The 115,454-nt window shown below is 39.6% G+C and overlaps 1 protein-coding gene and 1 long non-coding RNA gene across 7 annotated transcripts; one reads left to right on the forward strand and one right to left on the reverse strand.

Moving 5' to 3' along the window:
- Positions 1-15,876: 15,876 nt before the first annotated feature.
- LOC122228389 lies at positions 15,877-28,883 on the reverse strand. Of its 2 annotated transcripts, none has more exons than XR_006206549.1 (4): positions 28,742-28,883; positions 18,561-18,638; positions 18,262-18,417; positions 15,877-16,024 (listed from the first exon to the last, which is right to left on the reverse strand). It is a non-coding gene; the product is annotated as an uncharacterized LOC122228389 (long non-coding RNA). The 2 variants fall into 2 exon arrangements; XR_006206548.1 differs by having other exon boundaries at positions 18,561-18,643.
- RAP1A (RAP1A, member of RAS oncogene family) lies at positions 28,878-107,906 on the forward strand. Of its 5 annotated transcripts, none has more exons than XM_042953420.1 (8): positions 28,878-29,028; positions 86,939-86,969; positions 91,279-91,347; positions 94,441-94,497; positions 96,817-96,957; positions 98,565-98,708; positions 103,475-103,590; positions 107,209-107,906. In XM_042953420.1, exons 4-7 carry the CDS (start codon positions 94,468-94,470, stop codon positions 103,559-103,561), a joined length of 402 nt encoding a protein of 133 aa, XP_042809354.1. In that variant the 5' UTR covers positions 28,878-29,028; positions 86,939-86,969; positions 91,279-91,347; positions 94,441-94,467; the 3' UTR covers positions 103,562-103,590; positions 107,209-107,906. The 5 variants fall into 5 exon arrangements, with proteins under 5 accessions (XP_042809354.1, XP_042809351.1, XP_042809352.1 ...); XM_042953417.1 differs by lacking the exon at positions 28,878-29,028 and adding an exon at positions 36,397-36,503; XM_042953418.1 differs by lacking the exon at positions 28,878-29,028 and adding an exon at positions 42,956-42,978.
- The last annotated feature ends 7,548 nt before the right edge of the window (positions 107,907-115,454 follow it).

Below are 115,454 nucleotides of genomic sequence, written 5' to 3' on the forward strand. Positions count from 1 at the left end.
CCCAGACTGAATAATCATGAGATATGTCTTGAAACCCACGAAATGGTCCTCTTTCTATTCTCATCAGCTTCTTCCTGTCAGATAAGAGTTCAGAATCCTGTTCTGGAATTGCCCATCAGAAACCTGGGCTCTGTCCCATGCCCCAGTTCTGGACCTCAAGGACTGCCTCCGACATTAGGCATCTAGGAAATATTTGTCGAAGTAAAGAATGCATAATTTAAAAGGAATGAATACTCTCAGTATGCTAATCTTGCAAGCCCCAAACTAGAAACGGATGGTAAATGTCACAAACAGCAATTCAATACTCTTGCTAAAGAGACTGGAACTAGAACATAACTGGCCTATGGAACAAGCAGAAGCACCATGTACTGCATAGTCTGGAGGGGGAACAACTTAAGGAAAATTCGTTTTTAAACAACAACTTTCTGGAAACCTCTCAGGCAAATATATTCATGAATCTTCTGGCTGACGTGTCACACGTGATTGTTTCATTGTTCACAACATAAGCAGTGTCTGTCTACTCAGGACAGCCGAGACTCCACATGCCGGATGTCGTCCACAAAGCAAACCTAGATAATTGAGCCAAAGGCACATGGATACAGGGGAGTGGGAGACTGACGTTAAGGGAAAATGGTTTGGATTGTATTTTGCAGATGGTGTTGGGCTGTCCCTTAACTGCACTCTTCCTTCCACCTTGCGTCCGAGTCAACACAGCTAGGGTGTGGTCGCTCATAAATATTCCCAAAGAGCAATGACGATTCTTTTGGATTCCTGACCAAGCCATCTCTGCTGTGGGAGAACTATGGGGTGTGTGTGCAGGCCTCTCAATGAAGTTTTAATCAAAGCACTGTTTCCTTCCCATTGTTGCTCTTGGAATGGCCTTGTTCTCTGAGTCCGGGCTCTGACCACGGCACCTCCGCTGAATTTTTCCATAGCAGTTTTGGATTTCTGCCCCACCCCCCTCCGCACTGCACACCCCCATTTCCTCTCTTCTCTGTTTTGGCTCTGTGTGGTTCTTGGTAAAGTAGCTGAAAAGTAACAAACCCGAAATACCTAAGTCGCAAATGAGTCACCACCCTTCAACGGCAGAGCTCTGAAGATCAGTGGGTATGCCAGGGGATAAATAACAGAGAAGGTGGCTGCCCAGAGAAAGAGAGAGGGAGAAAAATAGAAACAAAATGAACAAGTTGGCAGAAGTGGCTGACAGCAGCTGAGTGGGTGGAGCGGGCGGGGAATTTGGTTGGCTTGCAAAGGTGACATCAGCACTGTGGCTTGTCACACCCTGGCTGACTCAGGCTAAGTGCAGGCCCCTCAGGAACTGCTAACACTGAGCTGTCTAGTAAAACTCAGCTGGACCAGTCACCTGACCGCTCTGCTCTTCTGTTTACAAGCTCTGGGTCCCAGGGCTGTGGAATTCTCGGTTCAGGTTGCTGCAAGGCTGCTAATCAGGGACACAAGGATGTTGCTCCGCGGCCATTCCCTCTCTGGTCATGTGGTATCTGGGTGACAAAAGTCAGGCTGTAGCTTAAATGACTTCTTTGTACTTTCGGTTTGTTGGGAGTTTTTAGAATGCGTCATTTTCCTAAGACCCGATCTTGAAGCATCATAGTGGAGCTGGATGCCAGCCTAAGGCTAAGGCTGCGGGCAGGTCAGGAGTGACGTTTGGGAAGTGGGGGAGGGTCGGGGGGGGCGGTGAACATGGTGGCTAACCAAGGCGGTGGCTCTGCTGTGGCATCCAAGAACACTGCCCCATCGGGATGGGCTTGGCTGAGAAGCCACTGGGTGTGTGTCCGGATTAGGACACAACTCCTACTTTTTACACTTTTCTAAGTGAAACAAGAGTAGAGTAGGCTGAGCCCTTGGAACATGTCTAATGGTCTGGTTTCATGGGGATCTGCCTGGCCAGCCCTCAAGTCCCTCTTGAAGACTTTTAGACTGTCACAAGAGACCAGAAAGAAAAACCACGTGCGCAAGGAACAAGGGCCAAGAGTCACGTAGTCCTGTTAATGTGGTATGGCTGCCGGGAGAATCTTCTGGAAAAAGAAAAAAAAATTATAAAATGTCCCCTGAGATAGGCTGTCACAGATCATGGGGATGACAGTATTTGCTCACAAGCTGTCTGGTTCTCATTTTAGGACAAAACCAGGAAGTTTGAGGACTAGCTTAAAAACAGAGGAAAACAAAATAAGTTGATCTGGGTTTTTAAGCCTGCAGGCACGTTCTGCTTCAGTTGGTCCCACAGTGGGGGCTGGTGTCAGCCTTTGGTTTCATCTCCCACAGCCCCCACCCCCCACCCCTATCCCGCATAAGTGCATAGCCAGATGCCATCACTTGGAAAGAGCAAAGCTTGATGTCAAGAGGAAGTGGGGCGACTTAAAACTAACAAGGCTTAGCAGCTAGAGAGAAAACGACTACGGTGCCTGTAAAGAAAGATGAGAATTCAAGACTTGAACAGGGCAAACTTTTTGATCCCAATTAAGTCCCTAAAAACTACCGCCTCTGCTCACTTTGACCTTCATTCGGTTGAGCCAACCAGTGAATTACTGCATATCCTCCTTGGAAATGATGCTTACAAATCATCTCAGGTCAGTCCATATTCTTGGCCTCAAAAGTCTTCAAAATGTTTTTTTAAGAGGATGTAAACAGGGGTGCCTCACTGGTTCAGTCAGTTGAGCGTCTGACTCTCGATTTCCACTCAGATCATGATCCCACAGTCGTGGGATCGAGCCCCACATCGGGCTCCACACATAGTGTGGAGTCTGCTTGGGATTCTCTCTCTCCCCCTGCTCATGTGCTCTCTCTCTCTCTCTCTCTAAAAATAAAATAAAATAAAATAATAAAATAAAATAAAATAAAATAAAATAAAATGGAATAAAATAATAAAATAAAATAATGATATAAACAATATATGCTTGTTATAAAAATAAACGTAGTAACAAAAAATTAGCCATAGTTCCAACACTCAAATGTTAAAGTGTTTCCTTCTAGTCTTTTTTTTTAAATTTTAATGTTTGTTTATTTTTGAGAGAGAGACAGAGTATGAGTGGGGGAGGGACAGAGAGAGAGAGAGAGAGAGAGAGTGCGAAGCAGGCTCCAGGCTCTGAGTTGTCAGCACAGAGCCCAAAGCGGGACTGGAACTCGTGAGCCTTGAGATCATGACCTGAAGTGAAGTCAGATGCTTAACTGACTGAACCACCCAGGCACCTCTCCTTCCAGTCTTTTTATAGGTGTAGATTTATTCTTTTAACAGTTACTCTCCTTCTATATACAGAATTTTGTACACTGTTTTTGTTAAATATATCTCACTGTTTTTTCCTGCTATCATATGGAAATTATGTTATTATTATTATTTTATAATGGTTCTGTTATGACTAATATTCATTGTTTAAATAATTTTCCTTTATGTATATAGAATTAACATAATCTATAGAGTTAACTTAATCATCTCATCTGTTTTAGACATTATATTTGTTTCCTTTTTTTTTTTTTTTTTAATGCTTTTATTTATTTTTGAGAGAGAGAGAGACAGAGCACAAGCAGGGTAGGGGCAGAGAGAGAGGGACACACAGAATCCGAAGCAGGCTCCAGGCTCTGAGCTGTCAGCACAGAGCCCGGTGCGGGGCTCGGACCCAGGAACCGTGAGATCATGACCTGAGCCGACGTCGGATGCTTAACCGACTGAGCCACCCAGGGGCCCCTATTCGTTTCTTATTTTTAAGACTCTAAGTCTTGGGCGCCTGGGCGGCTCAGTTGGTTAAGCAGCAAACTTGGGCTCAGGTCACGGTCTTGCGGTTCATGAATTTGAGCCCCGTGTTGGGCTCTGTGCTGACAGCTCGGAGCCTGGAGCCTGCTTCCGATTCTGTGTCCCCCCTTTCTCCGCCCCACCCCTGCTTGTGGTCTGTCTCTGTCTTTCAAAAAATGAATAAACATTTAGGGGCACCTGGGTGGCTCAGTTCGTTGAGCGTCCGACTTCAGCTCAGGTCATGATCTCACATTCTGTGAGTTTGAGCCCCACGTCGGGCTCTGTGCTGACAGCTGAGAGCCTGAAGCCTGCTTCAGATTCTGTGTCTGCCCCCGCTCCGCACCCCCCCCCCCACCCCCGCTCGTGCTCTGTCTCTCTCTGTCTCAAAAATAAACAGAAACATTTTTTAAAATACTTTTTTAATGAATAAACATTTAAAAAAATTTTTAAAGACTCTAAGGCTTTATTTAACTAATGTAAAAAATTTGGAGACTTTCACATCAGCCCATCAGGTAAATCCTACCAGGATCTGCATCTGTAACCTGAGAGCTTGAAGCACCTATAGGACACAGACAATCAGAGAGGGCTGCCAGTGGACCTCATGGGGGATCTAGCCCCTCTTGGGCTGTAAGAACCATGGATTTCTGGTACAGGGTCTTGAAGGACATAGAAATTGCTTAAGGCAATGTCACTAGCATCTACCTCTGTATTTCCCCGCCAAACGTGGCCACAAATTCCATCTCCAGCCCCACATTTTCAAGCATCCTGGGGATAGTAAAAAACACTTTCAGTGAGTGAAAAGAACTGTAAAATAGAGGACAGGGGCTACACTTAATGTGACAAAGCTGAGGATCTCATTTTTTAAAAATTTTTAAAAATGTTTTTATTTTTAAAAAATGTTTATTTATGTTTGAGAGAGACAGAGCAGGGGAGGGACAGAGAAAGAAGAAGAGACAGAATCCAAAGCAGGCTCCATGCTGTCAGCACAAAGCCCCATGTGGGGCTCGACCCCACAAACTATGAGATTCTGACCTGAGCTGAAGTTGGCCGCTTAACCAACTGAGCCACCCAGGCACCCCAAAGGTCTCATTTTAAAACGTAAAGTATCTTACTGTCTCTCATTCTGATTTCTTGCTGGAGCATGCTGATTTCTTTTGGGCTCCTCTGGTCGGGTCATTTGCTAGAAAGGTATGGCTTGAGCTACAGAATGAGGGCAACAGAAGCAGAAAGGGTTGGCACCAGTCAGGATGGCAGCGTCAGCTATGGATATAATTTTATCATTTACCAAATAGCTCACGGTTGTGTATGGTTGTCATTAAATATTTCATGCAAATGCTGTGCTCTTTCAAAGGCGAGACCTGTGTCACATAGAATATAGTTTCCAAGCATCATGGAGGAGAATGTTTCACATACCAAGCATTTCTTAGTGATTATTTAAGAATGTGAACAATCCTGAGTTGAGTGCTATTTTTTCCCATTTTGCATGAGGCAATTAAACTACAGAAAAAGTGAAATCAATAAGTCTCCCAAGGGGAAATGGTTAATAAACGTTTGAGCCAGGATTAGAACCCAGGGCTAACTTCAAAGCCTGTGGGGTCTTTGTGCTATATCACGCCACCTCTCTTAAACCTAATAGATAAACATGCTTGTAATAAAAGATGAGCTCATACTCATAGATTAAAGGTGGGGCTTTCTCTGAGTTCTGGAAGTCATCATTATGGGCAGGTAGGATCCTTCGTACCATTTTCTTGAGGCCCTGAGGATAATCTGTGAAGACTAGGAGTCAGCCAAATCAACTGTGGATAAGGAGCTCTTCCATGAGGTGGTTTTAATGAGCCTGTGGAGGCTCTGACAACAGGAGCCCACGAGGAGTGCCCACCTCCCATTTTTCCCAAGGGGAGTCCTTGTGACACATGGTGGTTGATGAAAATGAAAACAATTCGTTTAATGTGTTTTTTAATCCCTGTACAATAGAATGATTAGGTCATAGTGTGTTTTCCCACTGGACTTGAGTTTTGTGAAGTCAAAGACCATACTTATCTTCTTCATTGCTACATTCTCACTCCTAATACCCTGTTTTATCCATAGTAGATGCTCAATAAAATTTGTTAAATGAATGAATGAAAATAGTATCTTACCAAGTCTGTGCCAAAGGTGTGGACCGGAGTTAAGTATGGTCATGATCAACTCCCTGGGTATAGATGTGTTTCTCAGGATGTATAGTTTGAATCAAGGTGGTCCAAAGCAGGGTTGGTCAGGGAGTGTGTGCAATCAGCTTCTATTTAAAAAAATTTCAAAAAAAATTTTTTTAACGTTTATTCATTTTTTGAGAGACAGAGCACAAACAGGGGTGGGGCAGAGGGAGAGGGAGACACAGAATCTGAAGCAGGCTCCAGGCTCTGAGCTGTCAGCACAGAGCCCGATGCAGGGCTCAGACTCACAGACTGTGAGATCATGACCTGAGCCAAAGTCAGATGCTTAACCGACTGAGCCACCCAGGTGCACCCCCCAAAAAAATTTTTTAAGGTTTATTTATTGTTGAGAGAGAGAGAGAGACAGAGCATGAGCAGAAGACGGCCAGAGAGAGAGGGAGACAGAACCCAAAGCAGGCTCCAGGCTCTGAGCTGTCAGCACAGAGCCTGACATGGGGTTCAAACTCACGAGCCGCGAGATCATGACCTGAGCCGAAGTGGGACGCTCAACTGACTGAGCCACCCAGGTGCCCCAATCAGCTTCTATTTTTTAAATATCCATAATAAATTCTTGGTTGGGAAGCAGGTAGCCATCTGACTTGGGAAGTGAAGAGTTTCCTTTTTCCCCTGTTCTTACAGCATGGAGGAATAAACTTACTCTTTTTCTCTTCTCCTCGATTCTTCAATCAAACTGGATTTATGCTAGGCTTAGGAAGAGAATCCCTCCTGCAGAGAATGCTTACAGCATCCTGCTTGTTCCCCAAAGGGAAAATTTTGGCTGAAAGAATACATTAAGCCCCATCATTAAGCAATTAATATTGTGCCCAAGAAACAAAAAGCAAGAGCATTACAAGTGGATTTTGTCATAATCCTACATCTCCCAAACGTGTAAACTCCAGGAAAGTCCAGATCCCCAGCAGGAACCCATCTGCTATATTTCTGGTGTGATACTCTTCTGTTTATATTTGCTCATTTCTCTCACAGAGTGCCAGGAAAGAAAAAGTGATATTTAAAAAATTCATCTGCTAGTATTTATGCAAACACATTTCTCTCCAAGTGTGGGTTGAGCAGTGTGAACGAAGCAGATGCAAATGTCTCCAATGGACCACAATGTCACTTTAATGAAGAGAAGAGAGAAATATATATGCCTGACAGATTTAAAGATCAGAAGACAGGAACTGTCCTCTGACCAGCCACCCTCGATGGGGAGGAGTTGTGGGACTTGAGCCCCAGATTTGGGGGCTCATTTGAATCTGTCAATGAATCTGTGGAACGTCTCCTCTGAGCTAGCCAGTTAGGAGATTATAAAAGCTTAAGATGCCTGGTTGAGGGTGTAACAGTAAACAATTATAAGACACCATGTCACTGACATAAGGATAAAGGAGAAGAAACTTTGGTTAAGCCTCAATTATGTGCCAAACTTTTTGCTGGGCGTTTCACGCACATTATTTTGTTTAATTCTGACCCCTTTCCTATGATACCATCATCCTCGTTTTTCAGAACCAGCATCACAGCAGCCAAATAATTTGCTCGACAGGCTCTTTTGAAAATCAATGCTCTTTCCCCTATATCATACATAAGAAACTTATAAGGCTTCAAATCCAATGTTACATGTGTTTGTTGTCTAAATAGCTAACATTTGCTGAGTGCTTTTTAAAAAAATATTTATGTATTTTGAGAGAGAGAGAGAGCGTGCGCACGTGCACAGGCCCGAGTGGGGGAGGGGCAGAGAGCGAAGAGAGAGAGAATCTCAGGCTCCTCTGTGCTGTCAGAGCAGAGCCCAGTGCAGGGCAGGATCCCATGAAGCAAGGTCAAAATCAAGAGTCAGACGCTTTGCCGGCTGAGCCACCCAGATGCCCCTGTAGAGGGCTTTCTATGAGATAGGCAGAAGTCTAAGTTCTTTATATGTGTTAACTTTGTAACCGTCCTATGAGGTAGATATAGCTATTATCTATCCCTCATTTTAAGGATGGGGAAACCGAGTTTCCATACAAATAAAGTCACCCAAGGCACAAGGAAATAGCAGAACCCAGTCTGGACTCCAAGCCCACACATTTAAGCCACACATGTACTCCACTGCCTCTCCTCTGAGGAGTCCTTCTAAGCACCTTCTAGAATCCCACTCTCCCCTTCAACCACCCCAAGCCTATGCTGATCTGGTGGAGACAATATTCAGCAAACACAGTATTTTGATTCCTCTTAATCCCTCTTACAGCTCGTATCCCAGAGGCCCGCCTGGAGGTGTCATACTTCAAGCAGGTCAGGATGGTTACAAGCTTGAAAAACCCTAGATGATCTACACTCTTTAGAAGTCCAACAACCAAGCACTATGATTTTAGAGTTTCCTCCTTAGTATAAAGAGAAGATTCCTCTGTTTGTGATGGGGGCCGGCAGGCCTCCTCTTCCAGCCCGATGCTAGGAGGAGAGGCTGGCTGCAGGCTAGGCCCAGAGTCCCCTCGTCCTCGCCTGGCTTCTCCTATCCAGGTCTCTGCCTGAAGGAGAATGAGATAAATTAGAAGAATCAAGGCAGGAGAGCTCTTTCCCATTCCCTGTGAAAGCCCTTGTTAGGGCGCCATGTTTAAAAGGGTAGAGCAGTGAGGAGAGGGAGCCAGGGGCCTGGTCTCAGAACCAAAAGTACCACTTACAGAGAAGCAAGCACAAGAAGGGAAGAAACTGAGACTGCGCCTTAACCCAAAGGTACCGAGTTAGGCCTAAAGGAGCTGCTTAAATCATTGAATGACTAAATTTTAAAACCTATTGAACTAAAATTAGTTTTTCCCTCCAGCTACCCAGCAGGTGTAGGATCATAAGGGATATCAGAGTGATTCAGAGAGAAAAGAAACTATGTGTTCTTTACACATCTGAGTGGAGTGAGTAATTGTGAATCCTGGTTTACACATGAAAGGGTAAGCAGATGTGAGTTTCAGCAGTCAAAGTCAAAAGCGGAGGCTCCCATGGCTTCACTCCCTCCCTCCTCCACAGTGGAGTAGGGTGCAATCCCCAGGACCTTTCTTTGAAGACCTGGTCTCTCCCCAGTGAGGTCTACATACTTATATTTAGACAATGTGAGAACACGTTCAATGGGGAGCCTGGCTGCCCCAGTCGGTACAGTATTCTACTCTTGATCTTGGGGCTGTGGATTGGAGCCCCACGCTGGGTATAGATTACAAAAAAAAAAAAACAAAAAAAAAAACATGCTCACTAACCTCAACCACCGTGTTCAGTGTGGGTAAACTGCCTGCCTGCCTGCCTGTCTCTGGTGAGTCGGTGATGACGGTGGCATCCTCTGGGTCCAAAAAGTAGAATTGTAGCCACTTTCTATTGCCTGTGGCTGTCCAGGACACTGACCACCAGAGAGTGGTAACCCACAGCTGAGAATGAAGATCTGGGTCTCCAGGCATCCATCATTCCCATCACAAGAGGAAGGTGCTAGAGGTCCCCTGAGGAGAAGGAAGGAGAGGAACAAGGCTGCAGTGAGAGGGATCAGCCTCAGCAGGCCTCTAAAGGGTTAACACATCTGTGGGTAAAGGGACCCAGTGCTCTGTGTGGCAGAAGCCTGCCGTTACTCTATAAATGGAAAATGAGAGAAGAAGCCTCTTCTTCTCCATGTGCAGGAGTGACAATTCCTATCTCTGTACAAGCTTTCCTGAAAACAGGCTGCAGAAAGTGTAGTTGATAGGTGCCCAGGTTGGAGAGTTCAAATCCCGGTTTTGTCACTTCCTTCCTGTGTAACCTTGGGCAAGTTACTTAACCTCTCTGTAACTTCCATCTGTACTTTCATCTGTAAAATGGAGAAACTAATAGTACCTTCCTTATAGGATTGTTAGAGGAATAAATAACACATATAAAGCCTAAGGAACAGTTCTTGTCACATAGTAAGCCCTCATTCAATTTGGCTTGATTACTTTTATGACAAGGGTATAAAAAGTATCCTTTTGCAGGTCCTTCCAGTTTAAGGTATCCCTAAAGGTGCTGAAAAGTGACCAGGGGTAAACTCCAATAAGATTTTTCACCAAACAAGTCATCGAGTGTCTCCCTCCATAGGCCAGTGACCTTCAGAGGGACCTGTACTCCACACCCTCGTGTGGCCTTCAGTCAAAGAGGGTTTCAAAATGAGTTTGACATCCTGACCCTTCCTGTCATTGGACATTCTGATAACCATGTTGTGCAAGAAGACAGTACCAGGCTACTGTCCTTTTCCTGTTGAAGGCTGAGTTCAGGATCAGGTCAGTCTTCGTCCAAAACGGGCACATCAGCGACACAATACCCACCGAGGGAATGTGGAGTCAGGAAGCCCTGGGTTTTCAATTCTGGCCTCATGGCTTCCTAACTACAAGAGCCCAAGAGAGTTGTCTTTCGGAAGGGGGATAATAATACCTACAAAGTAGGGTATCGTGAGGGAGAATTAGATTCTTTATATAACGTGACCAGCCTAGAGTTGGCACTCAGTAAGCGTCAGTTCCCACTTCCTCTCGCCCTGTTTCCTCCTGGGGAGGGAGCAGTCATCAAATAATGCGGCAGTTTATTTTTCTCCCACTTATCAGAGGCGAGAGATCGTGAAGATGGGAGGAAAACATGCACCCATTGTTCTAATCTTTTCTACCTGGTAAAAACTGTCCATCTGTCTCTTCCAGCCCTTAACAAAAATGATCGAAGTTTAGCCGATCCTGAATTTATCTACCTACTCTAAGACCTCTTGAGCAACCTAGGAAAAAGTGTCCTGTTGATCTCTATCGAAGGTGGAAACAAATCAGGTCTCAAGAAAATTGACCCCAGGGGCACCTGGGTGGCTCAGTCGGTTAAGCGTCTGACTTCAACTCAGGTCATGATCTCGCAGTTCGTGGGTTCGAGTCCCACATCAGGCTCTGTGCTCAGAGCCCGGAGCCTGCTTCGGATTCTGTCTCTCCCTCTCTCTCTGCCCCTACCCCGCTCACACTCTGTCTCTCAAAAATAATAAATAAACATTAAAAATTAAAAAAGAAAAAGAAAAAGAAAATTGACCCCCATATGGCCCCTCCGAAAGTTTGCAGGATGTGTGCAACATCCAAGGGGGCGGGACAAGGGAGGCCAAGGGTCAGGCCCGGCCACGGCGCTGTGATGCTACATCAGCAAGGGAGGAGGTCATACAAGTCCTGCTAGCTTATTACTAGAGTTTGAAGGGCAAAGATGAGTCTGCCGCCAGTCCCCTCGAGCTACATTAATTCACAATCACAGAGCTCAGATCCACTCAAGCACCCAACTGCCAAACTCACCTATGCTTCACCCCTACGGTCGCACCTGCTCCATTTTCTTCAACTGCCAGAGAACTTTTCTGAGGTGGAGCAGAGGCCAAGGACCTGGGGCCTCTGGGATGGGAGTCTTCTTTGCTGCTGACACATACACGAGCTGACATGGAGAAGTGCAGCTGCTGAGTCCAGAAGCCACTTCCCAGAGATGACAGAGGGACCCAGTGCTGGGTTCCTGGAATACCTCTGATTTGGTCCAGAACCTCGAAGCCTTCCGTGCCTGTTTCCCAGCATGTGTGGGAAGGGTAATGACAGCCAAGGCAAATTGCTACCTACTACCCCACCTGTCATCACTCGAAGTTTGAAGAACTTGACCAACTTCAGACTGCTGTGGAGATTAATGAGTATTTACCATGTATTTAGAGATAAAAGGTACCAAAATTACCTTGCAGGGCGGAGGCAAGCAGTAGGGTGTTAGCTAGGCTGTAGTGAAGATTTGACAGACTGTTCCTTTAGCTTGTAAATGGAACTCTAATTTTTGTTAAGGTAGAACATTTTAGATAACAATTGTTTTATTTGTTTATTTTTTCCTTTGCGAGATACTTCAACCTCACTCCTTCCAAGTCCGAGGCTGAACGGTTGTGTTGGAACACCAAACCCGCTCCTCCCAGGTGACTGGTTCAGGACCGAAATTTAAAAAATAGTGAACATCTTTTCAATTCTTCTTCATACCATGCCTGCTAAAGAGATAGTACCTAGCTCCTTCCTCCCTGCCTCTCTTGCTTCCTTCCTTCCTCCCTCCCTCTTTTCTTTTCCTTTCAAAAAATTTTTTTAATGTTTATTTATTTTTGAGAGACAGAGAGAGACAGAGCACAAGTGGGGGAGGGGCAGAGAGAGAGGGAGACACAGAATCCGAATTAGGCTCCAGGCTGTCAGCACAGAGCCCAATGTGGGACTTGAACTTGTGAACCACGAGATCATGACCTGAACTGAAGTCGGACTCTTAAGAAACTGAGTCACCCAGGTGCCCCTCCTTTTCTAAGTAGGCTTCATGCCCAGGGCCCAACACAGGGCTTCAACTCGCGACCCTGAGATCAAGACCTGAGCTGAAATAAACACTCAGATGTTTATCCAAGCCCCCCAGGCACCCCTTAGCGTCTCTTTCTTTTCTTTCCTTCTCTTTCTAACAAAACGAGTAAATATTTCATGGTTGAGACTCTATTCAGCTTTTGCTCCTGTTCAGCTTTTGCCCCAAAAGCTGTCTTTGCTTTTTTCAGACGAGCTTCATTTCACGCTCATTTTGGAAATGCAGATGTTTATTTGCTCCTGGGCCACTTCTTCCTTGCCTCTCTACTCAAACTTCAAGAACACAAAGGAAAAGATTGCAACGATCGTTTGTAATCGGCCGTCCCAAACCTCTGATGTAAGTAAGAGAGGGCAAAGCAGGCTAGAGTAGGCCTCGGCTGCTCTGCTCACAAGAGCCCTGTGAAAAGGAGGAAGTGGGAAGAGGCCCGGTGGCTGTGGTGCAGGCCATCAGCAAAGTCAGCACCTACAGACTGATGAAGACAGCAGAGGAACCTGTGCCTGGTGCCCCACAGTGAAACTGCCTATCAGTCGGTATCAGGGGCTGTCGAGCCCAATTCCTGCACACCGTCTGCACTCCTCGCTGCTGTCAGTGACACAGACATCCTTTGAAGCCGGGAGGCTGCTTCTCGTGGGCCTAAAGTCTCTGCCTCATGCTCTTGTCCACGTTCTCCCTCGGCACCGGGCTTGACTCCAAATTCTTCTTGGAGGTCCCTGCTCCATGCTGGTGCTTCTCGAAATCAATTCCCAGTGGCCAGAGTGTCCAAGGTTTAAAATGAAAATCAAATGAAAGCAAAATCATCAAAACAAATACAAATGAGTCCCCACTCCTGACATAATTTTGATTTATGGATGTGTTTACAATGCTACAGTTCCTACCTACTTCCCATCTTGCACTGACACTTGCTGCCTCTGGCCCTTTTCCTTCTTCCTCCTTTTGGGCCAAGCCATTGACAACCATTCCACAAAATGGTTGAGCAGTGAAGTCCCTGTCTCATATAAACTTATCCCTAAATCAAGTGTAGTTAAAACAATCTTGGGCTCTTTATCAAAAGTGGTCAGCAATGTGCTTTGAAACATCCAGGCCTGTCACCTCTCTGAACAGACCTAGGGTCATTTTCTGACTCATTAACCTCTCTGACTCTGGTTTTCATGCTGTTAGGCTACCTTGGGGTTAGTTGTGAGACAAAGAGCTACTGACAGAGGTTCGAGTTAGTAGCGATAATACTCCATTAAACCTCAGACGGACGGCTGACGTGGTTTCTTACCTGCCGGAAATCAGCAAACATGGGAGTGGAGTGATTTCCAAGACTCAAGATCTGCTGAGTGGTCCTCATAGCTAACAGCTAACAGAGGAAGGGGACACCCAAAATAAGCCTATCCAGTGAAGTGTTGGGCACAGTTGGCCTACTGAGGATGGTGGTTTGCACATCTTTGTATTTTTGCCATCATTTGGGCAGGATAAACATCCCCAAGGGTCCGTTTACCCCAAATGGCCACCACTTACCAATGCAAAAACAAACAAACTTAAGTTTGTTTATTGAGAAGAAAACCAAAGCTTTGAGAGAGGATAGGGACAATGTCTTTGGATCCCCAGGACCTAATGGCTTCAAAATATAATTATTGAGGTCATTGATTATTCTGAGGGTTAATCATACATGATTCTCCATCCTTTCAGTCTTGGAACTGTCTGTCTCAGAGAGCAACTCTCTGTCTCAGAGTATAGCCAGGTAACAGATTATGGGTCGATCAAATTCTCCATTTTTACAAAACCTGGAAGGAGGAGGAGAAGAGGAATAGGAGCCCGAGCCTCACCAATGCTGAGAATTAATTAATTGATTCGTTCATTGATGTGTTTTAAAGATGTTTCCCTCTAAAATTCAGTGGGGGGGATGGGAGGGGGAAGGCGGGTCCAAAGTGGTCACCAAGATGGCCAGAAACCCAAATACTGTTACAGGCAAAGGTCTCAGTACAAGAGCAAAGAAAATCAGGCAGTAGGATTGGACTGTGTGTTTCTGAGGTCATGTCAGCAGTCTCCTGGGCCACAGCTTTCGCTTGCTCAGAATGCAATTTGTTCAGGCAGTGCAGCTGGGGGCAGCAGGGCTAAAACATTGGCTGGCGAGAGAAAATCAAAATAATCCCCATTAAGTTCCCATTATCTTAAAAATTAGAAACCCTAATGAGAGGCTTCCAGAGCAAGCAGAGCAGCAGGGGGGCACCTCTGATGAACGCTGTCCTCTGTGAGGATGTCACTGTCACCGTGGGCAGGCTGAGTGCCTGAGTGCCTGGGAGCAGTTTCCCTGGAAGCAGCCAAGACGGATTGGGCACCCCCAGGACTCAGATATCATGAAAAGACAGAGAAGCAGCCCAGAAGCGAGGCCAGCACTCAGAAGGAGAGACCCGTGGCCTGAGGCGTGATTGTCTTTAACCCTGAATTTGGTCAACTTGTTCCTCAGACACTGAACATATTTAACTTGGAAGGTCCCAGATTCTAAGTGTGGTGCCCTCTAAAGGCAGGTAAAATGCCCCGTGGAGGTTCTGAACCTGTGATCTCATCAGGTTTCAGGTAGAGGAGCCTCTGATAAGAAGGTAGCTGGGATGCCTACTCCCCTGGCAGTGAGCAACTGGGGACACACTCTACTTACAGGCCTGGCCAATGGCCTCCAGTGTTTTCCGTCTAAAGGCTACATCTCCTCACCAGCTCTGCAACACATCTTGATGCCACGCGGTCCAGTAGTACCACATCATCTGGTGGCACTGGGCCAGGAGCGTGCCCAGATCGCTCAGCACCATACAGGGAGTCTACAGGGCCCGCGGGCTCCCTCCCCCGCACTCCTACTGGAGCACAGGAGATTATCAGGCGGCGAGTCATGGTGTTGTTATTATTACCCTGATGTGTAATAAATCTACATGGTGCAATAAATTAAGGCAAGGCTCTGTTCTCACTTTACATACTGCCAATAGTTTTATTGTAACAGCTTGAAGATGTGAGTTTTCCTTTTTAGGCAGAGCAGAGGAAGCTGTGAAATCTGAAGAGAGAACAAAAGGAGATGAATGTAGTTTGCAAAGACAGGTATTGTACCCCAGCCGGCTCATCAGGACATCCAACACCTAACATTTTTGTGCTGAATGGTATCGGGGGAACTTGGAAGCCTTACAATGCCCCGAAGAATTCATTTGAATTCATTTTCATATCAATGTATCTGCATTCTGCAGCGCTGACTTCTCTAACAAGACTTACAGCACTTTCTTTCAGCGGTGAACCTGAGCTGATTATAAGATCACAAATTGGTTCTGGAACTCATTAAAATCAGCAAATGAACATTAGCGAGATAGCTGCATGGGCTGAAATTGTGATAATCTGTTCATTTTGGCAATGACAGCTCAGGGGATGAAGAGAGGGGAGGTGAGACCCTACAACTCCCCTCCCCCACTCCCCCTTTCCCCCAGGAAGATTATGATTCATTTCAGACCCCTGTCCAGAGATGCACATGCTCTGGCTTTTCTTCCTTTACACCGAGCACCTCTGTTCTATAGGAGGCAAGGGAAGGCCTCGAGAAATGCTTCCCCTCTACCCTTTGCCAAGTTCAAAGCTCAGGCAAGGCCGTCAGCCACGTCCCCAGCATACCTGACACTTAACGAATTTTGTAGGCATCCTGTTCTTTGCTAGCAAATTGTCAGCTATGAGATTTCTTAACACTCTGGTTCCACAGCCTTCCTTTTATCTTCTTCCTCTCAGGTCTCACTGTCTGTGCTTTATGTGTCATTGTATCCCCTGAAAGCTTAATAACATAGTTGATACTTAATATATAAATGTTTATGAACTGACTTTCAAAGTAGTCATCTAGCTCATTCTACAACTTCCAGCATCGTTGCCCTACTTTGCCATCATGTATTGCCCTGCAAAGCCACGGACTCCTTACCACCTTCCAGTCCATAAACAACTACTTCCCTTGGTAATCCCCTTGACAAAACCCTAAGTTCACCCCTCTCTCCTCCTTAGAAAAGCCCATACTCCTTCAGTCAGCAGCAAACGCAAAGACAGGAAATTTCACTCTCTGAGTTTGGATGTTCTCATGAATTCTATTTTTCTCTCCTAGGTTTTTCCCCTAAGACGTTCTACCTCTGGTTAATCTGCAAAAGCCTAATCAGTACACACTCTGGAAAAGCTGAGGTCATAATTTCTGAATCTGGTTTGCATTTGGGATTTGCTTCTGAAACTCAAAATTAATATTGTAAATTTACTGGAAGTGTGTTTTCTGCTTTCTGGCCTCAAACTAATATTTTTTCACACACAAACATCAGTATCTGGCTCAACCTAGTTATTAAATGAAAAAGAAATTTCCAACTCCTTCCCTGACCTTTCCCTGTCTCACCACTGCCTGCCTCCAACACACACACACACACACACACACACACACACACACACACAGAGTTACTGTCAATGGGAAAGATGCAGTCCTTGCTTGAATTCCCCTTAGGTTGTATCATTGTTTAGAAATTATTGGTTCTCATCCAGAAGCAGACATGGACAAAGTAAGGAGTTACTGTTTTAGCTCAGCCATATAAAGTAGCACAAACCCCAGGCTTCAGTCTTTCTGTGTTCAGTGTTCTGAACTTTCTGTGTTCTGGTGTTCAGTCTTCCTTGTAATGAATAAGCAGATTCATGTTAAGAATACTTACGGAGTACTTCTGTTATTCCTAGTACCGTATTGTCCATTACGTTATCTCATTTAACTTGATTCTTGCCTTTTAAGGTGTATTGATGTTTTCATTTTATAAATGAGGAAGCAAATGTTCAAAAGTACCAGGCAACTCGTGTTGAGTGGTAGAACCAGATTTTTGGATACTAAGTCTACTATTGTAGTAATATTTCTGCTTGTCTGATTCTCAACTTTGTGCTAACAGAATCCTGTTATATGCAAGAACTGTAACTCCATACGAAGTGGCTGCTCTTAAGCAACCTACAGAGCACAGAAGAAATCCCATTACAGCAAATACCCTTCTGACAAAACCCCATGCTAGAGCTGGTATTGGCTCCTGAGTTTCACCTAGTAAATACTCAAGTAGTACTTTGCGAAAGTTTCAACACATTTCTCAGAGGAAATTTGGCCTTTAGGACATCTTTAAGATTGGGCTGATGTGTTAGGCCACCAGGGAAAAACAGGAAACCTGATGATAAGATGTTGGTTGTGTGCTCCTTTATGCGATAGATAGCGGTCCTAAAAGTTATACTAATTTCATTGGCTGTAAACAAAATTGAAAATAACGTGAAAATAGGAGACAAAACCATCTCCACCTAGGTTTTTTTGTAAAAGGTACTTGGAATCATAATGTCAACTGAAGAAAACATTTGGAGGTAGTAAATAACCACTTATGCTTCCTACAAAAGTAGCTGGTATTTTTATCAGCATTCACTATGTGTCAGTTACCATTATGAATTTTTATGTATTATTTAATCTTCACAACAATTCAATGAGGTAAATGCTGTTTTCGTTTTATACACAGAGAAACCGAGGCTCAGAGAGGTTAAGTAACATGACCAAGGTCACGTAGCGGATGAGCGGCAGGACCAGATTTTGAACTTACACAGTATGGTTCCACAGTCTACATGTTTAATCACACTTTGAGTTGCAAGATAAAATACAGAATGTCCTGAATTTCAGATAAACAAACCCCAAATATTGCATGGAACATAGTTATACTAAAAACATGTTTGTTTATATGAAATTCAAATTTAACCGGACATCTTGTCTTTTCACTCGCTAAATCTAGCAAACCTAACCACACTATCCTGCCTTCTATAAATTCTGTATATATTCAGGTTGCCTAATTCAGTGGTTTACATGTGCTTGAGTTTTATTACAGAATAAATAATGTTAACTCATATCCACAAAGCTAGGGCAAGCCCTCCTGGATTCCTTTTCCCTCCACTTACTGAAGGCTGGGGACCGTCTTTTCCTTGATAGTGCAGTTAAGTGCAAGCTTTTCTCTTCTGATAAGAAAAAACTTGGCTTACCGTTGGCGCATTCTGGCCTCCTGCCTACATTGGGCTTTCCCTTCAGTGGCCAGCAGTGTCCTCCCTGGTGTTCATCCGTATCCAATTTCCTTGCTGCAGAAATCCTTGATTCTTCCTAGGAGTTACAGTGCCGCATGGCTGAGTAGCTGCTTCCTTCTAGATGACGGTGTTCCCAGAAGGAAATGGAAAAGAATGAGCTGGCTACAACTTAGCAGGAAGGGACCCTGCAGATAAAGTCTGTGGCATAAAACATATAAGTAGGCAATACACACATCACCGAGCAAACAGCTCTTGCTTACCTGTGTGTGCACTCTCCACTAGGATGTACTTCATGCATTTCAGGACACGCACCTGCCTTCTTTTACCGCCCGACCAACCTGTGCTGCAGAAATAGAAACTGCATCTAATGGCCACATAAAAGACAAGTGTCCCATGGCACCTGGGTGGCTCAGTTGGTTAAGCATCTGACTCTTGGTTTCAGCTCAGGTCATGATCTCGTGGTTTCGTGAGTTTGAGCCCCACGTCAGGCTCTGCAATGACAGTGCAAAGCCTGCTTGGGATTCTCTGTCTCCCTTTCTCTCTCTGCCCCTCCTCCACGCTTGCTGTCTCTGTCTCTCTCAAAATAAATAAACTTAAAAAAATTTTTTAAAAAGACAAATGTCCCCCAATGTACTAAAAAGCAAATATAAGGGAACTTGGAATTAGCTGATGTTCATTATCTTTTAATAATGTGAATAATTGAAAAGCGACCATCTATTTACAAGCCTGGATAGTTACAGAATCACCTTCATAGTCAATATTTTTTAAATCTTTCAAGCAGCATGAATTTTTATGAGCCCAAGATGAAATGATAGATAATATTTCTTATAACATAAAGCAGCATTTTGTCATTATGTGACAGGCTCTGTGAAAACCACTGTACATGTCTGACCACATAATTTTTACCAAAACCCTGTGAAATTCTGTACTTTTATTATATCACAGATAAGAACACTGAGGCTGCCAGAGGTTTAGCAACTTGCCCAAGTTTGCACAGTCAGTAAGTGGCAGAACCTGTGTTTAAACACAAGAAGTCTCACTCCAGAAACCATATATTTAATTCCTGAACAATGATGCCTCCACAGCATAAGATCAGGAGATATAGCTTCTGTGGTGAAAAGCAGTTTTGTGTGTTTTGTTTTGTTATTTCACATCTGTTGTTAACTCTTTTATTCCACAGGCGTGAAGTGTTCTCTTTCCAAAAAAGTAAAGAATATCCAGGAGGAGAAGAAGGTGGGTGACAAATAGCCAAACTGGTTAGGATTAAATAGATGATTAAATCCCTAGAAACATGCAATCTACTAAGACTAACTTATGAAGAAATAGGAAATCTGAACAGACCAATTACCAGTAAGCAGGTTGAATCGGTAATCAAAAACCTCCCAATGGACAAAAGTCCAGTACCAGATGGCTTCACTGGTGAATTCTACCAAACATTCAAAGAAGAATACCAATCCTTCTTAAACTCTTCCAAAAAAAAAAAAAAAAAATAGAAGAGGGGAATACTTCCAAACTCATTTTCCAAGGCTGGCATTACCCTGATACCAAGACCAGACAAGGATGCCACAGGAAAAAAAATTACAGTCCAATATCCCTGATGGATACAGTAAAAATCCTTAACAAAATACTAGCAAACTGAATTCAACAATATATTAAAAGGATCATACACCATAATCAAGTGGGATTTATTCCAGGGATGCAAGGATGGTTCAACATCTGCAAATCAGTTAATGTCATACACCACATGAGCAAAATGAAGAATAAAAATCATATGATCATCTCAACAGATGCAGAAAAAGCCTTTGACAGTATTCGACATCCATTTATGAGAAAAACAAAGAGGGTATAGAGAGAACAGAGGGAACAGACCTTAACATAAAGCCTACATAGGACAACCCCAAAGCTAATATCATACTCAATAGTAAAAATCTGAAAGCTTTTCCTCGAATATTAGGCATAAGAAAGAAAGAAAGAAAAGGCATCCAAACTAAAAAGGAAGAAGTAAAACAGTCACTATTTGCAGATGACATGATATTATACAAAAAAAAAAAACCCTAAAGACTCTATTGAAAAAGTATTAGAGTAAATGAACTAGATAATACCGCAGGATACAAAATTGATGCACATGCACCAAAATTTCCACACTAACAATAAACTCTAAGAAAGAGAAATTAAGAAAACAATCCCATTTACAATCCCCCCCCCCATTAGGGAAAAACATAAGAGTGGCAATAATTTTCTAAAATCTGACACCAAAAATAAGAGCAACAAAAGCAAAAATAAACAAGTGGGACTACATCAAACTAAAACAACTCTGCACAGAAAAGGAAACCATCAACAAAATAAGAAGGCAACCTACTTACTGGGAGAAAAGATTTGCAAGTCCTATATCTGAAAGAGGTTATTATCAAAAGTGTATAAAGAACTCAAATAATTCAATAGCCAAAAAAAAAAAAAAGAAAAAAAAAGAAGCAAATAAACAAACCAAACAACCCCCCCAAAATGGACAGAAGATCCAAAGAAGGCATGCAGCTGGCCAACAGGTACGTGAAAAAATGCTCCATATCACTCATCATCAGGGAAATGCAGATCAGAACCACCATGAGATACCACCTCACACCTGTCAGAATGGCTAGCATAACAACAACAACAAACAACAGGTGTTGGGGAGGATATGGAGAAAAGGGAATCTTGTGCACTGTTGGTGAGAATGTAAATTGGTGCAACCACTATGGGAAACTGTATGAAGGTTCCTCAAAAAATGAAAAACAGAACTACATATGATCCAGTAATTCCAATTCTGGGTATTTATCCAAAGACAATGAAAACCTAACTCAAAAGGATACCTGCACCCCCACGTTCATTGCAGCACTATTTATCATAGCCAAATATGGAAACAACTTACATGTCCGTGGATGGATGAATGGATGAAGAAATAGAGATATATACACACACATATACATGTAAAATAAGTCAGACAGAGAAACACAAATATCATAAAATGTCTCTTATATTTGGAATCTAAAAACCAAAACCAAACCAAAATAAACTCTAAGCTCATAGAAACAGAGAACAAATTGGTGATTGCCAGAGGTGGGGGTGGGAGGGGAGGAAAAATGGGTGAAGAGGGTCAAAAGTTTAAAAAAAAAAGTTGGATGCTTTATAACTAGTATCCAGCTCATACCACGTGACTCACCACACAAGGCAGTCGGGCAACACCTGAACTGGTTTCTGCCCTGCTCAACTGGACAAGCCTACTGATTGCTTCTTGTATGTCACAGCGATGTCAAGTTGCCACAAGGGATTCTAAATGCTCACTCTCATTTTCTGTCATTAAGGCCAACTGGTGCTAAGATCTGAATGCTTGTATCCACCCCCCAATCTATATGTTGAAATCCTAACCCCCAAAGATGATGGTGTTAGGAGGTGGGGACTTGGAAGGTGCTTAGGTCATAAGAGTGGAATTTCATGAATGGTACTAGTGCCCTTGTAAAAAAAGGTTCCAGAGAGATCCTAGTCCCATCCACCAGGTGAGGACACAGCAAGGAGGCACCACTATAAACCAGAAAGCAGGCTCTAACCAGAACGTGACCTTGCTGACACTTTGATCTCGGACTTGCAGCCTCCAGAACGTGAGAAATAAATTTGTTGCTTATAAGCTATGCAGCCTGTGGTATTTTGTTGCAACAGCCCAAAATGGGCTAAGGCACCTGGCAATAAAAAAATTCATGGACCAGTACCAGTCTTTGAACCATACTCTGAATAGCACTAATATAGAAAAGATCAGCTTAGCATGTAATTAATTAAAATATAAAAATATGCTAATGAATTAGATGGTTGGCTTATATTCTCTCCCCAGCCCTCTCTCCACAACACACACACACACACACACACACACACACACACACACACATTGATTGAGAACCCACAATATGCCTGGTACATTTTGGGCTCTGGGAATATAGTAATGAACAAAACGGATCAAGTCTGTGCCCTCGGGGAACTTATATTCTAATTCAACCAATGTTTTGACACCGAAAGATCTGGGTTCCAGTTTGAGATCTTGCCAATGAATAGCTCGGCTTCTGTGCAGTTCATTTAATCCCTTTGAGCAAGTTTTCCCCTCTGCAAAATGAGACTTAAACCTACTTTAATGATATTTGTTTGTAGGATTAAGTTAGGCACTGTGGTGTCATTTTGAAAACTGTAAAATGGTATACCAATGCCCGGTCACTTATATCTGTAGCAACAAGCATAAAGTAGCAAGCACTCAGTTAAAACTTGTTGAATAAATGTGTGTAAGGTCCTATATGTGTGAGGTATGTTTTTTTGTGTAAAATATGCCTGCTTTTCAAATCCTTTAAACCACCGCACCAACAAGAAAAGCGTATTAGGTATTGCAGGATTTAGCATATGTAATTCTGTTGGGTTACAGGTTCCCAGGAATCCTGGTCTAAAAATACATTTTCTAAACATTTATTGGATGGAAGCCTCTTCTTACTGATTTGTATCACAATCTGAATGCTTCTTAAAGACGTCTTCCATAAATTGACCCTAGGAGTTGCTAACTATGCTGGCCCTGCCAGTTCTAAGTGTGCTGACGACGCTCCCTAGGATTACAAAATAGAACTGAGTTGTAAAAGCACCCTAAGTTTGGAAAGCACTTGGAAGAAATTCTCAGCAAACAGTAGCATGAAAACAAACACAGTCCACTTCTCTTCAAAAGTTTGAATCTCATGTTAGGAAATGTCATGGTTATGTGTTTGCTTTTGTTTTAATTTTAAGGTCAGTTCATCGAGTCCAATGATGAAAGCGATCAAAAGAATATTCTCCTGAAAATTATCTTTTCTTAGAAAAACAGAAAGGCAAATCAATACCCTGTCAGCACAGCGTAGACACAGATGTTGTGGCAGTCAAGTTCAGCAGACAGAAGAGTCCATTTGCTGGTCGAGGTAGGGGGTTGTAGGTAAGACTGTCCTCATCACTCAGCCCCAAGTCATCCAACTCCTGGGACAAAGACTCATCTACCTCCACGTTGTTTCCAGAATGCTCTAGAAACTGGCTACCAGATGTGTCATGATTATGATCTATTTCAAATACCTGTTTCTCAGGTTTTTTCCTGCTTGTTCTTCTTCTTTCATTCATTTCTTCTTAATTTCCCAGAGTTCTGCCCCAAACCTGGCGCTCTGACCTAATGAATTCTCAATTGCAACAGAAGTGCCATGGAATGATTGTGGGTTTTTTTGGTTTCTTCTGCTTCTTTTCTGTTTTGTTTCTCCGAGGGCATAACAACATTCTCTCTGGGGGTTAGTGATAGTACTCGCAGTCAGGGAGAGGCATAAATTCGCTTCACTTTCCATGAAAGCGTGTAATTCAACGCAGTGGCTAATTGAGGATTACCTCATACATATAAGGTGCAAGACTGACAAGGGGACACTAACGTGATTAAAACACAGTGATCGGCAAGGAGGGAAATGTAGTGACGGGAATAAAATGAAAACACAATACATACGACAAGGCAGCTTGCAGGTGCCACAGGTGAGGCGAAAACAGAAACTGTGGGATTTCAGAGGAGAGGAAAAATCAGAAAAGGTTCCAGGTAGCTGCTGCAATTTGAGACAGGCCTCCAAGGATTTCAACAGATGTGGGGGCTGGAAGAGGGAATGGGGGGCACTATTCCAGGCGGAGACAATTTAAGCAAACAGGTGGCTCCTCTGTAAAAAGTTGGTAGGAATTACAGCCAGTAGTTCCATTTTGCTTGAGGAACAGCTCTTTCTAAATAAGGGCGCCGTGCAAGGGAAGGCTGGAAAAGTGGGATGGACGCACATCACGGGGCAAATGCCAGTTTGAAATTGACAGAGAAATAGCAATAATTTTAAAAATAGGGTGGGGTCACAATGTGGCCACCGTTTAGAGAGGTGGCTCTGGCAAGAACACATGACAGATGGCAGGGGAAGTAACTAAGCAGGAGACCAAAGAGGAGACTATGGGAAAAGTCTGGACTAGAGGTAATCAGGCATGGCAGCAGAGGTGGAGAGAAGCAGAAGAGACACTGTGGGGCGCCTGGGTGGCTCAGTCAGTTACGCGCTCAACTTGGGCTCAGGTCATGATCCCACAGTTTGTGAGTTCGAGCCCTGCGTCAGGCTCTGTGCTGACAGCTCAGAGCCTGGAGCCTGCTTCGGATTCTGTGTCGCCCTTTCTTTCTGTGCCTCCCCCACCCCCACTGCTCATGCTCTGTCTCTCTCTCTCAAAAATAAATAAACATTAAAAAACAATTTAAAAAAATAAAAAGAAGAGACATTGTGTAGGAAGGACCTCTACCCATCTGTCCAATACAGTATCCCCCAGGTATATGTGCCTCGTTAAGCCTAATTTATTTTTTTTTTTTTTTTTTTTTTTTTTTTTTTTTCAACGTTTTTATTTATTTTTGGGACAGAGAGAGACAGAGCATGAACGGGGGAGGGGCAGAGAGAGAGGGAGACACAGAATCGGAAACAGGCTCCAGGCTCCGAGCCATCAGCCCAGATGCCTGACGCGGGGCTCGAACTCACGGACCGCGAGATCGTGACCTGGCTGAAGTCGGACGCTTAACCGACTGCGCCACCCGGGCGCCCCTCGTTAAGCCTAATTTAAATCCGTTAAAGTTAAATAAGATTTAAAATCCAATTCCTCAGTCATGTTAGCCACATCTCAAGTGCTCGATAGCCACATTGGCTGCTGTACCAGACTATGTAGATAAAGAACATGGCATAATGTTCTATCGGATGGCACAGATTGCTACACTTTGGGGACTAACTGGACACAGGGATGGGGAAGATTAAAGGCAGCTGAGGCTTGGCAGTTGAGTAACTGAAAAAGATAGTGTCATAAGCAGAAAAGGGGATATCAGGAGGAAAGATGTCACTTGGTTTCTGTCAAACACCAGGCAGAATAAAATGTCTACACAAATGCGTGGGTGTCCTCGGTGAAAAAAAAAGGCAGGTAAAGCAAAGCACCCAGTCGGCTCCCCAAAGGCTTGTAAAGGGACCTGGCAGAATCCAGGTGGCTTATTCCCTGCTGTGCTCAGTTTCTCCCCAGCTTGTGCAGCTCCCTCAACCTGCTCCCAACCAATGGCTCAAGTGTGCTGCCACAGGGCAAGAACCCGAGGGCCTTGCTGGTTCTTCGGTGCCAAGGCTTCTCCCTGAGCCTATTTTTTCCTCATAGATACCTTCACTTCCTCTTTCCCAACCCCCTCACTCACCCTTCCCCATGCTTGATCCTTGGAAAGTCCCCTTTCCTCACTTATTTCACTGTTTCCTCTTTCTCACAGGGACCACCAAACCCTTGACCCCACTGTTGTATTATTTGCCTCTCTTCCCTCCCAGTGTAGGTTCCAAGGGGCTATCACTACAACCACTCCCTGGTGTAGACTTCCTCACCTTCTCATTGACTTTCATCAGCAAACCCAGCCCTGGTCAAATTCAACTCTCCTTCAATCCCTCAAGCAATGGAATGTGGCTGGAGAGAACCATACAACTTTGCCTAATGGTCTCACTTTGAATATAGGACCACCAGCTCAAGAGGGTCCTCCTCAGTGTTGTCTACACCACACTTCTCTAGTAACTCTTCAATGCTTCAAGAGAAGTCTTGCTCACCTTCTTTTAGCTCCTTAAATAGCCAATAGCCCCTCCCCATTCACAGTTTTTATCGCATAGAGTAAAGGAAAGCATATAGCCCAGATCTATCTCATCAGATCCAGTGAGGTAGCTAGCACATACAGTACTCAATGTAAACTGGGAAAATATACACACTGTGTGTGTGTGTGTGTGTGTGTGTGTGTGTGTGTGTGTGTGTGTGTAGGGTGGGTCAAATTGCTAAAAGGCACCACCCCCTCCAGCTGGAGTAATTAGAAGAGGTGCCCCTCCCCACCCCTGCTTCCTCCAGATGGGTATGGCCTCATAGCTGCTTGGTTGGCAGTACAGGGGCTGCGTGCTAGCTTCCACCTGTCCCCTTCTGCTCTGCAGTGGCCTAAGCATGCCATCACCAAATGGACTACTTAACCTACCTGCATTTGCACCCACAGACTTTGCCTTCTCTCCAAAAATAGTGTGTGAACATACAGTCCTTATTCCTACCCGAGGCCATGCCCTTCACTAGGACATCATTGCTTCTCTTCTTGAGGACAATCTTTCTCCACTTGTCTCCTATCTTCTGTGCTATCATATTTATCTCTCTAAAGGATCGTTCCTCCCATCTTAAAATACTCTCCCTTGATCCCAAATACCCTTGGGGTACTGCCCTTTTCTCAGTTGCCCTTGACAGCAAAGCTCTTCAAGAGCTGTTTAGACTTGCTATACACACTCTCTCTTCCTCACTTCTCATTCTCTTGTTCACACACCCTAATCAGACTTTCTCCCCTGTGAACCATTGAAACTGCTTTCATCAAGGACATTAGTAACCCTCATCCGGCCAAATCCAGTGTTCAAACTCTGTCCTCAGCTTATTTATTTCAGCAGTATTTGATAAGAGTGATGACTCTCACCTTCCAGAAACAATTCTCTTATCTTCCATCACTCACCCTTTCCTGGTATTCCTCTGATCTGACTGGTAGCCCTTCCTCCTTTTCTACTTAATCTCCAAGTGTTGGATTCCTCTTAGTCCTCTCCTCCAGTACTCTCCCTCCCTAAGTGCTTTTATGTAGACTTAAGGCTTAAAAAGCATCTATGCTGATGAATCCCAAATATATATCCAATTGTTGTACTCAATATTCCATGTGGGTGCATAACAAGCACTTCATGTAACATGTACAAAACAGAACTCCTGATTTCCCCCATCCCCAAATTTCTCCTGTTGAGTCTTCCCCATCTTATTAAATGGCACCACCATTAACCCATCCTTCAGGCCTTGAACCTAGGAATCATCCATGATGTTTGTTCCTTCACACACTCTCTGCCAAATCCACTCCAAAATATATCTGAAAAGCCTTCTCACCGTTTCTCTGCTGCCATACAAGTTACCTACCACCACCAACATCCTTAGGGGTCTTCCTGCAGACATTTGTGCTTCCCTATTGTGTATTTTACACATATTAGCAAGAATAACTTTAAAAACATTTTTTTAAGGTTATTTATTTGAGAGAGAGCTCCAGTACTTGTGAGTGGGGGAAGGGCAGAGAAAGAGAGAATCCTAAGTAGGCTCCACGCCATCAGTGAAGAGCCCAACTTGGGGCTCGATCTTAACAACCGGGAGATCATGAGCTGAGCCAAGATCAACAGTGGATGCTTAACCGACTGAGCCATCCAGGCGCCCGAAGAATACTTTTAAAAAAAATTTTTTTTAACGTTTATTTATTTTTGAGACAGAGAGAGACAGAGCATGAACAGGGAAGGGGCAGAGGGAGAGGGAGACACAGAATCTGAAACAGGCTCCAGGCTCTGAGCTGTCGGCACAGAGCCCGACACGGGCTTGAACTCACAGACTGTGAGATCATGACCTGAGCCAAAGTCGGAGGCTTAACCGACCGAGCCACCCAGGCGCCCCCCAAGAATACTTTTTTTTTTTTTAACGTTTTTATTTTTGAGACAGAGAGAGACAAAGCATGAACGGGGGAGGGTCAGAGAGAGGGAGACACAGAATCCGAAACAGGCTCCAGGCTCTGAGCTGTCAGCACAGAGCCCGACGCGGGGCTCGAACTCACGGACCGTGAGATCATGACCTGAGCCAAAGTCGTCTGCTTAACCGACTGAGCCACCCAGGCGCCCCAAGAATACTTTTTAAAACGTGAATCAGATGTGGTCATTCCTCTGCTCATCCTCCCATGGTTTTCAGTTGCTCTTATAACAACTCACAAGGCTCCATAGGATCTGGTCCTTCTAAACCTCTCTCAACTTAACTATTGCTACTCTCTGGCCAGCTGGTTCCATTTAGCCACACTGGCCTTTTGCTGTTCCTGTAACCTACCAGGTGTATTCCCAACTCTGAGTTTATGGCTGATTGTGTTTCAGCATGAAAAGGCTGTTTCCCTCACACCTCCACACTCATTTGCTAGGCTCATTCCTTCATATCCTATGTATATGATAGGTGCTCAAAGGTCTCCTCTGTGGGGCAGTATCTGGCCAGCAATAAAGTCATTCCATTCCTGGTTTTATTTGTCTTCACACTACATAATACGGATTGAAATTTTTGTTTAGTTTGTTGTCTGTCTCCACTCTCCCAACCCAGTAGAATCAAGCTTCACAAGGGCCTTTGCTTGCCTAGGGCATTATCCCTTGCGCCTAGACAGTGCCTGGCACTTACTAGGTGCTCAGTTAGTACTTGTTGAATGGTTGCATTCCCTTCCAAATTCTATTCCTCCTGAATCGTCGGACTCTCCTTCATTCTGTTTCCCGCCTTTCGCAACCTCCTACTCAGCTCTTCACAATACCCCAACACCTCGTTCCTCCCCATGATCCTCAGCTCTCACCACGCTCCTCTGCGCGGCTCCTTTAAGCGGACTCCGGAAAGCCGTGGGGAAGGCGGGGCCAAAGTCTAGCTGACGGCGACTCGGAGGGGCGGGGTGGAACTGGGGGCGGGGTCAGCGTGCTGCGTGCGTGCGCGTTCTGGAGGCGCCGCCGCCGCCGCCGCCGCCGCCGCCGCTCTCGAGGCCGCTGCCGCCGCTGCCGCCGTCGCCGCGCAGAGCCGGAGCAGGAGCCACGGCCGAGAAGAGGGAGGAGGTGGAGGAGGAGGTGGAGGAGGCGCCGGACCGGGGGGGTGAGTGAGGGGCGGGGAGCCCAGCCGGCCCCAGAGGGAGCGGGGGACGCGGGTCGGCCGAGCCTGGGCTGAGGTGGCTCATGTCGCCGGTCAGTCCCCTGGCTCCCCCTTCCTCCTCCGCGTTCCCTCGGTGTCCGGGGCGGCGGCCCGGGGGCCTGGCCGGCGGGAGGGGCCGGGGCTCCGGGAGGCCCTGCCGCCGCCGCCGGGGCCAGAGCCAACCACGCCCGCGGACCGAGCCGGTCGACTGTGGCGGGGCCTGCGGGAGACGGACGCGAGGGGCCCGGGCCGGGTGTGGGAGAGAAAGAGGACATTGTGTCCCCCACCCTCCAACTCCCCGAGGTGTCATGGCACAAGCCCATTTCCCTCGCCATCTCCTCGGACACAGTGCCCTCGCCACTCACTGCCCGAGAGATGCAGAAGCTTGGACATCGCTACCTTTTCCCTCTTCGTGCATGTCCCCAGACTAGGGTCAGACCTTCCCTCCAACCCAGCTCTCCCCTTGGGGGGCACGCGAAGAGGGGGCTGGAGGGTTAGGTGAATTTTCTGTCCTCCCTCCTCTGCTAGAGAGGTGCGGAGAGTAGGCGGGAGCGTTGCCCTCCCTGCGTTCACTTCTGGCAGGGTCGGGGTCTCCCTTTCCTTCCTTCCCCCCTGCCCCCCACCACCCGTGCCGAGGGCTGACATCTCTACGCCCCACTCCACCTCCCTGCCCCTTTCCCGCCCTCTTTCCCCCACGTCTTCCGTAGCTTTGCCATGTGTTCGCCTTTTCGGCGTTGCCCTTCTTGGGTCTCTGCTTCATCCCTGAATTTTGTGAGGGAAGGGGTCACCGTGTGATTCTTGTCTTCCTTCAGACTGGGGCCGGTAGGAATGTCACTTGTCCCCCTCAGGAAGTTAAGGACGGTGTCTTCAGCCGAATTGTGTAATTTACTGCTAAAGGGAGAAGGTGAGGGGGAAGATTCTTGCGCCCGAGAACTGGGATCTCCTCGCAGGGCGAAGCACCGAGAGTTTGGGGGACCTTTTGACCTCTTGTTGGAAAAAAGAACTATGACTGAGTTATGTATTCCTTTTTGGGAGGGAAGATGGTTTTGTCACTGCTTTGAAGGGAGGAGAGTATAAGAGACAAGGGAGTACCAGGGTAGGAGGTTAAGGGGCCAGGGCCTTACAGGTGGCCACAGTTTTCTGCTTCCTGGATGTGGGATGAGGATTGTTTTCATCACCGTCAGGAGTAAGGTATCAGCTCTTGGTTTTAAGGTGGGGCTCCTACCTTCAGAAGCATGCTGTAGGGCAGTCTCAGAAGGGATGCTGCTGGAAACAGGATTTGGAAACTTTTCTTCTGGTTTCCTGTCAGTGTGTGGGGGCGGGCATGTGTACGTGTACTTTTTCTTTTCTTTTCGTGTAATTGATATCTGCAGTATTTTGACATAATAATCACTAAATCAGTCCCGGAGCCCCTTTCTTTCTGTCTTTATTAGGATTTCTTACAACACTTTCTGTTTTGACATTATATTTGCATCGGTTGAAGCTGTTTTTTAGTCTGGCGTTTCACTGAATCCTGTCTCCTTGGTATTTTGAATTCTGCACTGCAAAATGTGATTAGGTGCGAGGTATTGAGGATCACACGGTGCCTGGCACAAGGGAGGCACTCAGTTTGTGGATGAATTGAATGATTACAAAGATGTGTCTAGGTGTTATCCATATTCTGTCCTTTTGAGAGATGGCTTATAGTAGAATATTGCATTTTACTTCCGATATAAAATAGTAGTTCTTAACCTTTTCTAGGCCACTGACACCTTTGAGATTATGATGAAATATATAGACTTTTTCCCCAGGAAAAAAAAAAAAAAAAAGTACTAGACCAGTTTCAGGGACACTCTGAAGCCAAACATAGATACCTGTCTCAAAAGTAAACTGGAATCCTGAGTATTATTCAGTTCCATATTAAAACTGTTTAAAACTGTTCACTTTCTGTGTGAACCTCAAGATTGACAGTGTTGACACTTTAGACTAAACTTTGGGTCTTTAGGAACAAGATTTTGGAGTAATTGTTCTTACAATTTTAGGAGGAAAAGTTGTCACTAATAACTAGTACTAGTCAGTTTTAAATCAATACACTAGTGGCTTCCAAAGAAATAAGATTGTTATAGAGACTTTTGGCAGCCTAAAATCATAATCACAACTGACGTAATTTTTATTGTATAAACTGCTTAATAATATCAGCACGTGAACATTTTCACAAATCAAACTATTCATTTTTCCTGTTCTCCTCCAATCATATTTATATGCATGGTTTTTCATGTAGTTAAAAATTATTGTATCAACCTTTAATATTAATTCAACAAATGCTTTTTGAATGCCTATTGTGTGAATAAAATCGAGTTCTTGTTGTCGTAGAGCTATAGTCTAATCAGGAGAGATGGGCCGTAACCAAATAAACATAGACTATGTTAGACGATAAGAGCTATGGAGAAGAGTGAAGTAGGAGAGGGGAAAGAGAGAAACGGTGGCAGGGAAGACATGCGACTGGAGCAGAGACCTGAAAGAAGCGAGTTATGTGTGCTGTCTTAGGGAAGAAGGTTATAGGCCGAGAGGACTACAGGCGCAAAGACCCCCTCAGTATATTTGGCCTTTTTGAGAACAGCCAGGGAGACAGTGAGCAGGAGGGAGTGAGAGTTTAGGTTAGAGAAGTAACTGAGCATTATAGGTCATTGTAAGAACTTTGGATTTTACTTTGAGATGAGCAACCATCTATTGGAGGATTTTACGGAGAAGAGTTTCTGAGAATCGTTCTGTGTGGAAATCAGCTTGGCAGGGAGTTGAGGTGGGCAAGAGTGTGAGCAGGAAGACCAATTAGGAGGTTAATCTTTATTTTAAACCTTTTTCGGAGGTTGCAAAGTAGTTCATCTACCCTTTGTTGGGCATTATAGGCAGTTTGTTTCCCCTTACTAAAATAATGAAATAAACACTTTTGTATATGCAACATTTTCTTTCTTTTGGAATATTTCTTTGGGATTAATTTCCGGAAGAAGGACTGCTGAATCAAAGTATATGAATTTACTTGTCTTCTTGATGTATCTGTGAATTCCTTCCAAGAATACGTTGTACTAATTAAAGTGATAGCCACAGTCATCAGTCTTAAGTATCAAGACAGTTGTCACTGGCATTGAGTATTATTATTTATTACTTAAAAAGTCATTTGAGTTATAAAAAAATATCTTTTAGGTTGTTAGGTTGAATTTCCCAATAGCTTGAATTTAGAGTTCATATGTTTGTTCACCTCTCTCTTCAACATTTAACAAGAGAGTGCTGATTGTTCGGGATATGGAGATGAATTAGACAGGGTCTTTGTCCTCAGGGAGTTTTACATTCTGTTGTAACTTAGATTCGAATCGTTAAGTAACTTAAAATCTTGCTATCTTGCTAAAAGTTTACTATCATTTGTGAACTTTGTTATTATATGGCTGTTAATCTTTTATATAAAATAGACTTTCCAATCAAGCATCTAATTCTTCATATTGATAATTACTTTTTTTTCTTACAAAGGGAGTTTTAATTAATTTTTAATGTTTACTTTGAAAGAGAGAGAGCATGAACGAATGGGGGAGAGGCACAGAGGAAGGGAGGGAGGGAGAGGAAGAAAGAGAGAATCCCAAGCAGGCCCCATGCTTTCAGCACAGCCCAATGCAGGGCTTGATCTCACAAACAAACTGTGAGATCATGACCTGAGCTGCAATCAGGAGTCAGATGCTTAACTGACCGAGCCATCCAGGTGCCCCTACAAAGGGATTTTTAAATGATATCTGCAATTTGTGTAATTTGTTTTGCATGTCTTTATAATCTTAAAACTGACAGCTCCATGTTTTGTTCTTTGCAATAAATTATGCAACTAGTACTTAGTTGAATTTTTAGATTGTTATAATTCTTTACAGTTATTCAAAACACAGAGACCATTGTTTCTGTTAAATAAGGTTAGCATTGCATTGTTGACATTTTTTTGAGTTTCAAAGGGAGAATGATACCAGTCTGTTTGGATAGAAATTATACCACTGTGAGGGCATTGCTTGGAGTTTCTAGTTCTGGAATCTAGATGGTTCGATTTGGCATAAGCAGAGAACTTCACCACCTCTGAAGTGAGTCAAATAATTGAGTTACCTGCAAGCACCTAGCTCTGTGTTTGACACATGCTAGGGACCCAACAAATGTTCCTGCAACGTCAAATAACCTCTGAGTTCCCGGTTCTAAAATTCTCATACTTTAGAAGTTCAGTAAAAAAAAAAAAAAAAAAAAGAAAAAAAATTGTATAAACGGTTTATATATTAATGTTGTGGTGAGTTTAAAATTGTGAACTTAAAATTACTTCCTCCTAATGTTCTTTTTCAGATTAAACTCATCAGTTTTAAAAAGAGTTATGGCGTATTTCCAAGTATATCCTGTCCATTCTGATGTCATATATTGCTGCATGACTTAATGCCAAATTCACATCTTATGAAAGTGATCAGGGTTAAACATGAATGTATTTAAGCTTTCATATGTTATTGAGATGAAGCATCCATCCCCCCTCCCCTTTTTGCGCGTGAATGTTGGGGATTACAAGTGATAGTTTTTATGTGCTTTTCAGTCTTTCATGTACAGAGTTAATATTGGCCCATTCAGGTTATGCATTTTTGTAATAGTGGTTATGGACACTGAATGATTTCACACACTCTTTACAGTCCCCTTCTCACAGTTTTGAGATGAGTGGTTAAGAGGGCACTTTGTTTCAAAGTTAAATGATCCAGAAGAGTATTGAACCTATAAGCTTAGCTTATCATGATGTACTGATCAGCAAAGCAGTTTAACAGAGAACTATGCCATGCTGTTGTTTCCGCTTGAAAATAGGCCTTTAGAGGTAGAAAGTAAATGTGTGTACCAACAAGAAAAGGAAATTGTGCGTGATGATTATGGTGGAGTTGAAACAAGAAATAGTGTACTTTTATAAGTGGTCTAAAAATAATCGTTTTAATACAATTTTCAGAAGTATATGCTATGCACATGGTGGATTAAATATGTTTTATGAAATTAACTTCAATCATTAGAGAAGTTAATGGCTTTTTTTTAAAGGTACTGATGACTTATTTTTTTAGGCTAATTCCAGATAAGTCTGGGAAAAAATTACTTTACATATTCAGTTTTCTATTTCTAGCCTATTTAGTTGCCATTGATAGAGATTGGTTCAAAGTGTAGAGTGGTAAAGGTAACAGAATTTGGAATTAAATATGTAATCCCGTGTTTGGTTTCAGAATTTATTCAAGTTAGTCCATATTTCATAAGAATAGGAATATACGAAGCTACACTTTGTAACTGGTAAAAGGTACTGTTGGATTAATTAAAACTTGAAGTACCTTACTTTGAACTCACAAGTATATATACCTGTGACATTCATGGTTGTTTGCAGTGTACATTTATGCTGGTTGTATAAAATAACTTTGCTCAGGATAGAACTGTTATAGTTATTAACCACAAAAGTGTAAAAGTAAGAGAGGCACAAAGAACTGGGTGCAATTGTTTCTTTGGGCAAATCCCAAATGTAGCTTGTAAGTTTCTAAATTAGTAGTAGGAAATTATCTCCTATGGCAAACTGAACATTTCAAATTGTTCAGATGTGTAATCTCAAGAGTAAATTCATTCACTGTGTTTTCAGTGATATTTAAAAATGCATTTATAAACAGGATCATTCTGTTCTAGACAGGTTAGCTGTATTATAGAACATTAAGCAAGCAACCATAACTTAATTATTTTAGCAGTTGAAATTTAACACTAATCTTTGGATTTTATGTAGTTTTAGTGTCTAGCCCAAATCATTGATGTCTTTTGATCTACCTTTTCCATTCCATTGAATGCATGTAAAAATGTTGCATGATTTTATTAATAGATTTCAGATTCAGTCATTGAACAGATGTTTGCATGACCCAATATTAAGTTCTTTGATGGAAACTGAGATGTGATGCTGTAGTTTCTACTATAAGGAATTTATAGTCTAATAATTTGTTTGCCAGGACCTGACACATGTTTTATAAATAAATGTTGTATTTTCACGGTAGAGTGGAAATAGAATGATACTCTTTTTCTAAGTAAAATCAGTGTGATATTTTCAAAATTTTCTTAGTAGCTCAACACCTATTTCTGTGGTATTATTCCCCCCCCCACCCATGGTGTTATTTTCTGACAGCTTACTATTACAAGAAAACCAGTTTCCCAGTTTAAAATACAGTAAAGTAAAATAAGAATTGTTTCCTTACTGTCTATTTTACTTTACTCCAAGACCTTTTGGGGGGGGGGGGGGGCGGCAAATCGCTCTCTGCATATATGCCAAACTGTAGCGAAGTCCCCCTCCCTGCCCCCAGTTCAGTTGGCAGTTTTAATTCTGTGTTTAATGCAAGAATGTTTATTTATTTATTGTTGTTTTGTTTTTTTATAGAACAGCTTAATCTTTTTTCTACACCGATGAAAATCATCTTTTGCCACTAAAGTTAACTATGCCCTAGGACAGAAATGTTCATGTAGATAAAATGCATCACTGTGCATTTTTAGTGAATGCTGGTTGTTTGCCAGCTTTATTTTCAAGTTCCTCCCCCCTCCAGACTTAATTGTGATGTGCTTATAAGGGAACAACAGTATACATAGTTAATTTGCAAAACCAGAATAGTTTTTCGGTTTTTCCATTTTGCATGTTTTGAGTTAGGATTAATTGGACATTTATTATTCTCAGTAGACATACAATAAAACAGTTCATTTAACTGTGGTGTTTTCTGTTGAAGCATTGGCTGACTTTTAGATAGTGAGCCTAGTGCAATTGTGTGAATACTACTGAATTTTGGATGACATTCTTTACACAGTTTAAAAGTAAGTGTGAGTATAACAGAAGCTGGAAACAAAACCAGTTTGACTTTTTTTTTTTTTTCGCTAGGAAGTATTTCTTTTCCAAGTAATATGCCCTTGTTAGGTTCAGGATCATTTTCAGTAATTATAGCCACTTAAACGTTTTTTTTTTCCTGTTTGCAGTAATTCATGTTCCACCGTGGCAAATTTTGAAAAGAACATAATTGTAAAGAAATGGAAAATCATTTATAACCCATCACCTAGAAATAATTACTGCTAACATTTTAATGTACATTTTTCTAGTTCTTTCGTTGCATGTACACATTTTTTAATTTTTTAAAACATGGAATTATACTTTTATATACATCGTTTTGTTCCTACGTTTTTCTCTGAACAGGATATTGGTCTCCTAGTGTGGGACTTCTCGGTTCATTCTTTATAATATTACTATTTTAAATAACACTGGGGCAAACATTTTTGTACATTTATCTTTGATTGCATCTCTGTTTTTTTTTTCTTCTTCCTTTAGGATAGATTCCCAGAAGTGGGATAACTGGATCAGAGGGTGGTTACCCTGTGTATAAGAGTGTGTGTCTCACTGCACCTTCAATGGCATTGAGTAGGTCAGTTTTTACAATCTTTGCCAATTTGATAGATATCTGTTACAATTCTTGGGTGGTAATCGCAAAATCCTCTTATTATTAATAATCTGTAAAACCATCACAGTGTATGAATAGTAATTTGCAATCATCTTTGAAAAAGTTGCCTGGAATGAATTTCTTTGAAAATATTTAGGTGAAAGTAATCTTTTCTTTTTCAAGAAAAGACATTCCTTGAAGTTGCAATTTGAGCATTGTTCTTTTATTGGAAAGAAGTAGCATTTTCATGTTCTCCCTTTGCTAAACTGACAAACATGAGAAAGCTTATTGTATAAGAAGCAGTAAGTGGAAATGTCATGTAAAATTAAATCATTTCAGATAGTCACATGGTTCAGACAAAAAAAAAAAAAAAAAAGGCAATGCAACTTAGTGTTTAGACCAATGGCTCTGGACTTAGGCAGCCTGGGTTCAAATCCTTGCTTTGCCACTTACTAAGTATATGATTTGAGGCAACTTACTGAGTTAACTCAAATTTAATTTGAGATAACTTCCTAAATATATGATTTGGTGTTTCTGAACGTTGGCTTTCTCATCTTTACAAGCAGAATAATAATGCCTACTTCTTAAGTTTATTGAGAGCATTAGAAATAATATGTAAAACTGCTTGGCACAAAGTAAGCATTTAATAAAAGCTAGCTGTTGTTAATTTTTTTTTGCCCGATTGGGGGGGGTGGGTAGGGCAGGAGATATCATCTGTGTGTCCCTGTTTACATGAATAAATGCAGAGACGCAAGAAGGTCATGAGCAGTGGCAGCTGGAGGGGAGTGGTAGACATTCTTTATGGTAGGAATGGCATGAGCCAAGATAGAAAGTTCAGGACAAGTTGGAGGACAGGGGGTTGATTTGACAGAAGCCTAAGCTTGTGTAATTAGAAAATATGGCGATAAGGCTCTAGAGAGATTTATTGGGCTAGACTTTGGAAGTCATTGAATGCTAGGTTGAGAAGTATAGACTTTATTCAGGAGCACAAGATGTTTTGATATGAGGAAAGTGACCCAATCAGCGCATTTATCTTTTGGAAGATGAATCTAGCTACAGAGTACAGAATAAATTGAGGAAGAAAGGGACTGAAGGCAAGGAGGATGGCTTAATACAGGTAAGGCATATCTGAGGGTTTAACCGAAAGCAAGAGGGAAGGATTTGAGGAGAGTTGCTAGGAGTCATTGTTGTGAAAGTCTCTGGGTCTTCAAGTGCACCCAGTTTGGAGATGAAATTCAAAAGGAACAGTCTGAGCCTAATGGATAGACTATGAAGAATTAGAGAACATAGGACTCACTATGTATGCTTTGGTTGTTGCTACTTTTTTTTTTTTTTTTTTTATGTTTTTATTTGTTTTTGAGACAGAGACAGAGCATGAGCATGGGAGGGGAAGAGGGAGAGGGAGACACAGAATCCGAAGCAGGCTCCAGGCTCTGAGCTGTCAGCACAGAGCCTGACGCGGGGCTCGAACTCACAGACTATGAGATCATGACCTGAGCCAAAGTCGGACGCTTAACCGTCTGAGCCACCCAGGCGCCCCAACTACTTTTTTTTTTAACTGAAGGGTAAAAGATTCCTATTATTTCATGTGTGAAAAGCATATGTTTAAGCTTTCTTCGACCAATGGATAGTCTGCAGAAATGTTATTTATTTAGCATTTGGAGTTCTTAGTTAAAAAGGACCCCTCACTTTTAGACATTATATTTCTGGAGGTATTATCTTAAAATACTTCATTGTAAGGTTAAATTCGGAATGTGGTCTTTCAGCGTCAATGCAACTGGACTTTAGAAGCATCAGTTGTGTGAGCAGAAGTGAAGAAAAGTGAAATGCAGACTTCTCGTTAAACACTTAGAATGCTGTGGGCAGTGAAATACGGAGCAATGAAAAATAGGAAATTGAGTATAGAATCTTCAGAGAGAATAATACTTTTAATATTCTCTCCTTCCCTACTTAATTTGTCAATTAAAAAAAATATTTGCAAATGTCATTCTTAGTCATTGTGGTACCTGGCTCTAGTTCTGTGCTAAATTGTACTTTCCACTTGGCTGAATAATAAGCAAGAAAGTTAGCCTACAGACTGATATTAATGTTTCTTTGTGACTGGTAAGTAAACTCACATGGGCTGTGGATTATCTGCTCCCTGTCTTCTTTTAATACCACCAGTTGAGAAAAGAAGCAACCCCCAGTTTTTAAAAAATAAATAGAGGCTTGTGATAACTTTTAAGGTATTTACATTTTCTAAACCTTGTTTAGAAAATTGAATTGTTACACCTTTCTCAATGTTTCTTTTAGTTTTCAAATATTTTCTAAACTCTGAAATAAACTCTTCATTAGTTATTTGTATTAAACTCTTCCTTTTAAAAGTATTTTTAAAAATATTTTTAAATTAGTAAGCAAATGTAGCACATAGTATTAAAGATTGTGTGTGTTATTTACTACAAATACTGTGTTTTTCTTATGTGTAACTGCAAAAGCCCATGTATTGTCAATCAAATGAGATTTCATTTGCCAAAGAGACCTCAGGTATTCAAAACAGTTATAAGATTCCAATTGAGTCTCTTTTGAATTGGTTTCAAGATCTTTCAACAGAAATCAGAACTATACTCATTCTCCTAGGTCTGATCACTCTTACCCCTCTCTCCTTCCCAGCCATAGCTGAGAGCAGGATCTTCCCTGTTTTGGGCCATTCCAGCACTGTCGCTGTTAGGGCAACTGTGGCCTTCTCAGTCTGTATGTTTTATATTCTTAGAAGCTTTCCTGCAGGCATCTTGGCAGGAAAAATAAGTTATTAGGTTGAGTGGCTAGCAGCTAATGGCATACTTTTTTATAAGAAAATTCACAATTTTATGTCAGTTATACTTGAATGAAACTGAAATTAAAAAATCATTTACTTTTTTTAAAGTTTTTTATTTGGGGGGGTGGGCAGAGAGAGGGAGACAGAGAAGCCTAAGCAGGCTCTGTGCTGTCAGTGCAGAGCCTGATGCAGGGCTTGAGGTCACAGACCGTGAGATCATGACCTGAGTTGAAATCAAGAGTTGCACACTTAACCGACTGAGCCACCCAGGCACCCAAAATTCATTTACTTTTTACATGAGGTGACATACGAAGTGTGTGAAATATTTTCTGTCTGAAAGGATAGACATAAAAGAAAGCTCACTTGTTGAATAGAATGTTGTATACATTTTTCTTATTCTCTGTAGTCAAAACCATTTTTTTAAATTTCTTTTGAATCAGTAATTTTGAATGCTAAATGTAAGTTCTTTACTAAGAAATCAGTCTTTCTCCAGAATAGTCTTAAACAGCTTGGCCAGTGATCCAGCAAATAGTAACTGCATGATTATTGGGTGCCTTGTAGTATTCTAGAAGCTAGAGATAGAGCAGTGAATAAAACATGTTCTCATGGAACTCTTGATATTGGTGGGGTTTGGTGGTGGTAGAGAGAAATAATAAGCAAATAAGGGAACAGGGTAATTTCAGAGGTCACAAATGCCATGAGGAAGCTGTAACGGTGAAATACTAGAGTGATAGGAGGGTTTAGAGTGATAGTAGAGTGATAGCAGGGAAAGCTCTGAGATGGTAACATTTAATCTGAGGCCTGAATGAATAAAAGCTAAATGTGATGATTTGCAAGAAGAGTGAAGTAGGCAGAGGGCCCCCGTGGTACAAAAGCCCTGAAGTGGGAACCAGTAGGTCACGTTTAAGAAGTCCATAGTGATAGGCTGAGAAGAGACTGGTGGATGGGATGGGGTTGGCAAGAATCAAACCACATCAGGCTTTGGTGAAGGGTTTGGATTTTGTTCTTATAAATACCAGGGAAGACACAGGGTATCACTATCTACTTACCTTTATGGATAAATATATGTAACTTTTGAATTTGAAGGTGGTGTTATTAATGATACTGGCTTAAAACAAATCCGTAGGGTAACCAGTAGTTTCTTTAGACATAGAAAATCACTAACCTGGTAAATAAATTACGTTTTTCCTAGGGGTCTGCAGAGAAAGGAACAAATTATTCCCATATTGTAAAAAGCCTTATGAAAATTATGTATGTTTTCTCAATAGATTTAAATAGGTGAAATATTGTATGTCTTTGCTTTGACCAATAACTGTATTGACTCAAATCTTTGTGACTGATTATCATAAATCATTATCATATATTGTGATTTGTAAGCTGTTAATGAAATAAAACATGCTTGCACCTCAAGAACCTAACATTGAGTTTCATTAGTATTTATGCCTTTGGCAGTTTGAGACTTCTGATTAGCTGTTACCTATCTGGTTAATTAAATGTCAGTGCAGTTGGTAGACAAAAATCTACCAAAAATCTAAAGATGTGGAATCTGTGGACAAAAGAAGAGATTTTTCAGAGTAAGGTTGAGAACCACTGATCAGTGTCCTAATCTCTAGAGGGATCTACAGGGAGAAGGGAAGTAATGTTTTTTTGAAGGTAAAATTACTGTATCTCACGTAATCTGCACAGCAAATCTGCGAAATATTGTTCACTTTTTACAGATGATAAAACTCAAAGTAATTATATAACTTACGACAATTAACAAACTCTAATTATAAAGGATCATACTGACAGCAAACTTCCAGAAGAGACTACCACAGTTACAAAGCACACAAGTGATCAATAAATATTTATAGTTTACTTATATCCAAACATGAATAAATGAACAAGTAGGTGAATCCCTATATTCTTATAATCCTTTCTTTAGTGTAACACATCATTTTTCTTCCAAATGAGTCTAGAAAATTCCTCAGAAATAATTGGTTTAACCTTTTTTCCTCTGTAAATCTCCCCTCACCCCCCCTCCCCCCGAAGTTTAAGTTACTTAAAATAAATCACACAGTAAAAATCCTGAGGAGGGAAATAAAGACTAAAAACTTGGGAAAGTATAATTTCCACTTTGATTTTAACTGAGTAGTCTATAATGTTTTTAGTTTTTAAAACATTCAGGATATCATCTTTTGTATTCATATTCAAGATACCATCTTTTGGTTCTATGTCTCTTATTTTTTTTTAACTTTAAAAATTTACTATAGTTTTCTGAAAACTATATTCCATTATTCCAACTGATGTTAGGCAGAACGATAGTATGAGATCTCTAAACTGTGTATTTATAAAGCTTCTAATCCTTTAAATGAATTAATGTCTTAATAAATTTAAGCTTAGAGTTTTTTCAAATGACTACCTAATAGGAATGGATGCCTAAGAGATGAAAACAGATGCAGGTCATCTAGAGAGTGAAACTATTTTAGATGAAGATTACAAAAGAGAATGGATTATGATACAGGATTAACCATAGGAGAATAAATAACACATGGAAGTTGCTATGATTAGAAAAGAAATTTATTTTCCCCGAAACAGAACCAAAATTGATGAAATGTGAGCTGTGAGGAGATAAATTAATGTTGAATGAGTAAAAAGAACACTTAGTTTAGAGATGGTGGCCTATAGGGACCTTCAGAGAGGATATGATGAACCTTACCACGTGTGGCAGTAACATTATTTCATGGAGTGTGGGATCTGTCATGTTGATTTGAGTTGGAAGTACAGTACAATAAATGTAGATAGAATGAACAGGGTTGTTTTTGTGAAGCAGGAACGTATTTTAAAATACTGTTTTAAACTGTTTCCAGTTGTCCGATACTAAGGTTGTAAGACGACTGGTCTGTAAAAAATAAAACTTTATATGACATTTTGGTTCTTGGTATCCTTGAAGTGTTCTTCTTGTTATTTTGGGTTTTTTGCTATATTTCTGCATGACAACTTTTAGACTGCTTTCCTGTACATTCCACTCTTCCATTCTAATTGTAGAATCAGTTTAGTAATGACATAACCCCTGGTATGAAATTTTCATGCTTCCGGACATTGTTTTGCATATAAAGTAGAAGTGTCAGTTTGCCCTGTAGATGTGTATATCTAAAAATTGCAGGTGACTTTGATTAATTTAATTATTTAAGAATATCAGATTAATTTAAGAAAAACCACGGGCAAGTGAGTTTAGAAGGTGAATCTTACGTCTCAGACTCACCTTTGTTTGTTTAGATTTTCAGGTAGTAGGTTACTTGGGTGGTGTTTCTTTTACATCCAAATGGTAAGTCTGGAATTTGAGTAACTCAAATTGGTTGAATAGTATACTCTTTTTAAAAAGTTTTTGTGTCTTTTGAATAGTTTCACACTTAGGACAAACTTCATTGTAAAACATTCCTTTGAACTTTAAATAAATATTCAGTGACTTCTCATAGTACTCCAGTGTCATAGTTTTCACATTGTAATAGGACAGTATTATAATTCAAGAACCAACCAAAATCTGCAGTTGAAACCATGAGTAGAGTGGTTTAGATGATGTAGTCATTCTGTTATTCCCATTTTGTTTTAGACTTGGACTACTGTCATCAATGGGACGAGCTTGAGATTGTGTCACCACTCAGTACCATCTGCTTGCATGCATATGTAAGCACTAGGCCTTCAACACTGGATATAAAGAATCCTCGCTTTGTGGTGTTCTCAGCTGGCTTTCTTGGGTTCCAGTGTACTGGGCTGAGCTTGTGTCTAGAGTGAATTGTCACGGTTTTGATCTTTTGCAACCATAACACTTCCATAACCATGTCTTCGATATATTGATGTGCTGAAGATGGATGTGTGCCGTTTTTTAGTAGTCCAAAGAAAATGCTTATTTAATCAGTAAAATTTAACGAGTTTTTAAAAACATTCCAATACTTGCAAGAGAGAGAACACTTTATGTAAAAAGTCCAATAAGCCAAAGTGTTTTGTAGAAAATCAATCAGAATTGTATTTGCACGATTTTTAAAAAATTCTCTATTGTTAGGAGAGAAATAAACAGACTACCAGTGTTTATATAGTATAATTTCAGTTCTAAATTTTACAAAATACCTATTCATATATAGGCATAAAGGAAATACCAAAAAGACTGAAGTTATCTTGAAGTTGGGATTATAGGTGGTTTTATTTTTTTCTTTATACCTTTTATTTTCTGAATTTTTATACATATATTTTATAATAAGAAAATGAAAGTAATAGGGGCACCTGGGTGGCTCAGTTGGTTAAGCATCTGACTTCGGCTCAGGTCATGATCTCACGGTTCATGAGTTCAAGCCCTACATCTGGCTCTCCACTCCTGGTGCAGAGCTGCTTCATAGCCTCTGTCTCCTTCTCTCTCTGCCCCTCCCGCTCTTTCTCAAAAATAAGTAAACATTAAAAAAAATTAAGAGAAAGGAAAATGAAAGTTCTAAAATGAATTCGTTATAGAATATGAAATGAAACTTAGTAAAACTTAAAGATGAAAATTCTTACGGGATAAAATGAATTAAAGGCTGTAATGATAAAATCTGTATTTCATTATTTAAAAAAAATTTTTTTTAATTTTTTTAATGTTTTTATTTATTTTTGAGACAGAGAGAGACAGAGCATGAATGGGGGAGGGACAGAGAGAGAGGGAGACACAGAATCGGAAGCAGGCTCCAGGCTCTGAGCCATCAGCCCAGAGCCTGACGTGGGGCTCGAACTCACAGACTGTGAGATCGTGACCTGAGCCGAAGTCAGACGCTTAACCGACTGAGCCACCCAGGCGCCCCTAAAAAAATTTTTTTAAATGTTTATTTTTGAGAGAGAGAAAGAGCACAAACAGGGGAGGGGCAGAGAGAGAGGGTGACACAATCTGAAGCTGGCTCCAGGCTCTGAGCTGTCAGCACAGAGCCTGATGCAGGGCTCAAACTTTCAAACCATGAGATCATGACCTGAGCTGAAGTCGGACACTCAGCCAGCTGAGCCACCCACGCACCCCTAAAATTTGTACTTTAAAACCAAGCAAAATTAAGTTGCCTTTTTTGGGGTTTAAGGAGCAAGAGAAATGGGAAGAGTATTGTACTATTGATATGATAACTTGGACAATTTTTGTTCAATTCTTCTCACTCAGGTTTGCCTCAGTCACATACATTTATATGATGTTTTATGGATAATTATTTAATTACAAGTTTTAAATTTATTTATATAGAGAGATGATAACACCAAATCTCACTTTGAATATTTGGTCATTTGGTAGTAACATATTTGTGGTCAGCAGGCAAAAACACTCAGTGAAGGTTTGCAGATCACAGATCGCATCTGCCAGCTGCAACTTCACCTCCTTATTTCTCGTTGTTGGTTTTTTTTTTTTTTTCATCTGTAAAATGGAAAAAGAACAATACCTATTTCTCAGACATGTCTGAAGATTAAATGAGTGTGTGTGGCATACAAAAAGCACTTAATTATTATTGCTGACACTGTTAGTATTAAGACCACCGAAAGTTGGCTTTGGTGGCTATAAAAAATTGGAGAAGATTGCTGGGGACTGGAGCGATATCTTACACTTTGTATGCACTACTTTGACTAATCCAGGTATATTCTCAGTCAGTTAAATAGGACTTTTAGCTATGCACCAAGGTAGTTTCATTTTTTATGTATGCAATAAATCTTGGCATTGTGGTTTAACATTTTAAACCTGGAGGATTTAACAAGGGAGATTTTGAATTTGGTGTAGGCAGAATTTGGAATCCTGCGTATTTGAAGGCCGATGTGCCAAGTTAAGTATACTAACTAGAGAACTGAGTGTGACTGACTGCATCTTAGTTATTATTATCCAACAGTGACTTTTGTTCCTTGTTTAATTTGCATCATAAGAGCAAAGAAAACCTGTGTTTCTTTGTGACTAATGGTGCCTTGAGAAAGCCAATGGTTATGTTGGCCTAAGTGAGTTTATTTGCCCCTAAAATAGGGGCAAAATTTATCAATATTCCTTTTTTGTTTTATATTCTTCACAGTGCCTTGTACCCAGTAGAGATAGTGAATAATAGGGTGTGTTTGAGAGTTCATGAAGAAATTTGAATCAAGTTCCTTAAAGGAAAGGGAGGAGTTTAGCAGGGATTCCTAGATTTCTAGGCTCTTAGTTTAATTTTATCACTTTAGTACATAATTTAAAAATCTCTTAGACTTAAATTAAAATCTATCTGCATTTCATATTTCCATGGAGTGGGATGATGATATAAATATGCCTCATTTAATAAAAGCCACTCGCCTCATTCATAGAAATCTTGATTGGTCTGCAGTAAGGCCAAGGAATCTGTAGTTTACTTCTTCAGGTGAATCCAGATGTTCTGATGCAGTACTTTATCAATTTCTTTATATTTTCATTTTAGTATTATATTTTAAAAACTCTGTATTCTATTTTAAAGACAGTATAGGAATAAATTTTATATTCAATAATGAAAATTAATGCTGTCTTAACTTCCATCGTATATGTCTTTTTAATTAGTTAACTGTACATATATTACCATTCAAACGCAAGTAATAATCGAGTTCATTGTAGAAAAATTGAGAGTACCAATGAGGCAGTGTTTCTCAGCCTTTTTATCATTATTGCTCGTCCTGCCCCAGTCTTTTTAGATATTATTTTTCTAATTGTACCCCCTTATAAAATTTTAATACCTCTCTGTTTATGTATTATATATTAATTTGTGTTTTATAAGCAGAAAATGTTCCTTTTCTTTCCTTTTTTTTCTTTTGCCCTCAATAGCCAATTTTCATCCCCTTGGGGGCGATAATGCCCCTTTTGAGAGTGCATGAAATAAGCTAAAAAAAAAAAAAAAAACCCTTAATTTTACTTCTCAGCCTATTAGTATTTGGTATATATCTTTACCAGTGGTTTTTAATGCATATGTATTTTTTTCTTTTAAAAAATGAGATCACGGGTGCCCGGGTGTCTGAGTCAGCTAAGTGTCCGACTCTTGGTTTTGGCTCAGGCCATGATCTCAGGGTTCATGGGTTTGAGGCCCACATTGGGCTCTGGGCTAACAGTGCCGAGCCTGCTTGGGATTCTCTGTCCCCCTGCGGGCTCTCTGTCTGTGTCTCTCTCAGAATGAATAAATAAATAAACTTAAAGGAGATCAGAAGCATAATGTTTCATTTTCCTTTTAAAAATATATTGTGGGGGTGCCTGGTTGGCTCAGTCGGTTAAGCGTCCGACTTTGGCTCAGGTCATGATATTGTGGTTTGTGAGTTCGAGCCCTGCATTGGGCTCTGTGCCAACAGCTCAGAGCCTAGGGCCTGCTTCAGATTCTGTGACTCTCCCTCTCTTCCCCTCCCCTGCTCATGCTCTGTCTCTCTTTCAAAAATAAATAAATGTGAAAAAAATAAAAATATATTGTGAATTTTTGTGAAAAATGAGTATATTTTAATAATATCTAAGAATAAATAATATCAGTGCATAGTATTCTGTTATATGAATTTGCCGTCATTTAAATGATTTCGTATACTTTTTAGTTTTTTTATTGTAAGTACTGGTCTGAATATCATTGCAGTTGAATTGTTCCATGCAGTCTTAATTGTTTCCTTAGGATAAATTCCAAGAAGTAGAATTATTTTATTCTGTACATTTAAATATTTTTGGTAGGTATAGTTTAGAGGGTGAAAATCCCCTTTCCCCAAGGACAACCACCAGTAATGATGTCTAGTAATTTATCCATTCTTCTATTGAAAACCTTTTGTTTCCTGGTTTTTTGGTTTTGTTGTTTGCATACACCTTTGTTTGCTTGTGTTTTTCTGTATCAAAAATTCCCATTTGTGTTAGAATTGCTGGATCATTTAAGAATTGGAAATAAAATACATGCTTGAGTTTCTTTTTCTTTTTTCTTTTTTTAGTTTTTAGGCTTGCTTTATTTGCCTACTCTGATGTTGCTACTAGATTTTAGTTACTGTAACTTTGTAGTGTTGTGCTTTTATACCTGGAAATGTAAAATGTTCCATTAAGTAGGCACATGTGTCTGTATATTTTTCAGATTATAAGTTACAGTTTGGCTAGCTTTTTTGTTTTATTGTTTTTTAAAAGCCAAGCATATGTATTTTAACTAGACTAGAAAATTATAGATTTCTGAAGATTTACAGTTTTAGGGCTTGAGAACTTTTAGTGCCTAGCAGTGATTTAGAACTCTAAAAGCACCTCTGAATTGCAAAGTAAAGAAAAAAAGCTGTTGAGCTGTGAGCTTTCTGGAATATTTGGAACAACATTTCTGTCAAATATGCCTTTTAATCTTTGGTTTATTGATTGAAGTATCTCGGGCATATTCTTGTTTGCAATCCAACTTTCCTTCCTTTTAAACTTGGTAACTAGGTATATAGTTATATATAGGAGATACATTCTTTCTCTTTTTACATTTCTGGTACGTATTTTAGATATCTCTCACTATGCTATTCCTGCTTATTTTTATAGAGTTCCATTATATATCATCTTTAGAGTTATTCATACATTTTTTCTGAGGGTTGGAGTCTCATAAAGTTAAAAATATATCAGAATAGTTATTATATTAGGTAACACTTGTGAACCAACACCCGATTTTTATAGAATCTTAATCTAATTAGTGTTTTTGCTGGATTCAGGTAAGTTTCTTTATGAGAAGCCGTTTAACATTGCAAAAAAAATTATGCTTTGGTTTTCAAAGTAGAAATGTTTTTTGTTTTTTTACAAAAAGGGCTAATTTTTCTCAGGTACTTTCACCTTTAAATTTAAATTGAATTGCTGACACCATCACTAAAATCTTTAAATGTTGGTCCTGACCCGACTATAATTATATGAGCTAATTTTCTTTTTTAAGACACACTCTTGAGTGAGACTTCCAAATGCTCTTAGTGTTCTGAGAGAGTTAGTTTACCTTTGTAATGAAAAATCCCTCCTGTGGGTACTACACTCGCCACTAGGATGAAGGCTAATCATAATAAATGTAATAAATGCTAACTCTACCTAGGCAGTTCATACAGGGCTATTTTCTATGAGTAGCCTCTCCACGTTGACTTGTCTACAGCTAGCCCCAGTCCGTTGCAGAGGTTTACCTTGCTTTGGGTCACGGTTCTTTTCTCCAGCGGATTGAAAAACCCATCTGTTTTCCCTCATGGTGATGGTCTTTCTTTTTGCCTGCTATGTTTTAAAAAATTAGCATTGCTGATGTGATTTTGTCTCTTGAGACTTACCATTTAACCAGGTTGGAGATTCTATTCTTTGGTGATTCTATTTTATTCTATGCTTTATGAATATACACGAAGCTGGGTCCTTTACCGAAGTATCACAACAGCAAACAAATGACAACACGTTTGAGCATTAACTCATTATGGCTTTAGACCTTTGGCCAAGCCCTTTGATTGCTCGGGTACTGCTTTACCACCCCCATTGCCTACTTCTTTGTTTTCTGAAGCTGGAAGCCATATGAAAAACTTAAAATTCATTTAAATGTGTAATCCATATAAGGAGGCTATTTTAACTAAATTGAGACTACTATAAATATTGTAAAAATTAGCCTGTATGATAGACATTTGTGTTAGTAAAACTTCAAAATATTTCCATTTTATTCTTATTTAAAATATTTTCTTCTCACATTCAGTATTGTTATAAATTAGTATTAGTAAGACTTTAATTAGTAATAGCCATTTGGTGGGAAAGATTTATTAATATGTTTGTTAGAATATAGATCTCCACTGCACAGAGAAGTAGGGAGATTTTATGTTTTGTGTGCTGACAAAAAGTAAACTGCTTTTCAGTAAAAAGCACCAAGTAATTTTTACTAGTTTTTTATATAATTATTTTTCTATTCAAAGTATAATTAAAGTAATCTTTGAAGATCTTTTTAGTCACACTGTTTTTAAAAAGCTCATTATTTTGAACTAAACAAGTCATGCATTATGAGAAGAAATAACAGGTAACATATAAAGTACAGATCAAGAAAAAAGTACAGATAAGGCAAAAAATAATAGTTAACAGTTTGCTGTGTACGCTTACTGAAATTTTTTTGTGTAAACATATGTATATGCATATATACAAATATTTTTGTTTTCATACCTGCTTTTTTTTTTTAATAAAGTTTTCAGATGGTGAGGCAAGAAGACTAGAAATGTTCTTTACTAGCATACTGTAGCACTAAATAAAAATTCCATTCTTCAAAGACAGGTTTTGTCAAGTTCCCATCTCTAGCCTTGCCCTTCCCCTTACCTGGATTCTTTTTCATCACTGCTCTTCTTGAAAGGAGAGAAGTATACTGATGTGTGGGTCTCCATTCTGGCTTGGCCATATGTTAGAATTAACTGAGGAGCTTTGAGAAATAACCACATCCTGGCTCCACCATCCAGAAATTCTTTTATTTATTATTTTTTTAAGTTTATTTATTTATTTTGAGAGAAAGAGTGTGTGTGCACAAGTGCTCCCCAGTGGGGAAGGGGCAGAGAGAAAGAGGAGAGAGCAAGAATCCCAGGCAGGTGCTGCACTGTTAGTGCAGAGCCCACCGTGGGGCTTGATCTCCCAAATCATGAGCTCATGACCTGAGCTGAAACCAAGAGTTGGACGCTTTACCTACTAAGCCACCCAGGCAGCTCCACCATCCAGAGATTCTTAATTAACTGGTCGTGATGAGGCAAGATATGTGAGAAGAGAATGTGCTTTATCTTAGCCTGAGTATGGAAACCTGCCTAAACTTTTGAGTTCAAGCATGGGATAGGGGAAAGTGATGATTGAGTCCAACGGGTGTCTTCCTCACTTTCCTATCTTTAAGAAGGGTGATAGGCATAGGTCGTGGAAATCCCTCATGTTCTCAAAGGAATGTACTGCCACAAACTTCTTCATTTATTCTAGTATTGATTCATCTACAGAGTTTGTAATATTTCAATTCTAAGGAAAATCACCTCATTAAATTAATGCAGTGCAGAATGAGATAGACCAGAAGGTCAGTGGTAAAGCAGTATGGTGTTGTTGGTTAACCTCACAGGTGCTAGAGCCACACTGTCTGTGTTGCAATCCCAGTTCTGTAATTTATATCTGTTGAGCTTGGGCAAGTTTGTTTTAGCCTCTGACTCATCTATAAAATGGGGATAATAGTCTCTACCTCATAGGAATGTTGCGAAGATTAGAAATATTAATATGTAAAGTGCTCAAAACAGTATTTTGTAGGAGCACCTGGGTGGCCTAGTTGGTTGAGCATCCGACTCTTGATCTTGGCTCAGATCATGATCCTAGGCTCATGGGATCAAGCCCTGCATCTGACTCTGCAGAGCAAGGAGCCTGCGTAAGATATTCTCTCTCTCTCTCTCTCTCTCTCTCTCCCCCCTCTCTCTCTCCCCCCCCTCCCTCCCTCCCTCCCTCCCCCCCCCCTCTTTCCCTGTGCTCCTCTCCCCAACTTGCACACACATGTGCTGTCTCTCTCAAACATAACAAAACAAACCCAGTGTTTTGTATATGGTAAATACTCAATAAATAGTAGTACAATTAATATATTCTTTTTCTTGTATCTTCTTTTCTAACAGTTTTACCCTTTTCTTGCCCATTTGCCAAATTCATACTTTCTTTGAATTTCTTTACTGGAGCAGGGGTCAGCAAACTTTTTTCTGTTAAGGGCCAGATAAGAAATATTTTAGGTTTTTAGGGACATACGGTCTCTGTTGCAATACAGTAGGGCAGAAGCAGCCATAGACTATATGTAAACAAATGAGCATGACTGTGTCCACTTTATTTATGGACATTGAAGTTTACATTTCATACAATTTTCACGTCATGAAATACTAATTTTCTTTTGATTTAAAAGAAAGACGTTTAAGACTGTAAAAACCATTCTTAGTTTATAGGCCACACAAAAATAGGCAGTGAGCCCTATTTGGCCTACAGGTCAGAGTATACTGATTCCTGAACTAGAGTAAAGGAACCCACCCATTCTGCCTATTTTAGACACTCTTTCTTTCTTAAGTATGCCTTCATTCTTTAATTCCCTGTACTTTGGAGGAATCTAGAAAATTATTTTTGTTGCCATTAGGTTTAGAATTTAAAAATTGTACTCCTAGCTTAAACGATTAGCACATGGATAAAACAGGGAGCTCTTTGTGAACTCTGTCCTTAGTCACGTATATAACAGTACTTAGGGTTCTTTGGTTGCAAGCAACAGGAACAGACTTTGTCTTGTTCTTAGCACCAGTAGGTGTGTGTATTTGGGGTCTCCAAAGAACAGGCCAGTAGGATACACACACACACACACACACACACACACACACACACACAATTATTTATGCATATGCATAAATAATTGTGTGTGTGTGTGTGTGTGTGTGTGTGTGTGTGTAGTGGGAGATATATTTCAAGAAATTGGCTTATGTTGTTGTGGGGCCTAACAAGTCCAAAATTTATAGGGTAGGGCAGCTGGAAACTCTCTGGCAGCCACATGATAGAATTTCTTTTTCATGGAACCTCAGTTTTGCCCTTAAAGGCTTTCAACTGATTGGATGGAGCCTTCCCTACATTATTGATAATCTCCTTCACTTAACGTCAATTGATGTTAGATGTTAACCACATTTACGTAATACCTTCACAGCAACACCTAGATTCTGTGTTTGTTTGTGTAACTGGATACTACTGTATCCTAGCCAAGTGACACCTACAGCTAACCGTCACGTAATTCAATAAATATTTTTCCAGTAAAAGGATGAACAAATGGCTAAAATGGTTAATTTAAGCAGAAAAATACGTGTATTTGAAGGATGTTGAATAATAGAATGTAAGAAAAAAATAAGCATGCAGGCCTCAGGAAGCCTCAAGAAGCACCAGGGCAGTCAGTGTGCAGGGCTTGAGACCTAGGTAGCAGGAATAAACAGCGTCTTTAGCGTAGCACAGTCAGAATGAATCTACTTTAACCATTTCCCGCCTTTATATCACTCTCCTCAAATTTCAGCTTCTTAGGAAAATCTGCCTGAATGGCCTACCTTGAGGGGTAAGAGATCTCCTTTGCCCACTGGAGGGTGGGGCATCTTGATTGACAGTTCCACCAAAACTGCAGTGAGGGAGATGGGTTATTTCCCAACAGAGAGTCAGGATGCTGTTACCAAAAGAAGGAGGAAGGGATACTAGACATGCAAAAATAACAGATGTCTACTTCACCAATTCTTGATATCTGCCCACATAGAGGGACAGCTGGTGAAGCTGACATGGACCAGGGCCAGATCATGGAGAACTTTACAGGCCCTGTTAATGAGCTTGGTCCTAAGTCCTCTAGAAGAGTGGACCTTTTTGGAGTCGTAGACTCCATGAGAATTGAAATTTTTGGACCAAATTTTGGATCCTCTTCTATTCTTCAGAAAATTATATTTAGTCTTAAAAACAAAAGAAGGTTTTTTTTCTCCTATCTTTTGAAGTACATCCATGGTTGATGGGAAGAAGGGCTAGTCTCTTAACCTGAATGGTTAAGAATTCATAGGGAGAGGGTGGTATATACTGTTCAAGGATTTTAGGCAGGGGAACCACAGTAGGGTTGCATTTTAAATAAATCGTTCTGGCTTGCATTGGAGGATAGATTCAAGGGGTGTAAGGCTGGGTGGAGGCTAAAAAAGAATGTCAGTATTACTGCTCTTCCCTCAGCTTCTGATGTTGCAGTTTTTTGATTCTCCTTAATCTCTGATTGCTCATGGAAATACTTGGTTAAGGGATGATGAGTGCTTTGATTAACAAGTAATAGGCATGAAAAGGGTAAACAATTTTAAGAAATATTTAGGAGGTAAAATCCACAGGACTTAGCTATGGATCATATTTGGGGAACAGATTGTACATGGGCATGCATGTTTCTAGCTTGCGTGACAGAAGATTGCAGAGGGATTAGTAGAGAGCAGGTAGAGGGATTGACCTTTAAATGTGAGGAGGGACTTTATCTTCTGAGTGGGACTTGAGGAAAAAAGATGATAGTGACTGGACTTGATACTAGTAAGGGGGGGAGGGAATGAGGGAGGAAGTATAACAATGATTGGTAAGAGGATTGATGTGCAATACTGAAGGTCCAGGTGAGATTTCAGACCAGGAATGTGTCGTAGTGATGTCAGTTACATAATGGTGTTGTCTCCTGCAATGAAGAAAGATTTTAAGATTCATTCATGGTTGATGTTACATTGGCTGATTTGGGGGGAAACACAGGAATACACAGAATAGAGGTAGCTGGTCAAAGACTAACTCAAAAGGGTATAATTATGATGAAGAGCGGACACATATAGAGCCCATACTCTGTGCTAGGCACATTTATACATATGCACTAGGGATACTAACTTATTTACTCAGAGTAACCCTCTGAAGTAGGCACTGTTATCCTAATGATGAAACTGAGGCACAGAGAGGTTAAGACATTGCCTACGATTACAGAGCAGGTAAGTGACAGAGCTGGACTTCAGACCCAGAAGTTAGGTTCCAAAGTCTATGCTTAGCTACTAAGCTACACTGATGACCGCTCTTGGAATCTAGATTTAGGAGAGAAGGAGAGGAGCTGATAGGTTGGGAGATGATGAAGGGATCGACGTGTCTGAGATTTTATTTTAGTACGGTGGGAAACCTGTGCTGTGGGATTTTCCTCGGATTACAGACACAACGATTTATACCAGGCCAGGTATTGAAAAAAAGGAAATTAATTTAGACATTTACTAATAATTCTTAATGATCAGGAGCCTTTTTCATGAATTGTATTTGGACTGCCCAGTTCTTTTTGCTTCACTTTTGTGTGCTGATAACAAGATATTCTTGTAAAAGTAAACCTCTCCGTTTCCTTTTGTATGCTTCATTACCCTAGTTTTGACAGAACCTTTAATAAATGACCAAATTTTTTCTACTCTTTCTCTTTGCTCTCATAACATTAATTTGGCAGGCTTTTTCACTCCAGTGTGTTTGCGTCCACTGCACTGCTGCTGTTTAGTAGGGGAGCCCTGCCAGTTAGAGCTAGAGAGGTTTTGTTCTGATTTGGAGAGACAGCATGTATCTGTCTTTCAGATTTCCTTTTCTTTCCTTCACCCACCCTCCCCCCGCACCCCGAACTTGGTGCCCAATTTGTAAATACATTTCAGCAAATGCAGACTAAAGGAATAAAAAATGAATGCATGCCTCAGAGTAGAGCCACTTCTCAACATAGAATTGGCTTTTGGAAAAATGTTTGGCTTTTTCCAATGATTGTTGTTACCTAGAGGCCATACAATTGATAAATTAATCAAACTAACACTTTGCACAAAGGCATTATAATATTTTTGTCTTACTAAATTTAGTCAACTGGTCTTATTTTCTTTTATCACTGCCATGTATTCGTAGTAGATCAACATAATGGATATTTGTAAGATTAGGGACCACTGTAATACTGTTTTTTTTTCCCGGTATTAATCCAGATACTGAGTTAAGTTTGATGTTTGCTGGGCTTAGTATGCCTTAGATTGATTTAGGCAAATAAATCAGTTATTTACGTCTAGCCAGTAAAAGGCATTGTTAGAAACAGGGCTCTAGATCTAAATGTTAAGATTTTAGCCTCTAGGAAATTTAGTCATATATGTTTAATTGTAGTATCTGCCTTTGAACCCTGACCCTCAAGACTTTAGTAATACTTAATGTTTTTCCTGTACTCAAGTGGTTTTTGATTTGACTCTAAATACTTTTTCCCAGTTAACAAGCTTAGTCCAGATCTAGGCCTCTAAGTTTTTTTTTATACTCAGAGAATTTTAATAGTTCTTATTGATTGGTATCTTTTAACTAATATGAAGTTATTTAAATTGGTAAATTTTTATCAATAAAATATTATAATAATTCATTTTTGAAGAACATTGAAAATTATGTGAGTCCGAAAGCATTAGACTCAAACACAATTGTTAAGAGTTGGTAATTTTGTAATTTACTTGTATGTAGCATTTTTCAGATTTTGCAATTTGTATATGCTGTTGTTCTGATAGTTTCATATCTACCAAAGGATTAAGATCAGTCTAGATACTGAGAAATTTCTAATCATTGTGAATGTGTATGAATGTTGTAGGTAACCTATTGGTCTTTTAGTTTGCTCTATATTGAGAATTCTGTTTTTCAGTGAAAATATCTGGTATACTTGTTGTCAAGAATTCTGCATAGAAATTCCTCTATAATCATATTTTCTGGTGTTTCATGACAAAGGCACTGCTTAACTGTGCTATTGTTTCCATTTATTTGTGGTATTTTGTGTATGTGGTTGTTTGGAAATTTTATCATATATCATGGAAATATTTCTTTTATGACAATTTAAAGACTGTTCTTGTAACCCTGCATTTTATTTTTGTAATTTTAATTTTTTTATTAAATGTTGCTTCTTTGGCAACTCTTAATATCCTTAAATGTTTCCATGTTTGTGACCTCTGGTCGCTGTCTTTCAACATATTGTTGTCAAATGCAAGATTTGGGAGTTATTTTCTCCTTGTACGATATTCTTTAGGTAAAAGAAAGATAAAAGCTGTAATTCATTCAGCCCTAACTTTAAAATAGAGTTAGATACTACTATTAAGCAAATATTTAGCAGGATTAGTTTTCTTTCTAGTTAGAATTTTCTGGGCAGAAATGTTGTACTCAAAGTAATTTTCAGAGTTGGAAGTATTTTAAAGCTTTGATCGGAATTGCATTTTCAAGGAGATTGTTGTAATATATTGATTTCTGTAAACATGCAGACTCAGTATGTACCAGACCTTGCATTGATGTATATATACATAAGTAAAAACGGGAGTAGGGAAAGTGGAGGTGGGATCAGTTGGTTATGCTGATGGAATGTGGGTGGACCTGGGTGATAATAAGTATTTCCTGGTGGTCATTTCTGTCAACGAACAGTATTTCAAATATTTGAAGTGCTCCTTCTCTGAGGCAGGTATTCTAGCACATTTCAGACCCATTGGAATGGGTTTTCTTAAAAGAATTTAGCCACTGTGAACAAAGAAACCTGCTGAAACAAGGCTTAATTTTGAATTAAAATTAAATAGAAGCTGATATTAGAATGAGTACATACAAGATATGTTATCTCAACGCTTCATTTCATCACCCTATTTTGTATAGTCTTCTGGCCATTGACTACTTTTTATCAGTTTTGTAGTAGTTGGACATGGAAAGAAAATGAGATGAAGCACATATCTGGAAATTTTGCCTTTTTAAAAATTTTGTTCTTGTTTTGTTTTTACTATGGAAAATAAAATCTGGTAAACAATTTAGGAAGACAGCATAGAGTTGAGGTTAAGAATGTGGGCATTGGAATCATGTTGCCTGAATTCTGATCCCAGCTATGCAAATTACTGTGTGATCTTTGGTTAAGATACTTTTCTTAGCCTCACTTTCTTTAGCTATAATATGATATAATGGTAACTCTACCTTAGGCCATGAAAATCACATGGTATGGTCCATATGAACCACTTAGCATGGAATATTAGATATTATCATTGTTCTATTATCCCTTCTTTTCTCTTCATCAGAACTTTACTATGGATTCTGACTTGATTTTTGAGGTTACTATTTGGTTTCCACTGAATTTTAGCAGGCTGTTTAGTGTTTAAAGGAATATTTAGTACATTTTTCTTTTAGCTAGAATAAGCTAAAGATGCAAAATGTTGTGTTAGATTCCTGAGACCTGGGAAACCGGTCTGAATACTTTTATGCACTTGGTTAACCTTTATGCTATTCAGAATGTGAGACCAGTTTGTGCTGATTTCCATTCCTCTATTAGTCTTTAAAAAAATGAGTCACCATAGTGTCCATTGATGTCATTGGGACCATTAGGAGAATTGCTTGTTATCTATGAAGATCCAGGGAACTCTTGTTTGTACTTATTTTAATAATCAAAGCTTGGTTTTGCTTAATTCTTCTAACAATATGTGAGTAATGTTATTTGTAGAGTGCTTTTTATAAACTTTTATAAACTTTGTCTCATTTGATCTTCACAATTATGTGAAAAAGGTAGGACAGATGGAATCACTCCTACTTGTAAAGATGAGAAATCTGGGCTCCAAAGAAGTTCAGCGACTTGCCCAGAGATAAATAGTTATGTCTGCTGTCTCTTATATTAGTTTTCATTGTACTATATCAAAGAGTTTCTTTGTAGAACCAATCCCTTCTATAATGGTCAACCTATAATTTCCAGAACATCAAATTCAAATTGTTGAAATTACTGGATTTTCACATTTGCTAGAAATATGTACCTTTTGTTACGGTTTCACTTTTTTTTTTTTTTTTTTTTTTTTTACTATATATCAACTTCTGCCGAAGTATATTACTATAATTTTAATCTTATTTGTAGGTATAGGATTTAGAGATACTTGATTTGGAAGTATTCCCTTAAAATACATTTGATGCTAGAAAGTTATTTTAATAAGTAAATTAACTATAAATATAATTTTGATTTCAGAGGGCATTATGAAAGACTTTTTTTCTCTGATTCTTATGGTACTTGTAGTCAAGCTGACCAATTTCAAAAGAAAAAATGACTTTTTACTTTCTGGAATCATTTTAAAAACTAGTGTACTTTATATTGTGTAAATACCTGTGGGGAGATACATATATTTTTTTTAATTGAGGACATTCTTTGTGTAAGAAGTTCAGTTTAAGTAATTTTAGATCTTCTGCTCTTGTATTCATGAGCTGTATACAAATCACTATGAAGGAATACGAAATAGTTCTTAAGTTGCTTTCAACAAAGTTGACATTGATACAAGAGAAGGTAACACTAATTATGACACAAAGTAGAGGTTGTCAAACTACAATATAAGACCTGGTTTTGTATGGCAATCAAGCTAAGATGGTATTTGCTTTTGTTGTTTAAAAAAACAAACAAAAAAACCCAGGAGAATGTGTGACTTAGACCATGTGTGATCTGCAGAGCAAAAATAAAAATATTTACTGTCTGGCTCTTTACAGAAAACATTTGCTGACTGTGAATTAGGGGAATATGTATTGCATAAGATAAAGTGTAGCTAGAGACATTCGGGAAGGCAGACCAAAACCACAACGTGATACCGTTTCATACCCACTAGGATAGCTTTAATCAAAAACTGGACAGTAACAAGTGTTGACAAGGATGTGGAGGGATTGGAACTCTCATGGTCTGCTGGTGGGAATGTAAAATGGTATAGCCACTATGGAAAACAATCTGGCAGTTCTTCAAAAATGTTAAACATAGAGTTACCATATGACCCAGCAATTCCACTGTAGGTATAAACTCAAGAGAATTAGAAACATGTTCACATAAAAACTTGTTCATAACATTATTAGTCACAATAGCCTAAAGGTCCATCAGCTGATAAATGAATAACTAAAATGTGGTATAGCTATACAATGGAATATTATTATCCAGCCTTAAAAATAAATGAAGCACTAATACATGCTACAACATAGACGAACCTTGCATTGTATGTGAAAGAAGCCAGACACAAATTATCACAAATGCTATTATTCCATTTGTAGAAATGTCTACAGTAGTCAAATCCATAGAGACAGTAAATAGAGTAGTGGTTGCCAGAGACTGGGTGGGGAAATTGGGAGTGACTACCACTGGATGTAGGGTTTCTTTTTAGAGCAATGAAAATGTTCTGGAATTAGTGGTGATGGTTGCACAGCCTCGCGAGTGTAATTTAAACCACTGAATTATATACTTTAAAATGGTGAATTTTATGTTATGTGAATTATATCTCAACAAAAGAAAATGTAACTGGAGACTAAGTAGTTTTATAAAAGAAGTAATGAGAGGTCAGGTAAAGAAGAGAAGACTATAGGCACAAATCGATTGATACAACTTTGAAGTTGGGGCTTTAAATGCACCTCAGAGGGCGTGGAGGGTTTGGATAGAAACAGAGGAAGGTAGGTAGGTAGGTAGGTGTGGCATTACAGATCTTAGGGAGGGGTATAAACCGAGTTCTTGGTGTTTGACCAGAGATGAAGGAGTGGCAAGACTAAGAGGAAGAAAGACCACTTGAATTTGTTTTCATGAGGTTTGTAAACTGGCATATTTAACTGATTTGTCTTGTTAGGGATCATGCTTTGCACTATCATTTTTATGGAACTAATTGTGTATTCTTCTAGGCTAAGGCAGGAATTTTTTATTCCAGCCAGAAAGCAAGAGCCTAAGGGCTCCATGGTACCTTTAACAGGTTACTGTATGTAAGGATTTTAGTTCTCAGTATATGCTTTGAGGAATTTGTTACCATCTTTTTTTTTCTTTTTCAAGCTTTTATTTAAACTCCAGTTAGTTAACATGTAGTGTAACATTAGTTGCAGGTGTAGAATTGAGTGATTCATCACTTACACACAATACCCAGTGCTCATCACAAGTGCCTTCCTTAATACGCATCACCCATTTAGCCCCTCCGCACCTCCCCTGCCCATCTCCTGTCTAGTAACCCTATTTGTTCTCTATTGTTAAGAGTCTGTTTTCTGGTTTGCCCCTCCTTTTTCTTTTATACCCTATATTCATCTGTTTTGTTTCTTAAATTCCACATATGAGTGAAATCGTATGGTACTTGTATTTCTCTGACTTATTTTGCTTAGCATAATACTCAGTCTCCATCCATGTTGTTACAAGTGGCAGAATTTCATTCTTTTTTTATGGGTGAGTAATATTCCATTGTGCATATATAACACTTCTTCTTTATACATTCATCAGTCGATGGATGTCTGAGCTCTTTCCATAATTTGGCTGTTGTTGATAGTGCTGCTATAAACATCAGGGTCCTTGTATCCCTTCCAATCAGTATTTTTGTATCTGTTGGGTAAATACCTAGTAGTGTGGTTCCTGGGTAATAGGTAGTTCTATTTTTAACTTTTTGAGGAACCTGCATACGGTTTTCCAGAGTGACTACACCAGTTTGCATTCCCACCAGCAGTGTGAGAAGGTTCTCCTTTTTTTGCTTGTTTTGTTTGTAACCAATTTTAAGTCATACATAGTATCTGATTTTTTTGTTATTCACAAAAATCCTTAATAATATGGTTCCTTATATTTGCCACTTTATACTTTATAAAGTTCTTTCTTGTATATCCCCTCATTTAATCCTCTCACCACACCTGTGAGATAGATAGTATCATTCCCATTTTAAAGATGAAAGAGGCCATATAATAATAATAGAGTGATTTGGAGGCAGGATGGGGGTACTGGAATCAAACAAAATGCCTAGGTTCGAATTCTGGTTTTGCCATTTACTAATTGTGTATGAGTTTTGAGTTATTTTAACCTGTCTGGGTTATACGTTTTCTCTTATGCAAAATGGTGTTTGTAATCTTGTAGAGTGATATTTGAATGTTACAGAAGTAAAATTCTTAGAATCGTGCTTGATGCATAGTAAGCCCTCAGTAAGTGTTGTGCTGTTACTATAGATCATGAGAATTGAGTGAGATTAAGAAGTCCAAAGTCTTGGGGCGCCTGGGTGGCTCAGTCGGTTAAGCGTCCGACTTCGGCTCAGGTCATGATCTCGCGGTCCGTGGGTTCAAGCCCCGCGTCGGGCTCTGTGCTGACTGCTCAGAGCCTGGAGCCTGTTTCAGATTCTGTGTCTCCCTCTTTCTCTGACCCTCCCCTGTTCATGCTCTCTCTCTCTCTGTCTCAAAAATAAATAAATGTTAAAAAAAAAAAAAAAAAGAAGTCCAAAGTCTTCCAGCTTAATAAGTGGTAGAGCCAGCACTTAATTATTGGTGTTCTGAATCCAAGTCTTGTTTATCTAGTTGCTTTCACCAGATTTTATTATATACTTATTTATTGGCCATACATTTATAAATTTTCTAAACTTTCATTTAAGTGTAAACCAGACAATAATCCAGGTATCGATAGCACAAGAGATTTTCTTCTATGCCCTTTACAACAGAACTTTCATTCCTAAATCCAGTCTTTTACTTTAATCCACTAACACCCAGTCCTTAGCACTTATAAACCAAATTATGAACTAGGAAGGGAAGATGACAAAGGAAAACATAGATTTAACATAGTAACAAAAATTAACTTGGATATGATAAACTATTAAAAGCAACACACCTAGGGGGAAAACCTGGAATAATCAAAAGGGTGGCTGTCCTTAATAAATAAGCAGAAAAGACTGATTGATTGGAAAAATAACTTTTTTCAAAGACAAATGAGGAAAGACTAGGCAGTTAGCTAAAGAGAAAAGATGTGAATGATAAATATCTGAAAAATAGGTTAACTTCAGAAGTTAATCAAAGAAATTTAAGTTTAGGGTAATACATTTTTGATAATACAATTAAACTAAGAACACTTAAATTTTTTTTTTAATTTATTTATTTTTGAGACAGAGACAGAGCATGAGCAGGGGAGGGGCAGAGAGAAAGGGAGACACAATCTGAAGCAGGCTCCAGGCTCTGAGCTGTCAGCACACAGCCTGATGCGGGGCTCGAACTCACAAACTGTGAGATCATGACCTGAGCTGAAGCCGGACACTTAACCGACTGAGCCACCCAGGCGCCCCAAGAACACTTAAATTTAAAACTAAGTTGAAACTCTGCTGTTAGGGATATAGTGAAATGGGAACCACATATTTCTGAGGGAAATGTCAATGATAAACCCCAGTAGTCTCCATGAAAAACCTAATCTTAGATCTAGTAACGATCCATTGGAGAATGTAACCCAGAGAAAAAAATGATAACTTTGGATAAAGTTTGTGCACAAATATTCATTGCATCATTATCTATAATAACATCTGGACATATCCAGCCAAAAGAATAGTTAAATTATTATACACTTATTACAATATTATTATTGAAGAGTTTCATTAAAAATTTTAATGCCCTTGGGAAAAGATGATGACATAATGTTTGGAGGGTTTGGAAAAAAGCATGATTCAAAATTGCACTAACCTCTAGTGTCAGGGGGAAACTTAAGTCTTGAGAATAAATAGTTTCTTCTGGACAAACATTTACTGAGTAGCTCTCAAATGTTTGATGTATTTGACTGTCTACCTACTGAAAAAATAGAATAAATAACACAAAAGACCTCTTAAACCCAAATCCTCTTTCCCTTGTAGTAGTGACTACTCATTTCTCTATTCTTTCAGCAAACTCCTAAAAATTTTTTCTACAGTTGTTTCTGATTTCTCACTCTTTCCTGAATCCAGACGGGCTTTTGTCCCTAGGTTAGTCCACTGAAATGAGTTCAAGTCTCCAGTGACCCCCAGTGGTCAGTTCCCAGCCCTCCTCTTCCTGGAATCAGCAGCAGCATTTAGCAGTTGATCACTTCTTTCACATGTTTTCTTCTCTGTCTTCTAAAGCCACACACATGGTTTCCCCTACCTCACTGGCTGTTGCTTGTCCTCCTTTGCCGACTGCTCTACTTAAGGGTTTTTTTTTTAAGTTAGTGTGATGAATTATATATTTTTAAAAATTGTGATAAAATACACGTAATACAAAATTTACCATTGTAACCATTTTTAAGTGTCCAGTTCAGTAAAGTACATTTACATTTTTGTGAAACCTTTCACCATATATCTCTAGAATTTTTCTCATCTTCCCCAGCTGAAACTCTGTGCCCGTTAAATACTTAACTCCGCATTCCCTTCTCCTCCCAGCCCCTGACAACCATTCTACTTCCTGTCTATAGATTGGACTATTGACTGCTCTAGGTATTTCATGTACCTTGGAATCATACGGTATTGGCTCTTTCGTGACTGGCTTTTTTCAGTTAACATAATATTTTCAAGGTTCATCCATGTTGTATCATGTGTCACAATTTCCTTCCTTTTAAGGAAGGAATGTATATACCATCACATGTATATACCACATTTTGTTTGTCCATTCATCTGTTGATGGACACCTGGGTTGATTCCACTTTTGACCTCTGTGAATAATGGCCGCTGTAAACATGGATGTACTACAAATATCTGTTTGAGTCTCCGCTTTCAGTTCTCTTGGATATATATCCAGAAGTAGAACTGCTGGCTTTGGGGGGACGGGGAGAGGAGCGGGGCGGTGCCTGGGTGGCTCAGTCAGCTGAGTGGCTGATTCTTGATTTCAGCTCAGGTCTTGATCCCAGGGTTGTGGGATTGAGCCCTGTCTCAGGCTCCACTGGGTATGGAGCCTACTTAAGATTCTCTCTGTCTCTGCATCTCTCCCCCACTCACGTGCTCACTGGCTCTCTCAAAAAATAAAATAAAGAACATAAGAAGTAGAACTGCTGGATCATATGTTAATGATTCTATATGTAATCTTTTGAGGAACTGCCATACTGTTTTCCATATTCCCACCAGCAGTGCACAAGGGTTCTAATTCCTCCACATTCTTACCAGTATTTATTATTTTCTGGTTTCCTCTTCTGTTTGTTTCGTTTATTTTGGTTTGATAATAGCCATCCTAATGGATCTGAAGTGATATATAATTATGGTTTTGATTTGCATTTCCCTGATGATTAGTGATGTTGAATGTCTCATGTGCTTACTGGCCATTTGTGTATCTTATCTTCTTTGGAAAAATGTCTATTTAAGTCCTTTGTGCATTTTTTATTTGTGTTATTTGGTTTTTTTGTTGTTGAGTTGTAGGAGTTCTTTATGTATTCTGGATATTAACACCTTATCAGATATATGGCTCACAGATGTTTTCTTCCATTCCATCAGTTGCTGTTTTTTTTTTTTTGTTTTTTTTTTTGTTTTAATTTTTTTTAACGTTTATTTATTTTTGAGACAGAGAGAGACAGAGCATGAACGGGGGAGGGTCAGAGAGAGGGAGACACAGAATCCAAAACAGGCTCCAGGCTCCAAGCTGTCAGCACAGAGCCTGACGCGGGGCTCGAACTCACGGACCGCGAGATCGTGACCTGAGCCGAAGTCGGCCACTCAACCGACTGAGCCACCCAGGCGCCCCCATCAGTTGCTGTTTTACACTGTTGGTTGTGTGCTTTGATTCACAGAAGTTTTAAATTTTGATGTACTCTAATTTATCTTTTTTCTTCTGTTGCTTGTGCTTTTAATGTCATATCCAGGAAATCATTGCCAAATCTAATGTCATGAAGTTTTTTCCCTGATGTTTTCTTCTAAAAGTTTTATACTTTTGCTCTTACATTTAGGTCTTTGATCCATTTGAATTAATTTTGTATAAACTGTAAGATAAGAATCCAGCTTAATTCTTTTGCTTGTGAATACCCATTTCCCAACACCATTTGTTGAAAAGACTGCCTTTTCCTCATTGAATGGTATTAGCAACCTTGTCAAGTCATTTGACCATTTATGTAAAGGTTGATTTCTGGGCTCCCTATTCTACAAATTTTGGTGTGTTGTATTTTCATTTTCAGTCTGTTCAAAATACTAATTTCCATTTTAATTTCTTATTTGAATCATGGATTATTTAGAGATATGTTATTTTGTTTCCAGGTATTTGGGGATTTTGATGTCTTTCTATTATTGATTTCTAGGTTAATTCCATTGTGGTCAGAAAACATACTTTGTATAACAAGCTTAAATGCCTTTAAATTTATTGAGACGTGTAGTCTAGATTATAGATGATAGTCTGTCTTGGTAAATGTTCCATGTGCACTTGAAAATAATGTGTTTTGTTGTTAGATGAAGTATTTTATAAATATCAGATGCAATTGATTGATGGTATTGTTTCATTCAAATACGTCCTTACTGATTTCTGCATGCTAAATCTCTGAATTACTGATAAGGTGGTGTCGAAGTCTCCAGGTGTAATAGTGAATTCATCTATTTCTCCTTGCTGTTCTATCAGTTTTTGTCTCCTATATTTTGATGCTCTGTTGTCAGGCACATATGCTTTAAGGATTTTTATGTCTTGGAGAATTGACTCCTTTTTCATTATATAATATCACTCTTTATCTCTGATGATTTTCCTTTCTTTGAAGTCTCCTTTGTCTGAAATTGTATAGCTACTCCAACTGTTTCTTTTTTGATTGGGATTAGCATGGTATTTCTTGCTCCATTTACTTGCTCCTTCACTTGTTTCTTCTTCTTTTTTTTTTTAAAGTAGGCTCCATGACCCTGTAATCAAGACCTCAGATCAAGAGTTGGATGCTGAACCAGCTGAGCCACCCAGGCACCCCATTGCTCCTTTACTTTTAATCTGTCTGTATTTTATATTCAAAGTGGGTTTCTTATAGACAACATATAGTGGGATCTTGTTTTTTGGTCCACTTGGCAGTCTTTCTTTTAACTGATGTGTTTAGACCATTGATGTTTAAAGTGATTTTTGATATGCTGGATTAATAGCTACCATAGCTGTTGGGGCACCTGGGTGGCTCAGCTGGTTAAGTGCCCGAATTCGGCTCAGGTCATGATCTCACAGTTCATGGGTTCGGGCCCCACGTCGGGCTCTGTGCTGACGGCTCAGAGCCTGGAGCCTACTTCGGAGTCTGTGTCTCCCTCTCTCTCTGACTCTCCCCTGCTCATGCTCGCTCTCTCTCTCTCTCCAAGATAAATAAACGTTAAGAAAAATAATGACTACCATAGTTGTTAACTGTTTTCTGTTCATTGCTCTTGTTTTTTCTTTTTTAATCTTTATTTTCTGCTGCCTTCTGGTCTTAATTGAACATTTTATGTACTTTCATTTTTCTCCTCTCTCACCATATCAGTTATACTATTTTTTTTTTTTTAGTGGTTGCCTTTGAATTTAAAATACACATTTACAGCTAATCCAAGTCCACTTTCATATAACACTATACTACTTCACAAGGCATTACAGGTACTTTATAACAGTATTCCTAGTTCCTCCCACCAATCTCTTATAATATTGCTGTCATTCATTTCATTTATCCATAAGCTGTAGTCACCTAATATATTGTTGCTATTATTATTCCAGACTGTTATCTGTTAGATCAATTAATGATAAGAAAAATAAAAGATTTTATTTTACCTTTATATGTTCATATTTATGTCCATGTAATCTGACCTAACTCATTTTCCTTCCTTCTAAAGAATTTCTAACATTTCTTGCAGGGCAGGTCTACTGGAATTTTTATTTGAGAACATCTGTATTTATCTTTCATTTGAAGGATAATTTTGCTGAATACAGAATTGTAGCTTGATGAGTTTTTTCTTTCAACACCTTAAATAGTTCACTCTCTCTACTTGTGTAATTTCTGAAGAGAAAGTTGATGTAATTTTCATCCTTAACTCCTCTTGAGTAAAGTGTTTTTTCACCTCTGGCTTCTTGCAACATTTTCTTTTTGTCTTTGATTTTCTGCAGCTTGAATATATGCTTGGGTGTAGTTTTTCAGTATTTATTCTGCTTGATGTTCTCTGAATATTTTGGATCTGTGGTTTGGTGTCTTATTATTTATTATCTTTTGCTTATTATTTTTCTGTTAATTATTCATTTTTTTTCCTTCCAACTCCTCACTCCTTTCGGCCCTGACTTCCCAGTGTATCTGGAAGATAACTAATTCTTACCACTCCACCGCTACTACTTTGGTCCAGGTTACCATCTTTTGGGTTGTTTCATTTGCTTTCACATAGTTCTCCTTACCTCTGTCCTTGACTTCCTCCTTCATTTCAACAGCAGGATACCTGTTCAAAATTTCAGTGGGAATCTGTCATCCTTTCCTCACAACCAGCCAGTGATTTCCCATCTCACACCAAGTAAAAGCCAAAGTCTTAACCATGGCCTGAAAGTCTATATTTAGCTATCTCTTACTTTATCTCCTACTAATCACATTGCACTCCTGTTAGGGTGCCCTTCTTTCTCTTTGGAAGTCAGCAGACCTCTCAGAGATCTGCATAACTCCATTGTCTAACTTCCCATTGCCTCTAGGTGTTTGTTCAAATATCACTTCTTTTTTTTATTTTTAAATTTAAATTTATTTATTTTTTACATTTCTTTATTTTGAGAGACAGAGAGAGACAGCATGAGCAGGGAGGGGCAGAGAGAGAGGGAGACACAGAATCAGAAGCAGGCTCCAGGCTCTGAGCTGTCAGCACAGAGCCCCATGCGGGGTCGAACCCACGAACTGTGAGATCATGACCTGAGCCGGACGCTTAACCAACTGAGCCACACAGGCACCCCTGTTTTTAAATTTCTTGTTTATTTATTTTGAGAGTGAGAGAGAGCACAAGCTGGGGAGGGGCAGAGAAAAGGAGAGACAGAATCTCAAGCAGGCTCTATACCATCAGTGCAGAGCCCTATGTGGGGCTCGAACTCACAGACGATGAGATCATGACCTGAGCCAAAATCAAGGGTTGGACGCTTATACCAGCTGTGCCACCCAGGCACCCCAAATACCATTTTTTTCTAATTGTAAATCTCCATGCCCTATGAACTCTCTGTCTTCCTTTTCCTCTGTAATATTTTTCCAAAACACTTTACCAGCCAGCCTGTGTCTTTGGCAGGAGAGAGCATGGCACACTGGAGAATATTAAAGCCAGTTTGGCTGGAGCATTGAGAATGAGAGGAAGTGTATTGTGAGGTGAAGCTAGGTAGGAGTTAGAGACTCAACTGTGCAGACCCTTGTAGGCCATGTTAACATTTTTGGTTTGTACTTAAAGGTAGTGGAAAAAAACTGAAGTATCTTAATTAGAGGGATTTGGGAGGAAGGTCAGTAACATGATTAAATTTATCTTTTTATACTGATCGTTCTGGCTTCATTGTGGAAAAAAGATTGGAGAGGGAAAAATTGGATGTGGGGAAACCAGATGAGAGGCTATTACAGTAATCCTGGTATAAGCTGATGGTAGCTTATCAACCTGGGGTTGATGGCCATACAGAAAAAATGTTTGGAAATGTTTGATTCTTATGAAAAAATCCATTTATAAACATACGTGGCCAGCGATTTGTAACTCCTTATTGCCAGATTAGGATCTCTCATTTATAAAATCTCATCTGATTCCATTATGAGCAAATAAAATTGTTTTAACTCTTTAAAATAAATCCTAGAAGATCAATAGTCTTCTATCTTTTTGTAGATTTCTTCACGTTAGGCACAAAATTAAAGATCCCTAATTAAGTTATTTATTCTTATTTGAATGGCCAGTTTCTAGGCCTGATCAAACTGATTCATCTCTCATGAAAACAAGACTTTAAATAATTTTATTATAGGGTGCCTGGGTGGCTCAGCCAGTTAAGTGTCCGACCTCAGCTTAGGTCATAATCTCACGGTTTGTGAGTTGAAGCCCCACGTCGGACTCTGTGCTGACAGCTCAGAGACTGGAGCCTGCTTCAGATTCTGTGTGTGTGTGTGTCTCTCTCTCTCTCTGCCCCTCCCCCTACTCATGCTCTGTCTCTGTCTCAAAAATAAACATTTTTTAAAAATTTAAATAATTTGATTATATTTTTTCTGACTTCCTCTTATCTCAAAAATTAAGAAGTTGATTTGGACTAAGATTGTCCTCACCAGGAGTTTTAAAAGACAAAGATGGCTGCCTGTGTTATTTCTTGTCACAAAGCCAGCAACCTCTGACAGCAGGAAACTGTAGAGCTTCACAGTTTATGAGAATCAGAAACTCATGAAATTCTAGCCATGCTAAGATAGATTAAAGTTCTTAAAGCAAACAAACTAATAAACTAGGATCCTAACAGTAGTTTTCTAATGTGGCAATATTTTCATCAAACCAGAATGTTGATCCTCTATTTGTTTCACTTTAGGAGGGAAAAACATTTAACCTGCCCCATGCTACGTATTTTATTTTATATGTACCTAAAATATGTCATATTGTTTAATTATCAGAAACAAGTGAAGTTATCTTAATCCAGATTTGTTTTGTTGATACACAAATTGCATATCAATCAGGGCAAATAACTTGTCCAGGCTCACACAATTTATAGAGTTTGGTTTTGGATCCAGATATGCCAGCAAAAAGATCTTCCCTTTCAATCAGGGGTGTTAATTTTGGGTTCCTTGGTCTCTACTTCCCCCTCTGTGTTTATGGTTTTCAAAGAGCTGTGGACCCTTCAATAAAACTCAAAGTCAATAAATTTTATTATTCTGCCTCCTCATTTGGGATTCCTAATCTCATAGTGCTGTCCACTCGTTTTATTTACTTTATTTACTTTTTTAATCTTTATTTATTTTTGAGAGAGAGACAGCGTGTGAGCAGGGGAGGAACAGAGAGCGGGAGACAAAGAATCTGAAGCAGGCTCCAGGCTCTGAGCTGTCAGCACAGAGCCTGACGCAGGGCTCTAACTCACGAACTGTGAGATCATGACCTGAGCTGAAATCAGACACTCAACCGACTGAGCCACCTAAGCGCCCCTGTCCACTCATGTTTTATATTACCTTTCCACAATTCTTGTCAAAATACCAGTAACACTCTAGTTACAGTAGTAAAGCAGCAATAGTAGTAGTTATTTTTTAGTGGATAATATTTGCCAGGCATTATATGGCAAGTATATTTGCCAGGGCTATATATGCATTATCTTATTTGATGTTCACAGCAACGTTGCTGAACTATGCCCTTTAAGATTAACCTTCTTTTATCTCCAATCCCAGCCCATTCCTTGCTCTCCTAACTGATCTCCCTGCTCCAGTTTCTCGTTCCTTTGTTCCAACCTACACAATTCTCATCGAGCTTTTTTTTTTTTCTTCCTTTCCTCAAATTACTCAAAAGCCTTAGGTGGCTTTCCCCCACTGTTAGGAAAGCAAGTTCTTAAGATATCAAACAGGGATTTTGGTAGTTTACTAGCTTATTGTTCAAACAATGACTATACTCATTCCTTTCCCACTGCCTCACTGCCTTTCACTGAGAATATTCAGCCACCTAGCCTTTTTTAAATAGTTTTTTTTCATTAGACTCTTCATTTTCCTGAGTCTGCCTTTTTAAATGGAACTCCATGTCTGCAGTACTCTCTACCCGTCCTCTGGCCAGACTTTCAAGAAATGCACACAAGACATACAGTGAAAAATCTCCCTTCTTTCCATATCCCTTCATTCCTCCAAAGTTTCCTTCCAAAGATAGTCTATGCATTTACAAGTTTCCATGTACATACGTGAGTATAGAAGCAAGTTAGCATGTTGGTTAATGAGTGTGAACTCTGGAACTGGGCTGCTAAGTGTGAATCATGGCTTCTCTTCTAGATGTATGGCTTGGGCAAATTACTAGTTCCTACCTCACAAGCTTTTTGTGAGGATTTCTTAAAACAGTGCACGGCATGTGGTAAACTCTCAGTAGGTGTATGCTATTATATTATTGTTGTGGTGTTATATAACAGAGCATGATACATTGAAAAGAGAATGGCATTTAAAATTGGGACAGCCTTCTAGTTATTTTGTGCCTAAGTCATTTAATCCAAGTTAAACCTAGTATGGTTTCCTCATCTTTAAAATTGGGATAATGGAGGGGCACCTGGGTGACTCAGTCGGTTGAACGTCCGACTTCGGCTCAGGTCATGATCTCGCAGTCTGTGAGTTCAAGCCCCACGTCGGACTCTGTGCTGACAGCCCAGAGCCCGGAGCCTGCTTCCGATTCTGTGTGTGTGTCTCTCTCTCTGCCCCTTCCCCACTCATGCTCTGTCTCTCCCTGTCAAAAATAAATGAACATTAAAGAAAAAAAATTTTTTAAATAAAAATAAAATTGGGGTAATGGATTTGATTTTGATGAACAATAAAAGGAAGGAGCTTTGTAAATAATACTATGTGAAGTTTAGTTGTTGGTCACATCATTTTATTTTCTCTTTTGGTGAAAGGTCATAACATTTCAGCTGGTGATAAGAAATGAAGTCATCTTTAAAGGATAAAGATATCAGAAATTTAGTGATAGTTATGCTGTTTTGCTTTACCGATTTTTCTAAATTCATACTTTTTCATTAGCTGTGGCTTGCTTTTGGTGGGTTAGTCTTAAATTTTTAAATTATGATTATATAATTTATGTGTCAGTGCCATTAAGAGAATAATGTTAGAATAAATACCTCTATTTATGGAAATGTATCTAGTTTACAGAATTGATGTAATTAGCTATACTTAGCATAAATTAGTAAACCTTATCTGTAAACCTTCTCTTTTCAGGAAAAAAAATTTTTGTCAACCTAGAAAATACTGGTCACTGCCTCTAACATTTTTTTTCGTGGTTTGCAAAACGTGTTATTTGCCTATGATAAGAGTTGCTGAAGAATATTTGTTTTACTAAGTAGATGGTGATACATGTAAAAAGAGGTTCCTGTTGATGCTCTTTTTGATGATTTATGCTGTTGCTAAAAGAGAGGCATTTACTCTTTTAAAATAACTCCTGGATGCCACAGTGCATATCAGTACCCAAAGACACAGAGAATGGGATATTTTTGGGTACTATGATACTCTCCCTTCTTTTGTTAATGAGAGGCATTTCCAGTAGGAAATGTTCAGGAGGAAAAATGTAGTCAGAGGTCACTAAGTGGTAGAGCAGAATTCTGGCCAGCAGTATGGATCCTAAGTTCAGGCTTTAAAACATTTCAGTATATTGCTTCTGAGAATGAGACTGTGAAAAATTACCAGAAGACAAAGGAAGGGGGAACTTCTAGAAATAATATAAATTAAAAAATTCAAGCTTAATAGATAGCTTTAATAACAGATTAATCTAGAGAGTTAGAGAACTGGAAGATGATCTAAAGAGTAAAGCAACCAAAATAAAGCGACAGGGAGAGGAAATATGCAAGCGAAGAAAAGAGAATTCGAAATCTCTAGTTTTCCTTGATTCCTTACTAAGTTATGGATGTATTAGTTGGATCCTTTGCTGTCCAGCTATAGCTTTCATTTCACTACCTTTCTGATAGTGAGGTTTGACTATGTGACAGTTTTGCTAATTTAGATGTAAGTGGAAGTTATGCGTGCATAGGTTTTTTTTGTTTTTAATTGTTTATTTTGGAGAGAGAGAATGAACAGGGGAGGGACAGAGAGAGGCAGAGGATTTGAAGCATGCTCTGCACTCTCAGTGCACAGCCTGATGTGGGGCTTGAACTCACAAACCACAAGATCATGACCTGAGCTGAAGTTACTGAGCCACCCAGGTGCCCTCGTAGGTTTTAACCTTATAGGATATGCCTATAAAAGGAAAGGGATATACCTTTTTTTCCCGTGGACTGGAATGTGTACATGGTAGTAAACTATTTTTAGCTTGTGGGAGAGGGCAATACTCTAAGGACAGTAGAGCAACAAGATGTGAGAACTTAGCTGACTAGTAAACTGCCCCCTGGACTATATCCCTTCTGACTTTCATATGAGGGAGAAGAAGTTTGAATTTTGTTTAAGCCACCCTAGGGTCTCTTATTATAGCAGCCTAGTCTGTGTCCTAATAGAAGAGGAGCATGAGAAAATACAACAAATTTAAGCAGAGTCCACATAGGAAGAAAAGTGATGTAGAAAGAATATTTGAGATTATGCTTGAGAATTTATAAAACTGCAAAAAGATACAAATGTAAGAAGTCACATAAAGGTTAAATAAAAATCTAAACCCAACTTCATAGTTAAAATTGCACACAATGAAAGATCTTAAAAATAGCCAGAGAGTGGGGTGCCCACGTGGCTCAATTGGTTGAGCATCTGACGCTTGATTTTGGCCCAGGTCATAATCTCAGGGTCATAAGATCAAGTCCCTGCATTGGGCTCTGTGCTGAACGTGGAGCCTGCTTAAGATTTTCTCTCTCCCTCTCTCTCTGCCTCTCTCCCGCTGGCTCTCTATCTTTAAAAAAAAAAAAAAAAGAGCCAGAGGGAGAATACAGATTATTTTCAGAAGATCTACAATTAGGCTAATTTATGAAAAAGAAAATTGAAACCAAAAGAAAGGAGAATAATAACTACAGTGTGCTGAGAGTAAATAACTCTTAGAGCTAAGAATATAGGTAATATAAAGTTTTTAGATAAATGAAAACTGAAGAGATTTTACTACCAATAGAACATCTCTAAGACAACTTCAAAAAGACACACTTCAGGTAGAAGGAAAATGATCCCTGGTGGAGGGTCTGAGATGTTAATTAGAAAAGAAAAATGAAAATTAAAGAGCCAAGCATCCAATCTAAGTTAGGAAAAGAACAGAATAAAGAAAAGAATGAAGTAATAGGCATAAAAGCAGATATTGAAGAAACATAAAACAAGCTTACGGTAAGCCAAAGTTGATTGCTAGAAGACAAACCTGATAAGATTGTTAAAAAAAGGGGGGGACATAATAAGAATGAAAGAGGAGCTACAACCACAGATACATAGACATCATTACACAAAAGTATACCTAAGTAAATTTTTGTTTGCAGAATAATTTGAAATGGTGGATGATTGCATAGGTTACCACAGTAGTATAGTAAGCCTTTCAAGACCACTTGTCAAATTTGCTCTCCTGAATTAAGAGGATTGGATTTAATTTTTTTTTTTTTTTTTTAAAGAGATAGCAAGCAGAGGAGAGGGAGAAAGAGAGGGACAGAGAATCCCAAGCATAGCCTGTGCTGTTAGTGCAGACCCTGATTCAGGGCTGGAACCTACAAACTATGAGATCATGACCTGAGCCAAAATCCAGAGTCAGATGCTCAACCTACTGAGCCACCCAGACGGCCTTGTATTAAATATTTTAATCCTTTACTTGAATTTTTGGAGAATTTCAAAGGTGCAATGAATGGGATGGTTGTCTCAGTTATATTTTACTTAAGTCATATAATCTTAAGATTTTGGTGGATTTACTTGGGGATAATTGACGGATGAATTCCTTTTAAAACAATAGAGTTTATATTCGCTTTTAATATATAAAGAAGTGGGGAAGTATCAGTAAGGAATTGCAAGAACATAAGCAATTGTAGAAACCTTGTGTTTGTAAAATTGTTTTTTTAAAAAGTGTTACTGATAAGTTTTGGATGCTTGTACCAGAAAGTGGTGGCACAATACTGAGAATGATCTGTAATTGAGTGTTTCTTTTCTTTCTCTGTAAATAAAAAACTTGTTACCAGCCCTATAGTACATATTCATACTGTTCAACTGAATTAAACAGTGTGCTTATTAAAGAAGATTTATTGGGGCAAGTTCCTTATTTTCTGGAGGAGCAGTAGCAAATGGTAGTGATAGCACTTTGTGGATAGGCATTTTGAAGCACAGTGTTCTAAACGAATACATAAGACAGTCCTAGGTTGACAGACATCTGCAAGTCGAGAGAGCAACTGACACAGATTTCAACAAGCTCTATGAAGGGTGAGGGGTGGGGAGGGGAGGGGAATGAAATTGATAGGTTATCTGACAAGTTGGTTGGAAAATTACGTTGATAGAGAATTCCAGAATAAACACAAGTTCTACGAAAAAGGACATGTAATCTTAATATACTACTTTGCTGTGTGTTAACGAGCACTAAAATTCTCATCTACCATAATAGCAATACCTAAAACTAAAAACCAAGAGATAGTAGTATAAATACCTTATTTAGAAAATATGGAAGAAAATACTCAAAGAAGCTAGAAGTTTGAAGTAACTGTTTTAAGTGAAGGGGATACAGAGACTGCTTTTTTGTTTTTTTAAGCTTTTCAGTAATGCCTGCTAATACTCCTAATTAGCACATAATGCTTTTATCTTAAGAGAGAGTAAGAACTAAGTATTTTGCAGAGGAAACCAGAATGATTACAGAATTTGAAACTTTAGCATTTGAAAAAAGAAATAAGACTGCTTTTTTAAAAAAGAGGATGTGTGGGGGGGAACAGCTGTTTTCAAATATTTGAGGAATACAGACTTCAGAAAAGGAATTCTCTTTATCCTGTTTAGCATCAAAGGACAGAGACCCAGTAAGTGGCCACTACTAAGAAACAGTGGTGTAAAGAACATTCTAACAGTTAGATTACCCAGAAATGGAATGGACTATTTTGTGAAGGTAGAGTTCAAAGGGCTTAGATGACCTTATCTAGAGATGTTTGTAGAGTGAGTTGCCACAGACGAAACCCTATATTTCAGGCATTCTATTGTTACATACTCACTTCACAGTATGTAAAACAAGAAAAGGTGGGGTAGCTGGGTAGCTCAGTCAGTTAAGCATCCAACTCTTGATTTCAGCTCAGATCACGATCTCATGGTTTGTGAGTTCAGGCCCCATGTTAGGCTCTGCGCTGACCTCACAGAGCCTATTTTGGATTCTCTGTCTCCCTCTCTCTGGCTCTCCCCTACTTACTCTGTCTCAAAAATAAACATTTAAAAAGAAAAAAAAGGCGCAAGGGGTGCCTGGGTGGCCTCAGCCCTTAAATGTCCAATTCTTGATTTCAGCTCAGGTCATGATCTCACAGTTGTGAGATCAAGCCTCCACTTCGGGCTCTGCGCTGACAGTGTGGGACTTGCTTGGGATTCTCTCTCTCTCCCTCTTCCCCTCTCCCCCTTTTGTCTCTCCCGTTCTTGTGCTCTTGTGTTTCTCTCTCTCAGAATAATTAAATAAACTTAAAAACAAAGGACAAAACCAGCTATTCATACAACATGTAAGATTTGCTGCATGGAAGTTACGTTTATTGTTTTCCAAGCCTTACATGTGTCATCTTAGACTTCATAAAATAAGCTTTTATCATTTGTGGTTTACAGACTAGGATTTAGGAAGACTTCTTTTTATTAGGACTACTGATCTGTTTTGTCTTACTCTTACTATCTTTTGTTTACGTTTTGTTCCAGTTGTTTATTTTTCATTTTCTAACTCTGGTTGAATTGGTCAAGTCTTTGTCTATTTTTCCTCTAGTGATTCTTAAATTATGTATAATGTAGTTGTTAACATTACATTTTTCACATTTAGATTTATATTTTTTCAATCTGGAGAGAGAGAGAGAGAATCTTTTATTTTCCCAATCAAGAGAAAAACTTCAACATGCCTTCACTTTTCCCTACTAATTCCTCTCAAACCAAAGTGTGGAGATAATCACGAAGTTTTATTTCCAGGTTTTTAAACATATTTTACAGTGATCATTAGACTTCTAACCACAATTTTTACTGATTTGTTTGCCATGATTTCTTGTTCTTACGCCTTTTGATTTCCTGAATCATTTTCCTTGTTTTGTTGGCATACCTCCAACAAATAAGTTTTGATATATATTTTTTGTCGCTTAGTTCTAATTGCTTACTTTCCATTTTGATTTCTTCTTTGACCTGTGTATTTAGAATTGGGTTGTTTAACTTACAAACATTCTGATATTACGTAGTTATATTTTTATATTGATTTCTAGTTTAATTCCATTGTGGTTAGTATATATACTCTGTGTGATTTCAGTTCTTTGAAATTAGTTGAGACCAGCATGGCCTTACTAGTAAATGATCTATGTGCACTTGAAAAAAAAAATGTGTCATTTGCAGTTGTTGGGTGTGGTGTTCTATATATAACTATTGGGTTAAGTTGATTCATCATTTGGTCAAATCTTATATGTATATCATTACCGTTTTTATACTTTTCTATCAGTTGCTGAGAGTCATATTAAAATCTAATCATGATTGTGTATTTCTCTAGTTTTCCTTTAGTTGTGTCAACTTTTACTTTATATATTTTGCCTTATGTTTTAATTTTCATTTTTTCCCTATTGAATATTTATGGAATTAGGGAGTGGCTCAGCTGGGTGGATCTGGCCTAAGGTTTCTTAAGGTCTTGCAGTCAGAAGGTGGCTGTCCGGGATCGTCTGAAAGTCTTCTATATTTACAGGTCTAGGGGCACTGAAATAGGAGGGCTGTTCAGGCAAGTCTGTCTCTGTGGTCTCTCCAAAGTGGTGGCTTCAGGGCAGCCTGACAGCTCTGGACCCATGCCTGGCTCCCAAAAGAGAGATCCAGGAGGAGGCTCTGTTCTGGCCACCCTTTCTAGCATCAGAAGTCAGATAACACTTTTGCTATATTTTGTTTAGTAAAGCTGCCCATATTCAAAGGGAGGGGAATCCATTTTTCCTCTTTAGAAGCTTTTTAGGACTTTGTCTTCACTTTCAGTGACTTGAATTTTCAACTACTATATGTTCAGTTTTGGATCTTTTATTGTTAAAATTACTATTTTTGGCATTCATTGAGCACTTTAAATCTGAAGATTTCTGATTTTCTTAATTTACTTCTGGAAATGTCTTTCTGTTATTTCTTCAGTTCTTCTGTTTCTGGACTTCCTGTCAGATGTAGCTGGTAGAACTTTGAGATTTATCTTTCTTACCTCTTTCTTTCATACATTCCATCTCTCCGTCATTTTGTGCTGCGCTCTTTGGGTAGGTTCAGTATGTTGGTTCACTGACTTGCTTTTCAACTACATCCATTTTTCTCTTCAGCCTGTCTACTGATTTTTTTTTTTTTTTGATGATCATATATTTTATTTCCTAAATCTCCAAGTGTATCTTTTGCATAGACTTGATAATCTCAGGAGTTTCTTTAGGGATATTTCATTTATTTCACAGTGTTTTATAGATCCTCTTAACTCTGTTTTCTTTGGTTTTTGTTCTTGTGATTGTGGAATTCTTGTGATGTTCTTGTGACGGTGATGCCTCTGTCAGAATGTTTGCCTCATCTATAATTGTCTGCTCATCTTGAGAATCCTTATGACCTCTTAGTCTATTTATAAGAGCTTATCTCCTTTCATTGTAGGAAGGGGTAGGAGTGCTACTGGGGATATGTACCTGGTTTTAGACTGTGAAGACTAATTTATAAACTTCATTTACAAGTATGTGACGTCTTATCACTTTATCCCTATATCCTACCCCCAGAGTGCTAATCTTGAGAACAAGAAGAGGAGATAGTATCAAGGAAGAGATTCTTGCATTGAGATAATAATGTGATTTTATGTTACAAAAAAAGTTGAATTTCCATTATGATGTACTATGAAGAACATTGTTTTTTATTTTAGAAGATTAAATCTTACCATGATTTCCATATTTATTCACTACCCCCCCCCCCCCCGACCCCTTTGTGTGGTCAGTTGTCAGTTTTAAGATATTCATGGCTTCTGTAAATATTTAAATATAATCAATAATATATCTACTTGTTCCTTAAGGTAAAAATTGTTTTCTTCAAAATTTCTCATCACAACCAAATTTCCTTAAGTGAATTTTGTTTTGTAGGTTGTATATAGAAGAAACTATTTCATCTTATAATTAATTAGTTTATATATTTAAAAACTGAAACAACAAAATTGGGATTGATTTGTGTCACAAAGACAGTCAAATTATGTTATTTTGTGAAACTTAGAGGTAGTTTTGCTGAAGGAAGAATGGAAAAATTGTTACATTATAGCTTGGACTATAATGTTAGGAACTCAAGATTGACTTAAAATTTAAACATAGCGTAGTGTTTATTCTTGTGCTCCTTATTCGTCAGTGAATCTTAACCAGAGTGAGAAATTTTCTGGTGCTGTGTTGGGAGTGCAGGGCACAAGAGATTTCCATAAAAAGGCATGGGATTTGCTTGGAAGAACATAGTGGTTTTCTAACTTGGCAGTAATGAGTTAGAACTAACCCCCTTTCAAAAGAAAATATTAATCCACATTATTCCTTATTGGGTATTTGTGTGTGTGTGTGTGTGTGTGTGTGTGTGTGTGTGTGTGTGTGAGTGTGTGTGTTATCTGAGCTGTATTATTTTTGTATTTGCATGTGTGCATATTGTATACATTCATGACCCATGGTATTTGTTAGGTATAAAGAAAATTTTCTGTACATGGAGTATTTTTGAAAAATGGCTTTGCAACTTGAATGTCTTACCGCTTGGGTAGAGGAATAGGGGCCAAATATTTTATTGTTGCAGAATACCCAAAATAATTTGGCCATGTCTGAGCGCTTTCCTCAAATTCTGTGGACCTAGGAGGCAATTTGGGGACTATAAATTAGTCTTGCTATATTAGGATTCCCTCTTGAAAGATCCACATTTTTGGATTAGAGATGATACATTTACATCTTTGACAGCAGTCCCCAGCTAAGAATCACCAGGGGCCTGAGAAGGGAGTTGCAGTTAATGTAGATTTGTTTGCATGAATATATGCTCTTGTGTTTAATAGTCAAGGTTAAAAGTAGAGGGTAGGATAGAGGTATAGGATGATTAGTGTTCAGCACAAACCACTCCTAAATCACATTTTCCTCAAGTTCCTGTCCATCTACATAGATGTGGTCCTTTCTCAGGTCTCAATTCTTTAACTTTCTTCTGTTTTCACTGAATAAATTCTCCTTGGTTGATTTCATCTGCTGTGATTTCAACTACTAACATTTCTTAAAACAATTCCGAAATCTGTACCCTCTAACCCTTTGGTTACTACTGAGCTTTCGGACTTGGATTTTTAACTATCATATGTCTCTACCTGCTTTTCTCATAGAAATCTCAAACTTAATTTTGGGCAGGAATATTAACTTTTTAAAACTCCTTTTAGCCACCCAATTTGTCCAGACCTAGATCTCTAGGAGTTATCCATGATTCCTCTTCATTCCCCTAAATAATGACCTCTAACCAGCTATGGAGGCCTGTCAGTTTCACCTTCGGAAAACTGTAGTCTGCTTTTCAGCCCTAGTGCTGCTGTGCAAACGTGTATCATTTCCCACCTGAGCTATTTCAGTAGCTTCCTGACTATTCTCCCTGCCTCTGGTTCTTTCAGTCCATTTTATATACTGTTATCACTTATCTTTCCAGACTATATATCTGACTGAATTAAACAAAACAGGTTGCTGTTTTCTCCCCATTGCTTACTAGATAAATTGTAGACACTTTCATGGTAAGTGCCTTTGCAAGCATAACTCAGGCTCTATACCCTGCTCCGTTTTCTGTAGCTTGATTTAAAACCCTGTGTTTTGGCCACACCCAGCTGTGTGGTATTCCCTGGATCTTGTGTATTTAGTGATTTAGAGTGTTTGCTCAAGCTGTTTCCTCTGCTTAGAATGCCCTTCCCTACTTACCTGGAACATTCCTATTCAGTTTTTCACTAAGTTCTTATGTAACCTCCACTGAAAAACTATCCTGCTCTCTCCTCTGTTCCTCCATCCTTCCCCCACCCTTTAATCTCCACTGTGTAATAACGTTGTTCACATGATATTGCAGTTATTTATTTTTTCTCCTCCACAAGTTCCTTGAGGATGGGAAACATTTTGTGTCCCTGGCACCTGGTATAGAACTGGTACCTACCTGGGAAATACTTTGTAAATGTTTGTTGGTTCAGAACAACAATCCTAACTGCCACCATGTCTGTCGCATAGTCTACTATAATTTATCCTTACTGTGTTTCTTGGTCAGTAAGGGCTGCTAGAACCAATTGCCTTGGACTGGGTGGCTTAAACCAGAAATTTATTTCTCATAGTTCTGGAGGCTTGGAAGTCCAAGACCAAGCAAGGCACTGAGAGATCAGGTGTCTGAGGACCTGTTTCCTAACTTTCAGATGGCTGTCTGTATCTTCACTTGGTGGAGACAAAGAGAAGCAAACTCGTGGGACTCATAAGGACACTAATCCAGTTGTGAGGGCTATGCCCTTATGACCTCATCTAATCCTAATTACCTCCCAAAAGCCCCACTTCTTAATACTATCACATTGGGAAACACATTGTTTATAAAACTATATATGTAACTGGCATTCTGAGAAATATTCCTTTTTTCCTCATTGGATTTTCTTAAATTAATTCTATTGAGCTATAATTTACATGTAATAAAATGGTTTTTTTTCGGGGCACCTGGGTGGCTCAGTTGGTTGAGCTCCGACTTTGGCTCAGGTCATGATCTCACATTTCGTGGGTTCAAGCCCCGTGTCGGGCTCTGTGCTGATGGCTTAGAGCCTCGAGCCTGCTTCAGATTCTGTGTCTTCCTCTCTCTCTCTGCCCCTCCCCTGCTCACACTCTGTCAATCTCTCTCTCAAAAAATAAATAAGCATTAAAAAAATTTTTTTTAATTTTTTTCTTTTTAAATTTTTTAAATTGTATCTTTTAATTTTAATTCCAGTATAACATTCAGTGTTCTGTTAGTTTCAGGTGTATAATATAGTGATTCCACAATTCTGTATATTACTCTGTGCTTATCATAAGTGTTACCCCTCCCCACCCATCTCCTCTTTGGTAAACCATCAGTTGTCTATATTTAAGAGTCTGGGTTTTTTGGTTTTTTTTTTTTTTGTTGTTGTTCATTTTATTTCTTAAATTCCATATATAAGTGAAGTCATATGGTATTTCTCTTTGACTTATTTCACTTAGATTATACCCTCTAGATCCGTTCATATTGTTGCAAATGGCAAGATTTTATTTTTTATGGCTGAGTAATATTCCATTGTACACATATATACCACACCTTTTTTATTCATTCATCTATCAATTAACACTACAGTTGCTTCCATAATTTGGTTAGTATAAATAATGCTGCAGTAAACATAAGGGTGCATAATTCTTTTTGAATTAGTGTTTTCGTGTCCTTTGGGCAAATAGCCAGTAATGGAATTACTGAATCACGTGCTAATTCTCCGTTTTCCACAGTGGCTGCACTAGTTTGGATTCCCACCTGATAGTGCATGAGGGCTCCTAAAATGTACCTATTTTAAATAAGATTTGATAAATGGAAACACCTAGGTAACCACCACTGTAATCAAGGTAGAGATCATTTCTATCACCCAGAAAAGTTCCCTTATGCTCCTTCATAGTCATCACCCCTGCCCTACCACCGCTGTCCCCAGGTAATTTTTTGGCACTATAACTTAGTTTTGTCTTTTCTGGAATTTTATATAAGTGGAATCATACAGTAGTCACTCTTTTGTGTATGTTGCTGGGTGTGTTTTAAAGATTCATATCCAGGGGCACCTGGGTGGCTCAGTTGGTTGGGCATCTGACTTTGGCTCAGGTCATGATCTCATGGTGTGTAAGTTCGAGCCCCACGTCAGGCTCTGTGCTGATACCTCAGAGCCTGGAGTCTGCTTCGGATTCTGTGTGTCTCCCTGTCTCTCTGCACTCCTACCCCCTCGTGCTCTGTCTCTCTGTCTGTCTCTCAAAAATAAATAAACATTAAAAAAAAAAAGATTCATATCCATCTTGTTGAATCTTTTTATTACTGAATAGTAGTAGTATTCCATTGATTGGATATACCATAATTTATCCATTCACTTCTTGATGGATATTTCAGTTGTTTCTAGATTTGGGCAATTATGAACAAAGGTAAGAGTTGACATTCATATTTTTCTGACTTAACTTACTCAAAAGACTATCTCTTACATACTGAATTACTTTTGCCCCTATATTAAGTGATCTATTCCTGTGTAACAGTTTAACACAGATCTTACTGGGATTAAACCAACAATAATCATTTATTATCTTAGTTTCTGTGGATCTAAGGTGTTTCAGAGTGGCTTGACTGTAAGGTTCTGATTCATAGTATCATGAGACTGCAATCCTCTGAATTAATAAGTAAGACTTGACTAAAACTGTAAGATATACTTCTGAAGGTGGCTCACTCACATGTTTGGTAAATTGTGCTAGCTGTTGGTAGGGGTCCTCAGTTCCTCTCCAGTTGGGCCTCTCTGCAGGGCTAGTTAAGTGTCCTCATGACTTGGTGAATGGCTTACCTTGGAGAGAATGATCCCAGAGACCATGGTACAAGCTGCAGTGCCTTTTGTGTATTTTGCCGATTGTGTATTTTATTTTTTTAATGTTTATTTGTTTTTGAGCACATGCTCGGGAGAGAGCACAAGCCAGGGAAGGGCAGAGAGAGATGGGGACAGAGGATCAGAAGTGGGCTCCATGCTGACAGCAGAGAGCACCATGCGGGACTCGAACTATGAGAGCATGACCTGAGCTGAAGTTGGACACTTAACCGACTGAGCCACCCAGGTCCCCTTGTTGAGGGTGTTTTTAAGATTCATCCATCTTGTTGATGGATGAGGAGCTAATCTTAGAAATCATATATGGTCACTTCTGCCATATTCTCTTGGTTGGAAAACCAGTCTTAGGAGGAAACTACACAAAAGGATATGAATACTGAGAGGGAACAGTTCTAGTTATGAATACCAAGAGGCCAGGATCATTGTGTGTGTGGGGGGGGGGCGGGGGGGGGGTATCTTGAAGGATGAGTACTACAGTCCCTTTATCAAAAATGAACAGAATATGTATATCCAGTTTTATGTCTGGGTTTAATTTAGTGCCATTGATCTGGTTGTCTTATGCCAATATAACAGTATCTTTATTACTGTAGTTTTGGATTATGTCTTAAAATCAGGTAGTGTAAGACTTTTTTTTCTTCTCCATCTCTGTTAACTGTTCTGTTAACATTTTCAAAAAAAAAGGTTATAGTCATCTTACCAATTTTTACAAAAAAGAAACCTGCTGATTGTGCTTGCACTGAATCTGTAGATCCAACTTGGAGAGAATTGACATGTTAATAGTAATATGGACACATCTTAATATAATATGGCATGTCTCTCTGATTACTATGTTCTTAATTTCTCTGAGCCATGTTTTGTAGTTTCAGTGTATAAGCCTTACACGTATTCTGTTAAATTCATCTCTTGAGTATTTTATGTCTTATTGGATGCTATTTTAGATGGTATTTTTAAAATTACATTTTTCAATTCTTTGCCTGTATGTAGACATATGATAGTTATTATTTTTTGTCTCAACCTTTTATCCTGAAATCTTGCTACATTCACTTATTAGTCTGGTAGCTTTTTTGTATATTCTGCACAGGATCATGTTATCTGTGAATAAAGACAATTTTCTTTATTCCTTTTCCATAGTCTAGACCCTGCTATTTGTAGCTTAGAACAGTGTTGAATAGAAGTGGAAAGAGCAGATGTATCAGTAGAAGAAAAAGAAAAACTGTATAATTACCAATAGGTGCAGAAGAAATATTTGAAAAAATCTAACATCTATTCCTGAGAATCCATATAAATGAAAGCTCTTAATAAAGTAAAAGTGTATAAAGAAGATGTGAAACAAAAAAGTGTAAGTTTGATTAGAGTAACCAAAAATGCTGTTTAGAGTAGATAAGGATTTATAATCTAGGGCCTCCAACATTTGCATAGGAAAAAAAATCTTTATTTTTCATAACTTCTGAAATTAAATTTAATATTTGTTTCTATTTTGAATGCAGGCAGCAAACCACAGTAGTAATATCAGCAGCAACTGTGACTTTGTCACCAATAAATATTACTTTTAACTTTCCGTGTATCTTTAAAGTTTCTTTTTTAAAATATTGATTGATTGATTGATTGATTGTTAGAAAGTGCATACATAGGCCAGGGGCAGAGGGAGGCAGAGAGAGAGAGAATCCCAAGAGTCTCCACATACCCGCGAGTGGCCTATCTTATAAACCATGAGATCATGACCTGAACAAAAATCAAGAGTCAGGTGCTTAACCCACTGAGCCACCCAGGTGCCCCTAAAGTTTCTTTCTTGAAGATAACATATGGTTAGGTCTTGCTTTCTTGACTTTGAATTGGAATGTTGGAATATTGGAATAGATGATTTACATTTATGCGGTTGCCTTTTAATTGTATTGTTCTGTAGGTTTTATATTTGTCTCATCTTTGTTCTTTTTGCTTGTTTGTATTCTTTTCTGCTGTTTTTTGAATGAATCAGAACCCCACCCCCCACCCCACCCTGGCTGCTCTAGGTTTTAGAGTATGCATCTTTTAACATATGACAGTTTATCTTCAAATAGTATTATACTACTCCACATATACTGTAAGAACCTTGAACAATATACTTCCAGTCCCCTTCCCTTTTTGTGCTATTATTGTTAATACTTTTTACTTCCACATGTGTTGCAAAACCTTGTAGTACATTGTTACTAGTTTTGCTTTAAGTGGTCGAAAAAGTCTTGTAGATTTACTCTCACCATTTCTGGTACTTTTTATTCCTTTAGTAATCTTCATTCCTTTATGTAGATCCAATCTTCCATCTGTTATCATTTTCTTCCACCTGAAGAACTTCCTTTGCTTTTTATAAGTGTGTACTGGTGAACATTTTCCCCTCGCTTTTCCTCTTTCTTTACTTCTTTTGTTTACTTTGTCTCCCTCCCTCCCATCCTCCTTTCTTTCCATCCTTCTTTCCTTCCTTCCTTCCTGTCTATCTATTTGAAAAAAAAAAAAAGCTTTATTTCACTTTCATTTTGGAAGAATAGATTCATTGTATTTAGCATTCTGGGTTGACCATTTTTTCTTTAAGCATTTTATTTTTATTTTTATTTTTTTTAATTTTTTTTTTTTAACGTTTATTTATTTTTGAGACAGAGAGAGACAGAGCATGAATGGGGAAGGGTCAGAGAGAGGGAGACACAGAATCTGAAACAGGCTCCAGACTCTGAGCTGTCAGCACAGAGCCCGACGCCGGGCTCGAACTCACAGACCGCGAGATCATGACCTGAGCCAAAGTCGGCTGCCTAACCGACTGAGCCACCCAGGCGCCCCTCTTTAAGCATTTTAAAGATACTCCATTTTCTTTTGTCTTGCATAGCTTCTCAAGAAGTCTACAAATCTTCTGGGATTTCAAGTGAATTGCCTGTTTTTCAACAAGGAGAACTTTAAAAACAAAATTTTTTTCAAGTTTTATTTATTTTTGAGAGAGCACGAGCAGGGGAGGGGCAGAGAGAGAGAGGGAGACACAGAATCTGAAGCAGGGTCCAGGCTCTGAGCTGTCAGCACAGAGCCCAACGTGGGGCTTGAACTCACAGACAGTGAGATCATGACCTGAGCTGAAGTCAGTTGCTTAACTGACTAAGCCACCCAGGCACCCCATGGGAGAACTTTTCTGATCAGAACTTCAGTCTGTCTTAGCACTGTGGTTCAGCTTTTAAATCCCTGTTTATTCTTTGCCTTTACCTCATGGAGTTTCATCCTGCATGCTGTGATTAGTGTTTGGCCAGAGACTCAAGTGAAGCCCTTTGCAGATTCCTAGAATTTTCTGTACCTGTCTCCCTCTTTTTGATATACTTTCTGGTCTCTGCTTGGTTCTTCCTCCCTGTACCACAGTCTGAAAAGTGCCTTCAAGCAGAAAGCCAAGACAGATGTAGGTCTTACTTTATCTTGTCCCATCTCTTAGAAATCACAGTCCTATACTGCTTATTGTCAAACATCCAAAAAACAGTTGTTTCATGTATTTTGTCTGTTGTTTTAGCTGTTGACAAGGGGATGGAAAGTCCATTGATACTTACTCCATCATGGCCATTGGAAATTCTTTCCTGCCCTTTTACCTTTTAGCATAACTGGAGATAAAAAAAAGTTTGTATTTCTTTTCTTTTTTTTCTAGCAATTTGTGTCTTATGGAGTATATTGCTAATACCTACCTATAAAATTTTAACAATTTCATCAACAATACTCTTTCATATCCTAAGTATTTTCAAGGTAACATTTTACATGGTTCAGCTGTAATAGAATAATGAACAAAATAGTATATGAATCACTGTATATTTTAAGCAAATTAAATAGCATATACATTAAAGCTCATGAGTGAACTTTTCAAAAAAGTATGTTACGCCATTTAAACAGTAGCTTTGTAAAGAATTGGGTTCATGATTGTAATTATAAGACAACTACTAGTTTTAATCACCTTATTTTCTGATCACTCTTGGAAGTAACATGAACAGACTCGAATGACTTGTGCCTAGTCAAAGATGATCTTTAATGAATTAAAATGCCTGGTAGTAGTCATTACAAACTTAGGTTAGAATCTTCATGGTTTTGCTATGTAGCCTGTCTTCCGCCTGATGACCTTAAGGGAAAAAGCAAACAAAATCCAAAATACCATATTATTTCATGTAACATTTGTACATTCTTAGGCTATTCTTAGCATGTTTATTGATCTTTGTGGTTTTTTTCTTTTTTCCAGATTGTCAGTATTTAAACAGACCACATCATGCGTGAGTACAAGCTAGTGGTCCTTGGTTCAGGAGGCGTGGGGAAGTCTGCTCTGGTAAGTTAGCCACCTAACTCTAACTTAATTAGCATAGTATAGGAAGAACATTGATATTTGCTTGCCTTAAAACTTTTAGTCACTAATGAGAAAAGGTGACAGTATTTTTTATATGCCTAGTATCTGTCTCATAGGGGCCGGGGATTCATTCAGCAACCACAGATGTGTAGTTGTAAACTAGTGGCTCACTCATTCTTTCACTTACCCAGTATTTATTGACTACCTACCATATGCCGAGCACTAGTGAGTGGGATTCAAAGAGGAATAAGATCATTCTCATTTTTTAAGGAACTTAACATTCCAGTAGGGGAGACTAATTATTTCAGATACCAGTGGAATAAGTCCTACCTACCTAACCCTCAGCCCAGACTTAAGTGAAACAAAGGGTATTTTTTGTATACATGCTGTATTTATTTAGTAAGTATTGAGCTTATATGATGTCAGATGCCAGGGTTACAACAGTGAACAAAAACAGTCACAATCCCTCAGAGCTTATCATATAGTGGAGGAGACATAAGAAATACACAATTAAACAAAGAACTACCGTATTATAATTGTGAGAGATACTTTGAAAGAAAAGTACAGACTGTTAAGAGATACCCCATGACAAATGAACTTAAATTAGCATTTGAATAACTAAGGTCATAATTGCTGAGGCAGGAGTGAACTGGAAGGAAAGTAGAGGGAAATGAGGTGAGAAGCAGGGGCCAGACCATGACTTGAAGACCATGTAAGAGCTTGAAACTTATTCCTAATGACAGTGAGAAACCATTGAAAGTTTTATTTTTTTGGACGAGAGGGAAGGGGTTATTGACAGAATTGGATATATGTTTTAAAGAGAGTACTTTGCTATGTGTGGAGTGACTTAGAAGAGAGGCCGAGTGGACACAAGGAGACCAGTTGGGAGTTAATGCCAAACCCCAGATTAATGTTTGTGGGAGCTTACATTGGGGCCATGGCAGTGAAGAAGAGAAAAGTAGATGTTTTGAGAATTAAATAACTTAGTGCTGGTTTGATGTGAGGACTAGGAGAGAAGGAGCTGTTGAGGATGACTACCATAGTTCCAGTTGAGCTACTAATTTTATGGATGGATCCTTTAAGTAGAAGGGAAACACTGGAGAATGAGCAGATCTGAGTGTGAAAATCAGGAGTCATGTCACATTTGATATGTGAGATGCTAAAGTAAATACATCACATAAGAAATTGGGTCCTCAAGATAATAGCTTAAAAGAGAGACTTGTGATAGGATTTGGGGTGCCATGAATATATCAACAGTATTTAATTTCATGAGAATTATGTTACTCTTAGCAATGTAAATTAGTACCTCTGAGGTGAATGAGGATATCTAATTTAAATGCGTAGAACTTTCAATTCAGCAAGTCTCTTTAGATTTCACATATAAGTTCATATGTACAAAATAGCATGGTCAAGGATGTCCACAGTAACATTCTTTATCGTGGTAAGAGTTTGGAAACCACCTAAATGCCTACCAGTATGGGCTGGTTAAATAAGCTTTTAATACTAATGTTTTGAGTAGAATAATACAGAGCTATTAAAAAGAACGCAACGGGTCTGTATATACTGATAGGTAGTGATATGCAAGATGTATTATTTAGGGGTAAATAAGGTAGCAAGCAGTGTAGACTACCGTTTGTGTTTATAAAAAAAAAAAAAAAAAAACGGGTGAGGGGGAAGATAGTATAAAATGCACAGACTATCCCTGCGAGGTAAAATAAGCTTACAGATGACATACTGGTTACTTGGGAGTGGAATTGTATAATTGAGAACAAAGGAAGGTAGGTAGGGTTGGTCACCACTGCCTACTCTTTTGTGTCTTTTGTATTTCGTCCTATGTTCATGAATTACCTTTTCAAAAATAAATGATCAAAAATAAAAATCGATAGGAATAAATGAGATTGTCTAGGGACAGACTAGAGAAAGAAAGAGCTCAGTACTGAACTCTGGGTACCTCTCAACCTTTAAAGAGTAGGTAGAATTGAAGGATCTAGCAGAGAAGAGTGTATGTTATACTTAAATGTAAAGAGTGGATCTCTACCTGACTGCTCAGAAGTCTAGTAGAGGAAGGAGATGATATAGGAATATGGAGGTAGCTGGGCTTCGTGAAATCAACTTCAGTAAGGTTATGGTGCTGTAAGCGTCCTGAGGTGGGTTGAAGAGTACATGAGAGCTGAAGAAATAGAATCACCATTGTAGATAGTTGAAAAAGTTTGATGATGAGAGGGAACAGGGAAAGGGGTCGGGGGTGGGGGGGAGTGAAGCTAGAGGGGTCATGGAGTTCAGGGGAATATTTATTTCAGGGTAGGAGATGGTAGAGCAAATTGTGTGCCGGAGGCAATAAGCTTATGTGGAAAGGAAAATAATAGCCCAGGAGAGGAAGGGAATCATTGTCACAGGTGTCAAAAGTTCAGAAATAACAGAAGTAAAATTAATGAATCATAGAAGTAGTAATTAGTTTATTGTGCACACACCAGAAAGACAGTTTCCATACCAGACACCTTCAAACCAGAACACTGAATGAGGCTGAGGGTATATTGTTATAAAGCAGCTTATTGTGTGAGAAAGCAGTGGCTGTTTATTCTTCACAGTGACTGGTTATAGTGTTAGAGTTTTCTTCAATGACTGAAAATTGGTTAGTGGTTACCTCATACCCACCTTGGGAAACAGTTGTAAGTTTCGCTTTTGATTTCCAGAGGCATAAGCAAGAAATGATCCCTAGGTCAATTTAGCTTTGCTAAATAAACTAAATTAAGCTTTGTTTGTATGACCGAACTGGTTATTATCTGCTTAGGGAATTTTCAAGGCTGGTCTCCGTTTTTTATTTTAACCCAGAGGGGACAGTAGGTAAGGAAGGAAGAGGAGGGTTCAGTAGAAAAACTACAGGAATAGAATAGAAGTCGGTATGGATGAATGAGCTGTCCCTGAGAACTGAGAGGATGAGATTCAGAGCAATGATGAAGGATTGCTTTAACAAGAAGGACACGAAACCTGTGAGACTGTTTCTCATTTTTGCAAGTCTCTGACAACGGCTTATAGAAAGCACTTGGGTTCTCATACCTGCTTCTGCATCCAGTGTCTTGCTATAGCATATGTTACATACCCGTGGGAAAACTCCACTGTAAATTTATGAGACAAGGAGAGTATGTCATGGTATTATGAGATACTTTTTTTCTAATCATCTGCTCTAGACCATTATTTTGAGAACCTCTGTTCTAGAATAAAGGATTTAGGAAGTTTTCCGTATTTGAATTATATGTAGTACTAAGAGGATGAGGTGATTAAATCCTTGATAAAAATAGTAAAAGATGTGGTGTAATTCTGTCTTGAGTCTCTTTTGAAGAACAAGAGCTTAGGAGAAAGAAGTTTGAAGTTGACTGTATTTTGGTTCATCTGTTTAGCTCAAGCTACACTAGTGCATAATTAAGTGTAGGTGACCTCAGGCCATATTCTTACCCTTCCTTGCTTTTAGGCAACAATATACCAGACCCGGTTTTAAATCTGTCCAGGCAATATTTCACAGCCATCTTCTGTACTTTTTATTTACCACATGATAAAATACCTCGTTTCGTAAGTCTGTGTTTACAGGAATCTTAGAGAAGTAGAAAATCTGAAAAAGATGAGCAGGAAGTGTTTCCAATGAAAAAAGGAAGTCTTTGGAATCAGGAAGATTGTATATTTGAATCTCAGCTGGCAAACGGGAAAAATAACTACTTCTGGGGAGAACGTGAAATTTGAATGAGACTGTGAATTTAATAAATTCAGTGCCTGTAAATTTCTTTTTCTCTTTCCCCCACAATTAGAGAAACTGTTTTAAGGTTCTTAAAAATTTAGACCCTTTTGTCTCATTGCTTTAAGGGCATGAGATAAAAGTTACTATAGATAATGCGAAGGAATATTAGCTTAAATACTGGTTAATTTTCATTTTTTCATAAATTAGGAGGTATGTCCTTCTTATTTGTATCTTCATTGTATTTTGAAACTTAATATAGTTTCACAACATGAGTTGGCAACAGCCTTGCTGACGGCTTTTAATATGAACACCTCCCTTCATAATGTGCCCTCTTGGTTGTGGATGTATCCTTGTGTTAGAAAATAATGAGACTTTACATCTGCATGTTTACCCAGAATTTTCACATAATTTCATTTAATCTTTGCCACTTTGTAAGGGTGTAAGTAGCATTCAAGAGTAGTTGATTTTTCTTTTAAGTTCTTAACTTTTCTCTGCTTTTTTTTTCTAGACAGTTCAGTTTGTTCAGGGAATTTTTGTTGAAAAATATGACCCAACGATAGAAGATTCCTACAGAAAGGTAAAATGTGAAACTTGTATACGCATGCTTACAAATAGTTCCTTAGGGCTTTAAAACTTGATCCACAGAACTGGTTTTTAAAAATAGTTTTTGAGAAGTGATACAGATGTTCTGTATCTGGTTTTAAAAATTTCACCAAGGGGCGCCTGGGTGACTCAGTTGGTTGAGCGTCTGACTTTGGCTCAGGTCATGATCTCGCAGTTTGTAGGTTTGAGCCCCACGTAAGGCACTGTGCTGACAGCTCAGAGCCTGGAGCCTCCTTTGGATTCTGTGTCCCCTCTCTCTCTGCCCCTTCCCTGCTCACTCTCTGTCTCTTTCTCCCTCCCTCAAAAATGAATAAACGTTAAAAAAAATTAAAAATAAATAAAAGTTTCTCCAAGACAGACTATTTCTCATAGAATACTACTTAGCTACAGAAAGCTCCGTGTTTGGTTACTGGTGAGTAAGGTGTTCTTTAGTGTGCACATTTTCCTGTTTTTTTTTTTTTTAAATTATTATTTATTTATTTATTTTACCGTTTATTTATTTTTGAGACAGAGAGAGACAGCATGAATGGGGGAGGGGCAGAGAGAGAGGGAGACACAGAATTGGAAGCAGGCTCCAGGCTCTGAGCCATCAGCCCAGAGCCCAGTGCGGGGCTCGAACTCATGGACCTCGAGATCGTGACCTGAGCTGAAGTCGGACGCTTAACCAACTGAGCCACCCAGGCGCCCCTTTAATTATTTTGTTTAAATGTTTTTTTGAGAGAGAGAATGCATGCATGCAGGCAGGGGAGGGGCAGAGAGAGAGAGAGAATTCCAAGCAGGCTCTGTGATGTCAGCACAGAGCCCAGTGCTGGGTTTAATCCCATGATCTGTGAAATCATGACCTGAGCCAAAATCAGGAGACAGATGTTCAACCAACGAATCCACCCAGGAGCCCCGGGGTTTTTTTTAACGTAGCAAAATTGCACAGGAATATAGGTATATTTTTGACAACTCTTTTTTTGTGAACTTAATTTTAGTTTAGATCACTTTTGTGCTTGAAATTATCCAGTGACTGAATGTTTTTATTTTTGTTTAGTTTTATAGTAACTTTTAAAGATATTTCATCTTTAGCAAAAATTAGATACAGGATTCTGTATGATACTGTAATGGTGGGTACACGTCATTGCACATTTTCCCAACCCGTAGAATGTACAACACCAAGAGTAAAACCATAACATAAACTGTGGACTTTGCATGATAATGATGCCTGTATGTAGGTCCATTGATTTTAACAAATGTACCACTCTGGTGTGGGAGGCTGATGGTAGGAGAGGCTAGTGAGGAGCAAGAAGAAGGGTATATGGAAACACTGTACTTTCTGCTGAGTTTTGTTTTGCACCTAAAGCCCAAGTTCTAAAACATAAAGATTATTTAAAAGGAAGAAAAAATAGTCTTGACAAAAAATACTATTTTATTTCATTCTAAGACTAGAATTGTGGGGAATTTTCATAACTTTATTTCCCAAGTATGTTAAGGAGGGAGGCAGGGAATTAAACGTACCTTTCAACAAAGTGGAAAGGATTGAGTTGTTAGATGTTATAGAATTTACCTTTAATAGTGTTATAAGTTTTGTTAAATTAAGTAAGCTCATCCAGCCATACTGGCCAGAGCAGTTTCATTATCTGCAAGTTGGAAATAAACTTGTGTTCTAGATACCTTGAGAAACTGCAGACCTCATTCATTATTCATTGAGCATGCCCATTTACTGATGATGCTGATTATGCCACATTAGTCCCGTTTAGTGGTAGGACAGTTTGTAGCACCAAGCGGTGCTTCTCATCAACCCCTGATCTGACACAGAAGCATTTAAAATAGGCCTTAGGGGGGCGCCTGGGTGGCGCAGTCGGTTAAGCGTCCGACTTCAGCCAGGTCACGATCTCGCAGTCCGTGAGTTCGAGCCCCACGTCAGGCTCTGGGCTGATGGCTCGGAGCCTGGAGCCTGTTTCCGATTCTGTGTCTCCCTCTCTCTCTGCCCCTCCCCCGTTCATGCTCTGTCTCTCTCTGTCCCAAAAATAAATAAAAAACATTAAAAAAAAAAAATTTAAAATAGGCCTTACATGTTTAGAAGATAGTGTTGCAATACTAAAATTTCCCCCAAACAAGTTGCCGCCTAACGTTGTAACTACAAACAGATCTGTACCTAGAGTTCTGAAGATTTAACACTTTTTTAAATCCCTTCTTGATTAAAAATTTTCTGCACAGTTGATAGTTCCTGCTGTCTTTAGTCCAACCTTCTTTTAGGTTATAAAACACTGGGGAACTACAACTCAGTATATAAAATTTCACCTAATGCACACAGCTTTTCCAAAGAAGTACCTTTTTCTTAAAGTCTTGAGGACTATATGAGTTCAGTGTTACTCTTTTTAGCACCTCTGTGTTCCCCTTACCTCTTTTTTTTTTTTTTAAGTTTATTTAGTTTGAGAGAGCATGAGTGGGGGAGGGGCAGAGAGAGGGAGAGAGAATCCCAAGCAGGCCCGACGTGGGGCTCTGTGTCACGAACTGTGAGATCATAACCTAAGCCAAAATCAAGAGTCTTAACTGACCACTTAGGTGCCCCTCCCCTTATCTCTTAAAATTTTCCAATGTATTAAATTTAGGGTATATTTTAGTAAAACTTTAGCAACTTGAACGTGGTAAGTTGGCTGAATTTTCTTTACTCTAAAATCTTATCTGTATTTTGAGCTATTTAATACTTTTTCTTCAAAGATCATATAAATATACATATTTTTATACATTTTTATTTCTGTCAGAACTGTACCTATTGTAATTTTTCTTAAACAGAGAATATAACCATTGCCTTCTAATAGTAACAAAAATCATTACTCAGTTTACAGTGGTCAGAAACTATCTAAACTCAGCATTAGCGGTCCTGCTTCTGTAGTATTAATAGAACATGCTTGAGACCTCCTGCTCTTTATTCCACTAAGTCAAGTCTCAACCAGTATAGCAAACTCCTGGAGAAAGGCTTTGTAGTTGTTAATAGGTACTTGGAGTGAAGAGGTGGCAGGAAAACAGACTGACATTTTGATTTGATAATACTTTTCATTTTTCCTCCCTTCTCCAACAGCAAGTTGAAGTAGATTGCCAACAGTGTATGCTTGAGATCCTGGACACAGCAGGAACAGTAAGGATGTTTTCTCTTTTTTTGATAAATTTTAGTTAGTGAACAGATTTTGTCATCTGAATAGTTCCTCTGAGTAAAGTAAAAGTAATCACTCTGATTAAGAAGAAATTACCTAAAGGTAGGGCTTCTTAGATTTTCTTACAGCTGCTTCCAACATGTACTTAATACCCACGTATCAGGCTCAAATTGTATGTCAGGTTTACCTCCCAAATGTGTGTGTTGGGTATCTTCTCCTTATATGGAGGTAAAGATTATCCTATTACTGCTTTTAACAAAAGATATTTTAAATCCAGAATTGTAATTAAGGTAGGTATTTCTCTGGGTTCATTCCTACCCTAAGGTAGGAATCTGTCTCTTGGCACCATAGTCACTGTTTTTTATCAGAATTGTTTTTGCTTTTTTATTAGCATTTTAACATTCCAGGGGGCTGGTGACAGAAAATCTGACAAAAATCTTCAGGATTATTTTGAGCCTCATTTTTCTCCTCTTTAAATGAGTATTGTATAATGACATTAGTATATCATAGCATGCTTATAATGATCAAATGAGATAATGATTATAAATCACTTGGCACAATGCCTGTTATGTAGTATGAGCTCCAAGTATTTGCTTTTATTTTCATTGCCTTCCTTTGTCATCTCCTGTATAATTTTGTTATTAATTACTGATGATTTCCTGTTATACTGCCACAAAAGAATGCACACATTAAGCGATTTTTTTTTTTTTTCTCCATATACATATATATAGACTTTCCCTGTTAGGCAGTTCTAAGCTTTAAAATGGATGCTATTCTTAAATGTTATAAGTTGTTTAAAATTTAGCACAAATTTTCCAAACAATTTCGTAGATGATATAGTTTCATGTCATTAGGAAAAGCATGTAAGTAGGCTGGAGCAGTTGTAATACTAATTAAACTGTATGTTTCCATTCTTTTGTGGGAAAATGGGTCTTGATTCCAGGAGAAAGCTTGGGATCATTAGAACTACATCTTTCTTAGATCTGCTGACTCACTGTCTCCCCCTTTTGTAATTCCATCTCCCCAGTTTCCTTAGCTTCTGAATCAGCAGTCATTCCCCTGTGTTCCCAGACACCCCAAAAGTTAAAGAATACTTAACCCCATTCATCACCTCCACAAGTGTGTGAGGATTCTTTTTTCTTCCTCTTGTCCAAATTAAGAAGTTCTTTACCGGAGATATCTTTCTCCAGTATCTTAGTTGTCTGTGTCCCCAGTGCCTTGCATGAAGCTTGGAAAGTAGTTGATGTTCATTAATCGTGTCCCAGATCACTCCTTACTCCTTGAAGATTTTGGCTCACTTTCTCCATCGCTGCTTCAGTTAGAATTCTTGGTGATTTTAGTATCCAAATAGAATCTATATGGCATTATAGATGATCCATTTCCCTTGGCCTATCAGTGTCTTTTCTTTCCTTTTTTTCAACCGACGGAGCCACCCAGGTGCACCGGTCTATCAGTGTCTTGATCTCCGTGCTGCTTCAGCCATTCACGCCCATGGTCTTCCCTAAACTATGTGATTACCAATAACTGTGACACAGCCTTCATCTTATTTTCAAGCATCCCTTTCTCCACTCACCACCTCTTGTTTTTCCTTCTCACTTCCTTTTATACCTTCAACTTCCCTGGAACCTGCAGTACGTTTATCCCATCGTCTTTGATCATCCTCATATCCTAACCCCCTTTTCACATCGATTCAAGTCTGTGGTGGACTGTCATTATTCATGATCTGCCCTCTGCATGTATCCTCAGCTCCCTTGGACTTTTCAGCAACCTCTGACTCAGTTGATCACTACCCTCTGTACAAATTGTATTCGTTTGGCTTCCAGGAAGCAACACTTGGTTGGCTTTCTCCCTCTCTCGTTGGTTAGTCCTGAGTCTCGTTTCCTGATTCGTCTTCATCTCCCAACCCCTTAGTATTGGAGGCCCTAAGGATTCAGTACTTGGGACTTCTCTTTTCTAGCAATACTTCTTGGAGGTCATCTTTAGTAGCATCAAAATAATTTAATTAGGATCTATATGTAAAAGGGACCTACATACAGTTTTCTGAATGACAGAAAAACCGTGTTAAAGTGGTTTAAGATCTCCCTTCTGATTCTTCAGTTCATTGTCATGGTTTCTAGTCATGTAAGTAGGGAACAAGAACATTCACCTCAGTTTCTAGAAACTGTAAAATAGGTCTTAGGTTTCCTATCATGATAACGTGTAGGAAAAAATTCAGTAGCTCACTTTCGTGATTATTCTGATATAAATTGTTCTAGTATTCACTCAAGAAATCATATTTATAATTGCACTTTTTTTTATTATAGGAGCAATTTACAGCAATGAGGGATTTGTATATGAAGAATGGCCAAGGGTTTGCACTAGTATATTCTATCACAGCTCAGTCCACGTTTAATGACTTACAGGACCTGAGGGAACAGATTTTACGGGTTAAGGACACAGAAGATGTAAGTATATTTCTCTCTATAAGACATACTGCTCTTTCTCTGTGGCCAAATAAAAAGTGTCTGTTTTTCTGTTAAGAGGATTTGGAGGGTATCTACCACATACCTAAAAGAGTCCCTGTGATCAGAAAATTTTTACAACTTTCTAAATTTACTTGCAAATTATATGCTAAGATAGAAAAGGAGGGCATGTATGGTAAAGTGCTCATTGTGCTGTGTGTTAATAAATGCAGTAGGCAAGGAAGAGGAGTCAGAATACTTGGTAGAAGAAGTGGGGGACTCGAGTTGAGCTTTGAAAGGTGGTAGTTATGTCAGAAACAGTGTTCAGAGAACATTAGTAAGAACCATAGTGGTATGTTCCATTTCTAAAATTCTGTTGGTAGTGTTTACTTACAGTGTTTTCCTTTGAATTATGTTGAGGATTTTCATTAGCTGCATTTTTATATTTTGTGCATTTTATTTTTGTTATAGAATTCTTATTTGATGAATGGCATCATTGCTGTTGTACCTTTTTGCAAAGATGAAATACATATTTTACATGTTTACCTCAATTTTGAACTACAGAGAGTTCCTTTTCAGTTGTCTAAATTGGGATATAAAATTTCATGTGTACCTTTCTTTCTGTTTTCCTGTGTTCTCTCTCATTATTAATGGGAACATATGCACCTGCTCAGGACCTCAACTTTGGGTAATACTGTAGGCGGAAGGGATTTCTACCATATGACTCATTACCAACCGTAACCTAATGAATAGTTCTCTTCTTTGCCATGACTAATTTATCGAAGAGGCTTCTGTTTTCGTAGGCAATTACATGCAAATCACTGAACTCTGGTAATGTGAACCTCTCTATTCCGTGTAATAACTGAAAAAGATGGAGCTGTAGGTCTAGTATGTTTCGCCTGACTTGTGATGATTGTTTGGGACACAAGATCCACATGTGCCTTCAGTCCTTTCTTGGGTGTAGTGTCCATCACCTCACAGATGACTTTGTTCTGTGGACACCTTTTATCTAAGGACGTTACACAGTTTTGTTAGCGACTTGTTTAATTGGCAGTTGGGACAGCATTTCTGGCATGGGGAGAAAGGGAAGGCATAGCTGCTTCGCGGCTGTATTTTCATTGTTTGTCCTTTTTTAGCATCTCACCTAAACTGGTCTTCAGATCTGGACGTCAGATACAGAAGTAGAACCTGTCGCTTGGGGTTGGTCTTGCCACTACTTCTGGTGTTCGTTGGACCTGTGAGGTGAAGCACTTAAACCACGCTTAGGACCAGTGGAGACATTCTTCTCTGTATTGCAGGAGCTGCCTTTCCCTTCAGATTTTTGTACTTGGAATTCAGCTATTAGTAGTAGTCCACATGACACTGTTGCGATTATAACCTTAAAATAATTTAGCAAGTGAGCATAGTAGGGTCTCTTCCATATTTTTTCTGTCTCTTCTCCCTCCATCTACCTTCTTTCCCTCAATACGCATACAGTACATATTATTTCTTTAAGTACTTGGTGAAGCTTACGATCCTAATTAATCCATTTCAATTGGTGACAGGTAGTTGCTTACTTAGAAGAGTAACAAGTATGCTAGTGCTCATATTATGTTTTGTCCTTCCCACAGGTTCCAATGATTTTGGTTGGCAATAAATGTGACCTGGAAGATGAGCGAGTAGTTGGCAAAGAACAGGGTCAGAATTTAGCAAGACAGTGGTGTAACTGTGCCTTTTTAGAATCTTCTGCAAAGTCAAAGATCAACGTTAATGAGGTAACCTACATCTGCTAGGCAGCACAAACAAGTGCCTTTTTAGTTACCTTTCTTTTAAGTTAACAGCCAAAACCAAGTTTTTTGAAGAAAAAAATTTGTTCTAAGCAGTCTTGATTCTGTCAGTTTATACAGAACTCTAGGTAATTGCTAGAAACCATATTCCTTCACTTGCATAACATCACTTTGATGACTAATGAGGACACTTATGTTTACCTTATCGGCATAGAGAAAGTTTAAGTTAAACAATGTGTTTAAAGTCCCACTAAGCTTCTGAATGATATGCGGTAGGTGAGAAGTGTTATATTACCCTTGTATTGTAACAGTTACCTATGCACATATGTGTGAAGAGGTTGTAAAGTCAAGTAGGAAAATACAAAAATCAAAGTAGTTATTGAGCTTATCAACTTATGTTATACAGTTATTACCTCATGGATATCACAGAGTTGGGTGTTTTGAGTCCTGCTTTCCTTTGGTTTCTGACTCAAAAGGAGGTTTTGGGAGCATGGATATGGAACTGTAGTTCACCCAGTCATTGAGGCCTGATAACAGCAGGTGCACAAGGCTTTTTTTGTCCATGACTCAAGCTTTCCACTATCTTGAGAACATAGCTGTGACAGGAATGCTTAACAAGTACACCCGCCTGCCTGGGTGTAAATCCAATACCCTACTGGATCCCTAAAAGATCAGCCCAGGTCCACCTGCCCCCACCAACCAACCAAAATTTAAGAGATTGTCTTTGCATCTGTTAGTTTTAACATAAGCTTTTTTAAAAAAACAAAAACAAAAACCAGAGTAGGCTTCTTTCTTCCACAGTAGCGCAGAAGTCTTCACTTGCCAGTTTGCTGGTCATTTGTGGCATCACAGGCAGTCAGGCAGAATTCAGTTCATTTACAACATGGGTGAGAGTTGAGAGTGCATTAGGTTATCCGCATCCTGTGCGTTTGCTATTCCTCTCTGGCCTTTGCTTCTGTAGGTCACTTTTCGTTGACTTAATATTATTATAGTTGTGGACTACTGTCTGAGTTTTTTTTTTAATATTTATTTATTTTGAGAGGGAGAGTGTAAGCAGGGGGAGGGGTGGGGGGGACATTGACAGAGGATCTGAAACGGGCTCTGTGCTGACAGCAGAGAGCTCTATGCGGGGCCCAAACTCACGTAGCGGGAGATCATGACCCGAGCTGAAGTAAGACACTCAATTGATTGAGCCACCCAGGAGCCCCACTGTTGTCTGAGTTTTAAAATGACTGAGTTACTTTCAACATCTGACAGGCAAAAAAATTAAGCTTGCTGCAAATCCTGTTTTCAAATAACCAAGAATGTCAAAGCTTGCTCTTACAGGTAAAACCAATTTTTATAAGCACATAAAAATTGATAAATTTCATTTCATTTTTTGTGTGCCTCTGTGTCTGGCAGTGTGTTAGGCATTGGGGTAGTAGTCATCCAGACACTGTTCCTGCCCTAAAATTTACCTCCTAGTGGAGAACAAGTCCTAGTGAGATCTTCACCTGTCATTTCTTTTTCACTGCCAAGTAAACAAAAAGGAAGTATGATATGCTTTTAGCTTCAGCTTTCTCTGTTGTGGAATTACAGCTTCACAGATGTTATTTTGAAAAATGTGGCTCATAAAATTTTAAGTTTTAGTGCAGTCTTTTCTCAAAAAAAGCACTTTGAGATAAAAAGCATTAGGATTGATGCATGAGCTTGGATAGGGAAACAGTAGAGCAGGGTCACCATCTGCAGGATGATTGGTCTTAGGGATCTGGCTCCTTGCTGTCCCTGTTCTCGCTCTCACTGGTACCTACCCACCAAGTTCATAGGGCTCAGCTGGGGCTGGGTTGGGCCAGGGTCCAGTGAGCACAGCAGACAGGAGGTGTTCCTTACCTTTTAAGCATCCCATGTTTGTGGGAACCCCCGTGCCGCTTGCTGCACCTCTCTCTGGGTGCAGTTTCCAGTGCAGCAGAGGTCCTTTTTCAGGACAGTCTTGTTCCAGTCAGCCCTCGACGTGAGGCTTTATTAGACAAAAATGGAAGCAGTAAAACAAAATGGAATAGATTAGCTAGTTTAAGGATCTTAACTCTTTTGAGGGACATACAAATTTCATGCTAGAGTATAATGTTTGAGTTTCTTTTAATGTCTCTCTCTTTATAGCCTGATAATCCAGCTACAGAGTTCCTTTGATAGAAACAGCTATCCTCCGACAGCTAATGCTTTGTAAATATATGAGTGATTTCTGTTGGACTTAAAAATTTGAAATCACACGGGGACATACTGCTTGGCTAAGTAGCCCTCTAATTCTCTGATACCTACATCAGAATGTATATATGTTTTAACTCTTATCCACACCATTTTTGGTATGTTCTGGAACTAGGACATAGCAATACCAGAATCACATCAGTCTTAATCAAGAACTAATTGTTCTTTGCTGAGGCTGGAATAATAATCTTGAAATACATCAAGACATCCCAACTGAGAATGGCAGAGGGTTTGAGGAACTCCTCTGTGTTCCCTTTAGATTTTTCTGTAGTTCAGAGAAATGGGGAAGAACCTAGGCTGAGGACCCTGAGCATATCTAACCAAATACTTAACTATAGTTCGCACTTGCCTTCATCATATAACCAGCCGTGGCTGTGAGGTGGGCAGTGTTTGCCAAAGTTGTTGAGGATATTATTACAAAATCAATCAGTGTAGTCCCAGACACCCAGAACTGCTGGCATGAACAAACGTGTGGTTTTGATTCTTCGACTATTTTAGTTTATCCATTTACTTATTTTTTATCTTACAGCTTCTTCATTGAGGCTAGGGAACAAAGGAGAACCTGTTTGTGGCTTTTCCACATTAGGTTTTTAAAGGGTTTCAGAGTTGTGAAACAAACTGCCATGTTGTCCATATATCCTGTGTTTTTAACTTTCTTAGAAATAAGATAATAGAGAAGTTAAATGGTTTGAAGAAGATGGGAGTGGGGAGGATAAAGCAGAAAGAAAAAAATATAAACGAATCACTTACAGCTTTGGGATAAATCACTGAGTAGTGTTTTTTTTTTTTTTCTTTTTAACGATTTAGTCTTCTAATCTGAGGACCATTTTAAAAAGTAAATAGAAATTGTTTTATCTGAGCACCGTCTTAAAGAAATGGAAACCAATGATTTTAAAAATATTTTAAAATTTATTGAAAATATGTAAGAACAATAAGAATTTCTGTTTACTCTTCCTCCAGATTCACCAGTTAACATTTTGTCAGTGTTTATATATCACACTTCTTTACTCCTAAATATGTTAGTGTCTGTACTCTTAGATCAAAGACATTTTCTTACACAACCACAACACAGTTATTAAAATCAAGAAAATTGTTATTCATACAGCCCATGTTCAGTGCATATTCAGATTGTGTCATTTGTCCCTATAATGCCCCTAAAAGGTAGGACCTTTTGATACACTTCTACAAAGCACGATTTATCACAAATCAGTAATAGTAAGGAGATTCTGCGGTATTTGCTTCTATTCCAGGTCATTAGTGAGTATTTGCATTTCATAGCAAAGAACCAAATTCAGCTGATTTGTTTAATTGTTCCAACACTTTGGCATACTTAGCACTATGAAACATAGAAATACATCAGAATTAAAATAGTCTGCTTCTGTGAAATAAGTACTGTTGTATTTTTGTCTTTGATGCCTTGCATTTTTCATCCAGAATGAACCCAAAAGATGTATTAATAGAAATGTTGTAATGAAGATGTATTTGTCACTTCAAATTGTGGTCACACACTTTATTTTTCACTTTAGCCAAAATTAACATCACCAAAAAGCGGGAAACGAAAACCATGTGCTTTTTTACGTATGATATCCTGAGAGGAACACATTATCTCTTTTGTCCTATTACAGCCCAAAATCTATAACGTGAATCTAATCATGAGGAAACATCAGACAAACCCAAACTGAAATTCTATAAAGTTACTAGCCATCAGTTTTCAGAAATAACAATGTCATGAGAGACGAAGGCTGAAGAACTGATTTTAAAAGATTAAAATGACATGCAGTGTGTGATCCGATGATGGATCCATTTGCGGTGGTGAGGAGAAGGAATTACTCTCAAAGACATTATTGGGATAACTGATAAGATGGGGATCTGCAGTGTAGATGATACAGAGTAACATATCCGTGCTTAAATGTAGTAAGCATGATAACTAACATGGCTATCTAAGAATATCCTTGTTTTTAGGAGGTACATACTCACCCATTTAAGGACCCATTGTATGCAGAGTGCTCTCAAATGGTGTAGAAAATAAGAGAGAATATGTCTAGAGAGAAATGATAAAGTACACATGACAAAATGTCATTGGTGCATCCGAGTAAAGAATATACACCAGTCCTTGGTATTATTCTTGCAACTTAGTGTGAATTTGAAGTTTTCTAAACATAAAGTAAATGTGAAGATTCAAGTTGAGCATTAACTGTTCCCTTAATAATTATGTTTTGAAGCATAGAAGATTCCATGAAGAATTTAACTTCACTACCATATTTTTCACAACTAATTTTTTTTTTCCTTAGGTTGATATTGAATGTCTTAGAGTACATGTATTTCCCTTATGGTAAATTGGTGAGTCCTGCTTTACCCTGAGGTCACCTGGGGCCTCTAAGAAACCTGCCATTAAAAACAAAGCAGCAAACAGAGATCCAAGAGCAAAATAACATCTACCAGAACCAGGATTGTTTTGTGAGCAAGATCTCAAATGGTTGTTGAATAAGACTTTTTTTCTTGTTTCTATTTAGATATTTTATGACCTGGTCAGACAGATAAATAGAAAAACACCAGTGGAAAAGAAGAAGCCTAAAAAGAAATCATGTCTGCTGCTTTAGACCCACAGTAAGCAGCAGCTCTGAGCCAGGTAAGGTACCAAAAGCAGAACAGATGCCTTTCTCATGCTCTTATTTCGGGCTTTCCCCAACCCAAACCACTTCCTGTTCCACCTGTTAGGGTATTTCCAGTTTCTGTAACTTGTAAATGGGACCTATAGCTCGTAGATCTCTTCATCTGTTGATAATTTGTCTCTCTCCCTGTGAGAAGAAGCTGTTGGAGGGCAAGGACCATGTATGTTTTGTTCACCACTGTGTCCCCAGTGCCAGGTACAGAATGGGAACTCAAAAAATAGTGTTTGAATGAATAGAATGCCATCCAGGGTGACTCCTAAATTCATGCCACATTAAAGTGGAACATGGTTCATTCTGAAACAAATTGCTGAAGTGCACATTTAATTAATTATTTCAAAGTGAACACCCCTGTGTGTATCAATAATGGTCATTCCTACCATGGGGTGCTTGGGTGGCTCTGTCGGTTGAGCATCCGACTTCAGCTCAAGTCATGATCTCATGGTTTGTGGGTTCGAGCCCCGCATCAGTCTCTGTGCTGACAGCTTGCTCAGAGCCTGGAGCCTGCTTCAGATTCTGTGTCTCCTTCTCTCTCTCTGCCCCTCCTCTGCTCATGTGCTCTCTCTCTGTCTCTCAAAAATAAGTAAATGTTAAAAAAAAAAAAGTCATTCCTATCCAATGTAACCCCTACCCTGATTCCTAACATCATAGTTAGTTTTGCCTCTCTTTGAACTTAACATTTAGAAAAGCCAGTATTATGTCTACTTTTACTAAAAATATGTTTTCGAGAATTATCCTTGTTGCATATGGCAGTAGTTCATTTTTATCATGTAACTGTACTAGCAATATATTTATATATTCTGCTACTAATGGACATTTGGGTTCTTTTCAAGAACCAGTATGGCTAATTCTGTGCATTTTTGCATGAGTCTTTATTCACATGTGCATCATTTCTGTTTGGTGTGTTTGTGTGTGTGTGTGTGTGTGTGTGTGTGTGTGTGTGTGTGTGTGTATGAATGAAATGACCAGTCTAATACCATATAACTGATAGTTTTAGCAGATACCTCTAAAAAGGTTTTCAAAGTAGTTGTACCAGTTTACACGTCTAGTAGCAGTTTTTGAGTTCCATATCCTCCCCAGATTTGATATTGTCAGTCTTTTAACTAAAGCCGTTCCACTAGATATGTGGTAGTATGTTTTGGTAGTCATTTCTTTATAGGTATAGGTTGACTTCTTTGAAATGTTTTGTCTATAGGCTTCTAAGTAGTAAGTACCACTTAAGTTTCCATTAAGTGAAACCATTGGAGAGAAATTAGTGGCAGCATTGAAGCTGCCTACCAATTGAGAAACCAGGCCCTGCGGGACCATTTGGGGTTTTTTTCTCTATTTATATTAAATCCCCTGAACAGTTTCTGCTTTGTCTTCATGAACTCTTTAAACCATACCATAAAAGAATATTTTCATGAAGTGGATTTATGATGTAATTTAATGCTGGTTATGTGCCTATTACTAATTTTGTCAGGTTAGAGGAAAGTCTGCTGTTCCCACTTGAGAGTTGGTTACACTGTTTTGTAAGTCTCTTGGGTCCATTGAGCAGATTACCTCTTTCAGAGCACCAGATTAACTAACACGTGCTTCCTCAGAGACTTGGTTGAATCATTCTCTTCAGGGAAACAACTGAGTAATTGTATCCCCTTCTTAAATGAAGGTAGAGGAAAATGGGCAGAAAGGAGGAAACAGCAGGGGTTTGCCTTCGGTACTTGGATTTGGGAAAGATAGCTTCTGGTCGAATGTTTGCTTTAGGCTCTTAGTGAAATCTTGATTCAATAACTGTAAATCATTAGCTCCCTGAAGGTGATTATTTTAAAATTTGCTGGTGTGTGTGTTTGGGTAAGGGTACACAGGTAGGAAAAAGAGGACTCCAGTTCCTGTTCTGATCTATATTCTTTAACTCTCTTGTAGTTGGCTGTCTTGTTGATGCCATTACCTTAGCTGACCCTAGTTTAATTTCCAGTTCTCAGAAAATCTCTTTTAGCTTACGTTTAAGGGAAGAGGTGCCGTCTCCTGGCCTGTTGTGAAGATTCCTTCATATGTTGTGTTTTACCTTAGATGAGAGAGATCTTGGCCTAGATCTGGAAACAAGACTTTCATCCTGTTGCATAAATTCTTAGGCTTTGATATATAATTCAGCTTAACAATATATTCAATAAGTCACCTGAGATCTCTGTGGATAATAACAAATAAGTCATTTCTTTAGTGATCGGAATACTTTGCAGAGCAAAGAAATCACAGAGTGGTTATAGACTGGAAGTGCCATGTTGATCTCATTTAAAAAGTACAAAGGTCGGGGGTACGTTTAAGTAGTTCTGTATATGTTTAGTAAGAGTACATGAATGTTGAGGGCAGTTTATCTGGCTTTACCCTTTAAGCAAGATTGTATTGAAGCATGTTAATCTCTTTTCAGTATGTCCCATTTTTAAAGACTAGGAGAGAAGAAATTCATTTTCAGGAAATTCTTTCTTTAACCTAATTTTTTTCTACTGAGCAGTACCACTAACGTTGAGTCTTCCACCTTTGCACACGGGGATCAGCTCTTTCTGTGTCCTCTCTTCTGTCCAGTATTAGAGGTGGTAGTCCTGGGCGCCTGGGTGGCTCAGTCGGTTAAGCGTCTGACTCTTGACCTCGGCTCAGGTCATGATCTCACGGTTCATGAGTTCAAGCCCCGTGTCGGGCTCTGTGCTGTCAGTGTGGGGACTGCTTGGGATTCTGTCTCTTCCTCTCTGTCCCTCCCCTATTCATTATCTCCCTCCCTCCCTCCCTCCCTCCCTCTCTCTCTCTCTCTCAGAATAAATAAACTTAAAAAAAAAAGAAGTGGTAATCCTAATATTCTATAGTACTGAAATGGTTAAAAAAATTTTATGCACAGGTGTCATTTCCTTTTTGGAAAAGGAACTTTTAAAAATAAGATGATAATGGGATAGAAATAAAGTAATCACTGTTTTCCGCTTTACAGACAGGACTGTCAGATTGTGAAAGCAATCAAACTATTTTTTAAACATTTTTAAAGGGAGTTTAAAATAGCCCTGTTACTGGGGCGCCTGGGTGGCGCAGTCGGTTAAGCGTCCGACTTCAGCCAGGTCACGATCTCGCGGTCCGTGAGTTCGAGCCCCGCGTCAGGCTCTGGGCTGATGGCTCGGAGCCTGGAGCCTGTTTCCGATTCTGTGTCTCCCTCTCTCTCTGCCCCTCCCCCGTTCATGCTCTGTCTCTCTCTGTCCCAAAAATAAATAAAAAAACGTTGAAAAAAAAAAAAAAATTTAAAATAGCCCTGTTACTGTAGCTGTTTAGTATAATTTGTCAAGTAACAATCAGCCAAAGTCTGTTTCTTTGTATATTATTAAATATCTGCTCGTTCACTACCATTTTCTGACCTCAAGAGATTCATATACACATATATACATATATACACATATATACGTGTGTGTATATATATGTATGTATGTATACGTATATATATGTTCGTATATGTATGAATGTATACATATATATACATATGTATATACATATGTGTATGTATGTATCTGTATATGTATACATATATATGTGTGTATATATATGTATATCTCTATTCGATGTTCTAGATTACAGGAATGAAGAACTGTTGCCTAATTGGGAAGTGCCAGCATTCCAGACCTTCAAAAATTAAATCTGATGAAGAGGCTTCTCCTGTTTTATATATTATGTGAAGAATTTAAATCTTGTATTGGTTTGCACAAACTCCCTGGAGAAAAAAAATTGCTCTGTGTATATCTCTTGGAAAATAAGACAATAGTATTTCTCCTTTGCAATAGCAGTTATAACAGATGTGAAAATAAATATACTTGACTCTAATATGATTATACAAAAGAGCATGGATGCATTTCAAATGTTAGATATTGCTACTATAATCAGATGATTTCATATTGACCTTTTTATCATGATTCCTCCCTGTCAAGCACTAAAAAGTTGAACCATTATACTTTATATCTGTAATGATATAGATTATGAAATTTCCCCTCAAACTCATTGCAGCAGATAACTTTTTGAGTCATTGACTTCATTTTATATTTAAAAAATTATGAAATATCATTCTGTCATTATATTCTAATTAAAATTGTTTGTGCATAATGCTTTGGAAAAATGGGTCTTTTATAGGAAAAAAAAACTGGGATAACTGATTTCTATGGCTTTCAAAGCTAAAATATATAATATACTAAACCAACTCTAATATTGCTTCTTGTGTTTTACTGTCAGATTAAATTACAGCTTTTATGGATGATTAAATTTTAGTACATTTTCATTTGGTTTGTGTGTTTTTGTTATTGTTTATAGATTTAAGACTTTTATTTTATAATGGTCACATTGTTTCAATGTGCTTTTATGCCTGGTACCTGCACAACACTTGGCTTTAAACCCCTCAGTAATTGCTGGTTTCTCTAAGAACAGACATCACACTTTCTGTTCCAGATGTATTTATTCCTACTATACAGCAAATCACATCAGACTACATAGAATAGTTTTGTATATTCTCTCTTGATCTTAAAGATTGTATCTTATTGAATAAAATATCCCACTGTGTATTATTTTTATATGTAAAAATAAGTTTAATACTGTATCAGGGGTTAACTTTACTATTTCAGATCTTCCACAGCTTGTCATTTCATCAGGGGAATCCTTCTGTCATTGTTAATTTGTTGGGTAGAAGCCCACCAACGAAATGTTATGAAAGAATTTTCAAATTTGCTTTATGATAGATTGAAGAATTTGAAAGAAGTAGGAAAAAGTGAAAAAGCATGTAAAGAATGTTGTCAGTTTGCTTTTGCTTTGACTACATGTGAAATAGTATAGTAGTCATAGTGTGGAAACGATTGCTAAGTTAAAAGTTTAGCTGGCTGTATAGTGGTGCTTTTCTTTTCCTTCCCAATTTTCTCTGTTTTTACAAAGATGGCGCTTAATGAGGACATGAATCTAGGGTGACCATATATGACTGATGTGCTCTCCACAGAGGAGCACGATAGCCTGTTCGGGCCGGTCAGGTGCTGGCAAAGGAGAGAAACCAGCTTAGGAAACCCTGTGCCTTGTCCCTGAATACTGAGGAGGAGATGAGTCCTAGAAAGTCTGCATCACTGCTCAGGGATCTAGATACTGTCTCGTTGCAACTAGGTATGAAGTAGTGTTCATGCCTCGCTGAGACTTTCCAGGAATGTGGTCAGTCCATAAGCTGCTAAGTTGAGATTTAAGAATAAGATTTCAAATGTAAGCTCTGACCAACCTGAGAAAATGTTAAGATATTATGGGAAAAAAAAAAAAAAAAAAGGAAGAAAAAAGAAAAGAAAGAAAATTGGAAACTGTATTCTTTTGAGTTTGAGTTCTAATACATTTAGTTAACTGATACTTTCTCCTGATCCAGTTACACATACATCTGGGATTGAGGGGCCAAAAATCTAATGAATGCAATAAATCGAAAGTAAGTAAGTGAAGTGTTAGGGCCAGTGTGTCCAGGTCAAGGTGGCATATATTAAGGTCCTCTAGAGTCACTCTGCTTAAAAACTCACCTCTCAAACACTCCTTTCGACTTAAAATCATAGACAAACATCTCACACATAAGTAAAAATTGCCAAACATTACCTGTTACATAGATTGTGTGGTTATTTGCCAGATCAATAGGGATCATTAAGAATAACTCCCAAGCTCCAGTCTGCTCCTTGGTGACCCTCTTCTCCAGTCCACTTGGGATGAAGTCAGAAGCGCGAAGAAAAACGCCCCGGTGGCACACAGCAGCACACAGAACAGGGCCTGCTGAAATCAGAGGCGCAGTACTATCTCAGCAAAACCTGCCTCTGCTGAGCCAGGTGGAAAGGCATCCTGTCAGGAAGGGAGCTGGGTGCGCTTTTATGTGGTCCCTCTGTGGACTCTGCAGTCTTGGTTCCAGAGAGGAGGGTGCCTGAAACTAAGATGTACTTGGTGTATCTTATGTAGCTGAAAAATCCAAAAGTCCTCAAGGATATTCTCTGTGACTCTCATACGCTAAATATCCAAGAACTGGTATGTTCGTATTTGTGACTCTTTAAAGCATGATGGCTTTAGTCATATGAGTAACATATCATTTAAAGGAGGCTTGACATCCCAGTTGATGGTTTTTCCCCACTAAAGCACGAACGACTTTAATGGCTTTCTAGTGCTCCCCCCAATCTAGTTTTAGAAACAAAACAGTAAATACATCATCTATAATTTTACCCTCCACCAGGGGGAGCTTCAGTATCAGTTAATACTTTTACAAGCCTTGAATGAATAGTATGAATTCAATCCATCTGTTCTTATAAATAAACACTGCTTGCCTCACAAAGAGGCGTAAAGGCCTTTCCTCAAGAATTTGAAATCTACCGGGCAGGGGAGAGAAGTAAGAAATTCATCAAAGATGTGAAAATACTGTCATTTATTAAGCCGTGGTCACAGAGTTAGTTCTCTTAGGAATGTTAGGAGAAATATGGGTGTTGGCATGTTATCCTCTCTCCCCTACAGCTTTGAAATAGTTTCTCTTTGGCCTCTCGATGTGCCATCATGACTGGCCACCTTTTACTCCTCAGTGAAAGGGTCTGTTTCTTTGAAATTAGAATGTACTTGGGAAAAGTTAATCCTTGGGAAGGTGCTGATCTTTATTTTATTACCAGCATCATTTAAGACAGGTTACTTGGGAGCTATTTTTCTCCATATATGAACATCATCACTGGACCTGCCCCATTTCAGTATTTTGCCTCATTTTCCTCATCAGGGACACCTATATTTGTCAGTTCACGTATCTCATTTTCCTTTTTAGGACTGAGGGACAGAAAGAAAGGTTACCTCCGTATTTTCATTGATAAGCAATCGCAGTAGAATGTTAGAAGACAGAAAATATGCTCTTATAAATTATATGTGTGTTGTGAAACCAAAGTGTGAAGACATTGTCAGGTATTTGGAGGAGGAAAACAGCTTGTAAAATAACCTTTTGTTTTATTTGGGTCTTGTACTTATTTAAGGTGCTACATAAATGTGTATTAAAATAGCCCCTCTTGACTCAGCTCCAAACTTAAAAGGGCAGAGTGGTTTGGGTGCTCGGCCAGCATCTGGAAAAAGCCCATCTTGTGCAGGGAAGGAAATGAATGCAAGCTTTGAGGTAGTCCAGCCACCAAGCTTTTAGTGTTTCTATTCCCCAAAAATGTAAAAAATGCAAGTTATTCTTGAAAATGTAGTACAGACATTACATTGAATATGAATATTTTTTTTACTGCAGTTTTATCTTGGGTTTGCTGAACGCGCAGTCCATTTATTTAATGCCATGTCTTGCTTAAATATTCTTGTCGAGAACAGCTGGAGACTTTGAACTGGATGCTTGGTTCTGCTTTCTGGAAAGGCAACATGGATTCTGTTTTGCAGACATTAAGAAGAGCTTTAAAAGGGTATTGGGGGATACAACTCTTTGGCTTTTTAAGAAGAAGCCTCCTGTGGTTCGGAGCCCAAGGTGTGACATACATTTCCTGCTAATTGCTTCTCTTAAGAAGCATGGGCTTGGCTGTTCCTCTTGAGGAAAAACCTTAATAAACCTTCCCATTTTACCAGTGATGTGACTCTTATTTTGAGCTGTTGTTTTCAATATATTTTGTTGTTGTTAAAGCTTAACCCTGTGCAAGTTCTTGTGTTTGCTTCTAACCATGTAAAAATTCTTGTAGGGCGTATAAAACAGAGAGGATCCTTATGCACCTGTCAGCAAATACTGATAGTGCTTTGACTCCATACAAGGTGCTGACCTGCATGTTGGGGATACAGCCGTGAATGATACAAAAGTCTCTTCCCTCCGGGAGTCTTTGGCAGGACACAAAAGACTGTGTGTGTGTGTGGGGGGGGGGGGGGGGTGTAAAATGCTGAGTGCTCCGGAGAGGAGTTAAAAGGATAGGAGTGCTGGGCAGAGAGAATGTGGTGGTGGGTCAAAGGTTTATTCCCTTGCTGAAGTTGCTATTTGCGTAAATATTTGAAATGTGCCGCCCACACAACTGCCTGGGGGAAAGAACCGCCTTCCATGCATTGGGAAGTGTCTGCAAATGCCATGAGGTGGACGTGTGCCTGCATGTTGGAGCACCAGCAATATGGCTGGAGTGGAGTGTGCAAGGTGGGAGTGGTAGTAGGATTGGGTCGGGGTTGTGGGGGGGGGAGGAGGAATTTCCTTCAGCATGGGCTGAGCGGGGCCCATGGAAGGGATTTCAGCAAAGGGCATAGGGAACATGATCTGACTCAACCTATCATCAGGACACTCTGGCTGCTGAGCTGAGACTAACCTGTGAAGGGACAAGGGTGGGAGCAGAGACACCAGTTAGGAGAAAGTGGAGTGTGAGCGAGGAGTCCAGGATAACGCCAACATTTTTTTGCCAATAATCAAGATAGTGAAGACTGTGGCCGGAGCGGGCTTGGGAGTTCCATTTTGGACGTACTAAGTGTTAGGAGCAGGTCACATCCTAGAGTTGCACGGTAGGCAGTTGGATAGGAGTCTGGAATTGAGGGAAAGAGATCTGGACAGGAGATTCACAGTGAACGTTCAAGAACACGGAGCTGAACAGGATCATGGTGTTCATTGTAGGTAGAGAAGTCCAGGGACTCCATCATTGAGGTTCGGAGATGAAGAGGAGTTAGCAAAGGAGAACATGAAGGTCACTGGTGACCTTGATGGGCTGTCAGTGGAGCAGTAGGGGGCAGGACTGGAGTAGCATAGGAGAAGACAGGAAGAAGGTCATTGGAGACATCAGGTGTGGACTGCCCTGTTAAGGTGGTTGAGACTGCGCATGTTGGTGAGCTAATGGGAGTGGTCCACTGAGGAGGAAAACTGAGCAGGCTACATGGACAGAATCTAGCCTACAAGTACAGGGGCTGAGCCAGATGGGAGTGTGGGCAGGCATGGCGGTGGGAGGAAAGACAGTACGGGGTCAGAGAAGCTGGTAGGTCACAAAGAACTGATAAAAAGTACCATGAGGAAGTGTCCTACAAAGTAGTAGGAGACAGAAAGGACTGATGCTTTCTGTTCTGGGCCAGCTGCTATGCTTCAGGAAGGGGAGTTTCAAGTGGGCCTTTAAGGGTAGAATTTCAACAGGTTAGTGTGGGGAAGTGTCACAGGCAGGTTTGCAGAATACGGGAGCAAGAAATTACCTAGTTTCGGCTGACATTAATGTGGAAATAATGGGCTAAGAAGTAGATCGGGACCATGTTGTGGCGAGCCTTGAAAGGAGAAGGTGACCGTCCAGTAGGGAGAGCTAGAAAAGTAGGGCCTGCTATTCATTCAGGTGCCACCGAGAAGGTGGGCACGGGGGGAAATTTCAGAAGAGATCTGGATTTGCAAGAGTAACTCCCCCTGGACTAATGGTCTTTTCAATCTTCATTTCTCACTTGGTTTTCCAAAACCCTTTCTCTAATGATCTGAGTCATGTGGTTGTGATCAGTCGCAAACAAGAGCTCAGTTTATTTTTTTTTTAATTCTTTTAATGTTTTTATTTATTTTTGAGAGAGCGCAAGCAGGGGAGGGGTGGGGGGGAGACCCATAATCCGAAGCAGGCTCCAGGCTCTGAGCTGTCAGCACAGAGCCTGACACAGGTCTCCAACTCACAGACTGAAATCATGACCTGAGCTACAGTTGGACGCTTAACTGAACCACCCAGGCGCCCCTACTTTTTTTTTTAATGTGTATTTATTTTTGAGAGGGTGCACATAGGGAAGGGGCCGAGAGATAGGAAGACAGAGGAGAGTCTGATGCGGGACTCAAACCCACAAACTGAGATCGTGACCTATGCCGAAGTCAGACGCTTAACCGACTGAACCTCCCAGGTGCCCTGAAAGCTCAGAGAACCAGCATTAATACTTGGCCACACAAAGGTAGTGGAGAGGGTTGAAGAGAAAAATCTCCTTTGTTAACTCTGTTCCTCTGACCTGATTGTACCCCCCTCAGACCTTTTGGCTCCTCGGGGGCATACAGCCACCCTCAGTTCCACCCTCACACCCTCCCCCTGCTCTTGCTCTTACTGCCCCCCCCCCCCTCTTGAGACGGCAGCCTCTGGCCCTCCCAGCCCTCCCCTTGGCATCTGCCGGCGTGATTGACAAGTCGAGTAAGGGAGTGTTTTTCCTCAATTCGCTGCTGTTGGGGAGCTGCCAGCTTTCCCACCAAGATCCCATCGTCCAGGCCCTCCCTTGTGGGTGAGAGGAAAGGCACAGGCCACACTGTACCCACCCACCCACCACCACCACCCCCGCCTTGACCACCTTGCCCCTCCCATCCCCAGGGTCCCCCGGTTGAGCGGGTTGGGGAGTTTGAAGGAGCCGCCAAGATGAAGAGAAAAGCCTGCAGCCTTCGCAGGTGGGAAAACAGGACGTGGAATTATGGGCCAGGCACTGGGCTCTGCCTGCTTTCCTGGGAGGGGATGCATGTAATGGAGGAGTTTAAGGAAGATATTTGATCCCCACACTCCCAGCGGGGTCCTGAAGCCAAGGCCAGCGGATTTGGCATTCTTTGGGCCCTTGAAATCTCTGCTGGAGAGCCTAACCCCTTGTTTTCTGGGATATAAATGGTCTTATCTTAACAGATGCTTGGGACCTCCGACCAGGGATTCTAGCACCTGCCTCAGTCAGTCTGGCCCAGTGCTCCCTGTGATAAGGAGCAGGCTCCCTAGGCTGGTTCTGCAGAGCTGGAGCTGTCGCTGTGGCCCGTGCACATCGCAGGCTTGGAGTGAGAGCCTGCAGGCCTTCCAGTCCCAAGCCTGAGTCCGTGTAGGGATTTCGGGAGCTACACTTAGCCCATTTGGAAGAATCTGGTTTTTTGGGTTGGTGTGTGTGTGTGTTTGCCTTTTTAAAGCAAATTTATGCCTGAGACCCTCCCCTTTCCCACCACTTCTACGCAAATAACTACGAATGTTGCCTTGTGGGCAGCTCAGTCCCTGGGAGACAATGCCTGGACTGTGGCCAGTAGTGGGGGCTGGAGGTAGGGAAGCCTGAACACCCAACTCTCAACTTCCTTCCCCACTGCCCCGCCCTGACTGAGCCTCCATAAGTACAATGGAGGAAGGAGAATCCGGCAGACTCAATGTCCCCGGGAGGGGTGGGGATCCCTGGCAGTGCAGGTTAGGAAAAACTTCTTGGGTAGAGTACGCCTGGGGCCAGATGTCGTTGCCAAATGGACAATGGCAATGGGGGAGAGGGAGTGGGCAGAAAGGGAGACCGTTTGGAGGCCGGGGTAAAAGCAGTATCCTCTGAAATGGGAACTGGGGCCCATGTGGGACTGAGCAGGCTTGGGAGAGAAGTGGCCGTGGTGGCCATCCGAAGGGCCCGAGCTCTGGGCAGCCCAGTGACACTGAGGCCCCTGGACAGCCTGCATGAGAACCAGATTGGCCTGGGCAGCTGGCGTGGAGAAGCCAAAGCCACAGGGGGTCACAGAGGGCATGCACAACAGCTTGGGGACGGGGCTAGCAACGGGCCTTGGGAGCGGCTGAGGGGGCCTTGACCGCGGCAGGCCTCACCGAGGCAAGAGCCGGGCTCAGCCGAGGGCTCGCCCTGAGGACTGTGTTCGGTGCGGGAGATACAGAAATGAGTAATGAGGACTTGGTACCCTGGAGGTGCTCACAGTCTAGAGGGGAAGACGAACATGCAAAAGGGCGATTTTAAAAGGGGTTCCTGTGGCTGGGTATACAGGCGCAGGTAAGGGCCCCGGGGAGGGCTTCACAGAGGAGGTGCTCTTTGAACTGCAGTGGAAGCTGAGTAAAAAGCCAGTCTGAGGCCATGGGGAACCTGGGTCTCGGAGACCAGCCAGTGCAGAGAGCCACTCAGTAGCACAGGGCCC

The sequence above is a fragment of the Panthera leo genome, chromosome C1, assembly GCF_018350215.1.
Source record: "Panthera leo isolate Ple1 chromosome C1, P.leo_Ple1_pat1.1, whole genome shotgun sequence".
In the NCBI taxonomy this organism is placed as follows: Eukaryota; Metazoa; Chordata; class Mammalia; order Carnivora; family Felidae; genus Panthera; species Panthera leo.

What these genes read in the sequence shown, in the direction of transcription:
- RAP1A (XM_042953416.1), top strand. Translation starts at nt 86,966, where the DNA reads ATGCGTGAGTACAAGCTAGTGGTCCTTGGTTCAGGAGGCGTGGGGAAG. An exon ending in GCGTGGGGAAGTCTGCTCTG is followed by an intron (nt 87,023 to 91,278) that starts GTAAGTTAGCCA and finishes TTTTTTTTCTAG; the next exon opens with ACAGTTCAGTTTGTTCAGGG. An exon ending in GGGTTAAGGACACAGAAGAT is followed by an intron (nt 96,958 to 98,564) that starts GTAAGTATATTT and finishes TCCTTCCCACAG; the next exon opens with GTTCCAATGATTTTGGTTGG.